Source organism: Oryctolagus cuniculus, chromosome 17, assembly GCF_051225735.1.
Source record: "Oryctolagus cuniculus isolate XC-2025 breed Fujian yellow rabbit chromosome 17, ASM5122573v1, whole genome shotgun sequence".
Lineage (NCBI taxonomy): Eukaryota > Metazoa > Chordata > Mammalia > Lagomorpha > Leporidae > Oryctolagus > Oryctolagus cuniculus.
Window position 1 is genome coordinate 25,968,127 of NC_142883.1, and position 134,330 is coordinate 26,102,456.

Consider the following 134,330-nt stretch of genomic DNA (forward strand, 5'->3'; position numbering starts at 1 on the left):
ACGGCTCAGGGCTTGGTTCCGTAAGGCACCCAGGTTGGGTTTTGCATGAGGTCAGAGCGGAGGAGGATGAGTGGGCCTCCTGGAGTCAGGTGACAGTCGTCTCGATGGGAAGAGCAGGGAAGGGCACGGAGTGCTGGGCCCCGTGCCAGGGGCTTCCCGTGTATGACCTCAGCTTGTCCCCCGCCACCGTCCTGAGAGCCAGCAGCGTTATCGCCTCTTTGCAGAGGGGGACCGGCAGCTGGCACAGCAGACAAGACACCCCCTGGGACGCACCTGGATTTGAGTTCTGGCTCCACTTCTGATTCAGCTTCCTGCTAATGTGCACCCTGGGAGGCAGCAGGTGACGGCGGAAGTGCCTGGGTCCCTGCCACGCATGCGTGAGACCCAGAATGAGTTCTGAGCTCCTGGCTTCAGCTCTGCCTGTTGCAGGCATTTGATGAGAGAGCATCTCTCTCTCTCTCTCTCTCTCTCTCTCTCTCTCTCTCTCTCCCCACTTCTCCCCCTCCCCCTGCCTCTGAATAAATAAATAATTAAGAAAGAAAACCCTGATGCTCAGAGATGAACCCTGGCCAGCTGGGGCCTCGTGAGCCCTGGGTGGGTGGACCCCACTGCCTGGCAGAGGGCGAGGGCCCAGGCCCTGCTCACACACTGCAGCCAGGGTCACCCAAACAGGGCGAGACAACAAGGGGTGGGAAGGAAGGAAAAGCAGGGCAGAGGGGCTGGAGCTCAGGGTGCCGGTGGGGAGACGCCCTTAGGAACTGGGGCCTGGGAGCTGTCTTAGGTGAGCTTCTTGTGGGCCCTGCAGCGTCAGCGTGGGGCATTTGGCGCATGGTTAAGATGCTCCTTGGGATACCAACCTCCCTTATCCGAGTGCCTGAGTTCCAGTCCCGGATCTGTTTATTTCATTATTATTTTTTAAAAGATTATTTATTACTTATTTACCTATCAATCTATCCAAAAAGCAGACGCATACACCCACACACACCCACAGACACACACACACACACACACACACAGAGAGAGAGAGAGAGAGAGAGAGAGAGAGAGAGAGAGATGAAGCTCCACTATTTGCAGGTTCACTACCCGAATGGTCACAACAGCTAGGGCCAGGCCGGGCTGAAGCCAGGACTGGGAACTCCATCCGGGTCTCCCACGTGGGTGGCAGGGACTCAAGTATTTGAGCCTTCACCTGCTGCCTGCCCAGGCACATTAACACGTGCATGGGAAGGCACTGGGGTTCGGGAGGTGTACAGACTGAGAGGCAGCGTAACCGGCTGGGCCACAACGCTGACCCATGCTCTGCTTCTGATCCAGCTTCCTGCCAATGCACACCGCAGGAGGAGGTGGACGATGATGGCTGTCATACAGCAGACCCTGATGGAGTTCCAGGCTCCTGGCTTCAGCTTGGCCCCAGTCCCTGTTGTGTGGACATTTGGTGAGTGAATCAGCGGATGGAAGTTACCTCTCTCTCCCTCTCTCTCTCTCCCTCTTTTTCTCCCTCTCTCTCTTTCAAATAAACAAAAATATATAACATTTAAAAAAGCACAGAGGGGCCAGTTCCAGTCCTGGCTGTTCCACTTCCCATCCAGCTCCCTGCTAGTGCACCAGGGAAAGCAGCAGAAGATGGCTAAGACCTGAGCCCCTGCACCCACATGGGAGACCCAGGAGAAGCTCCGGGATCCTGAGGAATGACACAGCAGATGGAAGATCTGTCTCTGCCCCCCCACCCCCGCCACCATAATTCTGCCTTTCAAACAAATCAAATAAAACTTAAAAACTATCACAGAGAAAAACCTGTATGAACTTTCCTCAGCTACCGGGTTTGGGGTGGACCCCCTGTCTGGGGGGTTCCAGTTCCTGTCTGGGGGCCTCGGGCACACAGCCCGCCGGACATGCAACTCTGCCCAGGAGGCCCTAGCAGTCCCACAGTCTTGCCAGTCACCTTGCTGCTGCCCTCACCCGCCATGGCCCCCGCCTCCCACCAGCCATCGGCTCCTGCCTCCACCCCCGCCCCCAGATATCTCAAGTGCCCCGCATCTCGCCAGTCCCTGGGCTGCAGGGCAGCCCCTCGGCCCCTCTCATTTCCAACCCTGCACCAGCTCCAGATGGGTCTTTGCCTGCAGTCAGGACACAGCTTCGGGATCCACCAAGGCTGTGGGCTCATTCCCTGTGTGGAGCTGCCAGCTCCCTTCAGTGCCATGTTGGCTGAAACCCAAACTCCCGGGCCAGGCACCGGCGTCTTGTGTGTGTGTGGCTTCCGAGCCGCGGTGCCTGCCACTTCTGCCCCTTGCATCTCACTGCCCACTCCGCTACTCCACTGCATCAGCCCCGGCCCCCCAACCCGTTCCCTTCTTTGCTCCCCAGAACAGCTCTGCCCTAAGGCGTGGCCTTGACATCCCCTGATCCCCACGACTCCTCACTCAGAGTCCCTGATGTCCAGGACAAGGTAGGATCGGGGGCCCTCAGAGGGGAAGGTCAAGGCCCTGGGCGGGGCTTCCTCCATCATTGTTCCAGCTCCTGCCGGGAACCTTTGCCCACCCCACCTGCCCCACTAAACCATTCTTCATCCTGTCCTTCCCCATTCCTCTGACCCTCTACCTCCCTTCTGCTACCTTCACAGCTGCCTGACTCAGCCCTGCCCTGGGGCCCAAGTCTCTGTGGACTGACAGACTGACTGAGCTGTGGTTCTGCCCCTGCCCGCCCAGCCGGCCCTTGCCAGGTAGGGCTCGCTGCACACTCAGGAGGCAAGGCCCTGCCTGCAGGGCAGAAATTGTGCCATGCGTGCATGTTCCCAGATCAGAACCCCTCAGGACACCCAGCCTCCCCCATCAGACCTGGGTCCAGTGCCTCCGCCCTCAGTCTGTCCTGTGATGGCTGACTCCTAAGCACAGCTGAGACTTGCAAGCAGGGTTCCAACCAGCAGCACTGGGCTCCCCTGCCCTTCTGCAGCTGCCCCACAGGGGTGAAGTCAGCAGCCAGGACATGGGGAGGCTTCAGTCTGCGTTACTGAGGGCCTCGCTCCCTCCAGGGCAGGCGGAGGGGAGGAAGTGAGTCAGTGGGTGCAGCTATCCTTGCCTCAGAATTCTGACTTTGCTTTTCAATGTCCCAACAGGATCCTGGGGTGAGGGAGGGGACGGAGCGGCGAGTATTAAAGAGACAGAGCTGGCTGGCTCCTTTCTCCAGTGCCATGAAGACTGTCGACTGAGTGCAGTGGGACAGGCAGGGACTGGGGGGGAGGGGACCGTCCTAGGAGCTGGGAAACCCAGGTGTCACCCACACAGAGCGTAACAGCTGTCACTTCTGGGTCCTGGCTCTGTTTTGACAATGTGGAAGTTTGGTATCTTTGTGTCCAATTGATAGAGGAGGGGGCCGGCGCTGTGGCGCAGTGGGTTAACGCCCTAGCCTGAAGTGCCAGCATCCCATATGGGCGCCGGTTCGAGTCCCAGCTGCTCCACTTCCTATCTAGCTCTCTGCTGTGGCCTGGGATAGCAGTGGAAGATGGCCCAAGTCCTTGGGCCCCTGCACCCACGTGGGAGACCCAGAAGAAGCTCCTGGCTCTTGACTTCAGATCTGCGCAGCTCCAGCCATTGCGGCCAATTGGGGTGTGAACCATCGGATGGAAGACCTTTCTCTCTCTCTCTCTCTCTCTGCCTCTCCTCTCTCTGTGTAATTCTGACTTTCAAATAAATAAAAATAAATCTTTTTTTTAATTTTTTTGACAGGCAGAGTGGACAGTGAGAGAGAGAGACAGAGAGAAAGGTCTTCCTTTACCGTTGGTTCACCCTCCAATGGCCGCCGCGGCTGGCGCGCTGCGGCCGGCGCACCACGCTGATCCGATGGCAGGAGCCAGGAGCCAGGTGCTTTTCCTGGTCTCCCATGGGGTGCAGGGCCCAAGCACCTGGGCCATCCTCCACTGCACTCCCTGGCCACAGCAGAGAGCTGGCCTGGAAGAGGGGCAACCGGGACAGAATCCGGCGCCCCGACTGGGACTAGAACCCGGTGTGCCGGCGCCGCAAGGTGGAGGATTAGCCTAGTGAGCCGCGGCGCCGGCCAAAAATAAATCTTAAAAAATAAAAAAAATTATAAAGGAGGAAGTTGAGGCTAAGAGAGGTGTTGAAACTTGTCCAAGGCCAAAGTCCCACCCGGCTACAACCACGTTACAGCCCAAGCTGGAAGTCCATGCAAGGCTCAGAAGAGTCAACAATGACTACGTGTGCACATGCAGGTCTGTGGAGTGGGGGTGAGGAGAGGCTTAACCAACAGGGTGGAAACTCAGAAAGGATTCTGAGGAATAAGTGGAGATTTTCCCAGTGGACCCACCCAGTGGGTGCAGGGCATCGCAGCAGAGGGCCCAGCAGGTGCGAAGGTAGGAACTGGCTTGGTGTGCTCATGGAATCCCGCTGAGCTAGGGCACTGACACAGAGGCTGTTGAAGGAGGAGCAGATTGTGGAGATGAGGGGGGAGGGGCCGAGTCAGCCAGTGCAGGCAGCTGGAAGTGCCTGGTGAGAACGCAACATCAAGGCTGGAGCCTGGAGGGGCTGGCTTGAACAGCACAGAGGAGAACATTAACGGGCAAGGGGTTGTCTGGGGGAGGCAGAGGGGTGGAGGCCACACACGGAAGCCTGGGGCGGGCTGAGGCCTTTGCATGGGGGGTGGGGAGGAGAGCACTGGGAAGAGCAGTCAGGGATGGCACCCGGGAGAGATGTAAGGAGTAGAAACAGCACAGAGGAGAAGGCAGCAGGTCACTGCTGTCGCCCTAGCAGGGTCAGGGCACAAAGGACCAAGCCAAGCCCAGGGTTTGCCCGGCGCAGGAAGCTGGTGCCAGTGGGCTGGAGGGGGCTAAAGCCAGGCTGGGGAGGTGCAAGGGACTCAGGTAAGCTCCAGAGAGGATCCTTACTCCAGGGGAAGGTGGACAGGCCAGTCCATACAGAGACTGGAACTTCTAAGCCGTGGCCTCCAGGGAGAATTAGGAGGCCAAGATGATGGGAGGGTGCGCAGGGCAGTGGGTGTCGGTGCAGGGAGAAGGGGCTGGAGGCAGAGCAAGCCTGGCTCCACCAACAGACTGCCAGGGGCTCTGTGGGCCTGGGTGTGGGACGGGAGCTTGGAGAGGACTGAGCGGGGGACAGGACTTAGAAGGATGAGCTGGGCAGTCTCAAGGAGGGCGTTGTGAACTGAGAGCAGAGGTGTCAAGGGGGACAGTGACAGCGGCAAATCGGAAGGACCCCACTCTGACAGCAGGCAGGGAGGGGTGGAGGCAGGGAGGGCAGCAGGAAGCATTGAGAGGAACCTCGGGAGCAGGGACGGAGACAGTGGACGAACTGGCCAGGCACCTGGGAGGCGCAGTTGAGCACCCAGGGTGGGCCAGGCTGAGGGACGAGGGGAGGGGAGGGACACAGGCTTCTGGCTGAGATGAGCCCTGGGGAGCAGTGGGACAGGGGCTGCCTGTGGAACTTCCTCCAGGGTTGGGGTCCAGCACTCGACTCTACCATTCTGGCTCTTGGAAGGAGGCTGATTTGGAAAGCACCACCTCTGGTCTGGGTTATTAAGAACAATGAGGGGCAGGATGTTGGGGCACAGTAGGCTAAGTCGCCACCTGGGATACCTGCAGCCCACATCAGAGCACCGGTTGGCGTCCTGGCTGACTCACTTCCAATCCAGTTCTCTGCTAGTGTGCCTGGGGAAGCAGTGCAAGATCTCCCTCGTAGGAGATCCGGATGGAGCTCTAGGCTCCTGGCTTTGGCCTGGGCCAGCCCCAGCTGTTGCAGCCATTTGGGGAGTGAACCAGCAGGTGGAAGACCTCTCTCTCTCTCTCTCTCTCTTTCTTTCCTTTTTTCCTTTCTCTGCCTTAAATAAATCTTTATATAGTTATTTTTTTGTTTTTTTTTTGTTTTTTTTTTATTTATTTATTTTTAACTTTTATTTAATGAATATAAATTTCCAAAGTACAGCTTATGGATTACAATGGTTTCCCCCCCAATAACGTCCCTTCCACCCTATATAGTTATTTTAAAGATTTATTTTATTTATCTGAGAGGTAGAGTTACAGAGAGAGAGAGGGAGAGACAGACAGAGGGAGAGACAGAGAGAGAGAGTTCTTCCATCTGCTGGTTCACGCCCCAAATGACCACGACGGCTGGAGCTGGGCCAATCCGAAGCCAGGAGCTGGGAGCTTCCTCTGGATCACCCATGCGGGTGCAGGGGCCCAAGGACTTGGGCCATCTTCTACTGCTTTCCCAGGCCGTAGCAGAGAGCTGGATTGAAAGTAGAGCAGTCAGGTGTCGAACTGGCACCTATATGGGATGCCAGAGCTGAAGGTGGCAACTTTACCTGCTAGGCCACAGTGCCAGCCCACAAATAAATAAAATAAATCTTAAAAAAAAAACAGAAGAGCCAATAAACAGTGGTGTCATGGCACTTCTCCTCTTGCGATGCCCACAACCAGTGCAGAGGAGTGCCTGGTTTGAGTCCTGGGTCCTCCCCTTCCAATTAAGCTTTCTGCTAATGTATTTTGGTAGGTGTGTGTGTCCCTGCCACTCATGTGAGAGACGAACTACTGTGGGCTATTCCAGCACATGGAAGATTTTTCTTTCTCTCTGTTGTTCTGCCTTTCTTTCTTTCTTTCTTTTTCTTTCTTTCTTTCTTTCTTTCTTTCTTTCTTTCTTTCTTTCTTTCTTTCTTTCCTTCCTTCCTTCCTTCCTTCCTTCCTTCCTTCCTTCCTTCCTTCCTTCCTTCCTTCCTTCCTTCCTTCCTTCCTTCTTTCTTTCTTATTTTAAAGATTCATTTAGGGGCTGGTGCTGTGGCACAGTGGGCTAACGCCCTGACTTGAAGCGCCAGCATCCCATATGGGCGCTGGTTCAAGTCCTGGCTGCTCCACTTCTGATCCAGCTCTCTGCTATGGCCTGAGAAAGCAGTAGAAGATGGCCCAAGTCCTTGGGTCCCTGCGCCCACATGGGAGACACTAAAGAGGCTTCTGGCTCCTGGCTCCTGGCTTCAGATCAGCACAGCTCCAGCTGTTGCGGCCAATTGGGGAGTGAACCATCGGTTGGAGGACCTCTCTCTCTCTCTGCCTCTCCTCTCTCTGTGTAACTCTGACTTTCAAATAAATAAATGAATCTTTAAAAAAAGATTCATTTATTTGTTTGAAAGAGTTACAGAACAGAGAGAGAAAGAGAGTCACACACAGATCTTCCATCCGCTGGTTCACTCCCATATGACCTCAATGCCCAGGGTTGGGTCAGGCCAAAGCCAGAAGCCAGGAGCTTCATCTGGGTCTCCCACCTGGGTGCAGGGGCCCAAGGACTTGGGCCATCTTCTACTGAATTTCCCAGGCAATTAGTGGGGAGCTGGATCGGAACTGGAACAGCCAGGATAACAACGCTGCAGATGGTGGCTTTACTGCTATACCATGACACTAGCCCCTGCTCTGCCTTTCAAGTAGCTGAAAATGAACAAACATCAAAAGAAGAACCATTGAGATAACTGTATCGGAATGCCAGTAAGACACAGTGGAGACAGCATTTCTACCTTGGTATTTCGTCTTTGTTTCTTCCTAAGCATCTCACCTGTTGGATGGCAGAAATACTAAATCCATGAGGGTCACATTACAAAGAAGGCAGTCAAACCATGCAACTGGTAAACCATGACAGATGGCTGCCTCTCATGAGGCCAGTCCAGGCTGGTCAGCCACAGGGATGACTGGGCCAGGATCATGTCACGTGCAAGCTGGAGCCCACTGATGTCCATCGGCCCAGCCACTCTGATAAGGCCTCACTGACCCCATGGAAGTAGGCATCCCATAGCTGGGTAAACTCTCAGTCATCAAGACCCTCGTAACTTCCCTGGCTTTTTTCGGTTCCCTGGCATGAATATGTACAAACATAACCAACAGGTACTTATATCTTCTGCTGGGTGGCAGAGCAACAAAGTCTATTTCTAAGTCTTCAAAAGGGCTTTGGGGGGCCGGCGCTGTGGCTCAGTTGGTTAAAACCCTGGCCTGAAGCGCCAGCATCCCATATGGGCACCAGTTCTAGTCCCGGCTGCTCCTCTTCTGATCCAGCTCTCTGCTATGGCCTGGGAAAGCAGTGGAGAATGGCCCAAGTCCTTGGGCCCCTGAGCTCATGTGGGAGACCCAGAGGAGGCTCCTGGCTCCTGGCTTCGGATCAGTGCAGCTCTGGCCGTTGCAGCCATCTGGGAAGTAAACCAGTGGATGGAAGACCTCTCTCTCTGTCTCTACCTCTCTCTGTAACTCTGTCTTTCACATAAATAAAATAAATCTTTTTTTTTTTTTTTGACAGGCAGAGTGGACAGTGAGAGAGAGAGAGACAGAGAGAAAGGTCTTCCTTTTCCGTTGGTTCACCCCCCACAAATGGCTACTATGGCCGGTGCTGCGCCAATCCGAAGCCAGGAGCCAGGTGCTTCTCCTGGTCTCCCATGCAGGTGCAGGGCCCAAGGACTTGGGCTATCCTCCACTGCACTCCCTGGCCACAGCAGAGAGGTGTACTGGAGGAGGAGCAACCGGGACAGAATCCAGCGTCCCGACCGGGACCGCAAGGCGGAGGATTAGCCTATTGAGCTGTGGCGCTGGCCAAATAAAATAAATCTTTTTTTTTTTTTTTTTTTTGACAGGCAGAGTGGACAATGAGAGAGAGACAGAGAGAAAGGTCTTCCTTTGCCGTTGGTTCACCCTCCAATGGCCACCGCGGCTGGCGCGCTGCGGCCGGCGCAGCGCGCTGATCCGATGGCAGGAGCCAGGAGCCAGGTGCCTTTCCTGGTCTCCCATGGGGTGCAGGGCCCAAGCACCTGGGCCATCCTCCACTGCACTCCCTGGCCACAGCAGAGAGCTGGCCTGGAAGAGGAGCAACCGGGACAGAATCCGGCGCCCCGACCAGGACTAGAACCCTGTGTGCCAGCACTGCAAGGCGGAGGATTAGCCTATTGAGCCGTGGCGCCGGCCAAATAAAGTAAATCTTAAAAGGGGGGGGGCTTTGGCCAGCTCTTTGTGTTCCAGGCGGCTGGGAGAGCCCCTGCCTGGCATTGTTGCGGGCACAGGTTTGGCATCTCCGGGTTGCATTTCTGCAGAGCGCCGTATGATAATACCGACTGAGCAGAGCCTTAGCGCTGTCTTCCCACGTGGGTAATTTCATGAAGCTGGTGTACTAGGGGACAGGCCAGGCGATCCGGGACAACAAAGGCGCTTGTCAGGAAGAAGCCACCACCTGCTGGAATGCTTGGCACCTTTTTCTCCTCTTGTCCAGTTTTCCTCCTCTGGGGCACACTTTGGGTGGCCAGGCAGAGCTGAGAGAATGGGTGTCTTGCCGGGAGGGGCCTGGGGAGTCACCGCCCGAGTCTGCCAGTGGTTTCCTGTGGTCATGGGGTCCCTTCCCTTTCCGATGTCTTCGGCAGTGAATGACAGCAGCGGCTGCAGGCGCCCAGGCTGCTTCTAGGAGCCGTGAGGTTCCAGTTTGCTTTTGAATGGCCTTTCCGCCTGCGGTGGGAAGTCCTGTGTCTCTGCACAGAGCTCCGTGGATGTGGGCGGTGGAGAAGGCGGACCTTGAGTCTGTAGATGTTTACCTTTCATCCCTGCTCCGCTCCAGAGCTCTGATCAAGGCTAACAGCCCTGCCCATGGCGCTGACCAGGCCACCGGAGGAACCCCGACTCTGTGGTTTCTGTCTATGTTACTCCCGCGTCCCCTGCTAGGCACTAACCATCCCGCAGGAAGCTGCTGTCATCAGTATGGAGGATCTGAGCGGGAGAAGGCAGGGGCTGGTCTGAGAGGCCCCAGGCAATTTGAGTAAAACTCCCCGGTCCTTTCAATGCAGTCCTGGTCTGGAGGCCCCGACTCAGCAGGTAAGAAGGTGGCTGGGTTCAGTGTCTTGCCAGTTTCCAGATGCGCTACAGGGTTTTCACAGAGGAGGCCCTGCTAGTGGCTCATACGTGGGTTGGTGAGTCCCCAGTGTCCTCGGCCATCCATCGGGCTGTGACCGCATGTGGACTTCAATATTTAGCGTCTGCCCCATAGTCAGTTTATCTGCCTCCTCTGCCAGGAAAGCAGTAGTAGCCAGGGCTTGGAGGCAGGGCAGCCGGCCAGCCACTGCTATGTCCAGCTGTTTGGACAGATAGGCCACTGGTCACTAGCCCAGGTATTCTGAGCTAGGACTCCCAAAGCCATTCCCTTTTATCATGGACAAACAAATGGAATTCGCGGTTCACATCAGGGAGTCCTAAAGCAGGTGTCTCTAATCTTTTTAAGAGTGAGAAAAGCCTCTTGCTGTTGCCTCCATGCAAATGGTTCCTTTTCTCCCCACTTTATGTCTTCATAGAGGGGTTTAACTACCGATGAGTAGTTTGGGATCCAGATGAGACAGAAGCCAGCTGCTCCTAGGAGCTCTCAGACCTGTCTCCGTGTGTTCGGAGTTGGGAGGGTCCAGTTTGCCCTTTTCCGTTCAGGTCCCAGGGCCCGACGCCCCTTGGAGATCGGAATGCCCAACTACCTGAGCTCCTGTTGACAAATCTGAGCTTTCTTGAGAGACACTCACTACCCAGCCCTTCGGAGCAGACTGTGCTTCCGTTCCCCTGTTGCAATCCTTTGAGATTGCGCTTATCAGGAGCAGACCGTCCACATACTGCAGGAGCGTTTGCTACCTCCTGGGAAGGTGCGCCAGGCTTCTCTGAGTAGTGTGGGGAAGTTTCTGAATCCCTGGGCAATCGTGTCCAGGTTAATCGTTCTTCCGGCCGGTGGTGGGGTCCTCCCATTGGAAGCCTAATAAGGGCTGGCTTACAGGAGCCAGGGGAATGCAGAAAAAGGCGCCCTTTAGATCCAGACGGGTAAACCACCAGGCCTTCGCGGGTGTGAGACCCAAGAGGGCGCAAGGGTTGGGCACCACCGGCTGAATGGTCACTGTGGCCCGGTTGATGGCCCGCGGGTCCTGGACTGGTCTTTACAGGTAGCCGAGAGTGTTCCTCTGTAGGTTTCTTTCAGCCCAAACGCACCCCCACCTGGAAGCGGGAATTCCACATTTTCACTGCAGAGTCCATGTTTGTGATGGGCTGTGAGTGAACTCTCCACGCCTCTTCTCCGGGAATGGTGACAAGCAGGATCAGCGAGGCATCTTCTGGGGGGTCTCTGCAGGTTGGGGTGAGCGCTGGCTTCCCTGCTTGGACAGCAGGTCCTGTCCTGGAAGAGGAACTGGCACTCAGGCAGGGAGAGGAACTCAAGTCTCACTTGGTCCAGGGGGCACAGAGGGGCCACTCTCAGGAAGCCCCAGTGGCCCCTGTAACTGTGGCCCCTTTTTCAGACAGGGGACCCTCCGGCCTGGCGACCACCGAGTATGTAGCGCCAGTGTCCGCCATAAAGCCCCTGTTTGGCTTCCCACTTTTATTTTGACCATGGGCTCGTGGAAGCTCAAACTTATGGAGCCTGGTCCGTCTCAGTCCGGGCTGCTCCCAGCAAATCCGAGGAGACTGGCAAATGGAGGGCTCTGCCTGGTGCGGAGCACGATTCTCTGTTGCCTCCTGGTTTCTGGTCTTCTTTCCTTTGGGTTTGTTGGGTTTTTTCGTTTTTCCAATGTCCAGTTTCCTTGCAGGAAGCACAGTGATGCTCCTGTAGGCGGGGTCTGGCTCTGGCCCTGGCCCCTGGTTTCTGGATTCTGTGGCCACCTGTGGGTCTAGAGCAGCGGCAAGCAGGGCCGCCTTCCATTTCTTTCTTTCGTCGGCTTTTCTTTTTGCGGTCTGTGCCTGGTTCACAAAAAATGTTGTTGGCTATCTCTCCCAGCGGGGTGCTGTGCATTGCAGCAAGTTCTCGGGCTTCTGCACTTGCTGTCAAATGTCTTCTTGCCCTTGACCCACAGAGGCAGCTTTCACCATCTGAGGTTTTCCTGGGCTTCAGGGTCAAAAGGAGTGAACGGTTGGAGTGCTTCATACACTCTCTCATAGAAATCTGACCGCTGGGGCCCGGCGCTGTGGTGTAGCGGGTAAAGCCTCCGTCTGTGGTGCCAACAACCCAGATGGGTGCCAGTTCTAGTGCCACCTGCTCCTCTTCTGATCCAGCTCCCTGCTGATAGCCTGGGAAAGCAGTAGAAGATGGCCCAAGTCCTTGGACCCCTACACCCGGGTGGGAGACCTGGAAGAGCTCCTGGCTCCTGGCTTTGGATTGGGCCAGCTCCGGCCACTGGGACCATCTGGGGAGTGAACCAGCAAGTGGAAGACCTCTCTCTCCCTCTCTGCCTCTGCCTCTCTGTAACTCTGCCTCTCAAATAAAATAACCAAAATCTGGAAAAAAAAAAAAAGAAAAAAAAAAAAGGAAGAAAGAAAGAAAGAAATACGATGGCCCCCATCTGGCTTTCGGAAGACCTAGTGGTTTTGGACCTGTTTTAGTAGTTTCTTTGCCCCACCCTTGGTCCTCTGAAGAGAGCCTGCCGGCATCTCCCCAGGCTGGATTTCCTTTCTCTGAGTTTGGGTCCCAGTGGGGCTCACCTCCAGGAAAGGCGATCCTGACCCAAGCCACAGCTTGTAGCTGGCCCGCCGGCGCCACCAGCCGCTGGTGAGCTCCGGTCGCCCGCCATCGTCACTCGTCAGTGTTAGGAGAGTCGGGAGGAGCCGGAGGTGGTCTCCCCACGCGGGCGGGTCTGTCTGACGGATGATTCTAGCAGGTCGGTCCATCAGAGCCCGAGGCTTCTCCAAGTCAGAGGGAGTATGGTGTTTCCAACTAAGTCCATGGTGGAGAAGGGCTGGTCATAAAAAGTCGGCTGGCCCTATCGTGTGGCGCCATCTTGCTCAGTCTGCGGGACTCCTCTGACCTCATGCAGGGGCACCTGGAGAGCTGGTTTTCTGGAAACACCATTGCCGCCGCTGTGACTGCCGCCGCTGGCAGCCCTGTCCTCTGAGACAGAGAGGGTGGGCTCCTGGGTTCACTGGTCCTGGGCTGAACAGAGACGCAGCCCTACCTGCCCAGGTTCCTTAGGTTGCGGTGGGGATGAAACAGATGGCGGTGGACTTTCTGGTAGTAAAGGGCCCCCGGCCTTGGCGAAGCGGGGTAGGGAGACGGCAGCAATGGGGGTGCTGCTGCTTCTCCTTGGAGGATCGGTGGAGGGGCTGTGGGAGTCCCGGAAACCCCAGGAGTCCCTTGCCCTCTTGACTGAAGCTGAGCTTTGGCCACAAGGATTTTGCTCTGTCCCTGCCTGTCAGTGTGGAACTGTATCCAAGGGGGCTGAATTAATGCAATTTGCAACCAGGAATCTCCACACGGGAACTGACCTGGGAGGCCTGGCTCTCCAGGTATTACCAGACGCACTGCCTTTATCTCAGCCAGATCGTGAGTGCCGTCTCGCGGCCATTCTACGTTGAAAGTTGGCCATTCAACTTCAGAGGGCTTTTAACCATTTTGGAGACATTTGGACACCACAGACTCCAGATAACCTGTCTTAAAGCTTTAGATCCTACAGTCTAAGGTGGCGGGTTTTGAATGGGAATTTCCGACAATGTGCCACCCTCTGGCCGGTGTCACAAGACGAGAGACAGACCTCCAGAACAGGCACTGATCTGGACAGAGATCGCTTCACTGGGCTGGCTGCTCTCCTCGCAGACGAGACGGAACCGCAGATGGGGGTCCAGACTCCGGAGCCGCAGGGCCGTGGAGCCGTGAACACACTCACACTACACATGCACTCTTTCATTACAGACGCCAGACAGGTACCTCCTGTGAGGACCCAACAGAAGCAATCATTAGGATTGCTGGGAGGTGATCAGGCTCCGCTGCTGAACAAAGGAGGGGGCCTGCTCCTGGGCTCCCTGGGACATCTTACTGTGCCCTGAAGTCCAGGAGCATCGGTCCTCTCTTTTTGGTCTGGTTGGCCGTGGGGAGTGAGCCTGGGGAGCGGAGCACGGCTCGGGAGTCAGGATCCCAGAGATTGAGTTGGGAGGCACCCAGTCATTCCCAGGCTGTCAACAGGCCCTGGAGCCCACAGGTCAGCCGTGGCTCAAGGGGCCAGCCTTGTTTGAACACTGTGGAATCTCTCAGCACTCGATAATGGGCACAACGGGTGTTTCCTGGCCAACGCACTAAAAATGTTCCAGAGAGCTGGACTGGAGAAGTTCCCTTAGTTCACACAGGCACCGGAGGCCGGGTGGAGGAGCAGCAGCTGCAGTTTATTAAGGTTGAAGGGCCCAGTGGAATTACTCCCACGACTGGGCATCGGATCCAGGTTCCTCACCGCATTTGCAGGTTCATCAGCATCACACATTCAGTTACAGCCTCGGTGGGCTTGGGTGAGCCTGCGGGGCTCAGGACCACCTATGAGGAACTTGAGACCATGCTTATGGAGGACAGGAATTGGGGCGGGGGGAGACGTAGCAGAGAACCGAGAGAAGGACACCTATCCAGACATGACAACACCTGTGGGGAACAGGGATTTGGCCGACCGCCCAGACATGCTGATACCTGTGGGGTCGCAGTAAACAGAGAATGGGACGTCTGCCCTCCTCGGGGGTCTTTCTCTCCCTTGTCTTTGGTCACAGCCAGATTTCCTCTTCACACTAAGGGGGAGGTGCTCGTAAATATTAGCTCCCTTTCCACATTCCTACAGGCCTAAAACATTCAGAGACACACAACCACAGAGGCAAACACGTGAGTGCATACGGGATCATGTAGACCCCACCAGGGTCTCAGTCTCTGGGGGGTGGGGCAGCAGGGCGAGGCCTTGGGCAGTAAGAGGAGAGCATGCAGGGGCTGCAGGAGCCACAGGGACTGGGGGTTTCTGATACTTGGGGCCTGTTCCCTGTGCCCTGACAGGAGCCTTGTCTATTTACCCCTAGAAACACCCAGCTTTTTCCCTTCCTACCCTCAATGTCGCCCCAGGCCACCCCCATCTCTGAAGTTCAAGTCAAGTACATGTGGACGCACACCTCACACAGCCCCGGCCTAGCTCTCTCCCTCTGCATCCCTCTGCCCCTGCCTCTGTTCAGCCCACCTCATTCTGTGATCAAATGATCCCAGCAGCTCCCTCCTGCATGCCCTACCCCATTCTCTCCTGGCAACGTCAACTTCATGCTGCAAACAAAATGTCATTTTTTAAAAAATATATTTATTTTGTATTTATTTGAAAGGCAGAGTTACAGAGAGAGGAGGAGAGAAAAGAGAGAGAACGAGATCTTCCATCCTCTGGTTCACTCTGGATGGCTGCAATGCCAGGGCTGGGCAAGGCTGAAGCCAGGAGCCAGGAGCTTCTCCCGGGTCTCCCATATGCATGCAGGGGCTCAAGGACTTGGGCTATCTTCTGCTGCTTTCCCAAGCACATTAGCAGGGAGCCGGATCAGAAGTGGAGCAGCCAGGACTCTAAGCAGCGTCCATATGGGATGTCAGCATTGCAGGAGGAAGCTTAACCTGCTGAGCCACAGTGGAGGCCGCACAAAATGCACTTTCAGACAGTCCCCCTGTGCCCAAGCACCCCCCCCAGAGCAACATGGGTGTAGCCTCTGTCTAAATCTGTGGACCTCTGGAATATGAGGCCAAGATGAAACCCTGGCCTTCCTGAAGGAACCCCCACTCACCCTGCATGCCCCATGGGGGCCTGGCTCCGTGCTGGCATGTAGTAGCCTGTCAGGGAATGTTCCAGGCCGAATGATCTGAGCCAGGGAAGTGGGCTGCACTGAGCCCGAACCAGGGTCGCAGGAGGAGATCTGACAGCTCTGCAGGTGCTCACCCCTCGCCTCCCCCTCCTAGCCCCAGCAACTTGCACTTTCAAGTCAAGTCAGAGAGATGGACCAGAGTTGCTTAACCCAACACTGGCTGCTGACTGGGGACTAAAGAGGGAGTTTTCTCCAGCCCTTCCATTTCACAGATGGGGAAACTGAGGCCAGAACCAAAAAGGTAACTTGCTCAGGGTGAGAGCCTGCATTCAATCAAGGTGGCACATGACTGCTCTCCCTGGCTATGGCTCCAGCAGTGCCGTGTGCCCCGCGGGAGGGCAGACAGAGGGAGGCTGGGGCGAACGCCATAAGCGCTATACAGATGGGAGCTGCCTTTATACACTACGTCACCATCCTTGCTGGGAGAGCCTCACCCCAACCAGGCCCCGGCTCTTCTGCTTTTCTTCTCTCCCCCTGGTCTAGCTCTCCTCCTCCAGGAAGTCTCCCTGGCCCTCTGCAGAGCCCATCGTTTGCTTGTTATGATGCAGAGAAAGGCAAATCCCCTACCAGGTTTATTTTAGATGTCAAGACTGATGACGCCATGAGCACCCCAGAGGGGAAGAAAAGATTTATTATTTACATAATTGAGGTCTCCGGGAAGAGCAAAGCCTCTTAAGCAGGTCCCAATGGCCCAGGAGAGTCAGAGAAGAGGCAGGCCTGGGGTTTTGTGGTTAGGGGTTAGTGCGCAGAAAGGGATGTGGGTCTCTCTCTCTCTCTCTCTCTCTCTGACACCAAAGGAGGAGCACGGAAGCTCTCTTGTCCATGTGTGGGGCACAAGGGCCAGGGGGCAGTGAGATGTAAAAGCCATCAGCAAACATCAAAAACTGGACGCGGACTCCTCACCCACGCGCTCTTGTTCCCTCGTGTCTGAGTTTCTAGCTGGGTCCCTGCTCCGTGGGGAAGCGTTGCCAGATGAGGCCAACCAAGCGATGAGATAAGGCTGTGGGTGGCAGTCACTGAAACCAGAGGATTTCCAACCTGTGGTTTGAACCTGGAGTTCCCTCCTCATCTCTCCAGCTCAGACCCCTCCTGGCTCCGTGTCTCCCCCACCCCCATTCCATGCTCCCAGATCTGACACTCCCACACATTCCTCGGCTGGGGCCCTCCCCTCCTCCCCGTCTCCCCTGCTCCTGCCCCCACATTCCCTCTGGACACTCCCCTGGAGTGGAAAACCATCCCTCATCCCTTTCCTGCCCCCTCCCCGTCCCTGAATCGGACATGCTGGTCATTCCTGTTTGGGATGGCCAGAGAGATAAGGCCTGGCAGGGAGCCCATTTGTCATCACAAGACTCCGAGTGGCAGGACTTGTACCCACACTGAGTGTCCATCCTGGGCCCCTGTCCTCCTGATCCTGGCTGTGTCTCCTTCTTTAGGAACAAACTAGGAAGTCCAGGAAGTAGCAGAAGGAACAGGGGTGGAGGGAGGGATGGCAAAGCCATCTGGTCAACCTCTTTCTAGGTCTGCTTCCTGTGCCTTGGCCTGGATGTCTCCTTACCCTGATGTCATGGGCCACAAGGCAGACCATGAGGGAGGCTGGGTGGCTCTGGAAGTCACAGCTTGGGAACAAACACTGTCTTAAGGGCAGTCGGGGACAAGCATCCTCTTCCCAACCACCACAGAAAAAGCTGTTATCGCAGCTGCTTTTGTTTACACGTCTGGTTGTTGATCAACATCTGCCTGGAGTTTGTCTCTCTCTCTCTCTCTCTTTTTAAGATTTTATTTATTTATTTGAGAGGTATTGTTACAGACAGAGAGAAAGGTCTATCATCCGCTGGTTCACTCCCCAATTGGCGGCAACCACTGGAGCTGGGTTGATCAGAAGCCAGGAGCCGAGAGCTTTTTTCAGGTCTCCCACGCGGGTGCAGGGATCAAAGGACTTGGGCCATCTTCCTCTGCTTTCCTAGACCATAGCAGAGAGCTGGATGGGAAGTGGAGCAGCTGGGACACGAACCAGTGCCCACATGGGATGCTGGCGCCACAGTAGAAAGCTTAGCCTACTACACCACAGCGCTGGCCCCGGAGTTTGTCTCTTAGAGACGGTACTGTGGCCAGTGGTTTCCATCCCAGCCCTGCCTCCCATAAGCTGTGTGACCTTGGACTGTCCTGGGGCTCCATTCTTTGAAAGGAAATGAAGAGGGTGATCCTGACCTCCCTGGGAAGCTGGCCGGATGAAATGGGTCTGCCCAAGAAATGATTCACAAACTGGAAAGCGAGGCTGGGGCCAGGTCCCAGGCTCTGACTCTGATCTCCTCAGTCTCAGTTCTGTATTCTGATCTCCTCAGTCTCAGTTCTGTATTCTGCTCCTTACAGGGAGCCCCAGGCTGCAGGAGAGGCCAGGTCTGTCAGAGCTCAGTTAGCAGGCGTGCTCCTGAGCAGCGTTCCAGGGGCCGAAACACAGGGTTAGATTCCTAGCTGAGGGTCCTTAGCCTGAGCCTTCTCATCTTGAAACACAAAGGACAGCTCCATGATTGCTGTGAGCCTTTAATTTATTCATATTTGTAAAGCACTCAGTTCACGCTGCGTATGTGTTTAATCCATAGGATTTCTCTTACTATGATGGTGAGAAGCTAGAGAGAAAAGAAAAACGCTCAGGGAAAATGTTGCGCTGCAGTAAGAGACATCTATTGTACTTCAAAAGTACACAGTGACCTCTGGCAGCTCTTTTCTGTTTGATTCTTCTAGGAATAATTAGATCTTTGGGTGCCGCCCACCCACCTCCACCTGGCACCCCCCCCCACTGCTCACCTGGGGGTGCTGTCTTCCTGCCCAGCAACCCCACCCTGGCTCAGCCTCAGCCTGAGCGGAGGAGTGGACCTTTGAGATTCTGCCGGCCAGTCCCTGAAGGCAGTAGTGGAGGAGAAACCGGTGCAGTCTGGGCCAGCTCTGGCCACACAGTTCCCGCTACGGAGGGACTCGTCTTCAAGAGTCGCATCCACCTTCTAGAAGCAGCAACCCTCAAGGGGAAATGTTATCATTTTGCTAATTACAATTAGCGATGTTTGATAATTACCACTACTAAGTATCTGTCTGGCTTCGCTGTGGAGCCAGTCCCAGCTCGAATCAGGAAGGTGGGGGCGGGTGGATCGCAGAAATAAATCTTAACAGAGACAGAGGAGGGGCTGGGTGCGGGGAGAGCGCCCAGAGACCGCCAGCCACCTCCTGGGCACTCACAGCGCTGCGGAGGCGAGCCGAGCGTTCCAACCAGCAGCGCGCGGGGAGACCGTTCTCAGATGCGCCAACGCCCGGCCTCTTCAGCCGGGACAGCAGAGGTGGCTGCGCCTGCAACGGCCTTTCCTAAGGCGGCAGCAGCCGCAGCAAAGCGGCGGGGCAAATCCCAGCCCCGGCCCCGCCCGTCCAACCCTTCTCGCTCCGGAGGCGACGCTTCTCGAGAGATTCGAGGGGCGGAGAGGGCAAACTCAAGCTTTTTGGGGCTCCCGACAGGTGTCTGAGGGAGAGGGCGGAGCCAGGAAGGAAGGATGAGGAGGGCGGGGCGGTGCTGCCCCTTTAAGAGGCGGTGGCCGCGCGGGGACCTTTTCTCTTTCCCCGGAAGGAAAGCGGAGTCCGGGCTGGGCGCGCAAGGTGGGGAGGTGCGGGGCTGGGCGTGGGGAAGGCGGGGCGCGCGCAGTGGGACCCCTCCCTCCCGGCCTCCCGGCCTCCCGGCCTCCCGGCGGTCGACTGATCTCCCCGTCCGGATCCGCCGCCCAGCCGGGATCGAAGGCGACAGCGCAGCCAAGGGGGCGCGGCCGGGACAAGCTAGGGGGCCGGTGACCCGACTGCGGGAGAGGCGATTGAATAGACCCGCGGACCTTGGAAGGGGATCGGAGAGCGCAGAGCCGGAGCAGACGCGAAACTGAGCGGGGCTGAGGGCGAGGAACGGATCCGCACTCGGAGGCGCAGCGGCGCTGCGGGCGCGCGTGGCCTCGGCAGCCAGGGAGCAGGTGAACAGGTCCTCGCTCCGCGCGCTCTCGTCCCGGCCGCTGCTCCGGCTAGCAGCCATGGGCCCTGGCGCCCGCCGCGCGCCCGGCGCCCCGCGCCCGCTGCTCTGCGCGCTCGCTTTGATGGTGGCGGCCGGCGGCCGCGTCGCCTCCGCCTTCAACCTGGACACCCGATTCCTTGTGGTAAAGGAGGCCAAGAACCCGAGCAGCCTCTTCGGCTACTCGGTCGCCCTCCACCGGCAGACCGAGCGGCAGCAACGCTACCTGTAAGTGGGGCTGGCGGGGGTGGGGCGGGACGGAGTGAGCGCGGCGGGGTGCGGTGCCGGAGCGGGGTCGCAGCCCACTGGACCCCCCGACCCTTGTGAGCCAGGATTCTGTGGAGCGGATTTCCGAGCAGCCCCCCGGACTGCCGAGCTTTGGCGGGAAGTGGAGGATTGGGCGTGGTGTGGGGGGCAGTCCTCACTGGCAAGTGCTGACCTGGCCAGAACCTGTCTAGACGCGGCCCCTCCACCCTTCAGATCTCTGCGAGCCGAAGTGTGGTCCCTGTTGCCTGAGCCCCCAGCCAGCGGGTGAACGGAGTGCCTAGCGCTGGCCTCTTCTCTCCAGGGCTGGGAGCTGGATAAACAAGATAAACACACCTAGTGCCCCTCCCCCTCCCGGGGAGAACCCACAGCACATGCATTTAAGCCCGCACCTCGCACTTAGTCTGCGGCCACGCGGGCCACGCCCTCTGCAGAGCCAGACGGGATAGCCTGCTCAACCGCCCGGCGGGCTGGTGCAGGGGGAGCGGGGAGCCGACGGCTGAGTCCGGCCGTGCGGCCATGCGGAGCTGTCCAGAAGCTCCTTCTGACCCCATGAGCGCAGGGGCGTGGATGAGAGAGAGGAGCTGTCCCCATTGGGACTGCGCCTCCCAGCCGCAGGGGCGCTCTCCCACCAGACATCATCCCCGCATTCCACAGATTCATGTTGAATCGCAGCCCTGAGTGTGTTTGTTTTGGTTTGAAGAGGGAAATGGTGTTTTTCTTCTGTTCTCCTTCCCTGACAGCTGGAGAAGGAGCTGGAAGGGCTCAGGGGAGGAGGGAAAGAGAGCATCCAGCTGCCTGCCCCTCCCGGCCGACTCCCTCCGTAGGGGACCCACACCCGGGGGCATGTCCAGGCTCCAGGGCTTTCTCTGCTGTGGGCTCAGAGTGTGCTGAGGTCGGCAGCTGGGGGCAGGGCCGGGGGAGGGGGAGAATGAGGCTGCCCAGGCTGGGACAGTGGTTAGGACAGGTCCTGCAAGCCGCTTTGGCCCCTACCGGCCAGGTGACCCGACAGGTGTCTGTCTTCCCCTGGCCTCTGACCCCACCGAGCTGGAAGAAACCTCTCCCAGCTCCGGCTGGGGCCTGCAGAAGCTTGAGGAAGTTGGGAATGGTCAAAGTCCAAACTGCCCCAGCCCTGGCCTCTGCCCCATCGGCCCAGCCCCTACCCAGCCTGCCTGCCCGGGTGCAGCCTCACCTCCATCTGGCTTCTGTGGAGGTGAGGGCCACCACACTCTTCCTGGCCTGACTCCTGCTGCTGTCTGGCTTCAGCAAACCCCGAACGACCATCGGGGCGATTCTCCGTGTCGGTGCTCTTCCTGCCCTGGCCCGCGAAAAAGATGTTCAGGCTGCTGGATAGGAGTTTGCAGGGTGATGAGCAGATCGGTCTGGGAAGGCAGCACACGCAGCGACTCCGAGGCTGCCCCTCCCCCCTTTACCATGTGACCTTGAGCAGCACACGTTCCTTCCCTGGGACAGTTTTTCCCAAAAAGGGTTTGGAGTTGGATCTCTGTCTCCTGCCCACCTCCGAGGGCCTGCAAGAGGCGACTTGGCATTGTGGAGGGCAAAGAGGCTCCCAAGTGCCACTGCCAGGGTCCGGTCGTGGGTCTGTCCCTGAGACTCTATTTCTCCTCTGAAGGGGAAAGGGGCTCGTTCTTTAGGGGCGCCAGTGGGGCTTTAATGGGACCATGTGTTTGAAATGCACTGCCCAGGTGGCCGTCTGGGCTCGCCATAAAGCGCTAGTTAAATACCTGCGCCCCTCATCAGATTGCCTCCATTCCATTCCCGGCACCAGAGGCCGATTCCAACTTTCCGTTAACGCAGACCCCGCGGGACAGCACTGGTGGCTCAAGTAGTTGGGTTCCTGCCATCCACATGGGAGACTTGGATTGAGTTCCTGGTTCCCAGCTTCAGCCCTCAAGCCATTAAGGGCATTTGGGGGAGTGAAATAGTGGATGGAAGCTCTCTCTCAAATAAATAAATTAATTAATTTAAATGATTTTTTTTATAAAGTACCTTACATATGCCCACTTCCCCCAGGTGCAGCTGCAGGCTCTGGTGCTGCAACCAGGACCTGGATGCACCCCCAGAACCCACGAGCTCCACCCGAGATGGCTGAGCTAAGGGCTTCTGCTTTTCTGCCTGGGCAGCTCGAGATGGCATTAGGCCTTCCAATTGCAAGAAGGTTAGAGCTCATGGACCTCCAAGAGGCAGGTGGTTCTAGAGAGAGTTTGGGGCCTCCCTGCATGGGCATCCTCAGTCTTTTTCCAGAAGTGGGTCTACCTCTAGGCTTACCTCCTTGGCTCACTGAATTCTGTACGCTGGCCCTGTGGGAGAGCCAAGGGGGCCAGCTGGGCTTGGCAGCAGCCAGCTGTGTAGCCAGATGTGAGCAGCTGCCTGGGTACACCGCGCCCGGGGGGGAACTAGCGAGCCAAGCTGTGGCCTCACGTTCTGTTGCTCTCAAAGTCCCTTTGGAAGAAGGAGAACAGGCTTGTGAGTCTGGGGTTCATAGAAGGTTTTTAGGAAATGAGGGATCTTTGAGAGTAGAGGCAGAATCCTGTGTGTTTTGTTCCTTGTCCTGGAGCGGGAAGAGGGGAGAGCACAGCTTTCCTGTTCTCAAATCCCCACCCCGGGGTAGGGGGACCCTCTCTGCTGCCCCATCGCCTTCCTTCCCCACCCACATCATCGGGGGTTCCCGCCAATGCACGACCCAGTCCCCCATCCCTGGAAAAGAGGAGCATGGGGGAGACCAGGGTACTTTGGCTTCTAATGGTGAGATGCATGCGGTCCCCCTGGAGGGAGGTGGCACCCGCCCTGTTGCTCCCTCCTGGAAGTCCTTGTGAGCCATGAGGGCAGGCTCTGAGCCTCTCTCCCTTTATCCTTTGCTGGAAATGAGGGCATCTGGAGGCCTGGCGCTCGTGGAAATGATGTCAGGCACAAGGTAGGCAGGAGCCCAGCTTACCTGCTGTGCTCTCCCGAAACAGGTTCCCCTGGGTGGGGCGGGTGCCTGGCAGCCTCCGAGGCTCGTGCCAGCAGAAATGGGCACAGCAGCTGTGGCTGCACGTGGCAGCTCCCTTCCCTCCGGTTCTCCCCAGCGACCAGTGACAGCCCCAGGGTCTTTGAAGTGGGCGGGCACCGAGGAAGGCCAGCCGCAAAGGCAGCAGCAGCAAAAGGGGCTTGCTTGGTCGCACAGGGCTAAGCCAGGGGGGAAGAGGATGTCCTTGCGGTAACCTCTTACCTGAGGTTAGATGACACCAAGAGTGCCCTGTGGTGGACAGGGATACTAAAGAGAGAGAGAAAGAAGAAGAAATGAAAAAATTAGTTTTTTTTCTTAACCTGAGCCTTGCCCACGGCCTCTTCTCTCATGCCTTCTCATTCTCTCACTGCCTCCAGCTGGTCGCTCTGGCTCTCGGGCTGAGTCACCAGTGGGGAGAGGGGGCTGGGTGGGCAGTGGAGGAGGAGCAGCGGGAGGATGGAGAGGGCTGCAGCTTCAGCTACCGCAGGAACTGCCTCTGGGGAGATGATTAATTTGGGCAACAGCGCTGGCACTGAGCTGGGATCCAGGATCTTGAGAACTGCCCATCCCCCTACCCTCTGGGGATCAGGGCTAGAGCAGGCCCCCCTCCCCTCCTGCTTCCTGGCCTGGGAGGGGAGCACGTGCCAAGAGCTGGCCTGAGTGCTGGGTCCCTGGCCTGGGAGGGGAGCACGTGCCTAGAGCTGGGTCCCTCTGGCCCCCTCTGAAACCTTCCCGGGAAGTTTTTTTTGGATGTTATGGATTTTTTTCTCTGCGCCTCACCCCACCCTGTGTTCCCCAGGGGACCTCCTTCTCTTTGGAATGAGCCAACCTGATGCCTGATCTCTCCTGGGTCCCATTCCTCAGCTTCTTTGATTCCATTGCTCATTACTTGACTCTTCCATTAGCTTTGAACTGCCCTGGAGGAGTGACCGGGCAGGGGTGAGCAATAGCTTTTCTGGAGCTTAGAGCTCAGGAGCCTCCCCAGGGGCCAGCAGGGGCTGTCTGCCTGGAGCCAGATGAGAGGGTGTGAGGAGGCAGTTGTTGGAAAGCCCCCGAGAGGTCATCTCCCCCACCCTCCTCCTGCCAGGGGCTCCCTGCTCCCTGACCCCAACCTGGTTGCATCTCTGGTCTTCCTTGCTCCATGAGCTCCATCTCTCCATCCAACCTCCCACCTTCTCCCTGGGCTGGGTGGACAGGTGCATTGGTGGCCTGGGAAGGGTTGGCTTTTAGACCCTGTGCTCTGGACAAGACCCAGCAGCAGGTGGCTAACAGAGGTGCTTATTTGCCTACATGTTCTATTTTCTTTTTTCTTAAGATTTATTTGGAAAGCAGAGTTTTACACACACACACACACACACACACACACACACACAGATATCTTCTGGCTGCTGGTTCACTCCCCAGATGGCCACAATGGCTGGAGCTGAGCTGATCAGAAACCAGGAGCCAGTAGCTTCCTCCAGGTCTCCCATGTGAGTACAGGGGCCCAAGCACTTGGGCCCTCTTCTACTGCTTTCCCAGGCCATAGCAGAGAGCTGGATTAGAAGAGGAGCAGCTGGGACTTGAGCCGGAGCCCATATGGGTGCCAGCACTGCAGGTGGCGGCTTTACCGCTACACCACAGCCCCGGCCACTGCACCATCTTCTGCTGCTTTCCGAGGTGCATTAGCAGGGAGCTGGATGGGAAGTGGAGCAACTGGGACTCAAACAGGCATCCTTATGGGATGCCGGTGTCACAGGCTGCGGCTTAACCTGCTGCCCCACGACACCGGCTGCTAGAAGTTATATTTTCATTTTCATGTCAGTAAGGACCCTTCTAGCCTCTGGATTCTGCAGCCCTGCCTGCACTCACCTGGCTGTGGCTGGAGGAAGCTGGACCTCTGCACGCCGCCTTCCCTCGTGCACGCGCAGGCCTCTGGCTGTAGACCCATTGGATCCCGGGCTGGGAGCCAAAGGGCCTTAAGGGGCCTTTGAGCGGGCCAAGCAGGAGCTAAAAATACTCCAAGGGGGGTGGGGGGCTCCCTGTGGAATCTCTGGGGAGGGTGGGGCGTGGGATATGGGGCTTGGATTAGGGCACTGGCCCCGTTCCATCCTCCCAGCAGCAGGCACAGAGCTGGCTGGGACTGGAGGGCGGAAGCAGGAGGGTGTAGGGGCCGAGGGGATTTATTTCGATCCAGTTGCCATCTTGCCCAGCTCTGCCTGCTCAGGGGGCTCAGGAGAGGGGTCCCTCAGCCTCCTCCCCCTGGGACAAGGGAGCTGAGAGGGCATGGAGATCCTGGTCCTCGTCCACCTGCCCGACAACCTGAGCAGGGCAGCGGTGGCCGCAGCAGCAGGGCCACACTTCCATTACACTGCATGGCAGGACTGCACCCTGGCTCCCCCTGGGCACCCCACCCACTGAGGCCTGCATTCCATCAAGGTCATCCTAGCCAGCCCCCAGCCTCCACCTCAGCCACTGCCTGGCACCCTTAGGCCCTTGAAATCCTGCAACCGAAGTCTGTTCTTTGTCCTCTGCTCCAGGCGAACCTGAACCTGGCAGGGCAGAGATCCTGGGTCCCAGGAGAGAGGCCTGGGGTCATGCTAGGCCAGTCCTGGTGCCACAGAAAGCAGAGCATTAGGGCCCACACTGGCTACGGCAGGAAGCCCAGTTTGCAGAATGAACCCCTCTATTCCTCCAGCGGCCCCAGAGTCAGCAGGACTGCTGCTGTCCCCATTTTACAGATCAGGCCGTTGAGGCTCAGTGAGAGAAAGGAAATTTCCCCTTGAGGCAGAACAGGCTCTAGAAGCAGAACCTTCGACTCCCAGGCAGGGACGTTCCCTTCTCACGGGCACGGCTTCCTTCTCTCATCTGTCAGGCACGCCGGGGAGCGGATGTCCATGGGTGGTCAGGCAGTGGACTCACCGAGGCACCCTCCCCAGCCCCGACAGAAGGTGACTAACTGGGCCTGGCTGCCCCTCTGGCCTCCCGCCAGCCCTCCTGCTTGGGGAGCTTGACCCCGCTCGCAGGAACACTTCCCCAGGGGCAGGTCTGCGCTGCAGATGTGAGGTGCAGGCAGCCATCCCCGCCCTTCCCAGCACCCCCCAGGCAGTGCATTCCTGGCTCCCAGTGGGCGGAGGCACCCCAGGCCCCGGCATGCCCAGGCCCTGCCCTACCCACTCCCTGCCGCCCTCACGCACAGGTCCCAGGCTGGGGCTGCAGCCGACACTGCTTGGCACTTCCTGCCTGGCAGGAGGCCCAGAGCCCAAGTTCTGAGCCGGGAGCCTCAGGGGAGACGGTGCGGCTGGGGCCAGTGGAGGGGCATCTGGGAGACGCCTGCCATCCGGAGGGCTGGGTCCTTTGGCTGGAGGAGGGGGTCCTGGCCAGCACTGGGAGGCTGCAGGGAACACGGATGCAGGGAGAAGAGAAACTGGTAGAATGGGCTCAATACCCCAACCAGGGGCACGCCAGACTCCATCCAGATGGCCTGGGGTGGGCTCAGAAATCTGCCTGTTTCACAAACATCCAGGCCCTTCTGAGGCCAGCAGACCACAGCCTGTCCCCTGAGGCTGATCCCTGCCTCTCTCTGCTCCAGTCACCCCTCTGGCATGGGATGGCCTGTTTCATCCATGTCCCTCAAGATAGGTTCTGGGACAAGCTGATAGTTCTTGTGCCCTCCATGCCCACCCCCTTGGAACACTGCCCCCCGGGGCCACGTTGTGCAAAGTGTCAGGTGCCCAGTCCAGCCCCATCCCTTGTGTGCCTGTTTCTAGGTGACAGTAAGGAGGTTGGGCATCGCCTGGGTGCCTTAAGGGCCCAGGCCTCCTGGATCTAAGTCCTCCCATGGCCTCCAGAGGCAGAGTCCTGGCTTCCAGCAGCCCTCCCACCCCCACACAAATCCTCCCTGCTGGCCCCTCTGGGATTTGAACCCAGTGCCAGGGTTCCTCCAGCCTCCTCCGAAGCTAGTGGGTCGGGGAACATCCCACTAACTTGTGGGCTGTGTATAAGGCCCGCATAATCATTTGTCCTGGTCCTGCTAAGGCCACCACAGGCGGGACTCGCAATTCAATACATCTTCAGCAGGCTCATTTTTTTTTATTTATTTATTTTTTATTTTTTGACAGGCAGAGTGGACAGTGAGAGAGACAGAGAGAAAGGTCTTCCTTTTGCCGTTGGTTCACCCTCCAATGGCTGCTGCGGCCGGCGCGCTGGGGCCGGCGCACCGCGCTGATCCGAAGGCAGGAGCCAGGTGCTTCTCCTGGTCTCCCATGGGGTGCAGGGCCCAGGCACTTGGGCCATCCTCCACTGCACTCCCTGGCCACAGCAGAGAGCTGGCCTGGAAGAGGGGCAACCGGGACAGAATCCGGCGCCCCGACCGGGACTAGAACCCGGTGTGCCGGCGCCGCAAGGCAGAGGATTAACCTAGTGAGCCGCGGCGCCGGCCAACAGGCTCATTCTTAAGTTGTTCATTTTTTGTGGTCTGCAAAGGATGCTATAAAGAACCAAATGGCCCCAGGCAGAAAAAAGGTTCCCCAGCCCCGGCAAGGGGTTCCTTCCAAACCCCGATGGGACTAGGCCCCTCCCCTGCCTCACACCCCTGGGGGGCTCCCTCCAGGCCCTCTCCCCACCCCTCGTGCCCCACCCGGATGTTGCTGGGCCACAACTGTCCCGAGGACTTTCCAGAGCTGTTCATCACACAGCGTGCTCATGCCTCCCGGCCCACGCACATGCCGTACCTTGTCTCAAGCACCCTCCCGCCCCTCCTTCACCTGTGACCCTGGCCAGCGTCCTGCGGCCTCCCTGACTGCCCGGCTCCTGCTGAATCCAGGTGGCCCTCCTGCATGAGGCTGTGCCAGAGCCTGTTCCCCCCGACTCCTGGCGCTCCTGGAGGCAGGCACTGGGTCCCATCACCTCCCGGCCCCCAGACCCCGGCACACAGCTGATGTGCAGTAACTGCCTATCAAAGAGCAAGCTGTTCCAGGCGGGAGTCTGAGCCGGGGCCCACCTGCCTCCCCGCCTCCAGGCTTCTGGCCGGTGCGCCCCAGGACCTTGCTGCACCCGATGGCTACACCAACCGGACCGGTGCTGTGTACCTGTGCCCACTCACTGCCTCCAAGAACGACTGTGAACGGATGGACATCGTGGAGAAAAGTGAGGGGAAGGGGTGGGCTAGCCAGGTCGGGAGCCTGGCAGAGGGGCAGCTAGAATGTTCTGGAGCCACTGGTGCAGTTCTGGTCCCTTTGTGTCCAGTTTGGGGCCGTGGAGGAGCAGCACCACATGGGATTGGTGGGGCTCAGAATAATGTGGGGGGGGGGGCTGCCCTGCTGGGGTGGAGGGTCCCAAAGGGACCAAGCCACGCCTAATGGAGGCTCTGGGTCCTGGAGAATGGATGGAGGGGCCATGGCTCACATGCTGTCCCATGCCCACAGGTGACCCTGCCCATCACATTATTGAGGACATGTGGCTCGGGGTGACCGTGGCCAGCCAGGGCCCTGCAGGCAGAGTCCTGGTAAGTGGGCACTCAGTGTCGGCCCCTCCCAGTCCTTCACCTCCCAGGGACTGGGGAGAGGTTCAAGGGCAGCCCAGGCATTCTCTGTGCGTGCGTATGCGGGGGCCCTTGCAAGATGTCCCTCTATGTGGCTGGGTGTCCCTACAGGTGGACGGGTCCCCCACTTCCTGTGCTCCTGCCGAGGGAGCGTGTGACACAGGGCCAGCCGGGCCACCTCGGTCTTGGCTGAATCACCCACTTCGTCCCTGCACCCACTGGGGTGCTCGTCCTTTATGGGAACCCCAGGGAGTTGTGAGAGGGACGAAAGGGCAGAGAGGGCCCCGGGCGGCTGGCACTGGCTGCTGTGCCTTCCTGGGAGATTGGCTGCCGGAAGAGCCAGAGCCCTGCTGACCCCAGCTCGCCCCGGGGCCCCTCCCTGCTCTCAGTTGTCACCTCCTGCCTGCATTCTTCCGTGCCGGTCCCTGGGCTCTCAATATCTGAGTCTTAGGAAGACAGGGTTTTTTTCCCCCCTCTATTGTTTAGATTGATGTAAAATTTACATCTGGTGAAATGGATAGATTCTTAAGTTTCAATGAATTTTTCACAAATGTAGGTACCTGTGTAACTGACACCCACAAAAGATAGAACAAATCGACATCATTCCAGAACATTCCCCGTGCCCCCTTCCCGTCAGTCACCACCCCCATAGCCATGGCTGCTATGGTTTCTGTCCCCTTTGAACATCGTTCTGAGCTCTGGGTTTGCATCAGTTCACCAAAACCCCTCTTCAGGAGTCCATCGAAAGCAATTCCAGACTTGGCCCTGTCGTGGTGGTGCGTTCAGCCCCCCCATCCGCCCACTCATCCACCAGCTGTTCAGTGAGCAGCTACTGTGCGCTGAGCACTGTGTGAGCCCCAGGAAGGTGGCGGTGACTCAGGCCGGGCTCTGGCGCTGAGCCGCGGGGCTCGCAGCTGGAAGGGGACACAAAGAGCAAGTAAACAAGAAACAGGTCTATTTCTGGCACTCGTCTGGCCCCAGGCTGTTTTCAGACACCTTATTCTGATCCATTGATTTGCGCAGTTTTACACCCGGGCGCTGAGCACTGAAGAGTGTGGATCTGAGAGTGTGGATCGATTCCCACCTTTGCTGGCCAGCACAGCCGAGGGGCTTGGGAGCAAAGACTTCAGAGCCACACGGCCTTGGCTGGAATGGCCTCTGCCTCTCTCTCTCTAGATGTGGGATTTGGGGCAGGTTACTGAGCTCCCTGTGCCTCAGTCTCTTGATCTGTAAGATGGGAGAAACAATTGCCTGTACCCCACAGGGTGGTTAGCAGGCTTAAAGGAGTCAGTCCGTGCATGGGAGGAGCTTAGAATTGTGTCTGGCACATAGTAGGTGCGCAGTAAGTCTTGGCTGCAGCCACTGTTGTTGTTTCCTCTCAGTAAGAGGACAGGGTCATCTGGCGTCAGCGCAGAAGCAAGTGCCTTGATCGCTCAGTCAATAGCCTCTTTTAGATTCAAGAACCTGAGCCTCATATTCCCTCATCCTGTCCCCTTTTCCCTTTGCCAAGGTCTCTAAGCCACGCTCAGATCCGTACCTTCCGGCTTCCCAAAAAGTGTAGCTGCCCTTCAGAGCAATTTCTGAATTCTGGAAAGCAGATGCTGGTTTCCATGTCACTGTGGGAAGGCAGAGAAGCCAGCCTCCTTCCGCTCTGCTCTGCAGTGAGAGGGTAACGGGGCTAAGGGGACCCCTGCGTCTGCGCTCCTGGCACAGTCTCACTGTGTTGGGGTTGGTGTCCCCAGGTCTGCGCCCACCGCTACACTCAGGTGCTGTGGTCAGGGTCGGAGGACCAGCGGCGCATGGTGGGCAAGTGCTATGTGCGCGGCAACGACCTTGAACTGGACCCCAATGATGACTGGCAGACTTACCACAACGAGATGTGCAACAGCAACACCGACTACCTGGAGACCGGCATGTGCCAGCTGGGCACCAGCGGCGGCTTCACCCAGAACACTGTGTACTTCGGGGCCCCGGGGGCCTACAACTGGAAAGGTGGGGGCTGTGGGGGAGGGGAAGGGGGCAGAGACCACTCACCCTGTTAGCCTCTGGGATAGCAACTCAGACCATCCACAGTAGGGGATGGGAGAGATGGAACGCGGGCGCCAATCTCTCCACAACACCGTGACCTTGACTGCTGGAAAGCACTGAAGTGTGCCAGGGATGTTCACCCTCTGACCTTATTCATCTTAAAACACCTTGGCAAGGCCGGCGCCGTGGCTCACTAGGCTAATCCTCCGCCTTGCGGCGCCGGCACACCGGGTTCTAGTCCCGGTCGGGGCGCCGGATTCTGTCCCGGTTGCCCCTCTTCCAGGCCAGCTCTCTGCTGTGGCCAGGGAGTGCAGTGGAGGATGGCCCAAGTGCTTGGGCCCTGCACCCCATGGGAGACCAGGAAAAGCACCTGGCTCCTGGCTCCTGCCATCGGATCAGCGCGGTGCGCCGGCCGCAGCGCGCTGGCCGCGGCGGCCATTGGAGGGTGAACCAACGGCAAAGGAAGACCTTTCTCTCTGTCTCTCTCTCACTGTCCACTCTGCCTGTCAAAAAAAAAAAAAAAAACAAAACAAAAAAAAAAAACAAAAAAAAAAACAAAAAAAAAACACCTTGGCAAAGCACGGGCTACACCCATTTTCCAGAAACAGAAACCAAACCTGGAGCGGTAAAGCAAGCTGCTCAAGGCCAATAGTAAGTTAAGAGAGGTGACTTGGAATGGGCACAAAGGGCCAGTTGACTCCAGATGCACCAGAGGGAACTGTACTTAAAGCCTGCGGCGCGGGACAGAGCCGCTGGGCGGTACAGGAGGTGCTCCTCCCCTCCTCCCATTCTCCAGTGGGAACAGGACCCTGTGGCTCCTTCCAGATTTGTTTTAGGGTCTGTAGGTACTCGAAAAAACAAAGCAAACCACAAACACAATCACAGTTAGAATTCTCTTCCGCTGCCCTCTCTTTTCACTTACCGAAGGCGGTGGGCGCTGTTCATGTCAGCACACACAGGACCTCGCTTCCAGGAACTGCAGAGTGTTTCCTTGCATCAAGACCCACACTTGGTGCTGGCGTTTGTGGCACCGAGGTTAAGGCCCCACTTGGGATGCTGGCATTTCATATGGGGGCACCAATTTGAGTCCCGGCTGCTCTATTTCCGACCCAGCTCCCTCTTAATGCACCTGTGAAGGTATCAGATGATGACGCAAGTGCTTGGGCCCCTGCCACCTTTGTGGGAGACCTGGATGAAGCTCCTGGCTCTTAGCTCTGGCCTCACCCACCCTGACCATTGTAGCTGTTTGGGGAGTAAACCAGTAGATGGATGTGTTCTCTCGCTCTCTCTCTCCCTCCCTCCCTCCCTTCCCCTCTCCCCCCGCCCTATGTCATTCTGCCTTTCAAATAAATAAACAAATCTTCAAAAAGTAGAATATTTTAAAAAAAAGAGCCAAGCCTTTGCCGCCACAGCACCCCCAGTTCCCCCATCTCTCTGCCTCTCCCCATCACACCCCTGTGCAACCTCCTTGTTGCAGACTGAGCAGGCACAGAGAGCCCTGAGTCCTCTCCTGATACACAGGTAGTCCTAGTTCTGAGCTCCCTGGCGGCTGGGGCTCTGCCCCCTCCCTGACCCTGCCTCCCACCTGCTGCTGGTCTTTTTGGACCTTGGCAGTGTTGTAGGCACTCTGCAGCAGCAGCCCTGCAGGCAGAGCCAGGTAGGCAGCCGAGCCTGGGGAGGCGGGACCAGAAGGAGATGAAAGTGTGGAGTCTGAGGCCAGCGTCTAGAGATGTCATCCGGTATCTAATAATATCCAGGAGCCTGGATGCCAGCAGCGATGGCCCTGCAACCAGCCCCTGAGGGGACCATGAGCAAGCCAGTTTCCTTCTTGGAGCCTCACTTTTCTTAGCCACAGAATGGGCTTTTATCATTCTACCTGATAGACTTGCTAAATAGAAGGGAGCTGGCATCTAGCCTGCAGATGAAGCAGCTAGTTAAGCTGCCCGGGACTCTTTTCGGAGTCCCTGGGGTCGCACCCTGCCCCAGTCCCCCAATGCAGACCCCGGGAAGCAGCACTGATGGCTCAAGTACTTGGTTCCTTCCTGCCACCTACCTGGGAGAGCTGGATGGCATTCCCAGCTCCTGGCTTCAGCCTCTCGACGTGGAGGGCATTTGTGGAGTGGATCAAAGGATGGGAGCTCGCTCTCTACTCCTCAAATAAATAAATAAATAAATAATTTCCTTAAAGTTAAAAAATAATAAAGAGGAAGAGATTAACAAAGGGCAAAGTGCTCACGACTCAAAGGGATTTTATTATCCTTATCTCGACTGCGGGTTTGGGGGGCAGACAAGCTGCAGGAAAGGGGTGGTGACTGATGCGCCCCCTCTCCCTCCCCATATCCCTGTGAAGGAAACAGCTACATGATCCAGCGGAAGGACTGGGATTTATCTGAGTACAGTTACAAGGACCCAGAGGACAAAGGAAACTTCTATATTGGTGAGTCCATTGTGGGGCCCATTTAGTGATGGGGGCGGCCCAGTCCCTGGCACACGGGCGCACTTGCTTTCAGTGTCTGGTGGAAGAGTGAGGTTAGCATGCAGTGGGGCCAGTGACATTTAGTTCAGTTAACACACACTTGGTGACTACTACTACTGACTATGCCAGGCCCTCTTCCAAACTCCCAAATGCAAAGTTGCTACCTTCCCAGAACTCACAGTGTGCAGCAGGACTGGGGACTGGGAGGGAGTGTGGCTACTGGACATCCAGGGCCCACTTTCTTGCATCACCTGGAATAGCAGAATAAAAAATAATAGGGGGTGAGGTGGGCTTTGGGGCTGGGTCAAGAGTAGCAGGGGACAAACTTTTCTGGGGACCTGGATTGATCATCTTTCTCCCTACCCCAGGGTACACAGTGCAGGTGGGCAGTGCCATCCTGCACCCCACGGACATCACCATTGTGACAGGTGCCCCGCGGCACCGACACATGGGCGCTGTCTTCTTGCTGAGCCAGGAGGCAGGCGGAGACCTGCGGAGGAGGCAGGTGCTGGAGGGCACGCAGGTGGGCGCCTACTTTGGCAGTGCCATTGCCCTGGCAGACCTGAACAACGATGGGTGAGAATCTAAGGACATCCCCTGGGGCCAGGGAGAGAGGTGGGGGAGCACAGGCTTGCCCAAGCCAGCTCAGGGAAGTGGAGGTTTTGCATTTGTGCGTTTGTTTGTGTATGTGCTGTTTGTTGAGATTTGTGATCTGACTTCATGGGAGTCTGGGTATTTGCATGTCATTTGCATGACACCTGCACTTGTTTGTCTGTGCCTGCCATTAGTACCCAGGGCTCCAGGGGATGGGGGCTGTTTGGGGGTGATCTGTGCCTGTATAGCTTCTTCATGACATGTGTGTCCCACCTGGGGGGTCATTTGTCATTGCCATGTTCTCATGACCTATGGCCAGGGGTGCCGCTTGCACTGCCTGGCACCTTAAGACAATCGTGCCTGTTGAACAGGAATTATGCTGCCTGCTGGCGGCCAACCTCACATGCCTGTTCCTCCCCCTCTCCTGCGCAGGTGGCAGGACCTCTTGGTGGGTGCTCCCTACTACTTCGAGCGTAAGGAAGAGATAGGGGGCGCCGTCTACGTCTTCATGAACCAGGCGGGCACTTCCTTCCCTGCCCACCCCTCCCTTCTTCTTCACGGCCCCAGTCGCTCTGCCTTTGGCTTCTCCGTGGCCAGCATTGGTGACATCAACCAGGATGGATTCCAGGGTAGGAGCCAGCACCCCTCCCCCAGTCTCCCCACTGACCCAGTGCCAGCTGCATCCCAAGCTTGACAGGGCCCACAGAGGAGACGGGATGGGGCCCAACCTGTGGAGCTCAGAGTGAGATACTGGTAGGGAGAGCAGGAGGAGCAGCAGAGGGGAGCCAGTAGACCTCCTGGAGGAGGGGGTATGCGGCTGGTCAGTGGTGACTGGGCTGAGTTCACACTGGAGAAGAGTTGGAGGGACAGAGGGATAGGAGAGCTGGCTGCCTTGAAGTGCTCATTTTGAAGGGGGTTGTGAGACGGTTGGGGGTCGGCAGCAAGGCTGGGGGCAGCCCAAGAATGTAGTGTAGAAGGAGCAGATGATTTGGGCTGAGATGGGTGGGAGCTGTTGGTAATAGGGGTCATCTTTAGTGCTGTGCGGGACCTGGGGACCAATCAATCAAAATGGGGTGTCAGGGAGAAATCACTGGGTTGAGCCTAGTTGCTATAGAAAGGTGGAGTTATGGAGAGAGAGAGAGAGAGAATCTTCCATCCACTGTTCACTCCCTAAATGGCCACAACAACCCAGGCTGGGCCAGGCTGAAGCCAGGAACCAGAAGCTTCTCCCAGGTCTCCCATGTGGATGCAGGAGCCCAAGCACTTGGGCACCTTCTGCTGCTTTCCCAGGTGCATTAGCAGAGCTCACTGGCACTCAGACACAGCACAACAGTGTCACAGATGGCAGCCTAATCCACTGTGCCACAAAGCCGGCCCTTAGACTTTTAAGTGTTGACACTTTAAGTCCACTAAGTGTTCCGATTTTAATCCCCACCCTGGTGTCAGACAGAGGTGTGCTTCAATATCCTCCTCTGGACTCATTGTATGACTGGGTTTTCTGGGTCTGTTTCCTCATCTACAAAGTGGGGACGAAATACACACCCTGCAGCAGTCTGGTGGGAGTTAAATGAGCTGAATCTCGACAGCTTCCTGGCAGAGTCCCCGGTGACACACTCCTTCTGACCCTGCCGGAAGGTATCATTAGAAGAGGTCAGGGTGTTTGGCATGCCCACATCCTATGTCAAAGCGCCTGGGTTCCAGTCCCAGCTCCATTTCTGATTCCAACTTCCTGGTAATGCACACCCTGGGAGGCAGCAGGTGATGACTTAGGCACTTGGATCCCTGCCACCTGTGCGGGAGACACAGATCGAGTTCCTGGCTTCTGGCTTCTGCCTGGCCTGGCGCCATCTGTTGGGCATTTAGGGAGTGAACCAGCGGATGGAAGATCTCTTGTCTGTCTCTGTCTCTCTGCCTTTCAAATGAATGAGTAAATAAAAGTTTAAAGGCGGGGTGTCTGGAGGTGGAAGGCGTTGTAATAAGGGGGAAAGCACTTTTTTTTTTAAGTGCTGGGCTGTTCAGAGCACTGCCTGGCAGGGTGAGGTTAGCACCATGCCAGGCTCTGTGGCCTGAAGGACAGGCAGGCAGCTGCGGGGCCTGGAGGGCCTGGGTGACCCCCTCCTCCCCTCTTTCCCAGACATTGCTGTGGGAGCCCCATTCGAGGGCTTGGGCAAAGTGTACATCTACCACAGCAGCTCCGGGGGGCTCCTCCAACAGCCCCAGCAGGTATGGATGGACGGGGATGCACCTGCTGCCCCCGCCGGCTGAGGTGGGCCTTCCCCCCTTTCCCTCACTCACCCCTTCCTTGCTGCCCTGAGCCTTACTCCCTAGAACCTCTCCCCACCACTTCCCCCTGCTCCCAGGTAATCCATGGAGAGAACCTGGGACTGCCCGGCTTGTCCACCTTTGGCTACTCCCTGAGCGGGCAGATGGACGTGGACGAGAACTTCTACCCAGACCTGCTAGTGGGGAGCCTGTCGGACCGCATCGTGCTGCTGCGGTGAGCCAGGGGACAGTGGGCGGGCTCCTTGCTCTCCTTTGTCCCCGTGTGTGTGGAGGTCTGCACCTGTCCATTGTCAGCACCAGGCTCTTGGAAGCCTGCATCTTGGCCTTGGCCTGGGGCAAGCGGGAAGCACTGATCTCTGGTCCTGATGTCTGCGCAGGGCCCGGCCTGTCATCAACATCCTCCACCGGACCTTGGTAGCCAGGCCAGCGGTGTTGGACCCGGCGCTCTGCACAGCCACCTCCTGGTGAGCATCTCAGGCCCGCTGTGCCCACCACCCCCCTCGCGTGTGGCAGCGCAGGAAGGGGCCCAGTTTCCAATCCCTCCCTGGCAACTCCTGACAACCTACCTTTGGAGGTGTGATTCTGAGGTCAGCGAGGCTAGCCCTCCCCACAAAGCAAACTTCCTCGTGGGGAATGGTGCACAGTGGTTGGAGAGGGACTGCCTGGTTCAAATCCCAGCTCAGCGGTTGCAGGGACAGGGCTGGGCTCTGGGGAGTGAGGTCCCAGAGGAAGAGAGAAGAGGGGTGCACTTAGGTGGACGGATGTGGGGAAGGAGGGAGAGTCACCTTGTGCAAATTATCGATCTCTCTGGGTCTCGGATTTCTTGCCTGTAAAACAGAGTTCATAACTAATTCACAGGGCTGTAGTAATAATTAAAAGAGATTATCTACCAAAAGTCCTTAGCACAGCGCCCTGTACACCCTACGTGCTCAAAGAACATGAGTTGCTCAGAAAGTGAGGACACTGATGGCCGTGACCCCCGGTCTTTGTGTAAATGAGGACATGGGGTGGAAGGCAAAGGGGGGCAGGGCAGAGAAGCAGGGGGTGGGGCATAGTAGGAGACCTGGGTTCAAGACTGGTTGAGGCTACCAACCTCCTGACAACTCCAGACGGGTCTCTCTGTCCCCCCCGAGCCTCGGTTTCCCCTTTGGTGGCCTCTAACCTGTTTCTCATGGCCGTAGTGGAAATGGCATGGATGGGGCCAGGGACACTGCAAATCAGCTTTGTGGACTCCTCAGTTTTGTCCTTGCCTGTCCCCAGAAGGGCACTGGTTTCCCTTTGTTCAGTACAGGGCGGAGAGCCAGGACTGGGTATCTGTGTCCTGGGGCTACTGGGCCCTCCTGTAACCGCCCCCTCCCCACCCCCAGTGTGCAGGTGGAGCTGTGCTTTGCTTACAACCAGAGTGCTGGGAACCCCGACTACAGGCGGAACATCAGTGAGTGCAGGGGCGCGGGCGCGGGGTCGCGCCTCCCGCTGGCCGCCGGCTGACCGCCCTGTCTGCCTGCAGCCCTGGCCTACACGCTGGAGGCCGACCGGGACCGCCGCCCGCCACGGCTTCGCTTTGCGCGCAGCCAGTCAGCTGTCCTCCACGGCTCCTTCTCCATGCCCGACACGCGCTGCCAGACGCTGGAGCTGCTCCTGATGGTGAGAGGAGCAGCCTGGGAGAAGGCAGTCTGTAGGGGCACAGCACCCAGCTCGAGATAGAGGGGAGGTACCGAGCCTGGGGGTGAGCAGGACAACAAAGGTCTTAGCGCCTCTGAGCATAGCTGAGGGACCTCTTAGCTCAGCTCTGGGAGAAGGGGCAAGCTCCGTCCCTCTCTGGGACATCAGGGCGGACCGGAAGAGCCCAGCCCCCCTTAGAGGGACCGCTGGGGAAGAGTCCCGTCTCCTCACTGCGGAGTGGCGTCAAGACGGTGTAGTCTCAACTTGACGATCAGTCCAGACAGGCCTCCGGCCGAACTGGGGGGCTGTCAGGATGTAGGGGTCCCCGGCGCCTCCCTGGGGCTCGGGCTGGTGTGAGGATTCCACTGGGGCTTAGCTCGCCCTCCCTCCCCAGGACAACGTCCGCGACAAACTCCGCCCCATCGTTATCTCCATGAACTACTCGTTACCCCTGCGGATGCCGGAGCGCCCACGCCTGGGGCTGCGGTCCCTGGACGCCTACCCGGTCCTCAACCAGGCGCAGACTCTGGAGAACCACACGGAGGTGAGCGGGGTCCGGGCCCGGGCGGGGGCCGCTGCGTGTGTGTGGGTGTGGGTGTGTGTGGGGGGGGTGCTCCCGCTCACGCCCCCGGCCACCCCCAGGTCCAGTTCCAGAAGGAGTGCGGGCCGGATAACAAGTGCGACAGCAACTTGCAGATGCGGGCGGCCTTCGTTTCCGAGCAGGGGATGCCGATGAGCAGGTGGGCTCCGGGCCGCGCTGATTAGTCAAGGGATGGCGGGGCTTCATTGGCTGGCAGGATTTGGGGGCGGGGCCTCGCCGGCTAAGGGAGGAACCTCATAGAGAGGCCAACTTGAAATAGAGGGGCGTTTTTTGACCGATAGGATGACCAGAAAGGTGGCTTTCTCCTAAAGGTAGGGCCTGGCTGTCCGTCCCAGGGGGTTTTCCTCCCCAGTACACCCGAGGGGCGAGGGCTAGCGCTCCGGGGCAGGGCGGAGGCGGGGCTTTCGGCTGAGGCCGGGGCTCCTCCCCTCAGGCTCCAGTACAGCAGGGACGTCCGCAGACTGCTCCTGAGCATCAACGTGACCAATGCCCCGAGCCGGGAGCGGGCCGGAGAGGACGCCCACGAGGCGCTGCTCACGCTGGAGGTGCCGCCCGCCCTGCTGCTGTCTTCAGTGCGCCCGGTGAGTGCCCGCTGGCCGGCTCACCGCCCACGCCGCGGTGCTCCGCATTTGCACCCCACTACGCACGCCATCTGCAGGTCATCCTTTGCCGCGTGCCGCCCTGCTCTGGGCTGGGCCTCGTTGCTCGCCTGCAGCTTCTCTGCTGCCTGGCGACCTCGGTTCTACTTCTCTGCCCTGTCTAGGGCTTTTGACCCTGCACCCAGAGGGGACCGAGGACAGGGCCTGCCGGACCCCACCCTGAACCCACTCCTCTTCTTTCCTCAGGCGGGGACCTGCCAGGCTAATGAGACCATCTTGTGCGAGCTGGGGAACCCCTTCAAGCGGAACCAGAGGGTGAGCCCCGGCCACGCCCTCCCAGTCTAGGTGGCTCCCAGGCTGCTCCTTCCACCAGCTCGTGTCCTTGTTTGTGCATACCTGCTTTGCAGGCTTCCTTGAAGCAAAGAGCCAGAGCCAGAGCCAGAGCCCTAGGGTGGGGGCAGGAAAAGGCCCAGAGTCTGAGAAAATAATGGGGCCGTGGCGGCGGCCGTGGGGGGGGGGGGTACATGCACACAGCTACAACAGGCAGAGGGGAGGAAGCACCTACCCTATCGTGCCAGCTTTTGTGTGATGTACTTCTCACGACTCCTGAGGCCCAGATGCCATCTTACATTTGACCCTGTGACAGATGGAGCTGCTCATCGCCTTCGAAGTCATCGGGGTGACCCTGCACACACGGGACCTCCAGGTGCAGCTGCAGCTCTCCACGTGAGTGGCCTCAAGGAGCCAGGCCGGGCTCGGGGGCGCGGGGTCCTGGGTCTCCTTCCGACCTCCCATGTCCCCTCCCCAGGTCGAGTCACCAGGACAACCTGCGGCCCGCGACCCTCAGTCTGCTGGTAGACTACACACTCCAGGCCTCGCTCAGCATGTGGGTACTGCTCCCTCCACTGCAGACCCAGACTGCGGGCCCGAGCTGGGGTCTCCTTGTCCCTAGGGTGTCCCCTCAGCTCCTCTGACCCTCCTCCTGGCCAGGTATCCTCAGGCTCCCACTCCTCCAGGTCATGCCCCCCAGGGTCACCAGGGTGATTGCTGTGACACCGCTGTAAAGCAGGGGGAGCGGAGGCACCCACCACCCTGGGCCTAAGGTGTTGGCCTCTCCCATTTCCTGAGAGCTCACTGCTAAGCACCTGTGTCCATCACCTCACTGTCTTCTCACGTCTGCCCTGTGATGCGTTAGCTGCTGTTAACTCCAGGGAAACCCTGACTCGGAAAAGCTCAGTTACTTGCTTGGGGCCACACGGCTGGTAGAGGCGTGGCTAGGGTTTGTATTCAGGTGTACCTGATGTCAGAGGGGTGGCAGTGAACCAGGCTCGGCACCCACCCCATCTGCCAGTGCCCAGCCTCCTGTGCCCAGCGACTGTAGCATCTTTCCTACCCTCAGGATGAATCACCGGCTACAAAGCTTCTTTGGGGGGACAGTGATGGGGGAGGCTGGCATGAAAACTGCGGAAGATGTGGGAAGTCCCCTCAAGTATGAATTCCAGGTACGGGGGCCTGTGGAGTCCTGGCCTGGGGGCTCCTGGATGGGAGAGGGGTCTGTTCTGAGCCTGGAGCCTGAGGCTGGGAAGGTTGGGGGCTTGGGGAGATGGAAGTGGCTTCCCAGGAGATAGTGACCGTGACACCTCTCGTCCCAACAGGTGGGCCCAATGGGAGAGGGGCTGGCGTCCCTGGGGACCCTCATCCTGGGTCTGGAGTGGCCCTATGAAGTCACCAATGGCAAATGGCTGCTGTACCCCACTGAGATCACCATCCATGGCAATGGGTCTTGGCCCTGCCAGCCACCTGGAGACCTCATAAACCCACTCAACCTCACTCTTTCCGTAAGTTCACCATCAGGGTCTTCCATTTGCAGCTCATTCGCAGGCTGCAGGACGAAGGCCAGTGTTTCCCCTCCGTCCCCTCATAACCTGCCCTGGGAGGCTGCCGGTCCCCTCTGTCTTCTCCCCTGCTCCCAAACTTCCCTCTGCCTTCCCAGCAAATCTCCTCTTGCCCCTTCAGGACCCTGGGGACAGACCACCCTCTCCGCAGCGCAGACGGCGACAGCTGGACCCGGGGGGAGATCAGGGACCCCCGCCCATCACTCTGGCTGCTGCCAAAAAAGCCAAGTCAGAGACTCTGCTGGTGAGAGGATTGCACCCACCCTGTCCCAGGGTGCAGGGGTAGTGAGGGACATGCAAAGCAAAGCAGAGTGGGACCCCTCTTGAGGAGAGCCCGATCTGATGAGGCGCCACGGCCCCAGCCCTCAGGAGCCTCCAGATGGAGGGTAGATGTAGCTGCAGTCCTTAGAGGGTGCCCCACTCTGATGTGGGGGAGGGTCCAGTACAGTCTCCTCCCAAAGGAGAAGACCCTGGCTCTCTCCCAGGGACCCTGGAGGCGGATGGGTGCTCAAAGCCTTGAACTTTAGGGCGGGAGAGTGGAGAGGGGCAGGAGGATGTGTGGGCTGGGAAGGGAGGAGGAACAGGCTTGGGTGGGCTGGCGGAAGCCTGGCAGGGTGGAAGGGAGGGAGCTGGCATGAGCAGAGGCTCAGGGTGGTGGTGGGGGCTAGGGAAGGGGTGCCAGGGCCGCGGGGACCAGATTTCATGCTCTCCGTGTTCCTGGCCTGATATGAGCTTGGCCTGAAGACTGTATAAACATGTAAGTGGCGGGGATGGCAGGTCAGGGGAGCGTGCACAGTGACAGGATGACATGAGACCCCTTCCGGTCACCCAGGGGTGGGATGAGCCCAGGAGGGGTGGAAGGTGAGGAGAGAAGCACAGGCGCCTGAGACCCACACTGTGTCATGTCTTGTGTTGCCCACCTGCTCACCTCAGACCTGTGCCAATGGCCGTGCCCGCTGTGTGTGGCTGGAGTGCCCCATTCCTGATGCCCCCACTGTCACCAACGTGACCGTGAAAGCACGGGTGTGGAACAGCACGTTCATTGAGGTTAGTGCCCCGGGCTGGGTGTCCCCACTGCTACCTGGCCAGATGGGGAGGCCAACAGGGAAGGGTGGGAGTGAGGCCAGGGTCACAGCAAGGCACCGTGCGTGCGTGCATGTGTGGCGCAGCATCGATTCCACAGCTGCGTGGCTGGGACTGTCGCTGTGTCAGTGTTAGGTTTGCGCATCTGCCTGAGGACACATACGTGATGCTTATCTCCAGCCAAGGTAACTTTCTCCCACGTGTCCATTTTTCCGCCTCGCGTCTATTACTCTCGGTCTCAGGGCCTTTGCCCATGCCACTGCTGCCCCTGGAATGCCAGTTTCCTCTGTGCTGTCTCTGTATGGACCTGTTATCAGCACTCGGGGTCTCCAACAGCTCATTTACCACCTGTGAGACCTTTTATGACATTGCCAGCTGAAAATGACCCCCTGCCTTGGACATGCACACAATGCTCTCATAAGTGCCACTTCCAAGATATGCCACTTGTCACATGGTCCTGCCAATGACTCGGCCAGCCCTCCCCGTGCCACCTAGACCAAATGTCTTGTCTGTGAACGATCTGTTTAGCTTCGTGGGCATATGGTTTCTGTTGTCACCACTTCTGCCCCGTAGTACCCAAGCCGCGTAACCAACCAGTGGATCTGGCTGTGTGCCCAAACTACTTTGCTTCCCAAAGCAGGAGCTAGACCAGATTCTGCCCACAGGCCTGACCTAGACTCTGACCTTCATGGTCTCTGCTGGCCCTCAGCACACACAGGACCTGACACAGAAATGAATGGACAATGCACACTTGTGCTGTTTAAGGGTGCTGCCCAGTATGAGGGCCCCAGCAGTAGGGGTGAGTGAGGTCAGCAGGGAGGCTCAGAGGGGCTCCAGCTGCTTCTTTGGACCTGCCTCTTCCCCCTCTAGGATTACAGAGACTTTGACCGGGTCAGGGTGGATGGCTGGGCCACCCTGTTCCTGCGAACCAGCGTTGCCACCATCAGCATGGAGAACAAGACCACGTGGGTGAGTGAGCGTGCTGACGGGTAACAGGCTTTGGGCTCCTTTTAGAAGCCTATGGATACACATTGGCTGTGTGGTTCTCAATTCTGTTTTTGTTTTATAGGTTTTTGTTTGATTGATTGATTGACTTGAAAGTCAGAGTTACAAAGAGAGAGGGGGAGACAGAGAAAGGAATCTTCCATCCACTGGTTCACTCTTCCCAGGTAGCCGCAATGGCCAGTGCTGGGTCAGGCCAGAGCTGGGAGCCAGGAGATTTATCCAGATCTCCCACACAGGTGGCAGAGGCCCAAGAACTTGGGCCAACTTCCACTGCTTTTCTCTAGCCGTTAGCAGAGAGCTGGATGGAAAGTGGAGCAGCTGGGACTCCAATCGGCACCCATATGATATTCTGGCATTGCAGGCAGTGACTTTCCCCATGGCACCACAATACCGGCCCCTGGTTCTCCACTTTGACAGCACCTAGAAGCTTCTGGAGGACCTCTGGTGTCTGGACCACACCCCAGAGCAATTACCTCTGAATCTCCAGGAGTGGGGCCCCAGTATCGGAGGATTGAGTACCCCCAGGGGCACTAACCAGCGGCCAGGGGTGAAAACCACTACCATAGCTTCCTTGTCCACACAGCAGCTCTGTGGAGAGTAGGGGCTGGGGGTGGATCTCTGTTTTCCTCTGGGCTGACAGCACTGAAGCCAGAGACATGGAGTGACCTGTCCCAAGGGGCACAGCTTGTCAGGGCCGGGAGCCTGGGCCCCCAGATGGTCACGTCCCCGATGGACATGCGAGCCTTCTGGCCACCGGCAATTAAGAGTAAGGAGCAGGATAATAAGGCAAACAAGTGAGGGCCACCGGGGGGAGCCCCACATTTGCAGATGAAGCAATTGCCTACACAACAGAAATGGCCAGAAGCCGGACAATTGTCAGGTGCTGGAAGAGAAGTCGGGGAGTTCAGGAGCCTCAAGCACAATGTGGAATCCCAAGTCCCTGGTTTCCTACATGCTGGCAATAGCTCACCAAAAACACAGTGGATACCATCCCACTCCAAGCTCACACAGCATCCAGGAATAAACATACCAATGAATGTGCCACCAAAAGTGAGGGAAAGAGGTCACTGTGATCAAGTTCAAGTTGCCACCTCTCTCTCTCTCTTTTTTCAAAGATTTATTTTATTTATTTGAAAGCTAGAGTTACATGGAGAGAGGGACAGATAGAGAGACCTTCCATCGCTGGTTCACTCCCCAAACTGCCAAAACAGCAGGGGCTGGGCCAGGCCAAAGCCAAAGCATGGAACTCCATGTGGGTCTCCCATGTGGGTGGTAGGGGCCCAAGCCCTTGGGCCATCTTCTGCTGCTTTCCCAGAAACATTAGCAGGCAGCTGGATAGGAAGTGGAGCAGCTGGGACTTGAGCCAGTGCGCATATGGGATGCCGGCGTCACAGGCAATGGCTTAATCCATGACACCACAACGCCAGTCCCAAATTGTCACATCTTCCCAAATAATCCCAGGCCTAGCAGGATCAGGAAACTTGAGCAAAATTCCAAAACTTGATTCCAAGTTAGATCTTGAAGAATAAACCTGATAAAATTGATAACAATATTTTGAAAAGGATGTGAGTGGGATATTAGGAGTCACATATAGGGAGATGAATGGTTAGGTACATTTGGGGACATTTTCTAAGATAAATTAATATAGTAAGAAGAGGTTGGAAAAGGGCCAAAAATACCAAGAAACAGAATGGAAATTTACTTTATGATACAAATAGTGCTTTCAATCAGTAGACAAAAGTAGACTGTTAAATAGTGTTAGAACACCACAGTTAGCAAATGCAGACAAATCCCTACCTCATGCTATAAATAAAATAATTCCATTTGAATTCAATGAAATATTTAAATGTTGAATTAAAACCCAATATGCCAAAATAAAATGCAGAGAATCGTTGAACAGTGATCTTTAATTTCAGGGAGAGTGAACTGTTATTAAACTCAGGAGTCACAGAGGAAAAAACCTGACAAATGAGACTCCATGAGAACTTAAATCTGTATATAACAAAAGCGATGGTAAAGAAACTAAAAGGGTGAATGATGTTCACTCTGTTGAAAAGTTCAGGACAAAGTGCCGATCCAGATTCTAATATATAGAGACAAAATGGATAAACAGGCAGTGTAATAGGGCGAAATGCAAATGATCAGCGTACTCATAAACAAAAATAACAGAAGCTAGATTTTGTGCTGCCTATCAGATCGGAAAATACTAAAAAGAATAACGCCGTCTGCCATTGATGGGGTGGAGAGAAATGCCCTGGCTGGAGCACACGCGGGTGGATTCTTTTTGAAGATGCATTTGTCAATATCCATGAAAATTTAAAATGCCCGTTCCCTTGGGTCCAGCACATGGTAATAGACCTGGAGGGGGGAACAGACAAGTATGCCGAGACGGATACATGGCGGTATCTGAGGGCATTATTACTCCTGGTAGAACATTGGAAACCTCCCCCATGCCTTTTAGGAGGAGACTGGTTCGAAACGTAAGGGCATATTTCCTACAGTGACTGTGCCGTCCTCAGAGGTCCATCAGAGGCTGATGTGGGGCACCCAACACGGAAAAGAAGCAGGGTGCAGAAGAGGGTGTGTGTCAGGAGCCCGTTCACGTGCGTGATCTGCCTGGGATCACATGGCACGACGTGCAGCAGAGAGTCCAGAGGGAGTTACATCCAGACAGCAAAATGACAGAAGTGACAGAAACTTTCGTCTTCATAGCATCTGCATTAAAAAAAATCAAAGTAATTTCAAAAGATGTGAAATCACGTATAGTTAGAAAAAATAATGGATACAAAGATACTTCAAAGGGTTCATGGGAAATGGAATTAAATGATAAGTCTACTTGGATGCATGCAAGTCTATTTTAAATACTTATTTATTTTACTTGAAAGAGTTACACAGAGAGAAGGAGAGGCAGAGGAGAGAGAGAGAGAGAGAGGTCTTCCATCTGCTGGTTCACTCCCCAAGTGGCCACAACGGTTAGAGTTGTACCAATCTGAAGCCAGGAGTCGGGAGCCTCTTCCAGGTCTCCCACGCAGGTGCAGGGGCCCAAGGACCTGGGCCATCTTCCACTGCTTTCCCAGGCCACAGCAGAGAGCTGGGTTGGAAGAGGAGCAGCTGGGACTAGAACCAGCGCCCAAATGGGATGCCAGCACTGCAGGTGGCGGCTTTACCCGCTACACCAAAGCACTGGCCCCAACATGCAAGTCTATTTTAAAATCCAGGCATAGCTTTTATAATTTGCATTTCCCATAAACTGTTTGAACAGCCCTTATATACACAGATTTCAAAATGTTTGGCATCAAAATAAATTTATATTTTAATTTCATTTTCAAAGAACTTTTTAAAAAATACCCTGGGGCTGGTGCTGTGACGCAGTAGGTTAAAGCCCTGGCCTGAAGTGTCAGCATCCCATATGGGCGCTGGTTCTAGTCCCGACTGCTACTCTTCCGATCCAGCTCTCTGCTATGGCCTGGGAAAGCAGTGGAAGATGGCCCAAGTCCTTGGGCCCCTGCACCCTCGTGGGAGACCTTGAAGAAGCTCCTGGCTCCTGGCTTTGGATCAGCGCAGCTCCGGCCGTTGTGGCCATCTAGGGAGTGAACCAATAGATGGAAGACCTCTCTCTCCTCTCTCTCTGTGTAACTCTGACTTTCAAATAAATAAAAATAAATAAATAAATCTTTAAAAAATAAATAAAAGGTACCCTCATACATACGAGGGGGTCTTAAAACATTCGTGAGAATTGCACATTATGAAAAATGTGCACGGGTAAAAACTTTTTTGCACCAATATAAACTTACCTTTTAATTGTTTCTCCATGAAGGTTTTGAAGTTACCATGTATGTAAACACACACACACACACACACACACACACACACACTCCTTTATAGGGAAATAGAATGGCCGTATATGCAGTGCACTCTTCTGCGGCTTTTTTGGTAAATATTTGTGGAGCTGTGTAGCGGGTGTGGCTCTCAGCACTTCACTCGTATTAAATGCCTCTAACCTTCCCAGCAACCTGTGAGGTAGGTATTTTTGGAATTCCCATCCTGCAGACGGACAACAGAGGTTAAGTAGCTGGCGCCAGGTCACACAGCCTGTGAGTGACACCGCCAAGTTCAGGTAGTCTGGCTCCAAACCCAGGCTTGCGGTCGCTGTGCCTCTGAGGTAGCCACTGTGACCCCCTTACGGGAGAGGGAGAGTAACGGAGATCCAGAGAGGCGGTCCGCCGGGGAGCGAGCTAGCACACAGCCCCGGGGTGTCGGCGCCGCGGGCGGAGGCTCTTTCCAGCCCCTGGCTGCCCCCTACTGGCAGCGGGTCAAACGGCAGGGTCCTAGGCCTCGTGGACCCCGGAGCACTAGTCCCGAGCCTTCGGTGGCGAACTCCTGGCTGAGTCCCCTCTGCCTCCGGCCCCCCGCAGTTCTCCGTGGACATCGACTCGGAACTGGTGGAGGAGCTGCCCGCCGAGATCGAGCTGTGGCTGGTGCTTGTGGCCGTGGGCGCGGGGCTGCTGCTGTTGGGGCTGATCATCCTGTTACTGTGGAAGGTTCGGACCCCAGCCCGGCTCCTGCTCCCCAACCCCGCTCCTGCCCCCGCACCCTCCCGACCGTCTGCCCTCATCCCACCGTCCACCCTCCGCATTTGCATCCTACCCCACCCTGCCCATTGGCCGGCCCCCTTGCCCCCCAGCTGCCAGCCACCCCCTGCAGGGCCCGGTCCCCAGTGCTGCCCACCAGGACGTCCCAGCGCCCCCTGATGGCCCTCCCGCCTCCTCCCCTGCAGTGCGGCTTCTTCAAGCGAGCCCGCACTCGCGCCCTGTATGAAGCTAAGAGGCAGAAGGCGGAGATGAAGAGCCAGCCGTCAGAGACGGAGAGGCTGACCGACGACTACTGAGGGGGGCAGCCCCCGCCCCGGCCCACCCGGGTAACACGGCCTCCGCGCCTCCTCCCAGGGCCTCTCCCTCTGTTCTGTCTGCACTTCTTCCGCTAGGGGGCCCCCTCTGACCCCGCCTGAGATCTGGCCCCTCCCTGCAAGCCCATGCTCTGGCTCTCCCCAGCCTCCCCTGCTGAGCCTCTAAGGCACCTGGGGCCCCAAGAAGGAGCCATTGCCTTCTGGGGACTGGGGAGAGATCACGGCCAAGGCTGGAGGAGCAGTCCATAATAGTCCTAGACGCCCGCTGACCCGCGAGACCCAGCGATTTCCCTCCGAGACAATCAGCTTGCTCACTGTCCCCTGTGCTTTCCTGGCCATGCCATCAGCACCCTGCAGCTGCCCCTGTCTCCATCTGCTGCCTCCTCCCCTCTTTGCCTTCCTCAACTCCTCCTCCTTCCTCAGGGGTCTGCGCTGGGGCGGCTCTTCTCCCTGTCTTGTTGCAGGGAGGTGGGGATGTGTTTGAGGTCCTGGCTTTGTGGACCCCCAAGTAGGGGGAGGAAGCAGCCAGCCCCTCCTCCCCCTGCTCCCAAGGCTGGAAGCCAATGCTCTGTCTCTTCCCTGCCACCTCCAGTGTGACTTCTTCAAGCGGACAGGCTACTACCGGATCATGCCCAAGTACCACGCGGTGCGGATCCGCGAGGAAGAGCGCTACCCGCCTCCTGGGAGCACTCTGCCCACCAAGAAGCACTGGGTGACCAGCTGGCAGACTCGGGACCGATACTACTGATGCCCTCCCCCTGCCCACTGCCAGGGCCCCCTTCCCTCCTATTTATCGTGAGTTATGCCCCTGGCTGGCTGCAGGCCACTGCCCATGGCTGACCCACAGGAGGCCTGGGCCCTGGACCTTGCAGCACCAAGCACCCTGCAGCCCTGTGTCCTGGACACACGTGGGGCCTGCTGTTGCGGCCCGTGCCTCTGCATTGCGGAGGCCACATGGACCTGCCCTGCCCCAGCCTCCACCTGTGCCAAAACCAAGCCACAGGGTCACCACTAGCGCCACCCCCACTTGGTGGTGACCCCTCCCCCACTCACACTGGATCCATCCTGGGCCACTGTCACTGGAGGGACTTGGCTGTCCAGAGGAAAACTACTGACAGGGAGCAGCGTGCTGGGACCCGTGCATCCCTGGACCTGGCCATGGAACTGCAAGGAAGGTCCCAGCAGGGCCTTCTCTCCCGGGCCACCAGCTGGGCCAGCAGGCGAGGCGGGGGTACAGAGGAAATGCCACTACTGAACTGCCACCCCAGTCTCGGTCCCGGACACAGCCGGCCTGGAAAGACTGCAGTCCAGGAGGGAGGGAGCAACGCCGGAATGGAGACCCGGCCGCTCAGGCCCCACGCTGCCTCCTTCCCCGCCACTGACTATGGGTCCAGGGCCTAGAGTGCTGCTCCTGGCTGCCCTTGGCCTTCAGAGCCAAGCTGACTGCCTCCACAGGCTGCAGCCCAGGCTGGTAATCCGCCCGCCCCTCTCCCAGTCCACGGTACTGTAGCAGGGGAGCTCCTCCCCCTCCTCGTGCCTTCTTTGTACAGAGGCTTCTCATGGCGACCAATAAACAGCTCCCTGTTTGTACGCGCGGCTTCCGCCCCCTTCCCAGCCTGTGCGGTCTCCCTGCTGACGCTGAGTGGACAGAGCTGGCGTGTGTGTGTGTGTGTGTGTGTGTGTGTGTGTGTGTGTGCAGGGGGTTGGAGGGGCCCCTCCTCACTGAGATCCAGGACCTAAGATGAGGGCGGAGCTGGGATGGGATCTGCAGAGCGTCCCAGGAGAGGGCACTGGCCCAGGGAGGGAGCAGGGCAGAGTGGTGTGCTAGGATGGGTCTAGAAGAAGCTGGAGCTGTTCCACCAGGGAACCGGCAGGACTGGCTTGATCAGGCGGTCAGAAGGGGAAGCAGTGACCCAAAACTGCCAAGACCAGAAGGGCACAGGGTCCATCCCCTAGGGAGTACCCCAGGCTGCTCAGCGCTGGGCCTACAAGCCCTGTCCTTTGCTCCCCAGTGCCTCTTGGGGTTCTGGCTGCACCCGCACGGGAGACCAGGAGGAAGCACCTGGCTCCTGGCTTCGGATCGGCACAGTGCACCGGCCATAGTGGCCATTTGGGGGGTGAACCAATGGAAGGAAGACCTTTCTCTCTGTCTCTCTTTCTCACTGTCCAAAAAGAAAAAAGTGGAGCTGGGACTCAAACCCAGGCCCTTGGCTATGGGACGTGAGTGTCCAAACTACATGTCTTTTTTTTTTTTTTTTTTTTAGATTTAATTTTTATTTATTTGAAAGCACAGTGGGAGAGAGAGAGAGAGAAGACCTAGAGAGACCTTCCAGTTGCTTGTTCACTCCCCCCGATAGCCATATTGGCCAGGGCTGGGCCAGGCCAAAGCCCAAGAGCTCAGAACCCTACCCATGTCTCCCAGGTGGGTGGCTGGGGTCCAAGCACTTGGGTCATCTCCCGCTGCTTTCCCAGTGCCTTAGCAGGGAGCTGGGTCAGCTGGATCAGACTCCAACTGGCGCTCCCATAGGGGATGCCAGCATCACAGGCAGCGGCTGAATCCACTACACCGCAGTGCGGGCCCGGGCTGATTATCTTAACTGGGGCTCCAAGCACAGGCCCCTCCATGGCTTCTGTGGCCTAAGCTGTGGCCTCTGTTGATTTTCCCTAAGACGTTGAGCTTCAGCGAGACTTCACTGAGGCTGGAAGTGGGTCCCAGAGAAGCCTGGAGGCAGATCCCAGATTCCCAAGCCCTCCGTTCTGGGAGTGCCTTCTTTTTTTTTTTTTTTCTTTTTTTTTGACAGGCAGAGTGGACAGTGAGAGAGAGAGACAGAGAGAAAGGTCTTCCTTTGCCGTTGGTTCACCCTCCAATGGCTGCCGCGGCCGGCGCGCTGCGGCCGGCGCACCGCGCTGATCCGATGGCAGGAGCCAGGAGCCAGGTGCTTTTCCTGGTCTCCCATGGGGTGCAGGGCCCAAGCACCTGGGCCATCCTCCACTGCACTCCCTGGCCACAGCAGAGGGCTGGCCTGGAAGAGGGGCAACCGGGACAGAATCCGGCGCCCCAACCGGGACTAGAACCCGGTGTGCCGGCGCCGCTAGGCGGAGGATTAGCCTAGTGAGCCGCGGCGCCGGCCTGGGAGTGCCTTCTGACATGTGCCCGGGGGGTCTCCCGGCCTCCTCGTGTGGCAGGCACGTGCCCTCCACTCTCTCCTCTCTCTCCACCAGGGCCACCTCACAACAGAAGCCTGGGCTCCTGCGCAACCTGCTCTCCCACTTTGCCCCTGGGATCCGCCCCCCAGATGATTGACAGTGCAATGTCCACCTCTCTCAGCAAAGCCTCCACCTCTACCCAGAACTGCCAGGGATCGGAGACTTCACTTTGTTTCCCTGCCTGGTGGGGTGGGGGTGGGGGTGTTTACACAGCCCCCTCCCCCGTCAGCTTCCCTGGCCCAGCCCCCAATCCTCTGTGTGAACCCCACATGATCCTGACATTCCCAGGGTCCATGAAGCAATCGGTCGGCAGAGCTGCCACCGTGCCCACTCTTCTGAGCCCCGTGGACTCTCAGCCACGGGGTGCATCAGTAGGAGGTCCCTCCAAGGCCAGCTGCTCCCTGCTGGACACGCGGGACTGCATGGCAGGCCCTCCAGGTTGGATGCAACAGCTGTGACTCAGTCTCTTTTTGTCAGATGTTTATTTATTTGAAAGAGGTGATAGAGAAAGGGAATGAGAGGGAAAGAGATCTTCCATCTGCTGGTTTACTCCCCAAAAATGCTCTCAAGAGTCAGGACCGGGCCAGGCTGAAGCCGGAAGCCCTTCCCACATCAGGGGCCCACGTGGTGTGGAGGGACAACCTCTGCACAGAGCAGGTGTACCCAGTCATCCTCCACTTAGGTCATTGCTATGCATATGGGAGACCAGGATGAACAGTTCCTGTCTCCTGGCTTCAGCCTGGCCCAACCTGACTGTTGTGGCCTTTTGGGGAGTGAACCAAACAAATGGAAGATCTCTCTCTCGCCATCACTCCACTTTTCAAATAAATAAATAAAGCTTTCAAAAGAAGAGTGGTACTGGCAATTTTATTACACCATATTGTTATAATTGTTCTTTTACTATTATTCATTGTTAATTCCTTTTTAAAAAGATTTATTTATTTATTTGAAAGTCAGAATTACACAGAGAGAGAGGAGAGGCAGAGAGAGAGGGACAGAGAGAGAGAGGTTGGTCTTCCATCTGCTGGTTCACTCCCCAATTGGCTGCAACAGCCGGAGCTGCGCCGACCCGAAGCCAGGAGCCAAGAGCCTCTTCCAGGTCTCCCATGCGGGTGCAGGGGCCCAAGGACTTGGGCCATCTTCTACTGCTTTCCCAGGCCTTAGCAGAGAGCTGGATGGGAAGTGGAGCAGCCGGATCTCAAACCGGCGCCCCTATGGGATGCCGGCACTTCAGGCCAGGGTGTTAACCCGCTGTGCCACAGCGCCGGCTCCTCATTGTTAATTTCTTATTGTTCCTGATTTTCAAGTTAAACTTTATCTCAGGTATGTGTCTACAGGTAAAAAGTGCATGTGTAGGGGGTCTTAACAGCCACTGGGGGTCTTGGAGCCTATTCCCCCAGCATGTAAGGGTAGGCTGTGATAATCACCTTCTGTTGTAATTATTTTCTTATGCATCTGTCTTCCAAACCGAGAGACGAAATGATCGAGGGACAAGGTCTAGTCTCGGTGCTGTCTGTGCTTCCTGATCCCAGGACAAAGCCCAGCACGTATTAGGCGCCTGATCAGCCCTGGCCAAGGACTGTCCCCTCCAAGAGCAGAGAGCATCCAAGTGGCCAGCAGAACTCAGGTCCGGGATGGAACATACCTCCTCTGACCACAAGAGGGCGCGCCACGTTTCCTATAAGCGAGCCCGGCTGCTGGGGGCGCCCGGTGGCGCACCTGCTCCCGGAACCTGTCCCCAAAGAAGCCCAGGGGTTTCGAGGGGCGGAGGGGCGCGCTCCATGGCCAAGGCTTTGTGTTGTGCTGATTCGCTAAAGGTGCTCGAAAATTAGCACCTGGAGTGAGTGTTGAGTCTAGCGGTTAAGACGCCCCTCCTCCCACATCGGAGTCCCCGGGTTCCATCCCTGGGCCCGGCGCTCGCTTTCAGTACCTGTCTCTCCTCCTCTCAAACTAGAAAACGGAAAAGGAGATCGCACTGGTGGCAGCTGCTGTCTTCACCGCCGCCGGTCGCGAGGGTTTTGACTCCGGTGTTATTCGATGGGAAAGGCTACCGCTACTTTACCCGGAGCCACTCGGGCCTCCATGGAGGCGGCTGGGTTGCGCACCTAGGCTTGCGTGCCGGTCCCCAGTGTGGCGCACATACACAGTCCGGGGCGCTGTCATCTGCGCTCGGAACCCAGAGGACCCCGGGGAGGGAGAGCAGGCAGGCATCAGAACCAGTGAAACGGGCATCTCTTGCAGAAAGGGGATTCGTTGAAAGCCACCTGGACAGGTCAAGAAATGAGAGGTTTAAAAGGACCTAGAGACAGCTGGGGGCCCGGAAAGGCGCAGGTGGAAGCGCGGGCGAAAGGGCTCCAGGAAGGAAGGGGTTAACCCGGGCCCAGTCCAGGGAAGGAAAGGGAGGAGTGTGCGGGCTGGAGGCGGGACCCCGGCTCTGCCTCCGGAAAACAACAGGCCGCCTCGGGCAGGGACGGGGTTAACGGGGCGGGCCCAGAGGGAAGCCACGTGCCGAGGCGGAAGCCCATTGGCTCTCCCGGAGTTGTTTGTGAACATACATTGGCGACGTCGGGGCGCCGCGACGAGCCCATTGGCTGAGCCTTTCAAGACCCACCAGGGCCAGGGTAGGGAGGAGGAGGCGGTCGAACCGCGTCGCTGGGCCGGGCCGGGCCGAGCCGAGCGCGAGCGCTACCCGCGGCCGGGACCGCAGCCCGAGCCCGAGCCCGAGCCCGAGCCCGAGCCCGAGCCCGAGCCCGAGCCCGAGCCGCGGCCGCCGCCATGCGCTGGGTCCGGGCTCTGCTGAAGAACGCGTCCCTGGCAGGGGCGCCCAAGTACATCGAGCACTTCAGCAAGTTCTCCCCGTCGCCCCTGTCCATTAAGCAGTTTCTGGACTTCGGTACGGAGGGGGCGGCGGTGGCCCGCGGGGGCTGGGGGCGTCGAAGGGACCCTGTTCCCGAAGGACCGACACGGAGGCCAGGAGAGGCCCGAGGGACAGGGACGAGCTGCCTGGAAGAGTACAGAAAGGAAAGGGTTAATGGGGAGTCAGGGTTAGCGCCTGCCCGGAAAGGGTTAAGGACTCCCCGAGAAGGGACTCCCCACTGGACTGTTCCAGGGGACGGGGGCGCTGAGATGGAGGGGTCCAAGGTTTCTTCCCCGGCTCTCAGAGGGGTCTTGGGCAGTGAGCGGTGATGACGTTGGGGCAGGGAGGGAGCCGGGTGGTGTGCAGGCACCGAAGGGTTAATAATGTTGCCCAGGTGACTGGGAGAGTCTGGGGGCCTGAGGAGATGGCAAGCAGGCCGGTGGGAGTGCTGGCAGAGTGTGGAGATGCAGCCATCTGGAAGGAGACCTGGGTTGGGCCGTGCTTGAGGGCCGAGAGGCTCCTGGGCAGAGTGAGACAAAGCCAGGGGGCCCTTTGGGAAGAAGGTGCCAACAGGCCCCCCATCGCTGGGTCCCCCTGACTTGTGCACCTGCACCCACTGAAGGGGCTGCACCCCAGCTGCCTCAGTGGGCAAGGACACTTGAAGATCAAATCTGTCCCAGCCTGGCCGTCTGTCCTTGCTGGGCAGGAGCCCAGGACGCCATGAGATGGAGTCAGGCCACTTGTACCCTCCCTGGGCTGCCCCTGGGCTCCTGGATCAGGAGTACCCCCCACCAGCATTCTGGGGGTGGCTCCGGGACAGGCGGAGGTGGCCGTGCCAGCGGGGCAGCTCAAACAGGCATTGTATGGGCCTTGTCTGTCTGCACAGTGGTTCCGTGGTGCCAGCTGGAGACTGGGGGGTGGGAGGGCAGGCCAGGTCTCTCCAGAGTCCAGTTGATAGTGCGTGGTTTCGGTTACAGCTGCGTCACGGACAGGAGCCGGCAGGGGGTGGCAGCCAAGACCTAGGGCACCTTTTCCCCAGGATGAGTCCACAGGCCCCCTGCCCTGTTTGAGTCTTGAGCTGCCCCTAGGTAGGAAAGCCTTCCGGGCCCCTCCCAGCCCCAGCAGCTCTCAGCTTGGAGTTTGGTCCGCTTGTACAGGGTGGGAAACAGAACTCCAAAGGGTGTTCTGTTCTGGGTGGCTGAGATGCCCTGCCTCCAGGCTGGCTTATTCAACCTGTCACCGCTCCTTTATCCTCCACCCAGCCCATGCTGTTTGGACTCCAGTCCTCAGGCTCCATTTGTGCACAGGTGGGCATTACTATAGGGGTGGCGCTACACTGTGCATCCAGGCCAGCCCGGCTGAGGCCGGCTGGGCCCCTGCAGCCATGGAGGTCTTAGGCATACCTCCTCCCAGCCAGGACCTAGCCCAGGTAGGGATGGGTTTCCCAGGCTCCTTTGCTCACTGAGGCAGTGTCTACCAGGAGGGAAAGAGAGAAGGGAGGTGGCTTAGGCTAGAGGCAGCCCCAGGTGGGCCCGGGCTGAAGCCTGGGGCAGGGCAGTGTGGTGGGTGTCTCGCTGTGCACCAGAAATGAAGGGTTCAGCTCACTGGGTGCTGTGGTTTCCAGCTCCGGGGGCTCCCCGTCCTCTCTCTCCCTGCAGGTTCCAGCAATGCCTGCGAGAAGACCTCCTTCACCTTCCTCCGGCAGGAGCTGCCCGTGCGCCTGGCCAACATCATGAAAGAGATCAACCTGCTTCCGGACCGCGTCCTCGGCACGCCCTCCGTGCAGCTGGTGCAGAGCTGGTGAGACCCCTGGCTTGCTCCCCGCACCTCCCACCCCACCGTCAGGTGTCCAGAGCTGCCGGCGGGGGGGTCTCTGTGCTCCCAGCAGCCTTGAGGAGGGTGAGGAGAGAGGCTAGCGGGTTACCCCAGGCCAGTGGGGCTCCTAGGCCAATGCGGGGTCAAGGTCAAGCTCCTGGCCTCCGTATCTGCAAGACAGCCCCGTTCTTACCATTCTCCTTTCTCTGGAAACGCCTAGGACAATCATTGTTTTCACAGCTACAGCGCTGGTCGGGCTGATCCCAGCGTTAGCCCTCTTGGGTAATATTTACTTGGAGTAACTTTTTGGGAAACACAGAAAGAAGAGCCACCTCCTAAAACACATTATATAATCCAAGCTACCAGTCAGACCCAGAGAGACTCAGGTATGGCACAGTCCCTCCCCAAAGAGCTTTGGATGGGGCAAAGACCAGAAGTGTCTTGCATGTAGCCGCAGGAGCGGGCAAAAGCCTTGGTGAAGTTCACGCTCAAGCTCTGGCCAAGGTCAGGTGGCTGGAATACCTTAGCCAGCGGCCAGTCACGTGACCAGCAAGCCAGGCTGTGCTCTGCCTGCCACTGGATACGGCAGTGACTAACCAGCATGGGTCTTTTGTGGCCCCGTGCAGCCCTGTACAGGGTCTTCGGGATTTGCAGGATGCAAATCCGTGCTGTCCACACCTGCTGTGATCCTGGCACCACACTGGGTGTGAGGCAGCAGCAGCTACCGCCTGGCCAGGGGCCCATGGTTTTGCAGGCCAGTGGGCACTCCTCGCCAAGGCCAGCTGAGCACCTTGCCACGTAGGTCCTGGGAGGAGCCGTGGGCTGCTGCAGAGTGAGTTTTACCTAAGAACCAAGATGTTAGTTACTTGAAAGTAACACTGAGTGTGTTTTATTCCCTCATTGCAGAATATAACAAGTGCACTTTGACACTTGGATTAACACAAAAAAGGAGATAGAATAAAATGCCAACCGCTGCCCTCTGCCCCGTAACCAAACACTGTTTAGGTCTCCCAAGGCTTCCTGGTGCCCTCCCCGCATTGTTTCTGTGTGCCAGGATGCGTAGACATGACTTGTCTAATGAATGAGCGATGAGAAAGGAAGTATTGTCCACAAAGGCCAGGTGTGTAGCAGGTGCATGCTGAATGCTGGCTCAGTCAGAGGTAGTGGGGAAGCTGAAACGGACACACATCACCAGGCCAGGCCCAGGTGACCCTGAGCTGGGAAGGAGGAGAGGGCTAAAGAAACAGCTCGGGCTAAGGCGTGGCACAGGAAAGGGGCTGGACAGGGCATCTGGGACTTCGTGTTAGTGCGAGGTGTGAAAAGGGGATGGGGGATGGAAGAGGAGCTGGTTTCCATGCCATCCAACCAGGTCACCCCTCGCTGTGGCCTGCCCCTCGGAGACCCAGGGCCTCTGTGCCATGCAGCATGTGCCACCGTGGGGTGGCCGGGAGTGGAGAGAAGGTGCCATCTGTTCTCCCAGCCCTCCTCCAGCCCGGTCCAGCTGGCTGAGCTGGCTGCCTCTCCAGCTAGTCCCTGTTCCAGGCAGGGCTCCTGAGGCCCCTCCCTGGCCACTGTGTTCCTGGGAGAGCTGGGCCATGCAGGAGCAGGGCAGGGGCTGCTGCCCGGCCTCCCTGTCCCTCGCCACCTCCAGAGTCCCCACCAGTGACCCGGCTCCAGCTTGGCCTGACTTACTCTTCCTCCAAGTCTTGGAAGTTGTGTCAAGTGACAGCAGGAGAGAGTAGAGTTAGACAAGAGAGGACACTTACCAGAGGCTGATGCAGGGTAGAAGTGAGCAAAACTGTTTCCAGAGAGAATGGGCACCGGTTGCAGCGAGCGGGACAGAGGTGTGAGGGCAGGAGGGACTTCCTGGCGGGGCCCAGGTGAGAGTGAGGATCCCCCTTCTCCAGGAGAAGCCCCTGCGCGCCGGGATGTTGGAGGTGGAAGAGGGCAGGATCTGCAGGAAGGGAGGGGCCAGCAGGCCGCGCACAAACACAGCTGCTAGGAGTGCTGATGGCTGCTCTGTGGCAGCAGCCGATGGGGCTTCTCACTGCGGCCAGGGGAGGATTCCTGGCTCAGAGGAAGCCTGGGCAATTCCTTCACCTGGACCAAGGCGGGGCGGGGCCCGGGGCTCCTGTTCTGGAGCTGCAGGGAGGGTGGAGGCAAGCGTGGTGTTAACGGCCATCCTCCACTTCCTGGTTGCGTCTCTAAGGCTGAGAGGCCAGGGCTGCAGGGAACTTGCACAGATCTCTGTCAGCACGGGGCCCCTCCCCAGGCAGTGGGCGGCAGCACCTGCAGGCCAGACCTGATGCGACAGGCTGAGGTTTCCAGACAGAGACAGAGATGAACATCCCTGGACAGCTCGCTGTGGGCCAGGAGCTGTTAAACGTCAAGCACACAACTACTACCTGCACCTCCAGCACAACCTTACAAGTCTGCCTTGACATTATCCTCACTTTGTAGGTGGGAAACTGGGGTCCGAGCGGTGAAGACGCTCGTCTGTCACTTGGGGAGCAAGTGGTAGAGTTGGGGCTCTAGCCCAGGCTGTGGGACCTGGAGCCTGCATTCCTGATGGGAGAGGGAAGGTCTGCGCTGGGGCCGTGACAGAGGCAAGGATCTCCAAGTTCACGGGCGAGTCCATGGGAGAGCAGGATGTGCCTTAGAGAATGCCTCTGACAGCTGGTGCTGCTGGAGCCCAGAAGCGGTGCCCTGGGCTTCTTCCGGGCAGGAGCACAGCCTGAGGCTGGGCGTGGGGCCGACGGGGATGTGCTTCCGAAAATGTCACTTGCAGGGTAGACTCAAATGACAGTGAGTCACTCCTGTCACTAATAGATAGAGGCTTTGTGGGAGTAGCTGGGAAAGGGCGGGAGGCGGTCATCTTCTCTTGCACTGAGGGCCCCCCTGGCCTCTTGGCGAGGTGTGTGGACCCCAGGCCCCGCTTGGAGGATCCCTACTCCCACCCCAAGGGAACCCACGGGTCCTGGCTCTTGAGACCAGCAACAACCCTGACAGCAGTGGCCAAGGCCTGCTCTGTCTGGAGCCCTCGGCCACTCCTCCTGCGATGAGTGACGGGAGGGGAGCCAGGGACGGCCGCCTGCTGAGCCCCACTCCCTGCCTCATCTCCTTGTCTCCACCCTGGCCCAGAAGTGCACCCACCTTGCAGATGGAGACCCGAGTTGCCCAGTGGCCCCCAGAGCCAGCAGTGGAATCCAAGCTTGTCAGGCTCTGGGCCTGGCCTGCCCTACTCCTCAGAAGTCCCCCTACCCCGATCCAAGACACCCTGCCCCCTCCCCACCATGCAGTGAGCTACCATCCTAACCCTGTCACCCAACTCACACACTTGTCCCTAGCAGCCGAGGACACGAGGGTACAGTGTCTGTGTCATTGCACACACTTCACTGTCACAGACTTACACACACTCCCCCGCACGCTCAGGGCTGCCCCTGTGCCCACACGCAGCTGCTGCACCCCTTTCCTCCCTCCCCTCTTTCCCACCACCCTGGCACACCCCTCCCCTCTGCCTGTACTCCGTCCTCCTGCTTCCCAGATCCACAGCCCCAGAAGGAGGACTGGGCAGGCCGGCACGTTACCTCGGGCTAGGTTAGAAACTCCGGGTCTCACGCAGGAAGCCGTAGGTGCAGAGACTTAGGCCTAGGGCTGGGCCCCCACTGCTCTGCCCAGAAGCACCAGGCTGTCATTGTTCCACTGTTTGCATTCTCAGGCCCCTGGAGGGGGCGGGCAGCCCAGGAGCTACTGAGGTTCCATCCCCAGCATCTGTCCCTTTAGCACCGGGGTCTGGCTCAAGGGTGACATCCAATGCACCAAGCCTCCTGGGTCTTCATGGCAGGGCCAGGGGCCCTCTGGGCAAATCCTGCTCAGCCCTGCACCTGAGGGAGTGACCTTGGAGACAAGGAGGGATCACAAGCAGTAAGGTCCTGGACACAGGCCTGAGCTTTGGGTCTGACACTCAGCTGCCAGCCCCTGGCCCTCGGCAGTCTGTCCTGCCCGTTGCTCAGCTCAGTGGCCATGTGACCATGCCGCCTCTCCGTCCTTTAGGGTCCACTGGGCATCCCTATCCCCGGGTTCTGGGACTCTGACCCTGCCCTCCTTCACCCACTCGCCCAGCCTCCTCCTGGGTCCTGGGAGGTGTCCCAGGGCCCCACACCCCAGCTGTCTCCTCCCCTCTCCACTGCGAGCTTTCTGGTTCTCTCCGTCTGAGAATCAGAGGAGCATAAATCCATCTGCTGGGCATACTGAGGGCACACGGGGCTTGGAGTCACGCAGCCAGGCCTCCCTGGAAAGCGAGCGGCAGGCTGGGCATATTAGCAAGGAGACTGGGAGACAGCGGCTCCAGGGTGGCCCCAGCTGCTACCACAAGTGGCCCCGGGCAGCCCTGAGCTCAGGGCTCCTTTTGGTTTCTCAGCTCTGTCCTGGATCCTGGGGCAATTGGCCTCTCTCCAGGCCTGCAGATGAGGGGTGGGGTGAGGGCCACCCCGGCCTGGGGACCCTTTGCACTGGAGTGAGCCTTGGGGCCCTCAAAGGACAGAGCCCACTCAGTCCCAGGGCTCTTGCCACCCACCAGTGTCCTAGGCAGGTGCCTGGCCCAGACCACCCTTGCCCGGGAGTCGCTCAGGGAGAGGCCCTGTGCTGGTCATCCTGTCTCCAGGGGCCCTGGTGGGTGCAGCAGCCATCCCACAGGAGACATTAGGAGGGGCTCAGGGAGTGGTGGGCCTCCCCCACCTTTCTCGCTGCTGCTGGAGGGAAATCTCCCCCCAGGCTGATGCTGGATCTCCAGGCCTGTGGGGCCTCCTGGACAGGGTGATCCCCAGGCCATGCTCCCAGGATCCCACAGCAAAGGCACAGTCAAGGCCTGGCAGGCAGGAGGTCGTCTTGTCTGTCGGAAGGGAGACTCCTGCCCAGGCGCATGGAGTGGGAACCCACGCTGGGGCTGAGGCCGGGTCCCTCCCAACCCCCTGCACACAGGTACGTGCAGAGTCTCCTGGACATCATGGAGTTCCTGGACAAGGACCCCGAGGATCAGCGGACCCTGAACCAGTGAGTGCCGGGCTCGGCCTGGGCTGGGAGGCAGGTGTAAGCCAGAGGCACCTGGGGTCAGCCCAGGGCCAGAACCTCCAGCAGGTGCAGGAAAAGAGTCCTGCCTTCAAGGACACCCAGTGTGAGGAGGGAGACAGGAGGGAGATGCGGCCTCCGTCCTCAGCGAGCCCGGAGCCGATAGAAAGCCCCCGGCCCTGCCCATAGGGTGCTTCCTGGCCGAGCAAGCCAGAGCTCTGGGTTCCCGAGCGGGGGGCTGGGGGGCGGGCGGCTGGGAGACTGTGCAGGCCCTGGAGGAGGAGGAGAAGCTGGAGGGCGGGAGGGGGCTGAAGGTGGGAGGCCTGTGCCCTCCGCGCAGGTTCACCGATGCCCTGGTCACCATCCGGAACCGGCACAACGACGTGGTGCCCACCATGGCACAGGGTGTGCTCGAGTACAAGGACACCTACGGCGACGACCCGGTCTCCAACCAGAACATCCAGTATTTCCTGGACCGCTTCTACCTCAGCCGCATCTCCATCCGCATGCTCATCAACCAGCACAGTGAGCCTGGGCCCCGGGAGGGGCGGGGCCCGGGAGGGGGTGGGGCCCGGGAGGGGGTGGGGCCCGGGGGGCGGGGCCCGGGAGGGGGTGGGGCCCGGGAGGGGCGGGGCCCGGGAGAGGCACTGGCCGCAGGAATGGAGAGAAAGCAACCGTCCAAAATGGAGAGAAAAAAAAAAAAAAAAGTGTTGTATCTGAAACGTTTACAAAATGTAAACTTATGTCGCCTCGTTACTGTGTTGTTTTTAACTTAGCAGTCATAAAAATTCTCATCCCAATCAACAAGATTATGTTCCTAGAGGACTGGCTATGATTCCTAGCTAATCATAAGTTAAAGGATTTTCTCACGTGCAAATAATTTCAAAAGCAAGATGGCAAAAGTTAGGATGGCCTAGCAAAAGAAAACAATAACTAGTAATGTGAGGTGTGTTTAGGGGCGAGACCTGGGACAGGAAAATCCCTCGGGCCTACGTAGGTCCCCAGCTGACCTGAGCCAGGGATGGAGGAGTCAGGGGTCAGGGCAGGGGGGAGTAGCTTTAGGATCCCAGCCTCCTGGGCAGACCATGTGGCCCAGTGGGCAGCACCCTTCTCTCCTGCCACAGCCCTCCTCTTCGACGGCAGCACCAACCCAGCCCACCCCAAACACATCGGCAGCATCGACCCCAACTGCAACGTCTCCGAGGTGGTGAAAGGTGAGCCATCCCCACTGTGCCTGGAGCCCAGGGACCCCTCCAGCTCACCTGGCCACAGGGCAGCTTAGTAGGCTGGGGGTGGAGGGGCGGGGGCGTCCCGTGGGTTTAGTGTTGGTGAAACCCAGTGTTGGTGCCAAGAGGCCCGGCTGCTGGGTGGGCCACCCACCATCTGAGGGGCCCCTTCTCTCTCAGATGCCTATGACATGGCCAAGCTGCTGTGTGACAAGTACTACATGGCCTCACCTGAGTTAGACATCCAGGAGGTCAATGGTGAGTGGTCGTGGCTGTGTGTGCCCGCCCGTCTGGGCACCTGGGGGTGCAGGGTTAGGGGAGGAGTCAGGACACGGGCTGTGTTCTGGACTGGCGCAAGGCAGAGCTGTTTCTGCCCGAGTATTAGAGTATTATTGTTACTACTACAGGCTGAGCGTCCCCCCCCCCCCGCCCCCACCCGAAAATCTGAAATCCGAAATGCTCCAAATCTGAAAGGTTTTGAGCAGCAACATGATGCCACACGTGGAAAATTCCACACCTCACCTCCTGTGACAAGTCCCGTTCAGAATACAAACGTGCTAAAAACAGTGCATAAGTCACCCTAGGCCATGTGTGTAACATGTATGTGAAACACGAATGAGTTTTATGTGTAGCCATGTGTGCAGTGTGTAACAGGCTTGGGTCCCATCCATGAGCTGTCTCGTTATGTAAATGCAGATGCTACGAAACCGGAAATCCCAAACACTTCTGGTCCCAGGCAGGTTGGCTAAGGGACACTCAGCCTGCACTGACTCATTTGCTAGATAGTCTTAAGGCAGGAGCAGGCCCTTTGCTCGGGGAGCTTGCCTTCTTGGTGTTGGTGATGCTGGGGTGTGGGGCCTTTCACCCGTGACCAGATAAATAAGCCAGATAATCTCCGGTCTCATGGTGCTGAGCGACGGGGAAAGTGAGAGGGTTACAGGACAGCCACAGGGAGCAGTGGTGTGTTCCCTGGGGCAGCCCCTGGGCGGGAAGGGGTTGGTGGTGGTCAGAGCCGGCTCCCCCACCCCAGGTCTCAGTTCCAGCAGGAGGGAGGGAAGCATGGGGAAGGCCCAGGAGTTGATCGCGTTGCTTCCCTGGGTCTCCCCGGCCAGGGGAGGCCTGGTGCTGAGGCTCCGGCTGGGCAGCCATGTGCCCGCTTGCCACGCTGGGAGAAGGTGGGGTGGGGGCTGTGCGTTACCGGGAGAAGAGGGGAGACAGGCTACGGGGGTGCTACTTTGGGTAAGGACGTGGGATGGTGACCTCTTGCAATCTCCTGGTCTTTGGCCTTGACTTCCCCTGCAGCAGCCAACTCCAAACAACCAATCCACATGGTCTATGTGCCCTCCCACCTCTACCACATGCTCTTTGAACTCTTCAAGGTGAGCAGGCCGGCGGCCCTTTGCCGGGGAGTGCGGCCAGGGCCGGCTGCTCTGGCTCAGCTCCTGTCTCCCCCTCCCTCCCTGCAGAACGCCATGCGGGCCACCGTGGAGAGCCATGAGTCCAGCCTTGTCCTCCCACCCATCAAGGTCATGGTGGCCTTAGGCGAGGAGGATCTGTCCATCAAGGTTATGGCCCTTGACCTTGGGGGACCAGGAGGGCATGGGGAGGGAACTTGCCTCCTGCCAGGGACGGGCTCTCGAGAAGTTCAGGGTGCCAGGGCGTGGTGGGGAGAGGTAGCAGAACGGAGCTGTGGGGAGCCCCTGACATGTCCCCTGTCTCCCAGATGAGTGACCGAGGTGGGGGCGTCCCCTTGAGGAAGATTGAGCGGCTCTTCAGCTACATGTACTCGACAGCTCCCACCCCCCAGCCGGGAACTGGGGGGACCCCGCTGGTGAGATGCCCTCACCCAGTGCCCCTCTTGCCGCCTTAAGGATGTGGTCTCTCCTCAGCTGTCCTTATCCGGGGGTCGCTCGCTTCTTCGCCCACTGTGCTCGCTGCACTCCTGCGAGGCTGTGGGTGGGGCCAGCCGCCTGTGCAGTCTGGGCCTCCCCTTCCTCCCATCTGTGCCCCACCTGTCACCTTCAGGCAGGCTTCCCTCCCCTCTATCCCCACCCCAGTCACTGCCTTTCTCTCGGCCCTGCTCAGCTTCCCAACTCCTTGGCATCCACTCCCACGGCAGACAGGGCCAGGTTTGGGATGTGGCGACTCAGAGCAGCCCCGTGACCTGTTCAGACCCTGCGACAACCAGAGCACAGTGCTTCTCCTAGCTCCAGCCTCGCGACCCCAACAGTGCCTCAGTCACCCCCGCACCTTGGATCTGGCCTCAGAGCCATCTGTCTCTTGGGTCCCCTCCCCAGCCAGCTAATCCTCTACATGACCCCAGCCCAGGCCCCCTGAGCATATCAGGCCCTGAGCTGTGGGAACCCAGTCCCAGCCCCCCTCCCCCCTCCCCGTGCCCCCTGCAGGCCGGCTTCGGCTACGGGCTCCCCATTTCCCGCCTCTACGCCAAGTACTTCCAGGGGGACCTGCAGCTCTTCTCCATGGAGGGCTTTGGGACCGACGCTGTCATCTATCTCAAGGTGAGGTCCTGCCCGCAGAGCCCTCGGGGAAGGGGCTTCCTGTCTGCGCCACCTGGGGCACAGGGTAATCTGCTGTGGAGGGCATGGGGGCGGGGAAGCAGGCACTGAGCCCGGTGCTCCCCAGGCCCTGTCCACGGACTCGGTGGAGCGTCTGCCCGTCTACAACAAGTCAGCCTGGCGCCACTACCAGCCCATCCAGGAGGCCGGCGACTGGTGTGTGCCCAGCACGGAGCCCAAGAACACGTCCACGTACCGGGTCAGCTAGGGACCACCCTCCCCTGCCTCAGAGGACAGATGGCCGTCTCTGGGTCCGGCCACCAGTGACCTCTCCACCATCAGGGACGGGGCGGGGGCGGGTAGTGGGTTCTCCCTGTGACCATGTCTGTTTCTGGGAACATCACTGTGGCGGCCGGTCTGTGGTGGTCTCTAAGTGCCAATCTGTCTCCGTAGGGACTTGCAGGGGGTCTCCCTGGCATCTAGTCTCTGTGGCTGGCTCACCCCAGCGGGTGGTCCCCTGGCAGCTCTGACACCTGGGCTGTCACATTTCTGCCAGGGGTCCTGGGTCCCACTCACTGCCCTCCACAGCTGTGGCCTCCACGTGGCTGCCCCTGCTTGCCCTGTGCCCCAGTGCACACGGGCACCTTGGCCCTGGCCCGTGGTCAGTGTTGGGGGGGGGCAGGCCCCCAGATCTGGGAAGTAGGCAGAGAAGGGCTTGCAACTCTGATCCCTGGCAGCTTCCCACTCCAGGCTGGGCTTTGAGGTCAAGGTCAGCCAGAGCTGGGTGGAGGGAGGGCCTCACGGAGAGCCCACCTTAAAGTGCAGGAACCTAGCCGTGCTTCTCAAGGCCCCGCAGGTGGCCTTGGCAACATCGGCTGCTGCCTCTGGAGCCTTCCCTGCATGTCCTGTCACACACACCCCTCCCCCGACCTGCCACACACTTCGCTCCCGCCCCGTGTACCTCGCTAGATTCATAGCCCTCGATGCCCCACCCCCTCCCCGCAGCACACCGGGGGTTAAAGCTGTGTGCTGTGACTGAAGTGACAGTGACATCTACAGTAAAGAGACTGAATGAGAGCGCAGGCTGGCTGTGTTCCTGGGGGTGGGGAGGCGCGCAGTACCCATGACGACACCAGACGCACTGAGCACAGCCGGCCTCGGCTGGGACCTGACCCAGTGTGTACCGTGAGTGACGCACCAGGGAAGCCGTCCAGGGCCCCAGTGGGCAGACAAAGGTCACTGGCACATCGTAAGTGTTTATTGGAGTAAATTAGGAACCGCCTCCCCCTCACATGCAGGTGGGCACCCAATGCAGCTCCTGCACGGCTTGCGGGCAGGTGCCACCCATCCTCCACCTGGCCCAGGGGGCGCCCATGTCCCCACACCTGTTCCCCTGAAGCCCCTCTCCCAGCACAGATGGCAGAGAAGAAAGGGCAGAGTCCCAGTGACAGGGCCCTGGGCGTCCGCCACAGCCCCTGTTCAGGAACGAGGGAGTCAGCACGCATGGGTCCCATCCGCTGTTCCAGGGCCCCAGACGCTGGGCTCGCTGCTGGGCCACGCCTGGCCGCCCCCTTCCTGGATGTTTCCTAAAAGGGACAGGTGCCATTCCCAGGCTGCTGAGAGTCCGCCCCCAGCCCTCGCGGTGGCCCAGGGAGCCCCGGCCCGCACTGCCTGCCAGGGCTGGGGCCCACTGAAGCCCCAGCAATGCCCAGGGCAGATGAGGGATGGCTCTGAGCACTTCCAGTCCAGCCTGGGACCCCAGATGTTGCCTCCTGCCTGGCTGGGGTGTGTGTGTGTGTAGGGGGGTGGGTGTCCTCTGTCCCCATCAGTCCCCAGACAGGGCTCAGATGCCCTCTGTGGGAGCAGCAGGGACTGAGAGTGGCCCCAGGAGGAGCAGCGCTGCACAGTGGCATCTTGGCCCAGGACGGGGGTGGGGGGGGGAGGGGTCGGCACCCTCCCTCGTCTCCTCCTGTCCCTGCAGAGATGGCATCCGTCCCTGCTGCTTGCTCAGCTCTGCTGAGGCTGTGGCCGGCAGTCTACCCTGAGAGTGGCTTGCTGCAGTGCCCAGGGGCCTCCCTGGGGAGCAGAACACAGCGGGGCCACCATACAGCCGCTGGCGAGGGCTGGCGAGGAGCAGCTCTGTCCACTCCTGCCCGGCCAGGCCGAGCCCTGGGCCCTAGGGCTGGTCTCTGGGCCCCTGGCAAGCAGGCACCCCAGCTCCCTCAGTCCCCACCACGGGAGCCCAAGGACAGAGGGTCGGCCGAGTCGGTCCCCTCCTGGCTCCTGCCTCGCTGCCCCTTCCCTGCACCTGCCACCTACCTCCCCAGGAACGTGGTGCCCGACTGTCCTCGAAACAGGATTTATTAGGGGGCCCGCTCCAGAGTGTCTCCCTTTTTGAGGGCTCTGGGTCCAATCTGAGTGACAAGGCAAGAGGGGGCGTGCGTCCCACCCCCTGCCCCAGCCTCCCTGGGGAGGCCTGTGCCCGCCCTGCCCTAGCTCCGCTTGGCCTCCTGCTCCCGGCGCCGCAGCTTCTCCCGCTGCCGAGCCGCCTTCTCCTGGGCCTTGCGCTCCCTCTCCGCAGCGGCCGCCAGCTCCTTCAGCTTCCGCTTCACCAGCGCGCGGTCATGGGAGTTGCTGAGCCCCAGGCTCTGCAGGGGGCGGGGGAGGACCCGAGAGACAGAGAGAGAAAGAGAGAGAGAGAGAGAGAGAGAGAGAGAGAACCGGGTCAAGGCTCCGACTAGCAGTGGGGGAGCCTGGCAGCCCATGAAGTGTGCAGGGTCAGGTGACAGTCTTAGAGGGCAAGGTCAAGTACTGAGCCCAGGGACCCCTGCTGGACTGCAAAGGTTCGACTAAGGCCAGCGATAGAGGTCAGGGCAGGCGTTGGCATGCCAGTGAAGCTGGGCTTGGGGGCCCAAGGTCAGGAGGAAAGGCTCCTAATCCTTGACTGTGGCCTCCAGCCCCCGGGCGGCAGCCCCTCCACCTGACCCACCTTCAGCCTGCTTCCGTCAAGCTGTAGCAGCTGCGGCCCATCCACCTGCCGGGCGGCAAACTCGGCGGCGTACTGCTCCAGGTTGAGGCTGTGCAGCCACTGGCCCACCTGCTGACTGGTCCAGTGGTGGACAGTGGGGAGGGGTTCATCCAGGAACTGGGGCAGAGACCAAGGAGAGTGAGCAGGGGTGAGAGTGAGCAGGGGTGAGAGGGGGGAGGTTTGACCTGAGGCAGAGTTCAGGGTCAGGGTCCTGGTGGGTGATAAGGGGCCAGCCTCGCTCACCTCATCCGAAGACTGGGACAGTGTGTGGTAGGGGTAGGAACATTTGGCCTCCTGCCGGGGACCACTCGGGATCTTGGGGCTGCTGCTTGGGGGCGTGGAGTCGTCACTCAGGGTGGATTCCTAGGGAGGGGGCACACAGCGCCGAGGGTAGCATGCACCTGCAGCCCTCCAGCCCTGTCCAGAGACAGTCGAAGTCCTGGATCAGGTACCAGGAGCTGAGCAGGGCAAACATGACACGACTCACGTGAAACAGACAAGCTGTCTACGCCAGGCAGAAGAGTTAGCAGGAATGGAGGAGGTGCCAGGCTTGCTGCTGCTTCCCACAGGCAGCCTACCAGGATTCCCTCCCCCAGGCTAGGACAGGTCCTGCTGCTGCCTCCCACCTGGCCTCTGGAGCCCTGGCCTGATTAGAGGTCTTTGTCCTCTCTGGCATATGAGCCCTGTGAAGGCATGGGCTGAGTCTTGTGTTCACCTGGCACCCCCAGGGCCTGGCCTAAAGGAAGAAATGGAGGGTGAGCAGAGACAGGTGAGAGAAGGCAGTCCCAAGTTGGAAGGGACTCTGTCCCATGTCCCTGGCTTTCTGGTTTTCTCCTATGCCCTGGCTGCACATAAGGAACAGAACCACAGAGCACTGGGCGGGGGGGAGGTCACAGGACTTCACACCTGAATCTAGGGGAGGCCATGGGCAGGGCCCTTCCCGCCAGATCTTCAGCTGCTCATCTGTACAATGGGCGCACAGGCCTGCACCTGCTACTTCATTCTCGCCTCTGTCCCTGGGTCACACCTCTCACTGGCGTCCACAGCATTCCTTCGGAGTCTACTCATCCCACCCACCAAGTGGGCGGCCCAGCTCCAGGCAAACTAATCAGCGTGAATGGAGGAGACCTCAGACTGGGGGCCCAGTAGGGGAATCCCAGTCCAAATAGCAGTGTGTTGGGTGGCGGAAGCCATGGGTCAATCAGAATTACCTACTCAGCATCTGAGTGAGTGAACGAATGAACTCAGGGAGTGAGTGAAGGGAGCAATGGTGAGCCCACAGCTGGACAAGCTTCAGCAAGGCACGCCCCCCAGCCTGAGCAGGGGTGCGGCATGCCGGGGGCAGGGGTGTGGGCTTACCTGGGAAGCAGACTTCTTAGGGCTGAAGCCCTCGTGCTTGGGGGAGCAGGTGGGGGAGGTGGTGCTCCCCGAGGACGCCGAGCCCTTGCCGCTGTCTGTGAACCAGGAAAAGGGCAGGAACGGGGAGCCCCCTGACCTGCCAGACCCCTCCACCGACTCCCTGTGGAGAGAGCATCCGGCATGGGTACAGACCCGGACCCGGAGGGCAGCGCTGGGGCCGCCCGGGGTGCCGGGTGCCTCTCACCTGCTGCCCATGGACAGGCGGTTGCCGCCCTTGTCCTTCCGGCTCTTGCCAGTGGATGCTCGGCGTAAGGTGACCCTGCAGGGAGGGTGGGGAGTGGGGCATTGCTGTGACTGTCTCCCCCCACAGCTCCCGGCCCTGCGTGCGGGCCCCTCCTGCACTCACCCCAGGTCCAGGAACTTCCGGCGAGTCTTCTTATCCAGCCCGATCGTGGGGCTGGCAGGTTCTGGAGGGCTGGCATCCCGGCTGTCGTCTTCCGGGGCAGAGGGAGGGAGGGAAATCGCCTGGTTGGTGACTTCACTAGCTGTGCGACCTAGGACAAGTCGCTTCACTCTCTGAGCTTTCTTCATTCCAAATATGGGGAAACCAACACCTGCCTGGTTTGCACGACTTAATGGGATGTTTAAGAAAACCTTTTACAAACCGCAAAAGCACTTGACAAACTGGAAAGGCAGGGACCGCTACGTTTCCTGTGAATTTTATCCTGGTCAGTTTCTCACCAGCCTTCCAAACCTGGCTCAAATGGTCCAACCAGATCAGGCCCCTGCACAATTCCCACATAGCACGAACCCTGTCCCACCTGCTCCGGCCCAGGCATGGGTGGCCACTAAGAGCAGGAGCTGCAGTCCCAGTGTGCACCGGCAGGGGGCTCCGCGGCGGCCGCGCTCACCTTCGCTGTGCGGCTCCGCGCGCGGGTGGCGGCGCACGAAGCTAGGCGAGCTGTCGGAGGAGGGCGCGGAGCGCGGCGGCGAGCACGAGGCAGCGGCCAGGCCCTCGTGCGAGGCGGCGTTGTGCAGGGGCCGGTAGCGGGTGAGCGGCGAGGGTGGCGGCTCGTCCTCGTCCAGGCTGCGCCGCAGCCCCGGGGGCTCCAGGCAGAAGGAGCCCCCTCCCGGGGACCCCGGGCCCGAGTGCAAAGGCGAGCGCAGCCGGTGCAGGGGACTCCCGCAGCCGTCGGTCACCTGCGGGAGGGGACAGCGCGGCTCACCGAGAACTTCCCGGCTTCACCCTGGAAACTGCGCAGGAGCGGCCGAAGGGGGGTCGGGACTCCGGGGGCCTCCAGGCGCCTCCAGGCGCCTCCAGGCAGGGCCGTGAGAGGTGCGGGAAGGGGAGCTTTGAGTCACATAGGTTCGGTTTAATTCCACTTCCTTTGCCTACTAACTGTGACTTTGTTACTGAACCTCTCAGGGTCTCAGTGTTCCCGTCTGTAAGATGGGGACAATAGGACGATAATTTCGTCTTTAAAAGGAGGCAGTGAGAAAGAAGTGAACTGCAGTCAGTCACTATGTGTTGGCATGACCACGCCCCTTTCTGAGGGTGCAGGTTTTCCTAGAAGAGTCTGGAGGGGTCATCAGGGGCGAGGAGGGCAGGGAAGTGCGCGTGTGTACGTGTGTGTGTGCGCACGCGTGTGTGTGTGTGTGCAGGTCGCCCCAACCTTGCCTCCTGGCCCATCAGAGCCCTCGCCGTCCTCAGCAGAGCTGGCACTGTCCCGAAGCCTCGAGCGGGATGGTCGATGTCTCCGGCCCTTGGCCAGCAGTTGGGCCCGGGCCTTGTGTAAGCTGCTGTCCAGCCTGGCGGTTTCAGGCACAGCCAAGTCCAAGTCTGCAAAGTGAATGCAAGGGACAGAGACCAGATGCGTGAGCTGGCAAGCCCAGGGGCTCACCTCCAGTGGCTCCTGTACCCACACCTGACATTCACCCACTGTTTCCAGGTGCTGGGCACTGACAGTACGGCGGAGAGGGAACTCGGGGTGTGGCAGCATCTCTGTGCCATGGCAGCACGTAAAGGCGGCCTGGCCTGGGCAGGGAGGAACCCGCTGGGAGGGGCTGCAGCAGGAGCATCTAGGTGGGGCATTAAGGACTGTGTGGGATTTACAAGTTTGTAGAGAAGCGGGCAGGGGGATGAGACTGGAGAGACCATGGTAGTAACCGCTACCACCTAAGAACCCCGCCTGCTACGCGCCACACAACCTTAGTTCCTCAGGCCAGCCTGGTGGCGTTAGGACAGCTTGTTCGGCACGTTTCTTTCACAGCTGAGCAAACTGAAACTAAGAGAGACCCAAGTCCCTGGACTGATGCTGCCAACCAGCACCAGTCCCGGCTCTGAGCCTGGTTGGTCTGGCTCCAGAGAAAGGCTCTGCTGGGGACCCTGGCCGGCTGTGTGAAGCCCAGGTCACTGCTGAGTGGAGGACTTGCAGCTGGAGTGGGGCAGAGGGGCTGTCCCCCTCGGTCCCCAAGCCAGGGCCAATGGCAAGAAGGAAAGCCGTTCAGCGCCCCGGAAGCCTGTGGCTGCCACCCTGGGGTCCATGGCCCAGTGCTAGGACCTGCACGAGGACTGGGAGGAAGGGCAGGCAAACACAACAGATCCCGCGTAGAAACCCCATCAGTCTTCGCTTCGCTTTTCATCTGCTCCACCTGGGAGTGAAGCCCTCACTCTGGACTGACCCTGAGCTTGGCACGGGGGTCCTCCAAATTAAAGATTCTACCCAGGCCTCAGGACGAGTCAAAGCTATCCCCCCAGGCCCCCACGATCTCAGGGACCCCCGTGCCATCCCGGGACCACCCTGCCTTGCCTTCTCTTCTCTCCTTTCTGCGGACACCCCTGAAGCCATCCTAGCCACTCTCCTGGCTTCGTGACCACCTGTGTCTACTTCCAGCCTTGACCCCTACCCTGAATTCAAAGCTCAGGCACCTGCCAGGGAACTTGCCACGTTAACGCCACTTGCCCCCCAAAACGAGCCCCTCATCATGCTTCAAGCCCACTTCTCCCTGGCTCAGTGAAAGACCCACTGTCCAACCAAGTCACACAACTCCGGGCTCCCCTTTGCCCTCAGCCCCAGCCCTGCTGTGACTCAGGCGTCCACCTGTCTCTTTGGCGCCTCCATTTGAATGTGCAGTGGGGTACCTCTGACTTCTGTGTCACAGCCAAACTCCAGACCTCACCAGGCCCCAGCCACTGCTCCCAGCACTCCCGTCCCAGTGAGGGGCAGCTCCATCCTTCCAGGGGTGGCCCGGGCTGAACCCTGGAAGCACCCTTTTTTGCCTCCTGTCCTATGAACTCGTGCATCCACTGTCCCTGAAGCGCCACTTCCACCACACACGAGTGCCCAGACTTCCAGAAACCTAGTGAGGTGGCACGATGCTGAGGGCAATAGGGGAGGGAGCAGAAGGGGGTGTGGTGAACCAGGCTGGGCCCGAGCTTGCCACCGTCACCCAGGACCTTGTGCTGCTCACTCTCCTTTGGAACCTTTGAGAGCCCTCACAGTACTGTTAGCGAGTGTGAGTGCACACACACACACACACGCACGGAGACAGCAGTGTGAGTACACACACACACAGGCAGGGAGACAGCAGTGTGAGTACACACACACGCAGGCACGGGAGACAGAGTGAGTGCACACACACACAGGCACGGGAGACAGCAGAGTGAGTACACACACACGCAGGCACGGGAGACAGCAGAGTGTGAGTACACACACGAAGGCACGGAGACAGCAGAGTGTGAGTACACACACACGCAGGCACGGGAGACAGAGTGAGTGCACACACACACAGGCACGGGAGACAGCAGAGTGAGTACACACACACGCAGGCACGGGAGACAGCAGAGTGAGTACACACACACGCAGGCACGGGAGACAGCAGAGTGTGAGTACACACACGAAGGCACGGAGACAGCAGAGTGTGAGTACACACACACGCAGGCACAGGAGACAGCAGAGTGTGAGTACACACACACGCAGGCACGGGAGACAGCAGTGTGTGAGTGCATACACACGCAGACACAGGAGACAGCAGAGTGAGTACACACACACGCAGGCACGGGAGACAGCAGTGTGAGTGCACACACACACAGGCACAGGAGACAGCAGAGTGTGAGTACACACACACGCAAGCACGGGAGACAGCAGTGTGAGTGCGCACACACGCAGGCACAGGAGACAGCAGTGTGAGTGCACACACACACAGGCACAGGAGACAGCAGAGTGTGAGTACACACACACGCAAGCACGGGAGACAGCAGTGTGAGTGCGCACACACGCAGGCACAGGAGACAGTAGAGTGTGAGTACACACACACGCAGGCACGGGAGACAGCAGAGTGTGAGTACACACACACGCAGGCACGGGAGACAGCAGAGTGTGAGTACACACACACGCAGGCACGGGAGACAGCAGTGTGTGAGTACACACACACGCAGGCACGGGAGACAGCAGAGTGTGAGTACACACACACGCACGCAAGGGAGACAGTAGAGTGTGAGTACACACACACGCAGGCACGGGAGACAGCAGAGTGTGAGTACACACACACGCAGGCACGGGAGACAGCAGTGTGAGTGCACACACACGCAGACACAGGAGACAGCAGAGTGTGAGTGCACACATGCAGGCACAGGAGACAGCAGTGTGAGTACACACACACGCAGGCACAGGAGACAGCAGAGTGTGAGTACACACACGCAGGCACAGGAGACAGCAGTGTGAGTACACACGCAGGCACGGGAGACAGCAGAGTGTGAGTACACACACACGCAAGGGAGACAGCAGAGTGTGAGTGCACACACACGCAGACACAGGAGACAGCAGAGTGTGAGTACACACACGAAGGCACGGAGACAGCAGAGTGTGAGTACACACACACGCAGGCACAGGAGACAGCAGAGTGTGAGTACACACACACGCAGGCACGGGAGACAGCAGTGTGTGAGTGCATACACACGCAGACACAGGAGACAGCAGAGTGAGTACACACACACGCAGGCACGGGAGACAGCAGTGTGAGTGCACACACACACAGGCACAGGAGACAGCAGAGTGTGAGTACACACACACGCAAGCACGGGAGACAGCAGTGTGAGTGCGCACACACGCAGGCACAGGAGACAGCAGTGTGAGTGCACACACACACAGGCACAGGAGACAGCAGAGTGTGAGTACACACACACGCAAGCACGGGAGACAGCAGTGTGAGTGCGCACACACGCAGGCACAGGAGACAGTAGAGTGTGAGTACACACACACGCAGGCACGGGAGACAGCAGAGTGTGAGTACACACACACGCAGGCACGGGAGACAGCAGAGTGTGAGTGCATACACACGCAGACACAGGAGACAGCAGAGTGTGAGTACACACACACGCAGGCACGGGAGACAGCAGAGTGTGAGTACACACACACGCAGGCACGGGAGACAGCAGTGTGTGAGTACACACACACGCAGGCACGGGAGACAGCAGAGTGTGAGTACACACACACGCACGCAAGGGAGACAGTAGAGTGTGAGTACACACACACGCAGGCACGGGAGACAGCAGAGTGTGAGTACACACACACGCAGGCACGGGAGACAGCAGAGTGTGAGTACACACACACGCAGGCACGGGAGACAGCAGTGTGAGTGCACACACACGCAGACACAGGAGACAGCAGAGTGTGAGTGCACACATGCAGGCACAGGAGACAGCAGTGTGAGTACACACACACGCAGGCACAGGAGACAGCAGAGTGTGAGTACACACACGCAGGCACAGGAGACAGCAGTGTGAGTACACACGCAGGCACGGGAGACAGCAGAGTGTGAGTACACACACACGCAAGGGAGACAGCAGAGTGTGAGTGCACACACACGCAGACACAGGAGACAGCAGAGTGTGAGTACACACACGCAGGCACGGGAGACAGCAGAGTGTGAGTGCATACACACGCAGACACAGGAGACAGCAGAGTGTGAGTACACACACGCAGGCACGGGAGACAGCAGAGTGTGAGTACACACACGCAGGCACAGGAGACAGCAGAGTGTGAGTACACACACGCAGGCACGGGAGACAGCAGAGTGTGAGTACACACACACACAGGCACAGGAGACAGCAGAGTGAGTGCACACACACGCAGGCACGGGAGACAGCAGAGTGTGAGTACACACACACGCAGGCACGGGAGACAGCAGTGTGAGTACACACACACGCAGGCACAGGAGACAGCAGAGTGTGAGTACACACACACGCACGCAAGGGAGACAGCAGAGTGTGAGTACACACACACACAGGCACAGGAGACAGCAGAGTGTGAGTACACACACACACAGGCACGGGAGACAGCAGTGTGTGAGTACACACACACGCAGGCACGGGAGACAGCAGTGTGAGTGCGCACACACGCAGGCACAGGAGACAGCAGTGTGAGTGCACACACACACAGGCACAGGAGACAGCAGAGTGTGAGTACACACACACGCAGGCACGGGAGACAGCAGAGTGTGAGTACACACACACACAGGCACAGGAGACAGCAGAGTGTGAGTACACACACGCAGGCACGGGAGACAGCAGAGTGTGAGTACACACACGCAGGCACAGGAGACAGCAGAGTGTGAGTACACACACGCAGGCACGGGAGACAGCAGAGTGTGAGTACACACACACACAGGCACAGGAGACAGCAGAGTGAGTGCACACACACGCAGGCACGGGAGACAGCAGAGTGTGAGTACACACACACGCAGGCACGGGAGACAGCAGTGTGAGTACACACACACGCAGGCACAGGAGACAGCAGTGTGAGTGCACACACACACAAGCACAGGAGGCACGGCAGAGTCAAGGTGAAGGGAGCCTACTGGTCTAGGTCACGGTCATCTCTGGCCTCTGTGCTAGCAGAAAGCCTCTAGCTGGTCTTCCTTCCTCCTCCCCCTCCCACTTCCAGTCTATTTTCCACACAACGGGCAGAGTGAGCCTAATGAAACATGGCAGCTCCGACACCGCTGTGCTCCGAAGACTCCGCTGACTTCCATCTCATTCAGGGCAGGAGCCCAAGTTCTCCCAGCGGCCTTCCACGCTCAGCCTGCAGTGCCCGGCCTCGCTGGGCTGCCACTTCTCTTCCTGGCCTCCAGCCACCTGGCCTCCTGGCTCTTTCTCACACCAGCCCAGCATGCGCCTCAGGGCCTTTGCATTTCTCTTCTTTCTTCCTGGCCCTGGCCACCCATTTCTGCACACAGCTATCTGTCCCTCACCCCTTTGGGTTTAGCTTCAAAGCTGTCCCATTGAAGCCTATCCTGACCATCCAATTGAAAACAGTTTCCCCCACAAAGCCCCACTGCTTTCCCCTACATCATTTATCACTGTATTTTACTTATTTATTTTATTCTCTCTCCACCAATTAGAATGTCAGTGGATTTTTGTTTTGTTCACTGCTCTGTCACACGCATAGGACAGTACCTGGCACAGAGCAGGCGTGCAGTAAATAGGATTCTAATGGAAAGAACAAAATTTCTGATTTGCCCTCTGCACACACATGGAACCAGCCTCTCCTACCTCTCCGGATGGATGTGCCTTAGCCCAGGCCTGCGCCAGCTGCACCCCCCATCCCAGATGTGGCCTCAGCATCTGTCCATCCTGCCTTCCCTGCCTGCTGCCCGGCTGCCTCCCCACACGCATACCTTCCGCAGGCTGGCAGGAGCTTTCCAAGGGACATTTTGGGCCATGCCCTGTCCTCTCCAGCTTTGAAACCTCGGGGCAGGGGAGGGAGCACGGTCCCAAAGCCAATACTATGGGAAGTCCATGCCCCAGGGCCCTCACTGCAGGCCCAGCCAGCCCCGCCCCCATGTGAGCTCAGACTCCGCCCCTTCTCCTCCGGGACTCAGGCTCTGTTGGCTGGCCCTGGGCAAGCTACTGAAGTCTGGGTATCGACTTCCTCATCCATGACATGGGATCATCGGGACATGGGATCATCACGGCAGGGCCTTCCTTAGAGGGCGGTCCTGAGCACTCACGAAGATAATCCGCACACAGCATCCCACTATACCGCCTGTGACTCTAAGATCCCAGCAGGCACTCCTGTTGACGGTGTCAGCAGGAGCGATGCTGAATTGCTCATACCCACGCTGGCTCAGACACCTGTACCTGTGGGATGGCAGGATACTCCTCTCTCGTCCCTTCCCTCCTCCAACCTTGCTCTTTTTTTTTTTTTTTTTTTTTTTTTTTTTAAGATTTATTTATTTTAGGCCGGCGCCGCGGCTCCCTAGGCTAATCCTCTGCCTAGCGGCGCCGGCACACCAGGTTCTAGTCCCAGTTGGGGCGCCGGATTCTGTCCCGGTTGCCCCTCTTCCAGGCCAGCTCTCTGCTATGGCCAGGGAGTGCAGTGGAGGATGGCCCAGGAGCTTGGGCCCTGCACCCCATGGGAGACCAGGAAAAGCACCTGGCTCCTGGCTCCTGCCATCGGATCAGCGTGGTGCGCCGGCCGCAGTGCGCCGGCCGCGGCGGCCATTGGAGGGTGAACCAACGGCAAAGGAAGACCTTTCTCTCTGTCTCTCTCTCTCACTGTCCACTCTGCCTGTCAAAAAAAAAAAAAAAAGATTTATTTATTTTACTTGAAAGGCAATTAGAGAGTGAGAGAGAGAGAGATTCTATCCACTGGTTCATTCCCCAAAAGGTTAGAGCATGCAGAAGCCAAGAACCTGGAACTCCATCTGGGTCTCCCATGTGGGCAGCAGGGACCCAAGCACTCGGGCCATCTGCTACTTTCTCAGGTGCATTAGAGGGAGCTGGACTGGAAGTGCAGCAGCCAGGACGTGAGCCGGGGCTCTGATGTGGGCTGCCGGTGTCACAGGTGGCGGTCTAACCTGCTGTGCCACAGCACCAGCCCCCATCCCTGTGCTCCTGCTCCCTGCTCTTGGCCCATCAACTCTCGCTCCTCCTTTGGTGGATCCCTGACTCGCCACCTCTTCCTTCCCTGTCTGGACAGCCGCACCTGCTCAGGCCTGGGCTCAATGACAGGTCAGGGGATGGCGGGGAACGACTGCCTCCCCATGCCAGTCTGGCTGTGGCAGGGGGCGGAGCCTTCCCCATCCTCTGTTTCATGAGTCCCTGGTACAGTGCCTGGCATAGAAGGGGCTTGGTGGGTATCAAAGTGAAATCACTTATGTAGTTCAATGCACGCTTTGGCAAAAATGGACTCCGCTTTCCCCGTCAGACCCCCAGCGTGTCCCTGCACTGCGATCCAAGCCCCACCGAGATGCTGACCTCGTGTGGCCTGTTCATTGCCATTTCCCCAACCTTGGCACGTAGTAGGCACACCATAGATCTTTGGGAAACAGCTGAAGAGACAGTGAGTGACTGGGAGGCTCCTGTGTTAGGCAGCCAGGGAGGTCTGCATGCTAATGAAGAGCTGAGGCTGTGGGGCCGGGGCTGTGGTGTAGCAGGTAAAGCCGCTGCCTGCAATGCCGGCATCCCATATGGGCGCCGGTTCAAGTCCCGGCTGCTTCACTACCGATCCAGCTCTCTGCTATGGTCTGGGAAAGCAGTGGAAGATGGCCCAAGTCCTTGGGCCCCTGCACCCACATGGAAGACGCAGAAGAAGCTCCTGGTTCCTGGCTTCAGATCTACCCAACTCCAGCTGTTGCGGCCATTTGAGGAGTGAACCAGTGGATACAAGACCTCTCTCTCTCTCTCTCTCTCTGCCTCTCCTTCTCTCTCTGTGTAAAAAAAGAATTATTTATTTGAAAGTCAGACTTTGTGTAACTCTGACTTTCAAATAAATAAATAATCTTTTAAAAAAAAGAATTATTTATTTGAAAGTCAGAGTTACACAGAGAGAGAAGGAGAGGCAGAGAGAGAGAGAGAGAGAGAGAGAGGTCTTCCATCCTCTGGTTCACTCCCCAACTGGCCGCAACGACCGGAGATGCGCCAATCCGAAGCCAGGAGCCAGGAGCTTCTTCCGGGTCTCCCATGCGGGTGCAGGGGCCCAAGGACTTGGGTCATCTTCTACTGCTTTCCCAGGCCACAGCAGAGAGCTAGATCGGAAATGGAGCAGCCGGGACTAGAACCGGAGCCCACATGGGATGCCGGCACTTCAGGCCAGGGTGTTAACCCACTGCCCCCACAGCGCCAGCCCCCAAATAAATAAATCTTAAAAAAAAAAAAAAGAAAGAAAGAAAAGAAAGAAAAAAGAGCTGAGGCTTCAGAGAGAACAGGAGAGAGCTTTCCAAGGAAAAGGAATGCTGTGGGCTTGGGCTGGTGGGGGGGTGGGGGGGGCAGCCAGGGGGCTCCTGCACCTGCAAGTGTTAGGCAGGAAGTTAGAAATCAGCCTGTGTGTGTGCGAGGGCCTGAGGAGACAGCTCTGCAGAGCTCACCTGGGAAGAGCCCAGTGTTTACACTCCAAGGTCCTGCCCGCACCCCAGCAACCTCCCAGGTGGTCTCTGCTCCCCCCAGGGGAAGCTCCCCAGAAGCCTCTCTCAGCACCACGTGGGTACCCGGCCTGGAAACACTGAGCAGTGCAGCCTTCGCCTCCTTCCTCCACGGCGGGCGCCCTGGGGGAGGCTCTGCCCGGTGCAGGGGCGCCCAGTCTGACCGCACTGAGCAGTGGACCCTTGGGGGGAACTTGACCTGATTCACACTCAGCAAACTCTGTCCTGGAGGAGCAGGGGGAGGGGAAGGAGACATGGTGGGAAGAACTGGACCCCTTCTGCTTAGAAGCCCCGGTCTGAGGACGGACTGTGCGCTCAGTACCAGCTCTGCTGAGCCGCCCGCCTGGCCAGCCAGGTGTATTCTGTCCACTTAACCATGCAACCTTGCTTGCCCCAGTCTGAGCGACTGGGCGCCCTCTCTCTCGGATTCTGTCCCATCTGTTAAACCTTGCTGGCTGCCTTGCTTACCACTGTTCTCTATCCCGCCCATCGCTGTTAACACAAGGAGCCCAGGCAGGGTGTGGTTCAGGGGGGCGGGCGCCCTCCCATCCCCTTCCCCCAATCTCCAGGCAGTGCCTGAAAGCAGCCAGGCCTGAGGGTTGGGCCACAAGATAATAACAGCTAATGCTTTGGGAGCTCTTACTGTGCAGGCACGGTTCTGAGTGCTTCACAATTACTGGTTCATTTAGAGCTCCCCACACGGACAAGAGAGGGGCTCCAGGAACCTCCAGGGCATAGAGCTGGTGCTGAGTGGGCCAGCGCTGCAGACAGGCAGTCTGGCTCCATGGGAACCCCAAGCGTGCTCTACCCCTCTCAAACAGACGGCAGGAGTCACTGTTTATCTAGTGTGTGGGGAAACTGAGGCCCTGTGCTCTGCCCTGGGCAGTAGCAGCACCAGCCCAGGTCCTCGCATGCTGGAGGCCTTGGGGGTTCTAAGGTAAGATGGGGCTGGCCTCCCCGGGGGTCCCTAGCTCCACCAAGCCCCTCCCCCTTCTTCCATCTCTTCTCTTTCCTCTGCCCCCTCTGCCTCCTCCTCCCCTCCTCCTCCCCTCCTCCTCCCTCCATCCCAGTAGTGGGAGAAATGAATACTTAATTGCCTAGGACATTGCTACCCCTGCAGAGAGGAGGGGAACAGGCGGCCTTTGGGTGGCTAGCGCACAGCAGGGAGAGCTCCTCTGTGTGGAGCCGAGGTTAGGCCAGGCCTGTGCAGACAGACTCAGGGGCTGAGGCCTCCATGCAGGCAGAGGCCGGAGGAACCCCAGGGAGACCGGGGTGGGAAGCAGCCTTCCCGGCATTGCCAAGGCCAACAGCGATGGCACGGGGCGGGCAGCAGGCAGGGGAAGCGAAGCGGGGAGCCCCATGGTACCCAGTGAGTCCTTCCTCAGACCAAACCCAGCTGCAGTGAAAGCAATGGGGCTTTCCACCACAGGCATGCCGGGAAGCCTGCCCTGCCGCTGGTCTCTTTCTCAGTCCTCACGTTGGGAGCGGGGAGGGGGCGAATGTGAGTGTGCAAAGCAGCGCGTTGGTCCAGAGGGACTTGTGTGCATCGCATTCTGTACCCGACCTGGAGGCAGGTGGGTCACGGGGCTGGGCATCCATGTGGGCAGTGCAGTGACTCAGTCCCCCTACACTCTCTGCCTATAAAGTGGGCTCGTGTGTCTCATCATTATCATGAGGATGATGCGGCACATACGAGACAGAGGGCTTAGCTGAGTTCCTGGCACAAACGAAACCCTTCCGAAATGGGGACCCCACTGTTGTAAGTGGCAGGTCCACTGAGAGAGACAGCGGCGACAGAGACACACACACTCTGATCCCCCCCACCCCGCAGTGCCCCCTGGCCTTGGAAGGAAGCGATCCACAGCTGGGTTTATTGGCTCCACAGAGAGCTGCACTGAACTTACCAAAAACTTCATCTGCAGGTTCTCGGAGCTTTGAAGAAGCCATGGCTCAAGAGAACTGGGGAGGACAAGTGGGGAGAGAGAGAGAGAAGAGACCCTGAATAACAGGTTCAGGTTCAAGGTGAGGGGAGGCCAATGACAGCCTGCTCCTGTCCTGCGGGCCCCTCCCCACCGCCTCTGAACTCTTTCCCCAGCTCCCAGGAAGAGAAGTCATTGGAACCGGACCCAGGTGTGCACCTGCGGGCAGGAGGGGCAGGGTAGGAGCCCATCCTGGGCACAGACAGGCTGAGCCCTGTGGTCTGGTTCCAGCTGATGGCTCAGCTGAGGGCTGTGCCTTCACGAGGGTCAATGGGTTTCTCCCCTTCACTGTCTTGGGCCATTCCATCATTAGCATCCCCTGTAAGTGTTCCATGATCATAAACTATCCAACCTCAAGTTTGGTAGAAGTCGTGGCGATGAAGTCGAATCTTTTCATTTTGCAAATAAATAACCAGTAGGGCAAGTGATTAATACAAGATTATACAGCAAACTCATGGCAAAAGCAGGACCCGAACCAGGTCCTTCCTCACTTCTCCCTACCTACCTATCCACCCATCTACCTGCCTAATCATCTATCCATTCATCTACCCATCCATCATCCATCCACCCTACACCATCTATCCACCCACACATCCTTGCACACATCTGTTCATGCTTCTCTCACCCATCATCCAGCCCTGCCTCCCCTCCCCCTGCCCCCATCACTGGTGCCCTCACCACATGCCTTTGATCACAATCTGCACAAGACCCTGGCATCAGGAGCAGGGCCAGAGTTCTAGACAGACTCATGGTCTGCAAACAACTGACAGATGCAAGAAGAGTGGACAGCCAAATCTCTATGGGGTACCAAGGAGGTTCTGGGAAGAAGTGTGGGTGGATGGAGTTTGGTTTGGTTTTTGGTTTTCTGTGGGCTTTTCTGGCAGGAAGCAAGAAGTGAGACCAGGTAGAGAGCAGGTGAAAGTACCTGGGTAGGCTTCCTAGCAGATGTTGGCTCCTGCAGCCCTGGATGGAGAGAATAAGGATACATAGGAGCCACGGAAGTGCAGGGGGCAGAGGAAGTGCACGGCTGAGACGTGGTCTCCAGTTACTGCTAACACTGAGGCTCCTGGAAGAAGGTCAGGGCACCGGGCTGACCACAGGAAAGCCGGGCCATGTGCCTGCCGGGGTCCTTTGCACCTCTCCTCTCCCAGGGCTGCATAGACACCACCTCCTGTGGGCTGGCCAGGCTTGAGAATCTTGGTATCCCCACTGACAGATGTGACAACTGCGATGCACGAGGTAAGAACCAGAGCTCAGCCTTCAGCCCCGTCTCCTGCCTCTTAGCCCCACTCTTGTTAAGGATCTGCAGATGAGCGAGAGGCAGAGGGGGAGATGGGCCACACAAGCTAGGATGGGGACAAGCATCAACACCACCCCCACCCAAGACTCCGTGGGTGTGTGCGGCTGCACGCGGGAAGTGAGGTGTGGGAAGGGAACCCTCCTGCCCTTCTTGAACTGGGAGGGGGGAGGGAGGTCAGTGGCAAAGATCCAGAACATTTCCTCCTGTCCCAGGGGGCCAGGTGGGAATGGAGGAAGAGCCAAATCCCCTCATTCAATCAGAAAGCCGTGTCTGCCCAGGTTCCCGGCTGCCACTTCCTCTAGCCAGTCTGGGGGGGGGGGGTGACCCTCCTCCCATTGTCGTCATAATTTCTAGATCCAACCACTGGAAAAGGGAGACGCTTCTGAACCTCAGTGACTCCCTGCATGGGTGTTTTCTCCTCCGTCTGCTGGGGGGTCCCCGAGTGCACGCGGTGGGGGAGGGCACGTATTCTCCTATCAGACTAGGGTGCTGGCAAGGCAGGAAGGGTGCCTCCTCCCTCGGACTGAGCATGGCCTTTATGCAAGGCCCCCAGCCTCCGCCCCAGACCCTCTGTGGATGGAGGAGTGCTCTCCCAGTGCCCCGCTGGGTGGGCTGGGGTTTCCAGCTTTTCTCTCCCTCCCTTCAACAGCGAGCTCCCTGCAGAGGGCCAGAAGGAAGGCCAGCCACTGTCCCCATGGGCAGGGAGGATACCACAACTGCGAGGTTACCAGGCCCCTCCCACCCAACCTGCTCCTTCCAAAACCGAGCCTTGGAAAATCACACGTTGAACCCTTCCCTCCCTCCCACCCACCCACCCCCACACACACACAAATGGGCGTGCACACAAATACACACACTCCCACACACAAATATACATGCACAGGCATCACACATTCAACCAGGTAACTGCACCAGGGTGGAAATGAACCTGTTCCTAGGGAACACCTGCAGACCACTCCCCGCCCACACACACACCAAGGCTTTCAACGCAGAGGAAGAGGAGGAGAAGGAAGAGCACCAGTGACCTTTGGCCCTTCTCTGGGAGGAGAGGCAGGTGAGCTCAAAACTTCCTGGGACCCGAGGATGGAGAAAGAGAAGGAAAGAGCGCAGAAGCCCCGGGCAGGAGCCGGAGAGGGAGAGGGGAGTAGGGGCGGCACAGTGGAGACCGGCCGAGTGCCGCATGCTGCTGAGAAGATAGCGAGACCAGAGGGGGAGCAGGCCAGGGCCGGCAGTGGTGGAAACCCGGGGCTGCAGGGTCCTGAGAGAGGCCCCAGGGCGGCTTGCGAGGAGAGGAGGGAGCCGGGAGAGAAGTGCAGGGGAAGCGCTGGGCGCGCTCAAAGGCCGGGGCGCGAGAGGCGGAGTGGAGCTGAACTGGCGGAGTCGCCCCTGCCCACGGGGCCAGCGTAGGGGTCCCAGGCTTGCAGGGGCCGGCAGGAGACCCATAGCGCCTCCAAGGCCAGGGAGATAGGACACCTCCTCCACTCCCCGGCCACAGCCCCGCCGCTCTCCCGTTCCTCTCCAACACAGAAGGCCAACTTCGAGCCGAGCAAGAAGGAGTTAAGCCCTCTCCCCCTCCCCCCCCACATCAGTTTTTTATTAATTTCTCTGGGCGCCGGGCGGGAGGGAGGAAGGGGATTAGGGACACAAATCCTATCTCCGCCCCCTCCCCTGACAGCTCAGCGCCCCAGCCCCGGGCCGTCCCCCTAGGAAGAGGGGAAGAAAGGCCTTCGTCGTTTTGCCCCAGGCAAGCCCCCTCGGGGGGTCCCACCGCGAGCCCGAGTCGCTCCCCCAGGGCCCGGCTCTCACCTCCAGCATCGGTCATCTTCAGCGTCCGGCGCCCCGGGAACCCCTCCGGCCCATAGTGCTCGAGGCGCGGGCCCGGAGGCAGAGGGGGTCTTCAGGCTGTCTCGTCACCCCGGACGCGGGGGGCTCCGGGCGGGCTCGAGCTGCTCCATCCCGGAGGTGGGGGCGGAGGTCGGCGGGAAGGGTCCCGGAGCCGGAGGGAAGGGCGGGCGGGGGGCGGTGCGGGAAGGAGAAGGCTTGCAGGAAGCCGGAGGCGCGGGCGGGGCTGCACTGGGAGACCTGCCGGGAGGATGCTCCGTGTGTGCGTGCGTGCGCGCGTGTGTGTGCGTGTGTGTGAGAGGGGGAGAGAGGCAGAGGAGAGAGCGCCACCTCCCGCCCCGCCCCCGCCCGCCGGGCTCCGCCGCACGCCGCCCCCCGCCCGCAGGCCGATTTGCGCGGTGTCGCGTCAGTCGCGGTGCGCGCGGGTCCCCGGGGAAGGGGCGATGCGGGGGGCGCGTGGCGGGGAGGCTGGGCGCCCAGGAGACAAAGAGCGGGAGGGAGCGACGGAAGGAGGGAGGGAAGCCGGCAGGGGGCGGAGGCGACCGAGGGGCGGAGGCGGCCGGCGCCGCGGCCAGGCCGGGGACCCGAGTTGCCTTGACTTCTGGCGAGCGGAAGCCTTCGCGGGTGGGAGCCGCCGGGGACGCGACGCGGCCCCGCCTAGGGACCCACGGGGCTTCCGCTTCCTTTGCAAGGGGCTTCCTGATTCACTCACTCATTCATTCAACAAACCTGCAGCCCGTGGGCGCGCGCGGTGCAGTTAGCTGGACAGGGGAGGGGGGAGGGGTGCTGTGGCGCTGGGAGAGGAGCGCCCCCAGGGCGCGAGGCCCGGCCTGGGGGCGGCGTGGCGGGTGGGCAGGGGGATTCCTTCAGGAAGAGATGTACGGGTTATTGCCGCAGGCCACCGCAGGGGAGAGGCGCCATGGGGTGGAACTGGGGAGTTCTGCTGGCCAGCAGGGCCCGGAAGGGGCTCCCACTCGCATTTTGGGCAGAACCTCTGGCTCCTCGGTGGGGAAGGCAGGGACACCCCACCCCACCCCCTCGCGCGCTCGCGAGCCAGGAAGACCAGTTGAGCACCCTCCCGGATATAGGATTGAAGTTGACAGGCTGGGGCACCGGCTGGGCTAGGAGCAAGATTGGAGGAGGGGTCTGGGATGACGGTGGGGCTTGGCTTGGGGCTGGGAGCCCTGCAGCGGCGTGGGGGCGGGGATAGATGAGCTCAGACTTGGACCTGGTGAGCTGGAGGTGGTGGCAGGCCAGGCAAGGGGGGGAAATGCAGTCATCCCCAACCAGCGGCCATGTGGCCAGGCACCCTCCCAAGCACTTTTCTGATTATTTACTGTCACCCTCCCAGTAACTCCACGAGGCAGGTGTTCCTGTTACCCCCTACCCCCCGGGGGGGGGCACTCAGAGTGAAGCTGGATGGAGGCCTGGGCACAGGGGAGAGGCGTGGCGCCTAGCGGGATTGAGGTCCCGGCAGCCGCCCCCCCCCCCCCCCCGCCTCAGAGCAGGTGCAGAGAGAACAGCCCGGAAAGGACACGGCTATGTGGGAGGTCTGTGGGTGTTTGGGGGCCTCCAGGTGTCTTCAGAATCAGGGTGCTGTCCAGATCATGGAGCCGTGGGGCCAGCGTGGTGTCTCCAATGACAGCTTTTGGGGACTACGTCTGGGGTCTTTAAAGAGGCTGTGGTCTGCAGGCATCTGGGGAGATGGGGCTGGGGTTGCAGGGCGGGTTCCGTTAGCCCCTGTAGATCCCAGATCTAGGGTCAGTGCCGGCAAGGGGTGAGGGGGTCCTACAGGGGTATCTCTGGCACACGAGACCTAGGAGGACCCTGTTCCTGGTGAGGCCCCTGGTTTTCCTCTCCTGTGGCAAAGTGACTGGAGTGCCTGAGAACTAGGCAGGAGGGGGCAAGGGGACGGGCTAAGCTGCCGAGCTTCACCCAGGCCTGCCCACAGCCACTGCCACGGTCCCAGACTCAGACTTGACCTTGGGTGAGTCACAGCTCGGGCTTGAGGAACGCACAGTGAAGCCACAGGACACGCCACCTAAATTCGAGAGGGCCCACCTTGGGAACATACATGTGATGATACACAAGTCAGACAGGGTGGCCGGACCCCACCCCTGTGCTTAACCCCAATCAGCAGAAGCCCCTACCGCACCCCCTGCCCTCAGGGAAAAGTACCACCACACTACTTGGGACTTCCTGGCTCGTGTCCTGAGCAGGGCCTCACTGGCCTTGGGGTCCAGTGACCTCGTGGTCCACTGGAAGGCTTGGCCACTATCCCCAGGTTTCCACATGACCCTCAGGTGCGTGGCAGGAATGGGCCAGCCCTCCATGGCCTCGGGGGGTGGAGCTAGCATTTCTGAGCAGCAGCTAGGAAGCCAGAGTTTGGCTGGACAGGAGTGAGGCATCACAAGGGATGGGCGCCTCTGGGGCTGTCGCGGGAATGCTGGCAGAGGCCATGCATCTCAGGTGCTACCAGGGACCGGTCAAGGTGACTGACGGTCCTGAAGCAGAGGCCTCCCCTGCTTACAATGGAGGGCAAAGCGAAGACTCCCCAGGGGCTCTCACCCCTGAACACAAACGCTTAAGGCAGGACAAGGCTGGTGCTGGTGACACCCCACCCCCACCCCCACCGGGACTCCCAACCTTGTCCCAGCACCAGGGACAGCTCAGCATCTGGGTGTCAGGCCTCCTGGCATAGAGCAAAGCCTAGGACTACGTAGGAGCTCCAGAGGGACACACAGAACCTGGGGCTCGCACTGTACCAACCCACCCCCTCCTGCGATCCTTCCTGAGCCCCCTGCAGGGATCTCCTGGGAGTCCAGGGGCTTCCGTCAACCTTGCCACATTTAATTCATGCTGTGAAATCCTCCAGATGCCTGGGAGAAAGACAGGTGGATGCACTGAGTTCACTCAATAGGAACCACAGCCCTGCCCAGGCTGACTGGACGAAACATGGGTGTTGATGGGAGATGCTGGACGAGAGGACGCCTGCTGGCTCTAGGGGCTCCCTGGTGGGTTGGGACCACCACCCTCCACCCCCGCACCAGCAAATCAAAAGACCATGCAGCGAGGCTCTGGGGGCTGCTTTTATGAGGGCGATCTGACAGAGGGCATGGTCCGTACAAAACCAGGAACAATACATACATATATATATTATATACAGAGACGCGGTCCTCCGAAGGGCGGCCGGGCACCCGCGGCCCGCCCCCTCCCTCTGCCATGGTCCAGGGCGGCGCCCGGCACGGAGACAGCCAGCTCTTTCAGGGGGTGGGGGCATGGGAAGGCGGGGGCAAGAAATACTGATTGATGGCATGGTCTATTTACAGGGGACAAGAAGCCAAAACGTTTTTTTAAAAATGATCAGAAACCCAGGCTTGGGGCAGGGGCATGAAAAAGTGGCCAACTGAGATGGATTCTGGAAGGGTGGCCCCTGGGGGGGCGGGGGTCTCACCTCCCTTGGTCCAAGCCCCAGTCTGGGGTTAAAGTGGGAGAAGTGGAGTCGGTTTCGCTCAGAAAGTGGCCAGGGTAGCCCTGGGCTCCAAAGAGCCAAGAAGTGGTGAAACCCTGTGCAGCCAGAGCACAGAACACAGGGTGGCGTGGGGCTGTCTGCCACGGGAGTGCAAGGCTTCCAGGTGTCGCCCTGGGCAGTGAGAAATACTCCCCTCGCCTACAACCAGGGTCCCTGCAGCCAGGACCCCGAAACCAAACCACCCCCCCTTCCCTTCCTGGCATTCCCAGGCATGACCGGGACACCCGGACTCCAGGGAGGCCGCACGGCTGTTCCAGGAGGCTATGGCTATTTGGCACCTGGGAGAGCGGAGGCACAAGAGCCGAGGGCTGCTGCCCAGGAGAGGAGGAGCTGGGGACCAGGAGTCCTAGACTCTCCCGGGGCCCTGCGCTCACCCCCCTCCTCCCCAAAGGACACGCAAGAGGTCAGGGCAGGTGGGGCCCAGCCTCCGGGCTGTGGGTGCACTCTGTCCCTCCTGGGATAGGGGACAGGGAGGGGAGGTATCGAGCAACAGACAGCACAACGAGGGGGGGACAGGGAAGGGCCAAGAAGGTGGGCTCTCGAGTCAAGAGGCCACGGGCGGGGAGCAGCCTCCAGATGGCGAGATGCTGGGAGAGCCCCCAGCCCCATTCCAGTCCAGAGACAAAGGCTGGAGGTTGTGAAGTCTGGCAGTTTGGTCTGCAGGTCCTCGTGTCCATCACCCACCCAGGCCAGCCCTCAGCATCCCTCACTTGGCCTCAGCCCCTTGGGGCAAGGAAGAGGCCACCCTTCCAGCCACCTCTCTGTCTGCCCGGGCCATCTTAAAGAGGCCTGTCACGTGGGCCCTCTGGTCCCTGAAGCTGGGGGAGGTGGGGTGGAGGGTGTGGGGAGTCGGGGCACCTGTCCCCAGGCTGGGAGGGGGTGGGGTAGGTGGTTGAGGACAGGGGAGGGAGGATGATGGGAAGGGTTATGATTCCTGTTAAGTAGAATTGGAATTCCTCAGTGTCTGCAGGTTTCCTTCCAGTTCTGAGATCTGAAAAACAAAGGTAAGAGGGGGCGCTGGGCATGGGCCCCGGCCCTCTCCTCTGCCTCCCTGCGGGGGCCATGACCTTAAGCTCTCAGCCAGCAGCAGGAGCCCCCCCCCCCCGACAGGATGCGCAGGGCAGATGACAGGTGGGGGCGCGCGCAGTCCCCTTCAGCCGGCTACCTTGTCCAGGAGCTTGTCCATCTCCTCCTTCCTCGCCAGCTCTGACTCCTCCAGAACCCGCCGCTGTGCGGTCTCCTTTTTCAGGAACTCGATCTCCCTGGGGACACGCAAGGTGCGGGCGTGTGGCCTGGCTCCCGTCCAGGGAGACGTGGGACCCTCCCCCTCCCCCTAGGTCAGGAGGTCCCAGGTTTTATCCCAGGACCTCTGGGGCCTGGCCCTGTGCTGCCCAGCTCAGGCCACCCACCCCACCCCACCCCCGACCTCAGGGCTCCACGCCGCCACCCCGAGCGCTGCCCAGGCCTCCTGAGGCCCGCCACGTACTTCTGCTGGTAGTCCTTGATGAGGCGCTTGGCCTTGCTGTACTTGCGCTCCAGAGCCTGGTACTGCGCCTGGGTCTCCCGCAGGTGCTCGTCCACGGCCTGGCACAGGCTCTGGGCCTCGCCCCAGTAACCCTCCAGCTTCTCCATGCGCTCCTTGTTCTCCTCCACACTCTGCTCGAGCTGAGCCTTCTCCGCCCGCCAGCGCCCCTTCTCCTGCTCCAGGCTCTGCAGCTGAGACACGAGGAGTGGCCCTGGGTTGGTGGTGGGGGTGGGAGTGATGGCGCCAGGGGATTCCAGCAGTGGTGGCACCCCCTGCCCCCGGCTCTGAAGTCTCCTTGGCCGAGCCTGGCGGGGGGTGGGGAGGATGAGGCAGCCTCACAGCACCCCCCCGCCCAGAGCGCAGGAGAGCTCCGTTAGTCACTGACAGCTCTGCGGTTTGGGCCAAGGCAACGCTGGCTCAAGACTGAGCCATTCCTTCTGTAAAATGGGAGTGACACTTGCTTCGAGCGCATGCGAGGGCTACAGTGAGACAGAGAAGGCCCAGCTCTACTGTGTTCCCTTGCCCCCGGGGAGCGTGCTCCCGTGGGCGCCTACAGGTGGTGTGCAAGTGTCAGTGCAGGCAGGTGCAGGGTCCCCTGGCCCTCACACGCTGTTCTTCAGTCCACATGCACAGCACACGCACTGCACACCAGTGCCCCACACAAGCACACGCACCACCCACGCCACCACAGGTCTTACCATCATCACGGCTCTTACCTTTCTCTTGAGCTGCTGGATCTCCGCCTCGGTCACAGCATGTTTGATCTGCAGCTGCGGGCAGAGGGATGGGCACTCAGCTCCAGCCAGGGTGGGCGGCGCCGAGGGCAGGAGGCCAGCCTGCTGCCCCACCCCCAGCCCAGGCCCCCACCTCCTTGAACTTGTGCACCAGCTTCTCGGGCTCCATGTCCACAGGGGACAGCGCGTCCTCGTTCTCCGCTAGCTCGAACACCTCGATGGCCACCTCGCCGCCTGGGAACGTGGGGCTCAGCTCCTCCTCCTCGTCGGTGGCATACTCCCCCGTCTGCCAAGGAAGACAGGTTTGTCTGGGTCAGACTGGAAGCACCCCTGGGCATGATCCAGGCCTCCCCTCATGGTCTGTGTCTTCCGTGATGGCCAGGGGAGGCCCCTGCAGGCAGGGGTGGTGCCCCCTAGAAGCCTGGGACCGGAAGACACAGCCTGTGTATCCCCTTCATACTACATACAGATCCTCTGTGGTCCGGACCTGCCTCCCTCCTCAGATTAGATCCGAGAAGAGCCCCTCGAGGGTGCACGATCTTGGAGGGAACTGTGTTTTCTTTGTGAGACCACGAAAGCTCTCCAAACACAGAGGGTATAACCCCTAGGCTCCCAGGGATACAGAATGGCACTTTGGGGTTCTCTGTGGGGGGGGTCTGGGAAAGCCACAGAGGCGGATGACTGTAATGCTGTATGTGGCCACCAGGGGGCAATCTCCCCAGCAGTCAGGCCAGCACCGCCTACCTCCTCATCATCCTCCCCATACTGGGCGTATCTCTGTTCCATCATCTCCCGCTGCCATCGCTCCTGCTCCAGGGTCTGCTGAATTAGCTGGGCCACTTCGCTCTGCTCTCCGGGCCGCTCCCGGCCAATCATAAACCTGCAGGGGCACCGGTGTCATCCACGAGCCTCTGTCCTCAGCTGTGTGTCACCATCCTCCCTGCTGGTGCTCCCCTCGAAATCCAGGCCCTCCCAGGGGAGGTGAAACAAGAGGGCTGAGTCCAGAGGCTGCCGAGGATTAATAATGAATGGAAGAGCTGGGGGACCTTACTGGGTTTCCTCCCGGGGGGAGGCGGGAGGCAGGCAGGCCCATGAGCCTTCCTGGCCAGCTCTGGAGGAGGGTGCTGTCCACCAAACTTTGGGCTGGGCTGCAGGGGCCATGAGCCCAGGAGCTGCTAGCACAGGAGGCGCCATGTGGGGAAAGTGAGGCAGGGGAACGGTGAGGATGACCCATGCCAGCAGGGCGGGGACTGTGGAGCTATCTTGGGTAGGCTCCAAGCCCCTGCACTTCAGGAAGGGGCGGGATGATGGTGACTGGAGATTAGGATGGAGAGGAAGCAGCGGGACTTCCAGGCACCAGCCCCTCCCCACCATGGTCACCCACATCCTGTTTCTCTTCACCACCCTTTCCTGGGAGCACCCCGAATCTGTGCCCTGAATGCACAGCCGGGGTGCGGTTGGTTTTCCCAGAGGGGAGGGAAGCAGTTCCAGACAAGGGGAGCTGGCGTGATCGGCACTCCCCTACACAGCTTGCGTTTGCAGTGAGTGAGTCAGGGCCAGGCAGCAGCAGAGGACAGTTTGGAGGTGCATGGACAGTGGGCCTAGAAGCCTGAGCCCTAGTGGCCAGAATTAATCTGGGAGCCGGGCGTGGGAAGGCAGGCTAGGGCAGAACAACTGTGCGCATGGCAGGCCCCGTGGGCAGCAGTCAGCGGACCTCGCCCAGGAGACGGGCTGCCCAGGGCTGAACAGGCCGAGGGCAAGGGGCACAGCGGCTGCGGGAGGGCCCAGCCTCCCCGACCCCACCCCTTGGGGCTCTCACCGCACACGGCCCTTGGTGTTCCGGAGCACAGAGGCCGCAAAGCTCTGGGTCACGCCCACCAGACTCGTGCCGTCCACCTCCACCAGGAGGTCGTTCACCTGGATCCTAGGGGAGGCGACGTGGGTTAGGGGGTCCAGAGGGACTCACATCATCTTTGAGAAATGCATGAACACAGATGCAAGCCAACAAGGAAACAGTAAACACACACGCTGCCTAAGGGAATCCGAAATGTCACAGCTACTCTTAAGAAATCCCATAACCTTTGTAAAAAGGCAAGAAAGGCGCTCAAGTCAAATGCGTTTCTGTAATTTCACAATAGACTTATCAGTTCATACACAAATGCACACAGGCAACGGGTCAAGAGTGGAACCGTGCGGGCCAGTGCTGTGGCACAGTAGGTTAAGCCTCCACCTGCAGTGTTAGCACTGGTTCAAGTCCCAGCTGCTCCACTTCCCATCCAGCTCTCTGCTATGGCCTGGGAAAGCAGTAGAAGATGGTCCAAGTCTTTGAGCCCCTGCATCCACGTGGGAGACTCAGAAGAGGCTCTGGCTCCTGACTTCAGATCAGCCCAGCTCCAGCCATTGTAGCCATTTGGGGAGTGAGCCAGTGGATGGAAGACCTTTCTCTCTGTCTCTCCCTCTCTCTGTTAACTCTGACTCTCAAATAAATCTTTTTTAAAAATGCATTTCTACAACCTCACAACAGATTTATCAGTTCACACACATGCATGCACACACGGAAAGGGGTCAAGAGTGGAACCACGGGCTGGGGTGACCTCCCATTGGTACATCAATGTGCAGCTCCCACAGGGACCTGGGACATTGTCGTCCTGCATAAAATGCATGGGGCCAGGCCTACCGGTGTGGGGAGAAAGAGCTGGGTAAGCCAAGAGACGCAGTGTCCAGGCCCGGCAGGGGAGCTGGGTACACGTCCCATGACAGTCACCCTCGTCGCCTCCTCCACCAGATGACACCACCATCACAGAACTCACCTCTGCCAGGCACACAGCAGGGGCCCAGCAGCACACGTGTGTCACGCTGCCCTCTGACACAGGCGTTTCTGCACACACCTGAGTCCACAGGTGTCTTGGCTCCCAACGCCTGGACGCCCCTCCACCCAGCATCCTGCACCCGAGACAGTGCAACCCACCTCTCGGCCCCCCATATACACTCCGTATACCCACCGCTCCTGTTCTCCTTGCCACAGGGAGAGGTGGGTGTTCTAGCCTGGCCAGAGAGAGAGGAAGGAGGGTGGGGGACTCTGGGCCACCTCCTCCCTCCACTGCCACCTCCCTGGGAGCTCCCAGCCTTCTCTCAGGACTCCCGCACAGGAAGGAAAGAATGGCTCACATCTCCACGTGGGCCCACGCCCGCAGACAAGCTCATGCACACACGCACCCCCAAGCCAACCAGCAACAACTGGAAAGGCTCTCGAGGGGCTGGCGCTGTGGCGTCGCGGATAAAGCTGCCACCTGTAGTACTGGCATCCCAAATGGGTGTCAGTTCAAGTCTCAAGTCCCGGCTGCCCCACTTCCGATCCAGCTCTCTATTATGGCCTGGGAAAGCAGCAGAAGATGGCCCAAGTCCTTGGGTCCCTGTACCCACGTGGGAGACCTGGAAGAAGCTCCTGGCTCCTGGCTTCAGATCAGTGCAGCTCCAGCCATTGTGGCCAACTGGGGAGTGAACCAGAGGATGGAAGACCTCTCTCTCTCTGTCCCTCTCCTCTCTCTGTGTAACTCTGACTTTCAAATAAATAAATAAATCTAAAAAAAAAAAAAAAAAAAAAAAAGACGACTCTAGAAAGTTTGAGGTCAGGGGCAGGAGGGGCTGTCGCCCTTCTTCTCTCTGCACCCCCCACACCACCTGGACCACAACAAGCAGAAATCCCCTGGACGGGGTGACCTCACCTCTAGCAACGTGACCCCACAGTCACCCAGTTCCCACCAGGCCACTCTGCATCTGTGTCATGGAGAGGTACCACCAGGGACCCCTGACATCAACCCCTCGCAGCTACCCTGGGGGTGCCCTGTCGCCCTTCCCACCCCCATGGTCCTTCCCATGCTGTTAACACATAGGTAGCAGAAAAGCCAACATCAGTCACCAGGCTGGCTGCCCCTGACCCTTCTGTCCCACAGAACTCAACCCTCCACCCGCAGACACTCCACGCTGGCCCACGCACTTGCCCTCAGCGCAGCGCAGTCCACTGCCAGAACATCTCCGCGCTCGTCCGGCCACATGGACACCTGAGTCTCCTTTGCCCTCCGGGCTGCAGTAGCACCTGCTCTCCCTCAGCCCAGCCAACCCTGCTGTCCACCACAGCACTCAGCTCCTCCCGAGTCCCAGAGGTCAAGCCCTCCTGCATCATGCCATCGTGGTACTCCACGTTTTCCCATTCCGCGCCACAGGCAAGCGTGCCCACTGCCTTAATGCCTGTCTACCTCGCTACACCGTCCGAATCCGCATGGACAGCAGGGTGTGTGTGGGTGGATGCTCAAGTGCCCTCCAGACAAGGTCTCCACGGCGCAGGCGCCCTACCAAGGCCCAACACCCACCTGCAGCCAGGACACACAGCACCCCGATTTCACCAGCCCTCCCCTCCCCTGGAGTGCAAGCACAAGGGCAGGGGTGTCAGGGCCCTGTACTCCACACATGCCCCCACCACGCCCAGAGCAGAGAAGCTGCCATGCCCGTCCGTGCAGACCCCACTGATGACAGCTGGTAGGGCAGAGGGGGGTGGTACCTGCCATCCCGATGAGCCGCGCCGCCCTCGGTCACTGTCTTGACGAAGATGCCCAGCTTCTCCAGGCCCATGTCGGCCCCGGCCCCCATGCCGATGATGCTGATGCCCAAGCCCTCAGAGTCTGGAAGCAGGAAGGGGAGGGGAGATGCCAGAGGTGGGGGGAGAGTCTCCCACTCCAAGCCCTCCCTGCAGCATGCAGCCCTACGTCAGGAGGCAGTCCCCATGCTCAGGAATGTCCTGTTGCTGGGGTAGGAGCATGGCCTGCCCACCCCCAACCTGGTTGCTGAGCCACCAGGGAGGACTTTTGGGTCGCTGGCTGCCCTTTGCCCCTTCCAAAGGGCTGTAAGCGGCAGGGTGTGCCCAGGGTGACGTACAGCCAGGTGGAGGCTTGCGTAGGCGGAGTAGGGTGTGGCTAGGCCTCCGGGGTGGCCGTGATGGGGCCTGAGCCCTTTAGTCCCCCCTCTCCAGGCGGCCTGGTCTCTACTCACAGCTGCGGGGCCTTCCTCTGCCCGCCACACCTGCCCCGCCTGAACTCATGACCCCCCACACTCACTCACTGGTGGGCACCACCACTGGCTGCCAGGTCCGGGAGGCCCCGGATTCTTCCCTCCAGCCTCCACCCAAGCCAAACAACCTCCAGACCCTGCGGACTCCCTTCCCTGCCACGGCCGCCACCCAGGCAAGATTGTCTCGCCCCAACCCCTGGTGAGCGCCGGCTGTCCTGGCATCCCTTTCCCACTTGTTAATGGCGCCCAAGCCCTCTAAGAAAAACGCCCCCAGGTCTGCACCGTCTCTCCTCCTCCTCCCCAAAGCCTTGGTCCTGGAGCTCAACTCAAGCCCCACTTCCTCAGTGAGCCTGTCCCCTGGCTGCCCAGGCCCCCTGCTGTAAGGACACAGTGACAGGAGACTGCTCCATCCTTGGGCCCTGAGGCGACACCTGATCCCGACCAGGACCCGGCACACAGCGCTCGACTGTGACCTCTGCACTACATGAGCAAACAAGGCTACGGGCTGGTCTGGAGTCCCTGAGGGCTGCAGGGCCCCCACGGGAAGGCACAGGGCCAAAGCTGGTGTCAGAGGGGCCCTGGGGCCGGCCCAGCTGCTCACCCTTCTCCAGCTCCACGGGGAACAGCTCCAGCCGCTCCACACGCTTCTCCAGCTCATACTCGGCCGAGGCCGCCATGGGGTCCACGTCCTCGTTGCGCCGATCGTAGTCCTCGTTGGAGTAGGTGCTGAACACCTGGGGAGGGGGCGGCTCGTCAGAGAGGCCGGCAGCAGGGCAGGGGCGGAACTGGCACCAGGAGGCTGGGAGGCAGGCTGAGTGCCCGCCTGACACCCTGCTCCCACTGCCGCACGCCTTCTCCCCGTCCCCAGGCAGCCCTGCCTCGCCCCCAGCTCTGAGGAAGGCCCTGTGGTTCTGCAGCTGACGGCGGGCCAGGGAGAGGAACCCCGCCTTGCCTGACCCACTCTGCAGCGCCGACCAGCACAGGCCCTGCCTGCAGCAGGAACAGCAGGACAAGCCCAGACAGATGGGCACTGAAGAACTGAGCTCAGGCCAGAGACGGGGACTCAGAGCCGGGCAGAGGCGAGGGTGGACAGAGAGAGCACCCAGAGAAGGAACAGGCTGAGCACAGAGGGGAAGAGGAGGAGGGGAGACGGGTAGGGGGGATGGGGAGGATGCCAGATGGGAGGGGAGAGGGGGCAGGAGCCAGGGGTAGAGAGAGGCAGAGAGGCACCCAGGACCCAGCTCCCGCCCAGGGAGGACCCTGAGGGTCCCCAGAGGGCGGGCAGGCAGCAGGGGTGAGTGAAAGCTGGGCCCTAACCGCCCTCACCCCCAGGAGAGCCGCTCTCTCTCTCCTCCGCCTGGCAAAACCAAGGGGACTGTGGAGGTGGCAGCATCTCTGACACTGTCCACAGCAGACCCAGGGCCCTAGGGGCTCCAAGGCCCCTCCCCCCACCCCTCTGCCATCTCCTTTCCCCCCTGTTGCAAAAAAGGGACTGTGCTGGCTCCAACCCTTCCAGAAAGAACAGAAACAGCAGGGCAGGGGCTCCTTGGGGTGCCCAATCCAGCATGGGTTCCCCCAGTAGGAGGCTAACGCATACCACCTGGGGTACCACTGCCGCCAGAGACAGGATGGCAGCCCTTGGAGCCTGAGGGGCAGGAGCTACAGCAGCAGGGGCCCAGACCAAAGGAGCTGGACTGGGACACTTTTCCCCAAGGCTCCCGCCAGGGCCCCCTCTGCAGCAGCACAGGCCCCATGGGCACCTTGGCGGGCAGCGGTACTCTTGTGTCCCAGCCTTTGCTGGGGCCAGCTCCCGGTCATTCCCACCCCCTTGCACACAGGCTCACTGCCCCGGGGTGGGGGGCAGGGCGCTCCTAGGATGAGCAGCACAGCTGGGAGGGGCCTCTGTGGTCACCGGGCTCTGCGCCCTGGATTTCACAGCCATGAGGGAAGCTGAAGCTCATCCGTGCACAGGGCAGCGGCCGATGCACCTTTCTCCCATCTGGCCAGGGGCCCCAGACCCCCTGGAGACCCCTGCTCTGCAAACAGTCCAAGATGCCAGGTCTGATGCCCAAGGTCACACCCAGGGTTAGCCAGTGGCAGGGCAGGAGAGGCCTGCACCTGGCTGGGCTCTGGTGGACGGGCCACTGGTGACTTTGTCCCCTTGCACACAGGTGCCCCAGGCCGTGGACTCAGCAAACTGGCTTTGCTCACTTCTGCATCTGAGTCTCCCGACCCCTGGGCTCTGCTCCGGGGGGAGGGTGCCCTCCTGGCATCCCTCTCCTGGGTCAACAAGACCCCTCCCGGGCACACACGGGGACACAGTCTCACTGTGACCTCCAAAACACCCTGTCCTGGCCTTGCCCCGCTCCAGTCATTTCTCCCCCTGTGGAATGGCAATCCCCTTTCAAACCCTGCCCCCTGCAGGCATCCCTCCTGCCCCCCACCAGGGGGCTCTGGGCCCTGTCCCACGTCCACAGGTGACAACCTGCCTGCACAGGAAGTGTCACCTCTGTAAGGGTTAACAGTTGGGTCACTGGCGGGACATGGAACCCAGTGAAGCGGTGGGGTCAGAGAGACGCACAACTGGGTCCCCTGAGCCAGGGTGGAGAGAATGAAATTCCCAGCAAGACACGCGAGGACCACATCACACACCCTGGCTCTGCACCGGGCGGGCCGGCTCCAGGGCCACCAGGGAGTCGGGAAGCACTGCTCTAAATCATGTGCTATTTTTTGCCAGGTAATCAGGGTAAAGTGTCAGATATAGACCGCCAGAGGCCCAGGCCACACAGCTCTGAGGGCAGGAGGCCGCGCCAAGAACTGGTGGTGGTGGTGGTGGTGGGATCCTGACTCCCTCCCAAGAACACCACAACCCTCAGTCCCTCGGGCATCCCACTGCCTGCACACAAGGTCTCAGGCCAGGGGAGCAGCGGGCTTGGGAGGAGGGCGGCAGCCTCTCCCCTGTAACCTTGTGAGCCTCTTGCTGGCAGGGAGGTGGGGGGTGGTGGTGGTGAGAACTTGGGTAGCTCAGTGTCCCGGGTAGTCATGGAAACTACAAGCAAACAGATGGGGGTTGGCTGGGGAAGGTAAACGCTGGGCAGGGTCCAGCCAAGGAGGTCCAGGGAGCTGGACACTCTCAGGGGGTGGGCCTGGGACTGGGCACAGCTGAGCCTGGGGCAGGGAGAGAGGCTCATGGGGGCTGAGTGTGGGCCAGTCAAGTGTGGATGGGGGTGGCTCAGGCTGCTCCCTTCTTCCCAGGGGATAGCCCCTCCCTGGTGGTACTGTTCTGAGGATCTCAAAGCCACTGGCCTAGCCCACAAACCTATCACCAACAGTGGTAGACGTGGGGTGAGACCCCACCAAGGGGCAGCTTCCACTCCTCTTTTAGGACACCAGAGAATGTGGCAGGAGCCCTGGGGAAGGACGACTGCCAAGACCATGGGCGGCTGTCCCATTGTGCAGCCAAGAGCAAAGGCATGCTGGCGGCTGCCAGGCACCCTGGGGATTCCACCGCCCCACCCCCTTCTCCTTCCTGCCCAAAGCCCGCCCCAGCCCCCACCCCCACCCCCCACCCCCGACCCAGCACAGACCCCTGGGAAAAAACGCCCCAGCCCTAGTCACATGGTCACAGTCCCCGGTTCACCCTCAGAACCACTTCCCTCTTTCAGTTCTGCAAAGCCGGGAGGGGGCACAGATGGGCTGGAGGAAGGGCCGCCTTCCCCTCCACCTTCATTCTGGGAAGTTGTGGGCTCTCTCCTCCACTCCCCATCCCGCTCCTCTCTGGGGGACCCTCTCTCTCCCCAGGGGGAAGGAGCCACTGGCTCCCTCACCCCACGCAAACCCCAACCTCTGGAAGCTTCTGCAGGAAGGAATGCCTGGACGAGGAAGGGAAAGCAGGTGTCCCAGGGCCTGTGTGGGCGGGGGGGGGGGGGGGATGCGGAGGAGTGCCGGGCCGAAGGCAGGTCAGGGCAGGCCACCTCGGGCCCAGACCTGAAGATCGTCCCCTCTGACAAACAGCTGGAACTCCCCCCGGGCGCCCCTGAGGGTGGGAGCTCCTAGGAAGGGGGCTGGGTGGCAGTGGCTGACTCAGCCTGCCAAAGCCGGCTGGCGAGGGGAGGCGGAGGCGGCGCGCACGTGGCAGGGGCGGCGCGGGGGCGGGGTGGGCGCACTCACTTGGATGGGCGCGGTGCTGAAATGGATCTTCCGGCTGGGGGCCGGGTCCTCTTCCTCCGACAGCCCGGGGATCTCCACGCACCCCGACTCGGGCTCGTAGGGGGGCTCCCCATCCTCCTCGTCGTCTTCATCGTCTTCCTCCAGGGCGCTGCCCCCAGAGTCCTCCCCGAGCCCGCTGTAGGCGCTCACGTCCACCAAGTCCGCCTCCGAGAAGTCCTCCTTCTTGGACTCATCGGCCTCCTCAGGGGCCGCGTCCGGGACCCGGGAGTTACCCACCCCCCTCTCTGGCGCTGCTACCGTCGCTGCAGCCTCGTCTTCGGGGGCAGCTGGGGCCTTGGGCTCCTCGGGCGCGGCGTTGGCTGTGGCCGTCGAGGGGCCGCCATTCTCCAGGGCCGCATGGACCGTCACCTCGGCCTGGATCACTTCCCCGGGCGCCGACTCAGCCTCCGACTCCCCGCTCTCCTCCACCTCCACCGGCTTAATTTTGCGCACCTCCCGGGGCTTGGGGGGCGGTCGGGCAGGGGCCACTCGGTGCTGCGGGGGCTGCTGCCCTCCGGGACCGCGCTCTTTCTCGGCCGGGGTCTCCCCCGACGGGGCGGCCGGGGCGGCCGGCGCTGCCGGCGGCGGTGGCGGCGGCGGCTGAAACACCCGGGACCGCTTGCTGACCAGCTTGGAGTTGACCGGGGGAGCCCCTGCGGCCGCAGCCCTGGGGGCCCCGGGCCCGCGGTGGAGGCCGGTCCTCGAGTCGGCCTTTTCGAAGACGGCGCTGAGCTGGCTGACCGTGGGCGACACGGCGTCGGCGTCCAGCTTGTCCAGCGCCTCCGTGCTGCCGTTGAAGCGGACCACGACGTCCAGCTTCCGGTCCTGCAGGCCGGCGCGCTCCTGCCTCAGCAGCCGCCGCGCCGCGGCCTCCTTGTCGCCGCCTGCGGCCGCGGGAGCGCTCCGCTCGAACAGCTTCCGCGTCTCCTGCAGGCGGGATGGCGGGTGCGGCGGCGGCGCGGGCTGCGCCGAGGGCGCGGGCTTGGAGTCGAAGCGGCTCACGCGCTCGGACACGCTGGTGCCCAGCTTGAGCAGGGCGCTGTGGTCCACGTTCTCGTTCAGGCTGCTGGCCCGCGGCAGCGACAGGCGCACGCCGCGCTCGGACGCCCGGGGGGCCTCGGCCAGGCCCGCGCCGCCGCCCGCCTCGCCCGGCGGCCCCGCCGTCGTGCCCATCTGCAGGAACATACTTTTGATGCGGTGGACGTTGGAGCCATATTTCTTGTGGTGGGCCGCCTTGGGTGCTTCGTCGGGCCCGGGCGCATCGGGCTGCTTGAGCGCCTGGATGCCCGCCTCGTAGGCGCTGCGGTGCGGGGAGGCGCTCCGGAGGGGACCCCCGGGCCCCCGCGGCTCCGTCTTCATCATGGTGGGGGGAGCAGGGTTCGCATCCCCCCGCTCCCCGCGACCCCCCTCCGACAGGCGGCTGGCCAAGTCGGGACCGCCGCCCCCTCCCCCCGAAGAAAAAAGCCCCCGGAAAGGCCCTTTTTTTTTAGGGTCCTTCAAAAAGCAAGCTGCCAAAAACAGTTAACCTCGCTTTAAAAAAAAAAAAAAAAAAACCTCCCAGCGGGCGCCCAGTGTGGGCCGCCTCCCCCAACCAAGCTGCCGGGGACAGCCAGCCCCTCAAACCCCGGGCGGCCTGGCCCGCTCGCCCCCACCCAAATTACGAGAGCGGCGGCGGCCGGGGCCGGTGGGACCGCGCGCCCTGCCCGCGAAGCAGCGGCGGCGGCGCCGGCTCACATCGTCCGAGGCGGTGTCAGCAAGGCTGGCAGCCCGGGCGCCCGCCACTCGGGCCGGGGGCCTCGGCTCTCGGGGGGCCCGGTACCCCGGCGCCCATGGCTGCTCCGCCGGCCGGGGCCGCTCCGCCGCCGCGCCTCCCTCCCTCCCTCCCTCCCCCCCGCGCCCCGAGCCTCGCGTCTTTCTCTAGCTCTGCCCGAGCGGCGGCTGCCGGAGACCGAGCGGCTGCCCTTCTCGCCGCCGCCGCTGGGGGACTGGCACCTCTGGGTCCTAAAGGGATCGGATTTCCGGGCCCAGAGCCCGTGAGCCCTCCCCTTCCCCTCCGTCCGAACTCGCGGCCTCCCTTGCCCGTAGCTGGAGGGGAACCCTCTTCGACCCTTCCACCGCAGCCGCAGACTGAGGCTTCTCGCAACCCACATCACCGCACCCGCAAGACGTACTGGGAGGAGGCAACCCAGCCCGCGGGGTCTCAGGACGACCCCCTGTCCTCCCCAGACGTGAGGGGTGGGGTGTCCCTAGGCGGGAGCAGATCCCTTCCTCCCTCCCCTCAGGGGCTGTGGCGCTCCTCCTTGGTGTACTTCAAGGCTATTATTAGCATCAAAGGTGCTGGGTGCTGGGTGGAAATACAGATGCCAGGGCCCTGCCCCAAACCTGCAGAAAAGACAAGTCTTGTAGGCTGGACCCAGGAATCTGCATTTGAACACTGTCCCCTGAGCACTCCGGTGTGAAACCTGGGCTCAGCATTGCCCTCCTTGTGGTGGGTGAGTGTGGGGGTGGGGAATGAAGAAAGGAGGCGGCCCCCCTCACCCGGGTCTCAGGGGTCTCCCTAATCTCCCCTCTGGCCCTTTGGAAGCCTGAAGAGAACAGACTGTAGGCGATCTGCACCCCCTGGGGAGTTGAAGTCCCACCTCCAGGCCCCCAGCAGGGCACTCCTGCCTCCCAAACAGGAAGAAAGCCTTTGCCAGGAAGAATTCTAGAGGCCTGGGGCCGAAGTTTCCCCAGTGACAACTCTAACTTGGGTCTCCAATTTAAAGGATCCTGGCCAGTGTGCGCCAGAGGGTGACAGTGACCTCCACATGTCCCCTGACCTAGCAACCCAGAAAACTGCTGTAAGCCTCCCTACCCCCACCCTGGCACACACAGACCAAGGGGCCTGGGGCTGCCCGGTGTCCCTGGCCCACTGCCTGGGCCCTGGCTGTGGGGGTCCACCCTAGGCACAGGTCCAGATGCGCTGCTCCCGTCCAGAGCCCAGAACGTGAGAACAGGGTGGATCCTAGGACCCAGAGAACAACTCAGGCACAAAGCCTCCCCCCTCTCCCAGCTGCTTCCTGCATATGGGGCCTTCCTGCGGCCTCTGCCTCCTCCCCCGCCCTCTTCCCCTCCATCCTCTTCCTCCTCATCCTAATCTCCCAGTCTCAGGCCCCTGGCCTGGAAGGGCTGCAGAAGGGAGCCCTCCTGGCCCTCTGCTGCAGGAGTGTGTGTGGGTTTTGTGGGCTATTAATCCGTTGGCGAGAGCTTGCTACAGTGTGGAGGATGGGATGTGGGAAAGCCGCCTGGGAACCCTGAATATTGGGATGGGGAGGAGCCAGGAACCACAGGACTGGATCCCAGGACTGCTGCTAAGGGGGAGGGAAGATTTGGGTTCTGAGCTGGAGCCGGAAGTGAACCCAGGCCTCTGACTTGCCACTGCCACCTGCCCAGGAAACTTCCCCCTCCCCAGTTTTGCCCTTGGGGGCAGGCCCTCCCAAGCCATCACGGAAGATCCCTTTCTAAAACAAGCTTTAGGACCTGGGTTTCCAAGATCAAGGCTGGGGCTGGAAAACCCCCTCCCCGCAGGCCCCTCCCAGCAGCCCCACCCCCTCATCTCACCCAGCCTGGGGGTTGGGAGTTTGGGCTGTGTCCTCGGAAGCTCTTGTGTTGGATTGGACGAGGTTGCAGGCCCCTGGGTGTTCTGCCCAGAATCTCCCACACCCTTTGCGGTGAGTCATCTTAACTGGTCCCAGCCCAAGGGGTCTGTGCCCACAATCTGGCCAGGTGGGGAAGCCCCTGGCTTATGGAGGTGGGAGGAGGAGCTGAGAACCAGCTGTTGGGCCCTGAGTCCCCGGGACCCCCTTCCGCATATCTCCTGCAGCTTGGAATGAACTAGGATTCTTTCCAGGGGTGAAGGCCCTTTTGGGGCTTTGGGATACTCCAGGGTGGTTCGAGCCCAGATCTGGGGTGACGAAGGCTAATGAGTGGGACTCAGACTGCTGTTAGAGGAGTAATGAGCAACAGCCCCGGCCAGGATTCCCGAAGAAGCTTTTATGCAGCCCTAAGTGCTTTAACCATCACTCCTTCCCCAGGCTCCGGCTGGGCCAGATGGGTGGGGAACGGGGCGTCATCTTCAGCCCCTCCCTGGCTGCCTGGATCGGAGCTCGGTCTGTGAGAAGAGGGGCTACCTCCAAACAGAAGACTTCCAACCCAATTTCCATTCCTCAGGCTGTCCTCCTCATCTGCCCCCTGTGGTTCTGCGCCCCAGGGGAATCTGACTGCCCTCTCTCAGTCTTTGTGCAGGAGACCTTGACAGCCAACTTGCCTGCTAGTCTTTGGACAGAAGCCCCTTCCTTACCTTTGCCCTGGCCTTAGAGGGTGGAATATTTCCCAAGGTTGACCCAGGGGCTGAGCTGCCAGGGCTCAGATCTTGGCTCTACCACTTCCTAGCTGTGTGGCCTTGGAGAAGCCACTCAGCCTCTCTGTGCTCTGAGAAGGAGGAACTGAGGCTTGGAGAGTGGCAAGGGTAGGGAAGGAGCTGCCTTTCCCAGCCCATGTTGCAAAGGCCGGAGGCTATGTGGCTGGCCCAGATAATTGGCTTCCAACTCTCCTCCCAGTAGAGCCCCTGCCCATTTTCCCACACCCTCCAGATCTGACGAGGGCCCTCTGGGAAGGCGCACTTGGAGGACTGTCCCTGGAGGCTTGCTAGTTTTAAACACCAGGTTGTTACTGCAGAGGAGGTGACGAAGAGTGGGGAGAGGCCTGATGTGCGATAAGTCCCAAGCCCTCAGCGCCCTGGGCTCGGCCTGGGCTGGGTGCCAAGGCTGGCTTCTCATCTCAGCTCTGAGGCCTTGAGACTCGGCCTCTGAGTGTGACTTTCCCTTGGCCACCATCATCTGAGCAGAGGCTAACCCAGGCCCTGCCCTCCAGCTACTTTGGATGAGCCAGTGGTCCCCGGGGATCCTCTGCCAGGGGCCCAGGCCGGGACTAGTATGCTGGAAAAGCACACGTAACGTGTGCACCCTCACAGGCCGGAGATCGCAAATCCAGGACGTTGTGCTGGAGGGGTCTCTAGTGGCTCTTGGCTGATGGCTGATCCCTTCGCTGGCGAATGAGGAAGCCTGAGCACTGGCACACCCCATGTTGGAGAAGAGACCAGGCTAGGGTGCATGAGGCCTGAATGGAGCCCTAGCTCCACCCATTTCCTGGGTGACCTTGACCTGAATGTCTGAGTGCCTCCTGAACCCAGGTGACCCTGGAATCCCACTGGGCACGGGGAATAGAGCTTAGAGAACACAGGCTTGGAGGCTGAGCCATTTTGTTTGTCTTTGACCTGCCACTTCCTGCCTAAGGGACCTCAGCAAGTTCTCCATCATCAATGGAACAAACATACCAATTTCATTACGTTGTGGGGAGAGGTAAACACGTTCAAAGTGCGTAAAACACAAAGAAGGAGCTTGGCGTGGGGGCTGGTGCATATCTTCACCCGGGGACATGTGTGCTGGTCCCTGCCTGGGTGGGTGTGGCCGAGAGGGAGCACCACTATTTGTATCTCAAAGTGTTGTCTTCATCGGACATTGGGCTTCTTGTTTCTTTTTTAAGAACATATTTAATCGCAAGGTAGAGAGACAGGGAGAGAGAGAGAGAGAGAATCATCCATTCACTGGTTCATTGCCCAAACGGCCACGACAGCCAGGTCTGGGCCAGGCTGGAGCCAGGAGCCAGGAACCCCATCCTGGTCTCCCATGCAGGAGGGTGGCAGGGGCCCAAGCACTTGGACCATCTTCCTCTGCCTTCCCAGGTGCATTAGCAGGGAGCTGAATTAGAAGTAGAGCAACCAGCACTCCAATATAGGATACCAGCGTCATAAGCAGTGGCTTAACTAGATGCCACAACCCCTCCCCACCCTCGTCCCTTTTTACTGTACTTTGTGACATTCTGAAATACTAGGGACCTTCAAAAAGTTCATAGAAGGGGGCCAGCGCTGTGGTGCAGTGGGGTTAATGCCCTGGCCTGAAGCGCCGGCATCCCATATGGGCACCGGTGCTAGTCCCGGCTGCTCCTCTTCCAATCCAGCTCTCTGCTATGGCCTGGGAAGGTCCTTGGGCCCCTGCACCCACGTGGGAGACCTGGAGGAGGCTCTTGGCTCCTGGCTTCGGATCGGTGCAGCTCCAGCCATTGTGGCCAATTGGGGAGTGAGCCATCGGATGGAAGACCTCTTTCTGTGTAACTCTGACTTTCAAATAAATAAATATATTTTTTTAAAAAAAGTTCATGTGTATTATAAAAAAAGAGCACGTAGATTTCAAAAACTTCTTGCACTAAAATAAACTTGATCTTTTAATTCCATTTTTCTATAAACTTTTTGAAGCACCCTGGCCTAAGCACCTCCTCCACATCTTTGGGGATCATTTTGAGTGAAGGGGGCCTTCTAAAGTGTTTGTCATTCTGCCTCTTGGTACCTTGAGTTTCCCATTGCACCTGCAAGGAGAAGGATCCCGTGGGGTCCTCCCATGGCAGGAGACTGCCTTGTTGCCTGTTCCTGTGTGTTCCCCTCTTTCTAGCAGTCTCTGCACCTCACTCTAGGGCTGCTTGGAAAGTTCAGATACATTTTGGAGATGGGGGAGGGAGACTTCGAGGGAGTGGTCAGGCTGTGTGTGTGGTTGGGGGGGGCAGGAGCAGGACAAAGGAAAGATTTCTCCAAATCATCAGTTTCTTTAAAAGAAAGCCTATATTTAGCCAGGCTTAGAGGGCCTGTAAATATGTATTTTGCAACACAGACAGCCGTAGCCGTAGCCGTAGCCGTGGGAGCTTCAGAGATAGGCAGGGAGGTCAAAGAAAAAAAAAAAAACTGGGAAGATTAGGCAATGTATTTTGTCATCAGCAGATTCGAAGAACTCTTCCTACTGCCTGCTCCGCCGACTAATAATACACACGTCTGTGCTGATGGTTTATAGTTATCATCTGCCGTCTGGATCTTGGAGAGCGAGGGCCTAAGGACAGGACTGACTCTCAGAGTCACCTTCTTCTGCCAGCCCTCGCCTCACCTGCCCTGGGTCAGAGGCAGGAGCATGCTGCACCCCACCCCCACCCCACCAGCTTCTGCTGGGTCAGCCTGGTACCAGACACAGGCACAGCCTCCGGAACTCCAGCTCTCTGGGCTTCCACACTCAGCTCCTTGCACTTCAGGTGGCTGTGAGGAGTGGAGTGAGAGTCCAGCCGCTTCAGAGAATCACGTAACACAGAGACTTTATGAACGCTGGTATTGTGTGATTTTTAAGTTTTTCTGTTTACAAGAAAGAGAACATTTGAATTGTGTGAAATCCCTTTCCTTTCCCCCCAGCCCTGCTGCTCTTACATTTGGAATACTCCTTGCTAGCCTCTATTTTTTCTATTATTTTGTTCAATGTAGCAAACCAGACGTAACTAAATTTCACTACCGTAGCCGTTTAAAATTTTTTTCATTTATTTGAGAGATCTTTCATCTGCTGGTTCATTCTCCAAAATGCCTGCAACAGACAGGGCTGGAACCAGGCCAAAACCAGGAGCCTGGACTCCATCTGGGTCTCTGCATGAGTGGCGGGGACTGAACTACTTGAGCCATCACCTGCTGCCTCCCAGAGTGTGCAGTTTGCAGGAAACTGCAATTAGAAAGAGCGGGACTCAAATCCAGGCGCTCTGATGTGGGATGCAGGCATCCCAAGGAGCAACTTAACCACTTAACCAGGACACCTAACACCTGCCCCTACTTGAACCATGGCTACGTGTATGGACAGGTCATTGGCATTAAGCACACCCACAGTGTTATGCAATCATTACCACCATCTAGCTCCAGAACTTTTTTTCATCTTTTTTTTTTTTTTAACTTATTTGAAAGGCACAGTTAGAAAGACAGAGAGGGAGAGAGCTCTTCCATTTGCTGGTTCACTCCTCAAGTGGCCCTAAATGGCCAGGAGCTAGGAGCTTCTTCCGGGTCTCCCACAAGGGTACAGAGGCCCAGGGACTTGGGCCATCATCTACTGCTTTCCCTGGCGCATAAGCAGGGAGCTGGATTGGAAGTGGAACAGCCGGGACTTGAACCAGTGCCCAAATGGGATGCCACCATTGCAGGTGGTGCCTTACCAGCTACAACACAGCACTGGCCCCTAAACCTACCTTTGGAGTGGATTCCTAGGAGCAGAAAGCCAGCGATGCAGGGCAGGCTTACTAAATCATGTTCTCACCACCTGCGGCAGCACGAGACCTCCCGCTGGACCACCTTGCCAACGTTTGCTCTCATCGGACGTTTTCTTTCTGCCAATCAGAGGCGTGGGAAGTGGTATCTGATTTGAACCTCTCTCCCCTGCTTTCTCAGGCCGAACGGCTCATGTTCATTGGTTATCTGAGCTTCCTCTAGGTGCATCATGTGTGCTATACCCTTAGCCATCCTTTTGTAGCTTTGGATGGCAGTGACAGAAAGCCCCAGTGTAACGTAAGTGGTTCAAGCAACTAGAAAATTTTATCATCTCAACTCACAAGAAGCCCCAGGGTTGGTTAATTTGCAGGCTCAACTGTGCCACAATCTTTTCATCCTTTTGCAATGCCCTCGTCTTCACTGGCCTGCCTCTGAGATGGGGCTGCTCATGGTCCAAGATGATTACCTTAGCTCCAGCTGTCCCCTGGAGACAACACTGGCCAGAGGCAGAAGGTGGGGGCTTTTTAAAGAGTCTTTCCCAGAGCCCTCCTCTTGCCAAGCGGATTCCCTTGCTGGTCTTAGGGACCAGAATTGCAAACAAGTCCATGTCTGAACCAATCATTGACCAGAGAACCCAAAGGATCAGTGCTATGTTTTTGTTTTTGTTTTTTAAGATTTATTTATTTATTTATTTGAAGGTCAGAGTTAGAGAGAGAGAGAGAGAGAGAGAGAGAGAGAATCTTCCATCCGCTGGTTCATTCCCCAGTTGGCTGCAACAACGTACAGGCTCCCAACTGCATGCCCCGCATGCAACGAGCCCTCCGCCCCGGGAAGGCGACGACACCCGGCCCGGGCCCGGCGTCGCCGCTCTGAGCGCCGCGCTCCGCACGCACGGTGACGCGCTTCCCCTCCCCGCTTTGCTCCAGCACTGCGCAGGCGCGGGGCCCGGCTGTGGCTGGCGGTCGCGCCCTCTGGCGGCGGACTGACCGAGTCGCACCCTTTGTTGTGCGCCGGGGTCGGAGAAAGGAGTGGGTGGAGTCTGGCAGGCTGATGCTCTAATCAGGTGGTGACAAGAAGCCCTTTCCTTTGTCCCCCGGTTTAGACGCGGATGAAGGAAATGCGGCCTCGGAGGTCGAGAGGCTTAGGGAGCCGGTCCCTAGAGACCGAAGGGGAATCAGAATCGAGGAACTGATGCTTTCATTCCTTAAGCAAACATTCACCGGGATGGGCGGAGATGGGGGCAGAGGATCAGAGAGACTACTTTTAGGGACCAGGTGGAGCAGAAAGGTGGGGGAGGGCGGGCTGGCGTGGGGGGGGGGAGCAGGCGCCGAAGGAGCACTGGCTGAGAGGGAAGAGGGGCTGAGACTCGACCCTTCCAGTTCCCAGACGGTGCCCCAACCGGCCGGGAGCAGCCCCGGAGCTACAGATGCGACAGCCGGCGCGGCAGGAGGCGTTTAAGCCATACGTTCATAATGATGCTACTGACCGAAAAAGCGAACTGGCACGGCCTGGGGGAGGCTGGCGGTCTCCCAGGCAGAAGTGTTCCCTGCTTACCTTCTTGAAACTGATAAATGCAGGAAAAGAATCAAGTATTCGTCCTGTCTGAACTGTGCCACTGGGTGAGCAAGGCAGGCGTGCAGGGCACGTCCTGTGTCTAGAGCTAGACCAGCTGATGAGGAAGGTGTGATCGGATTTGAGTATCATCATTTTGAAAGAAAAAAAAAAGCTGATGGCTAAGGCCCTGACATTGCCAAGACCACAGCAACACAGGACACGCCTCCACGTGGGAGGACCCACCACCTGTGACACCTTCTCGCCATACAAAATTGAGCCAGAACCTGCTCAGGCTTCTGGATCCAACCACGACTGGCAGAATAACAAGGCACAGGAAACACAACTTACAGGAAATACAGAGGAACACGTTGACACCATAGAGATGCAGGTGGCAAACCCCAGGCTGGGCAAAACATGCGACCTGGGTCCTTCCCAAGGATGAAGAGAGAGGGAGAGGAGGGGGCGGGAGGGGGAGCTTGAGGAGGCAGAGGGAAGGAAGGAGAGGAAGAGAGAGAAATGGACAGGGAACCTGCGGATGTGGAGACATTTAAAAGAGCGATCCCTCACTTGTAACATGTGCGTTTTATGGGATCCTGATTCCCGCAGACATGATGAAAACTGACATTTATGAGAAACTGGAAATTTATACTGGAAGTTTGATGTTAAGGGATTATTACTTTAACCATTGGTCGTTATGTGATCACACTGAGTCATTATCTTTTTAAAGATAAAGAAACTGGCAGGAAATTGAACGGGAGCAGGAAATTGGGAGGGGTAAGAAGTGAAGCTAGAAATGGCCTTGAGTTAATTGTTGGAGCTGTCAGGTGGACACATGGAGACTCCTTATGTTATTTTGTATACTTTAAAACTGTTTCTTGAGGCTGGTGCTGTGGTACAGCAGGTTAAGCCTCTTCCTGCAGAGGGCGCTGTTTCAATCCTGGTTGCTCCACTTCTGATCCAGCTCCCTGCTAATGCCCTGGGAAAGCAGTGGAATATGGCCCAAGTCCTTGGGCCCCTGCACCCATGTGGGAGACCCGGATGAAACTCCTGGCTCCTGGCTTCAGCCTGGCGCAGCCCAGGACAATAGGGCCATTTGGGGAGCAAACCAGCGGATGGAAGATGCCTCTCTCTCTCCTTCCCTCTCTGTAACTCTGCCGTTCAAATTAATTAATTTAAAACTATTTCAGAACAAGAAGTGTAAAGACCCTGTGAGCCTGCTCCCCGCCCCTCCCCAGGCCTCCATGGCCCCCAGGGTGCTTTGTGTCAAGCAGCAGGCAGCCGTCATGGCCGTCCAGACACCTGGGTGAGGACAGGATGTGCTGCCCTCGGGTCTGGGGAGGCTTTTCCAAGGCTTCCAATTGGCTCCTTGGGACCTCCCTGGCCCCCTGAATCAGGGTCACATGGGGAACATAAGGGGAAAATGCTCAGTTCTTACATTAGTGCATGCTAGCCTCCGTGGGGCCTGGTGCCACTGGGTGCAGACACTGCCACCTTAAGACAGCCGAGGGTGTGAGTGGGCAGCTCCAAAAATAGCAGGGGCAGCAGCAGGAGGGAGAAGGGGAGTGACCTGGAGACGCAGGGACAGAAGCCTGGGCAGCTGCCCAGCCCTGGCACCTCTGCCCACTCCCCGCCGCCCTCGCCCTCAGCCTCCGCCTCCAGGACCTATCCTCCTCTTTCCCACCAGCTCTGGGAAGGCGGAGACGACGCCAGGGGGATGCTGGGGCAAGCACCTGCCTGGGAGACTGAGCAGATGCTGACTCTGGAATCTGGTGGCTCTGCAGGGACCCATGAGGTGATCAGGTGGGGCGAGGAGAGCAAGGGACGAGAGCTAAGTCAGCTGCGCACCGGTCGCCCCAGTCTGCGGGCATCTGGTGTGGGTAAGCCGGCAGAGTGGAGCCCTGGGTCCCTGCCTCCTTCCTGGGGCCCTGGGGACACTGCCTGTCCGCCTGCTCTTGGGGGGAGCCCTGGAGAGACAGGGTGGGCCACCTTCACACCAGGGCCAAGGCAGGAAGCAGGGGGAGGTGGTGCCTGGAGTCAGGCACCAGGGTGAGCAGTTGGTGTGCATTCAGTGTCACGTGGCCTGGGGGAAGCGCTACCCTCCCATGCATCAGTCTTACCATCTCTACACGGGGACAGCGGTGGCATGTGTGTCGTGGAACTGCCACGGGGCTGTGTGCACGGCGACAGGCCGGGTCGGCTGTGGTCACCCATCTGCACACAGGCTGTGTGCTCCCCTCTGTGTACTCGGGTCCCGGCGCGAGCGGCAGGTGCCCTGTGTCACTGTGCTGGTTCTTGTGGGGAGTCCCCACAATGACACCCAGGGGCGAGCACTGTGGGTGCCAGTTTGCAGTCGTGGAAGCAGAGGCCGAGAGGTGGCCGGTGACTCACTCACTCAGGGTCGCATCTCCCGGAAGTGGCATTGGGGTCTTAGAGCCCCAGTCGCTGAGCCAGCAGGGGGCACCTCCTGCACTCACCTGTCTGCCTGGCTGGTCTGGGGATGCGGGCTGGGGGACCAGTCATCATTTTTCACTGCTAAGGAAGCTGTCCCCCGGCCCCCTCCACAGTGCGGGGCTAGGAAGACCTGGTCTCATCACAGCTCAGAGCACTACACAGCCCACAGTGCCACGTGGGGAGGCTGTGCACCCGGCGCCCAGGCACCTGCCTGGCTCCGCAGAAGGCAGGAGGTCAGCGATGGCGCAGGAGCTACCTGCGCAGGGTCTTGCAAAGGGGGTGGAAGGTGGCGGGGGGGGGGTGAAGGCAGGAAGGGAACCCCAGGTCTGGTCCCAGGAGTGCTGGAAGCCAGGGAGGGGCTGCCTGGAGCTGGGCGGGGAGCCTGAGGGCTTGGGGGTGTGTGCGGGGAGGGGAGGAGGGGATTCTAGGCAGGACAGTCAGGTTCAGAAGGATTAGAAAGCTGTCAGCTGGGAAGGGGGGGCAGTGGGAGCCATCGCGGGTCTCAGGGTGAGTGTGGGACCCCGGGGAGGAGAAGGTGGGAGGGACATGGGGCGTGGGGACCGGTGTCTACCCAGATTCAGGGCCTGCTCCGGGCAGGGAGGGGGAGGCCCCCTGGCTGAAGCTGGGACCCAGTTGCTCAGGGACACCTTCTTGTCCCTCCCTCCCTCCCTCCCCTCCCCTCCTCCCGCCCCTGTCTCTGTCACTCACAGGGCCAGCTGGCCGGGCAGCCATGGCGGCGGCCGCGCTCCTCTGGCTCCCTCTCCTTGTGGGCAAGTCGGGGTCTTCTCCGGAGGCGGGGAGGAGGGTCCTGGAGGGGCTGGGAGTCGGGGTGATGAGCTGCAGTATGAGAGGGCCTCAAGGGAGGGGCTGAAAGAACTGTGGGTGTTCACGCGAGGTGGCCAAGGGCTCTGAGCAGGCTGGGGAGCTGGGCCCCAAGGTGCGGGGGCTGGGAGCGCTGGGGACTGGTGGGGTCCTAGGGCTGGGGTGGGCCTGAAGCACAGGCCCCTGCGGGGACGTGGGCCCTTTAAAGGGCTGGCTGGGGCTCTGCTCTGTGGGGCCCAGGCTAAATTTGGTCCTGACAGGGAAGGGGGTGGTGACTGGGGCAGGGCCCCTCGGCTGGATGGCAGCCTCTTGCTCCCTGTTTATTTGGAAAGGCGGTGGGGGTGTGTGTGTGTCGGGTCCCAGGGTGGCTGCCCCTCGTCCTGGGAAGGCTCCTCCCGTGCTGTTGTGTGATTCTAAGTGCCCTCGACACACACACACACACACACACACACACACACACGCATGCCCGCACATGCGCACACACACCTCCTGGTCACACATCAGCGCCTGCCCACCATGACCCCCCAGCAGGGGAACGAGGGGTAGAAAAGTTTTTTGGGGCGGGGAAGGGGTGTCTGCCCATGAACCCATGCCAGATCTGGGTTTGGATTAAGGCAGGCCCCGCCCTGCTTTCCGGGGATCCGAGGGAGAGCCCTGTGTCTGAGGCAGCTGGGGCCCCCTACACAGGCTGCCTGGCAGGCCCGGGAGGCACCGAGGCCCAGCAGACCACCCTGTACCCACTTGTGGGCCGCGTCTTCGTGCACACCTTGGAGCCTGCGAGCTTCCTGCACCTCCCGGAGCACGGTGAGCGGGGCCAGGCGGCAGGGGCTGGCTGGGCTGCCGCTCCCCAGGTTCCCGTCAGGCCTCCAACGCCCTCTCCCTGTTCCACCAGCTGCCCCAGCCACCATCCCCGTCACCTACCACGCCCACCTCCAAGGACACCCAGACCTGCCTCGGTGGCTCCGCTACACCCAGCGCAGCCCCCACCACCCTGGCTTCCTGTACGGCGCAGCCACCCCAGAGGATCGTGGACGCCAGGTCATCGAGGTGCCTGTGAACCTCAAGGCGACGAGTGGGCTGGGCCCTGCCAGCTGGGATTGGAGTTTTGTCTGCCTTCGTTTGCATGTCATTTACATGTCTAATTTGGGGCCTCAGTCCTGGGGGTGTGAGACCCCTCCCACAAGTCATGGCAGGTCCTGCTTAAAATCACCGCTCAGCCCTTGTCCCCGCTCCCTCCCAGGTCACCGCCTACAACCGCGACAGCTTCGACACCGCCCGACAGAGCCTGGTGCTGCTGATCCGGGACCCAGAAGGTACCTCCTGCCCAGCTCCCCTGCTCCCCTACCAACTACAGTCTTGGGGGGTCTCCCCTGGAAAGGGAGGGGGTGTGGGAGGTGGCCACTTGGAGGGCAGTGGGGAGGAGGGACAGACGCTCTGCAGACAGAGCCGGGACAGGCCTTGGGCAAGGCATGGAGGCTGTGAGTGCTGGGGAAGAACCTTGGGGCCCGGGCGTGGAGGGTGTGGGAGGGCAGCAAGGGGTGTGAGGAGGAAGCTGAGGACGCCCGGGGAAGATCTGGGGGCAGCTGAGGGCCGTGTGGTCTGAGATGCCCCCCCACCTGCCCAGGGTCCCCACTGCCCTACCAGACTGAGTTCCTGGTGCGTAGCCACGATGTGGAAGAGGTGCTGCCCCCGACACCCTCCAGCCACTTCCTCACGGCCTTGGCGGGGCTCTGGGAGCCCGGCGAGCTCAAGCTGCTCAACATCACTTCAGCCTTGGATCGTGGGGGCCGTGTCCCCCTTCCCATCGGGGGCCAAAAGGAAGGGTAGGCGTGCAACCCACAAGGGCTTCCTTTGGTCTGGTGGTGGGCATAGAATAGGAGGCTCCCTGGGTTCCAGGTGGGGTTTGTACACCATTCTGTGCCCTCACGGTGTCCATCTTCAACTCCCAGCCTCACACCTCTGTCTACTACTCTCCAGCCACCTCCTCGTCACCCTCTTGTGCTTCCTGGGCTCAGACCCTACTTGCTCTGCACCCCGGTGCCCCATGAGGACATGTCCACCCACAGAGGACTTTCCTGGGGTCTGGGGCTGCCTCAGAGCGTGGGATGCTCTGGGAAACAGCAGCCCAAGCTCAGGACGGGCTGAAGCCGCCCGTGCCTCCCCCACCCCGACTCTGCTGACGGTGGCTTCTATCTGGGCCCAGGGTATACATCAAGGTGGGCTCCGCCTCACCCTTCTCCACCTGCCTGAAGATGGTGGCGTCCCCTGACAGCCATGCCCGCTGTGCCCGGGGCCAGCCTCCGCTTCTGTCCTGCTACGACACCTTGGCTCCTCATTTCCGCGTTGACTGGTGCAATGTGTCCCTGGTGAGCAAGGACCCTGGCTCCCGGGGTGGGGGTGGGGCAGGGCGCCCATCACAATCCCCGTCCCCGCCCACTTCGCACGCGGGTCTCTGAGTTCTCCAGCCCTGTTTCTTTCCCTTAAGGTCTCTTAGTCTTGAGCGCTCTCACTCTCTGAAGTTCCACCTTGTGCCACAAGAGGGCGGCAGAGTCTATAATCCGCTCTTGGGGCTCTCCAAATCCGTGCGTCTCAGATCTGGGGACCCAAGGGCTCCCTCACTCCTCTATGCAGAGCGTGGTTCCTAAACCTTCCTCCCGACCTCTCAGTCTGCACCCTTATGAGGTGTCACCTAGTGTCGCCTAACAAGCCTGCCTGCAGTTAGGAGCAGCCGGCTCTCCATGGTGCAAACCAAAGATGATCACTGCAGCTCAGGGATATGGTGCCCTGGGAAACTTGCCTCCTTGGCCTGGAAGCCATGGCCATGCTCCGTTCCTGCGGATTGGCCGGTAGGGCAGGGACTCGCTTGGGTGGGGTCACACAGCTATGACAATGACAACTTTCCTGAGCCCTGACTATGTGTCAGTCACCATCCAATCACGTCTTAGCCTGCAACCACTTGGGGCGGGGGAGGGAAGGCACTGCAGTTATCGTTTTGACTTCACAGGAAACAGGCACAGAGAGGCAAGTTGTCAGCCGAGCGCTGGCTGGAGTCAGGATTTGAACCCAGGCAGTCAGACTTTGGAGGTGTGCACTAACCATTGTGCTGTCCTGCCTCTCCTAGAATTCATCCCGTGGCTCCTGGTCCCTGTGGCTGTCTGGTGAGGTCACATGAGCTGAGGCAGTGAGGCAGGCAGGCAGGAGGATGCCCTGTGCTTGCTTGGGACAAGGGGCAGGATGGCCCCAGAAATCCTGCCCTCTCCCCTGGGGTCTCTGTGTCCAGCCAGTCACTCCTGGGTCAGCCCTGGCTCCCTGTGCAGGTGGATACGTCAGTGCCAGAGCCGGTGGATGAGGTGCCCACCCCAGGCGATGGGATTCTGGAGCACGACCCCTTCTTCTGCCCTCCCACCGAGGCCACTGCCCGAGACTTCCTGGCAGACGCCCTGGTCACCCTGCTGGTGCCCCTGCTGGTGGCCCTGCTACTTGCCCTGCTGCTGGCCTACATCATGTGCTGCCGACGGGAGGGGCGGTGAGTGCTGGGGGGGGGGAGGGCAGAGAGGGCACCCGCGGGCCCCTTTGTGGCTGGCGCTTGGGCTTCGTGGGGACAGATCCCTCCAGCCGTGGGGTTCTCGGCTGGGAAAGAAGTTCTAGACCCCTTTCTGGGCAGTTCCTGGGAGTCCTGCTTGGCCTGGCACCAGGACAAGGGTGTGGATAATGGCATGCCGACCCCTGGACATGTGAGCCCCCGGGGCACCACAAGGCCAAGTCCTGAGCGGGACTAACATCTCCCTTGCTTTCCTGCAGGCTGAAGAGAGATCTGGCCACTTCTGAGTGAGTAGGGGAAAGCTGGGGGCTGGGTGGGGGCCCCCTGGGATGTCTGCTTGGAGCCTCCAACCTCCATGGGCAGCGGAGACAAACCAGATTCCTGGGGGGGGGGGGGCGACAGATGGAGGAGCCCTCGGGACTGCTGAGCCCTAGCCCAGGGCCAGCTGCTGGGCCTATGTCTCATCCTTGTTGTCCTCTGTCCTGGTCCCCACAGAACAGTGTGTTGTGGTCGGGGAAAGGGGGCCTGTGGCCACCCTGGGGGAAGGGCTTGAGAAGAAACTTAAGAGGCCCCCAGCAGGTGTACCCTGTGGCCACTCCCACCATGTGCCAGACACCCAAGGGTGCAGGCCGGGTTCTGCTGTACTCTTGCTGCCATCACCCTCTCCAGCCTCACATACTACACCTGCAGGAGGTGGCGGCTGGGCCAGCAGAGGTCTGTGGCTGCTCTCAGCTCCCCCAACCCGGCCCAAATCCACCGTCCAAGGTCTTCCCCTGGCCCCCACCTTTTCCATTCCCTCAAGCCCCAAAGATTCCAGGAGGCAAGTGTGAAATGTTAGGCTCCTTTTATTCTCGCTGTGCGCTGAGCCTACGGGCGGGCCGGGCATCCTTGCTCGCTGGCCTGACCTGCCTCGTTAATTGTGGCTGCATTTGGCCACCCTGCGAACCCCTTTGATATGCTGTTTTTGACCCTCTGTGGAGCTCAGCAGGGACTTGCGCTGTCTAGGCCGGCATTTGGCCACCCTGCGAACCCCTTTGATATGCTGTTTTTGACCCTCTGTGGAGCTCAGCAGGGACTTGCGCTGTCTAGGCCGGCGCTGCCCAGACTTCCGCCGCCGCTGCTGCCGTTTCTTGGCCTTGAGCTTGAACTTGGAGGCTTGCTTCCTGCTTAGGCGGAAGGAGCCCGAGGCGCCCTTGCCGGTCACCTGCTTGAGCATCCCCTTGTCCACCAGCTTGGTGAGTGCGAGCTTGAAGCGCCCGGTGTTGCGGGCCATGTTGTAGCCGGTGGCAGCCACCGCCTTCTTCAGCGTGGCCTGAGACACGCGGCTGCGTTTCCCTTTGTTGGCCAGAACCCCCAGGATCACCTTGGACATGCTGGGCTTCCGGTGGATTTTGGGGTGGCTGCGGGGCCCGGTCTCATTGTTGGTGAGTCCTGAGGTGCTGGCCTGGTGGCTTCCACCCAGGCTGGCGTCCGAGGCCAAGGGTGCTGATGTGGGCAGCAGAGGAGCGTCTTTCTGCATCTCTTCCTGAGCTTCGCTGGAGGAGAGGACCTCCAGGGTGGTGGCTGGCAGTCTCCCCTGGGCTGCTCCTTGGTGGGTGGGTGAGAGATGTCCCAGCTCCCGCTGCCCTCAGAGGCTTCCTTGTGGGGCTTAGCCCTCGCCTTCCCCTGGCTGGCCAGAGGGAGGACCAAGGATGATCGCCCACAGCTGGCCTCCGCAGACTTGTGCTGGGGCTCACCGCGGGTGGTCAGCTTAACTGTCTGATGACCTCAGGGGGACATTGTGAAGCCACCAGAACCCTGCAGGGGTCACAGTGGCCCATTGTTCCCTCCTTCTGGGGAGGGGCGGGAGGGGCGGCCAGGGGATGTCAGGTGCCCTGCGGAGGGGGCTGTGGCTGTGCGATGGAGAAGGGTGTGCCCACACTGTGTGTGTGTCTCTGTGTGTGCACGTGTGTGTGTGTGTGTCTGCATGGTGGTGCAGCAGATTTCAAGGTGTTTTGACTCCCGTTTAAAATTTTTGTTTTCATTTGAAAGGCAGGGGTTGGGGAGGAAGGGAGAGAGAAAGAGAAAGAGAGAGAGAGAGAGAGAGAGAGAGAGAGAAAATCTTCCATTTTTTGGCTGGTTCACTCCCCAAATGCCCATGAAAGCAAGGGCTGGGCCAGGCTGAAGCCAGGAGCCCCTCGGGGTCTCCCAAGTGGACATGTGGGTGGCAGGGACTCGGCTCCCTGAGCCATCACCTGCTGCCTCCCAGGGTGCACAGCAGCAGGAAGCTGGAGTCTGTAGGAGTCAGGACCCAAACCCAGGCACCCGAGGTGGGTGTGGGCGTGGGTGTCCCAACCCGTGTGCTCGCAGCCGGGCCAAACACGCACCCCGAGTCCCCAGGCTTCACCTCACCACTTTGAGCCCTCCGTCTTGACCCGCTAGCTCTCTGAACTACTGAATGAACACAAACATTTGAAAAATCAGAATGATGGCAACACTTAAGGATTCTAATGGGGAATGTGTGTAATGGGGAACCAACTCTTGATCTAGGTAAGTCCAAATAAGTCCTTGGGTAACTTTCTATACACACTGGTTAAAGGTTTCACTTATTTATTTATTTGAAAGGCAGAGTTACAGACAGACAGAAAGGTCTTCCCTCCATTGGTTCACTCCCCAGATGGCTGTAATGGCCAGAGGTGGACCAGTCCGAAGCCAGGAGCTTCTTCTTCCCCGTCTCCCACATGAGTCAGGGGCCCAAGCACTTGGGCCATCATCTTGGGCCATCGTCTGCTGCTTTCCCAGGCCACAGCAGAGAGCTGGATCGGAAGTGGAGCAGCCGGGACTTGAAGGGGAACCCATATGGGATGCTGGCACTGCAGGCGGAGGCTTTACCCACTACGCCACAGCGCCGGCCCCACCCGGGTCAGGCTTGCAAACTCCAATGTTGTCAGGACAGTCTGCTTCCTCCAGCCATTTGGAATCAATAACCAGTGTTACCACGAGTGATACTGGCTCCGGCTGGACTGAAGTTTGTGTTGATTTATTGCTGCAAAATCCATTTTTTTTTTTTTTTGCTTGCTCAGTATCTGCCATTTCTCAAGTTGTCCACACCTTGTGATTCTGCTACCTGTTAATCACCTGTATCAGACAGAATTGGTCACAAAATCCTCCAAGCCTGGATGACGCTCTCCTGTGTGTGTGTGAGGGGGAGGCGGGGGGGGGGTTGGTTCAGGGCTGTATGTGGGAGGTGGAGGGGGTGTGGATGAAGTTGGGGGCATGTTTGTGCCCATGCATGGGTGCGTGCACGTACGTGTGTGTGCGTGCGCTACATGTGTGTGTGCGTACGTGTGTGTGTGTGTGCAGGAAAGCCTGCCCAAGTGCTGATGTGTAAGGGCTGTGGGGAAAGCATGGCAGGGTCTCGCTTCTGCTCTCACTCTAGGAAAACAGCCCCCAGAATATTTTTCCACCTGTGCACTGGCAGAGTAATGAGGCGCAGCTGTGGGGATGGGGGCAGGGAGGGGCCCACTGACCCAGTCCCTGCCAGCCAGGGCCCAGGGCACCACCTGCTGGCTCCCTCCATCCCGGCCTCCGGGCACTGCTCCGCTCTTTCCCCCTCTGTCTCCCCTGGCCTGGGAATGGAAAATTGTGTTTTGCACAACTCCGCGTGCCAAATTCCAGACTCAAGAGCTCATGTTGACCCTCCCCTAGCCTGCGATGGCGTCTCCGCCTCTTCCCGGCACGGGCCAGACGGGCCGTTCCGTGTGAAGCGGGACACGGTCTGCTTTCTCAGTTTCTTACTGGAGTCCCTGTCCTCGGATGGGGGTGGGGACACTTCTGCGTCTGCCTGGGGCCTTCTTATTTCTTATAATGAAATGTGCCTGCTCCAGTTGACCTGGCCATCGTGTAGTCTGGAGACATGTCCCCAGGCAGGGCGAGGTGGAGAAGGGGTGTGGAAGCACCTGTCCGCCGGAGGCCAGGTCGGTCGGTGAGCTTGCTGGCAGGGAACAGTGTGACAGTGGCACCAGCAGCGGAGGGCTCCCTCCAGGAACAGCCGCCACTTGCTGTGAGCCTGAGCAGGGGATGTCCTAAGTGCTTTTCCCCTGTTAGCTCACTTACCTCGTGCACCTGTCTTACACTGGAGGAAACTGAGGCACAGGGCGGTTAAGTAACTTGCCCAAGGTCACACAGCTGATGAGCCACACAGCCCAGAGTCAAACCCAAAGCCAGTCCTCCTGTTTGACGGCTGTGCGACCCTGCAAAAGCAAATCCGTGAGAATGAGGAGGACCTAGGGGGGAGCAAGCAAGGACTTCCAGATGGGTGTAGCCACTCAGGGCTGCTGGGATGGGCCTTGAGGAGCCCTGGTCTGGAACAGAGCCGGGACCGGACATGGTGGGGGCGGGGACGGGGAGGGAGCCAGAGCTCAAAGGGCAGCAGGAGGAGCCACAGGATGAGACGCTGCCACTGCTGGCTGGCTGGATGCGGGCAGGTGTTCCTGGAAGGGGAGCTGGTCTGAGCACAGCTAGGAGATGAGTGGAGGAGGAGGAGGAGGCGGGCTCGCCAGGGAGGGGAAGGGGAGGAGTTAGGGCTCAGAGGCTGGAGAAGCCATGGAGAGGGGAGCTGAAGAGACCCAGCAAAGGTGGCCGCTGCAGGCGTGGGCACTGCGGGGCTACCAGTCCACACTGCAGCGCCCACGGGGCCCCCAGGCGCCCTCCAAGGGCGAACCACATTCTGTAATCTTGACAGCAATCCTGGGAGAGGGTACTGGTAGCTCCGTCTTACAGTTGAGGAGAGTGAGGCACAGCCTAGTTAGACAACTCGCCCAGGACACCCGGCTTTGAATGCAGGCTGTCTGCACCCACAGCCCATGCCTCCATGCACTGAGGAGGCACCAAACGGCAAGTTTGTTCTTTTCTCCCACACCACCATGTTGCTCCTCGGCAGTGCTAGGCTGGGCCCTGCAGGCCTGGCTCAGGCTGACCACTGCCCCTGCCCCGTCCTGTGCCACCAGCATCCAGATGGTCCACCATTGCACCATCCACGAGAACACGGAGGAGCTACGGCAGATGGCAGCCAGCCGCGAGGTGCCCCGGCCACTCTCCACCCTGCCCATGTTCAACGTGCGCACGGGTGAGCGGATGCCTCCTCGGGTGGACAGCGCCCAGGTGCCCCTCATCCTGGACCAGCACTGAGAGCCCAGACAGGTGGGTGCAGCTGGATGGTGCCGACCTCACTTCTGGGAACGAGGCTGGGCGGGTGGTGGTGGATGCCAGGGCCCTGGCCGCCCAGTTCCGGGTGCTGCGTTGGGTTGGGGGGGTCAGAGGAGGCCAGCGTCCGCCTCCCCACTGCTGCTTCAGTTCCAACCCTGGCTTTACCCCCCTCTCTCTCCACGCAGAGACCGTCTTGGCCACCTCCCACCTGGTGATTCCAGCTCCTGGCCCGGCTGGCCCCCGGGGTCTCTGGACCAGCAGAGAGAGGGAGGGGTAGAGCGGGGTGAGGACCCCCAAAATAAACACCTGCTCCTCTGCTGCTCTGTGGTTGCCTGACCTTCCCCCACCCGCCGCAGCCTCTCTGTGCACCTCCCTGCCTCCAGAGCCCGCCACTGGCTCCCAGCTGCCCTTGGGGCTCGTAGCATTTTGCTGTTTCTGCAAAAAAAAAAATTTTTTTTTTTCTGGAAGAGGGGAGGACCTGTATGGCCTTCTCGTGGACCTGACAGTAAGGGGTGCCTGGGCCATTATCCTGTGGACCAGGAGGCTGAGGCTTAGGGACAGCGAGTGAGTAGCACAGGGTGGAACCTGGCCAATCTGCCTGTGACTGCCCCCAGGAGAGATGGGGGGAGGGTCTGGGGGACAGGAGAGCGGGGAGATTGTAGCTGGAGTCTGTTGACAGCTGCCCAGACCCCCTGGAGGGAGAGTCCTCTGTGCCTTGTGTTGGGGGAGAAGCTGACGTAGACACATGGAGAGAGGAGGGAACGCAGGATCCCGATGCCCTCGGCTGGTGGGGCAGAGTCCCAGGGTCCGGCAGAGCTGAGAACCCTCCTCACCCATGTCCCACGTCCCAGTGGGAGTCCTGGGGAGCTCAGCTGGCTGTGAGGAGGCCCAAGGTTGTTTCCCAGAGGGCCTCGGCAAGTGGGCCACTGTGCCCCCGGGAGGCTAACCCCAGAGGGCACAGATGGACAGGACACTGCAGAAGGCCAGGGACACACGGCCACGAGAATCCCAACGAGGGCCAGGGAGCCGCCCACCGGGCCTCTCTATCCCCTTCCCTCTGCTGGGACCCCCCCCCCCCCCCAGTTCTCCAGGGTCCCCTCGCCTGCCGCAGTGCAGGGCTCTGCCCGAATGGCCCCTCCTCAGAGAGGCCTTCCCTGAGCTCCTGGGACCCACAGCTCCCAGGCTTCCCTCCCTGCGCACCCCCCTCCCGGCCCCTTCTCTGAGAGGGGCACCTGTCTGGGTCCACTTGTCCACATCCTCTGCCCAGCGTGGTCTGTGGCCCCAGGAGGTGCAGCGTCTGCACACAGTAGGTGCTCAGGAAAGCCCTTCTGAGGGAGATCAGTGTCTGTGCTTGCTCAGGGTTCTGGAGGAAGTTGCTCCTCCCGCCCCTGACTCCCCTACCCCCGCCCCCCACCCCGCACAGGAGCTGAGCCCAGCCACTGGCCTCTGGGCAGCCCCCTGCTCAGTTCCCAGAGCCACTGCACAGCGAGCCCACAGGCATTTCCAGAGGCAGGCAGGGCGCATGCTCCCTGAGGCCTTCCGGGGCCTGCCCCCACCTAGCAACCCCATGGCCTCTCATTTGCGGCTCCTGCCTCCTGTTTCCTGGGCTCCTGCGAAGCAAACCAGGCAACCCGAGTGGAGGCTGGGAGCAGACGCCTCCCCTGTCCCTGTCTCCTCTCCCTCCTCTCTGGCTTCCCCTGTGCCCTTCCTGTGCTGGCCAAGGATAGAAGTGGGAGGCCCGCCCCCCTTCCCTCTGCTTCCCAGCCTTGCCTTGGGGTCTTGGCCACGCCTTCCTCCCTGTCCAGTTCCCAGGAGCACACGGGAGCCTGGCTGCCGGCCCAAGAGGAAGTGGTCCAGACAAGTAGCTGGGAGGATGGCGTGACTGCCGAGGACACAGGGCTGTGCCCGGGCACACACACACACCAGCAACCCCAGGCTGGTGAGGCAGCTGCCCCTCCCGGATGGGCAGGGTCCTACCTAGCCGTCATCCCTACCCCCACACTCCCGACAGAACGTGCCAGCAACACCCTCTCCCTGTCTCCACCCCTCCCCCGCCATCTCCTCCAGTCCCACCAGTGGCACTGCCCATGTGGCCCCCACTGCCACCCTAAGCATCGCCCTGTGTGTGGCCTGGCTCTCCAGATGTCATCACGTCCCCATTGGCCTGGCCCGCGGGCACAGGCGGCCCCAGCCCCCAGACGCACGGCTCCCCTAGCAGGACTCCAGTCATCACAGTGTAGCCACACAGCAGCTGGCTCCTCCAGCCACAGTCAGATGATTCACACGCTGAGACTCATACCTGCCGTATGGGGCTGGCGTGGGAACCTGGGCATCAGTGTGCGGGCACTGCTGAGCCTGGAGACACCTCCATCCAAGCCCCTGCGGGACCCCTGGGAACAGAGCCCTGCAGGGTCTTCCTGCTCCCTCAGAGCCGCACTAAGAGCCTGCGTCTCCCTCTGTGCCTTGTGGGAAGTTCGTTCTCTCCCCATGAACTTGCGCATCCAGCCAGGGCAGCTACTGGCCACACGGGACCCCAGGGCACTTGAAATGTGGCTGGCGCAAATGCAGTTGTGGGAAAGGCTTAAGTGATCATATTTGGGGATAGAGTGTGTTCAGTAAAAGACATTATGCAGATGGGTTTTACTTGTGTATTATTATTTTTTTTAATGGGCACTAGAAAATGCAGAAAGACAGCTGGGGCTTGTGTTCTATTTTTTTTTTTTTTTTTGACAGGCAGAGTGGACAGTGAGAGAGAGAGACAGAGAGAAAGGTCTTCCTTTTGCCGTTGGTTCACCCTCCAATGGCCGCCGCGGCCGGTGCGCTGCGGCCGGCGCACCGCGCTGATCCGATGGCAGGAGCCAGGAGCCAGGTGCTTTTCCTGGTCTCCCATGGGGTGCAGGGCCCAAGCACCTGGGCCATCCTCCACTGCACTCCCTGGCCACAGCAGAGGGCTGGCCTGGAAGAGGGGCAACCGGGACAGAATCCGGCGCCCCGACCGGGACTAGAACCCGGTGTGCCGGCGCCGCTAGGCGGAGGATTAGCCTAGTGAGCCGCGGCGCCGGCCATGTGTTCTATTTTTATCGGGGAGGTGCTGGCTCCGTGGCTTTTCCCCTGTCTCCACCCTAGGCCAACCCACCCCAGAACTCTGTTCCTTTCCTTGCTTTCGACAAAGCACCTGCTCCCTGAGACCTCCGTGTGCGCAGCCGGGAGAGTCTGCCCCCACAGCACTGAAGCCCTAGACCTTGAACCTGTGACCTGGTTGTGCTTTGGTCTTTGCCACGGCTTTCCTCCTCTTCCTCTCTTCTCTGCCCTTCTGACTCCCCCCATGTCACATGCAAGAAACGCCCCACTTTGGCACCTGCGAGTGCCAACTCACCTCCCTGCAGGCCTGATCTTGCCTGTGCCGGTGTGTAAGGGCCCGTCGCCCTCCTAGCCAAGGGCTGGCCTCCTTGCGGGGTCTCACCTCCCGGGTCTCTGACCTGCCCTTGGCCTGCTGCGGTGCCTTGTGCGGAGCAGCACGAGGTGACGGAACAGCCTCTGCCTGCACCATGGCTCCCACTGGTGCTGGGGCTCGGGCGGGGGGCCTCCCCCACAGTCAGTGTCTCCGAATTTCCCCACACTTGCCCTGCTCCCCCATTCATCCGCATTCAGAGAGTCTCCTGTGCCCTCTGTCAGGCTTGGGCACTCATGGTCCCTAATGCCACGGCCCCCAAATTCTCAGGGCTCACCTGTATCACATACAGACCCCCACCCACCCCAAAACACACACACACACACACACACACACAGGGCCCTTGTGAACCGGGGAGGCGGTCAGGCACCACCAGCGGCTCAGAAGGGACCTCGCTCGCAGGCACCCCTCCCCCACTCAGCCCCCAGCACAGGCCTCCTTCCCGCTCAGGAACACACATAGCCCCCACGCCTCCCTCAAGCCAAAGCCACCACCTTCCAGCTAGGAAACCCTGTCGTCTCTCGGCTGCATCCAGCCCTGTCAATCCAGAAAAGTCTCAGAGCCACAGGGGAAGCTGAGGCTAAGAAGCTGGAAGAAAAACAGGGGCTAAACCCACCCTCTTCCTGCTCCAGACAATCCTGCCACAGGGCCAGCAATCCGAGACCGCAGCAAAAACAAAAACCCAAAGGAAATGTCTTCCCTTTCTAGAAGTTTCCATATGGAGTCGCTTGGAAAATCAGCCACAGGCGCTCAGTCCTTCTCCTCACAGGGCAGATCAAGGCGAGTCCCGCAGAGCAGTGCTGGGGGCAGTGGGGTCTCAGGGAGAGGGTCTGAGCAGCCCTATTTATGGGGGCTGTGATGTCAGCGGGAAGGAGGGCCTGAGTTGGGAATGCGGGACAATGGCCCCTTTGTCCCCCTCCCCTGCTTTCCTGCACTCACTGAAACCACACAGCGCCTCCACACCGGGGCCCGCCACACAGGCCAGCCCCCCCCCCGGTGCGTGTGCCCCCCTGCGTGTGCCCGCGGGACGCATCGACGTGTGGGCATGCACACAGGAGCCAGGGGGCAGGACAGTGGCCTCAGACCCAGTGCTGCCACCCACATGAATCACAATGAAATAAAAGCAAGATCTGCATTCCTCAGCCACACCAGCCCCTCTTCAAGTGCTCCCTGGCTGCAAGAGGGGGCGGCCACTGTCGTGGACACAGACACAGGACCCGCTCACCATTGCAGAAAGCGCTGGCCTAGAGCCCTCCACTGCCGTCCGCTCCTGTGTGCAGGCTGCTTCTCGCCAGGGCGCACACAGCTCCACTCCCACCTACAGGGCAGTTTCTCCATCTCGGCGGCGGCGCGTTCTTCCACTGTGCCCAGTCCTGCGGAGCAGTGCTGGCCTCTCGCCTGGAGAGAACCGGGTGAAATCAGGACAAAGCAAACGTGGCAGCAGTCCCTGGGTGCAGGCTAAGTTCTGCACACCGGGAGGGCGTTGGGAGCTAGCTCAGAGGGAGCGAGCTCAGCCTGGCCTGGGAGGGGGTGGGGGAGGGAGGATGGGCAAGCAGCAAGGAGCGACATCCTCATTTCAGGCACAGGCAAAGCATAAAGAAAGGCCTGGAAGCGGGGTGCATGTGCGAGAATTGCAGTTACCCTATGTGGCCCAGGCAGGCTAGGGAGGGGCCAGGGGCCTGGAAAGGTAGTTAGTAGCTGTTAAAGTAGGGCGATGGATGCCAGGCTCAGGATGCTTCTGGATGCCCCTAGGGTGCAGATGAGGGTGGGGCCTGCACAGCAGGGGTCCCAGGGGGTCACCTGGGTGGGTGTGGCAGGCAGGCCTCACCAAGCAGTGAGAACACGGAGTCATCCATCAATCAACAAGCACAACACAACTTTGGGTGACTTGCCCATGAATAAGCCTTCATTTCTATGCCATAATTTCATTCCCTGTCTAGGCTAATTCCCTTACTGCACAGAGCCCATCGCGGCGGAAGCGCCAATGTTGAATTGTTAGAGGCTGTGGTTATAGCCATGAGCACTGAGTGCCTGCCGCAGGCTGGGTTTTGCCTGTGGGTGACATCGCAGGCTCGGCCGTCTCTCTGTACCCAGGCTGCTTTTCATCCCTTTGAGGGAATCCCCGAGACTCTGGGTGGGAGGGGAGCCCAGAGGTCTCCTCCCATGTCTCCCAGTCTCTGGGGGCTCAGTTCGCTCCAGGCATCTGGCTCTGCGGAGTCTCTGTGCCCCACTGACCGCCAATGCTGTCCGGCACCTTCCGGAGATGGGAGAGCCCACCACTCACTTTCCTTAGGCAGCTCAGGCCCCCAGGCTGGCAGGAGGTTGCAGGCAGAGGGCAGAAAGAGAAGACAGGAAGAGGAGGCAGCAATCTGAGTGGAAGAAAAGGCCAAGGAGAGGAGAGGGCAGGATTGCAGGGGCTGGATGGAGTGACTGGTCCCCCAGGCCACCTGCCGCTCAGGGCTCTTGAGTTCTGGGGATTCCACGGGCCAGGAAGGGCTGGGGACACGCTCCACAGGTGGGCTCTGTCCTTCCTGGCAGGGCCCTGTGGGTGCTTTGGCTACCACCCTCCAGGGTTCCTTGGGAGCTCCAGGAGTGAGCCTGGAACGTTCCTTTCTCCTGCTTCCTCCCAGGTTCCCGGCAGGCTCAGCAGCTCCTGCTGCTGCTGCATTGCGGGCCACTGCCTAGGCGGGAGCTCAGAGGGGACAGGCAAGTGGGGAGTAGAGGCCGGAGGACCTCCATGTGTGTCCCGTGAGAGCCCTCGCCGGGGCTCCCAGTCCTTACCCATCCAGGGCCCATGGCAGTGCCTTCCTGGCAAATGCTGGTGTTGCCAGGAGGGACTTTTTGGCATTAGGTTTGGGGAACCCGGGACCTGAAGGTGTGTGGGGGGGTGCAGAGTGGCTGGGTCACCTGTGTGACAATGTGAGGAAGAGAGACTTTGGAAGACATGCAAGGAAGACACATGCGAGAGAAAGGTTTAAGGCATAAGGAAGGTGGGGGAAGGGGCTATGGAGGAGCTGGAAGAGAAGCAGAGAGGAGGGGTGGAAGATGGAGGATGACCCTCCCCTAAGCCCCATCCCCCTTGTGCACCCTCCCCCACCAAGAAAGGAAATTAGGAGGCCACAGAAGATAGGTTTGGGTCATTTCCACATGCTTTATTCCAGCCATCAAAATAATTAAAAACATCTCAAATTATTATACACATACAAAATAGGTACAGAGCCTCTTGCTTCCTCCCACCCCAGGAGAAAAACCGCTTTGTGCTTTGGGAAGTTGTGCTCTGGAACCCGGCAGAGAGGACACAGGACAGACCGGGAGAGACGGTGGACGCAGCCGCAGGGCAGAAGGCTTCGGAGAGGGCCAGAGGCGGGGAGCAGGCGGGGAGCCGCTCTCCCACCACGGGAAATAGCACCGTTAGAAATTCACCATTAGGGGGGGAAAAAAAAGAAAGAAAGGAACCAAAGAATAAAAGAAGACTTTGAACAAAAAGGAACATTTGCTGGCCCTGGGGAGCATCTCAGCTCGCATAGCACCAGAGGCTCCTTCCCCGCCCCACCCCCGCACAGAGATGTAGCACCTTAGATAGAAAATGGGGAGCCGCTGTCACCTGCCCCCATCCCCGCTCCCACACAGTTGCCCCGGTGACACACAAAGACAAGAACGAGGTAGTCTTTCAGCAACACAGTTACACAAGGGACAGAGCAGTCTCGCCCCTGCCCCCCAAGCCCGGGGGTGACGCTCGCCCCACGTCCGCGGCTGGAGCTCCGTCGTGGCCTTTCCTGGTGAGGGGCTGCAGGCTCCCCCAGATGGCCCCCTCCACACTGCAGAGGGCCACAGGGAGGCCGGATGACGTCCTTGGCAGTCTGAGAGCCCCAGGTCCCCCCAGGGTGTGGGGGGTGCTGGGTCGGGGTTGGGGGGAGTGGGCTGGGGGTGTTTCAGCATTGCCTTTGGTTGCTGGCAGGACAATGCATTGCTTCCTGTGTCTTTGGGGGAGACTGAGACTTGGGGGGCAGGATGGGGGAGGAGCAGATGGGGCAGCGTTGGGGTATGGTCAGCCCGACGGGCAGGAAAGGTCATACCCCCACTCGGGTCTTCAAGCAAGTGGACCAAGCTTCCTTTTTTAAAAAGTTATTTATTTATTCTTTCTTTTTTTGTTGTTTTTTTTTTTTTGGTTTTTTTTTTTTGGTAAAGTTGAATGCACTTTTGGTTTTTGGTCATGTCCAGTTGGTCAAAGATAAAAACTAAGTTTGAGAGATGAATGCAACGGCAAAAACAAATCTCCAAAGTCCGTGTGAAATTGTCTCCCATCTGGGGGCCTTTTGGGGGGGGTTTCGGTCTGGGTTGTTTGTCGTCTGTTTCTGGGGTGCAGGGGAGGTGGGGGTGGGTGGGAGGGAGCCAGATCGGGGAGGAGGGCGTTTACAGGAAGCAGGCAAGGCCAACGTCGAAGCCGAATTCCTGGTCTGGGGCGCCAATGTCCAAGGGGGCGACATCGATGATGGGCAGGCGGGAGGTCTTGGTGGTCTTGTACTCGATCACGGTCTTGCCCCAGGTTCCGGTGTGACTCTGGTGGGGGGGAGACAAGAGGGAGGGGGGCATTACCGGCGGGAGTGACGGGGTGAGGGGCGCGGGCGCCTGCGGGGGGCCGGGGGGGGGTGCTCGGGGACTCACCGTGCAGCCGTCGTGGAGGACAGTGTAGGTGAAGCGGCTGTTGCCCTCGCCCCGCAGCTCGATCTCGTTGGAGCCCTGGAGGAGCAGGGACTTCTTGAGGTTGCCGGTCTGTTGGTCCATGTAGGCTACGCTGTTCTTGCAGTGGTAGGTGATGTTCTGGGAGGCCTCGGTGGACATGAGGCGCAGGAACGTCAGCTGGATGGCCACGTCGGCGGGGTCGGAGCCTTCGCTGCCGTACTCGAACTGTGCGAGAGGGGGAGAGTGAGGAGTGGGCCCCTCGCTCCGACCCGGCACCCCAGGTGTCACCTGCCCATGGCACCCTGCGTCTGAGCCAGTGTCAAGGACCCAGGACCCCCGCCTCCCGATGCGGCTCTGCGCCTTGCCTTTCAGAGCACCGTGTAGCCCCCACCTCGGCTCCTCCCGCAGGGGCCCCTGGGCTCAGCTGCATACCTGGAAGCCATCGGTCATGCTCTCGCCGAACCACACGTGCTTCTTCTCCTTGGGGTTCTTGCTGATGTACCAGTTCTTCTGGGCAATGCTGGGCTGTGTGGGGTACACGCAGGTTGCCCCAGTGTCCATGTCGCAGAAGACCTTGATGGCATCCAGGTTGCAGCCTTGGTTGGGGTCAATCCAGTACTCTCCTGTGGTGGGACAGGTAGGGTGGAGTCAGGGGCAGCAGGTGCCCAGCACCACATAGAAGCAGGGGCACATCTGGGCATGGGGACAGGAGGAGGGGGAAGGGGCCGGCTGGGGCAGGCACTCACCGCTCTTCCAGTCAGAGTGGCACATCTTGAGGTCCCGGCAGGTGCGGGCGGGGTTCTTGCGGCTGCCCTCGGGGCTCTTGATGTTCTCAATCTGCTGGCTCAGGCTCTTGAGGGTGGTGTCCACCTCGAGGTCACGGTCACGGACCACGTTGGCGTCATCTGCCCGGTAGTAGCGGCCGCCATCCCCAGCCTTCTCTTGAGGTGGCTGGGGCATGATGAAGTCGAAACCGCCGCTGGGGGGACCAGGAGGACCGGGAGGTCCAGGAGGGCCGGGGGGACCCTGTGCAGAGAAGGAGAGTGGGGATGATGACCAGCGTCTACACCCTCTCAGGGCTGGAGGGTCATGAGGCAGAGGGAGAGGGGGCTACGTACAACAGGGCCAGCGTCACCAGTGCGACCACGGGGACCAGGGGGGCCAATGGGGCCTGGGAGGCCGTTGAGTCCATCTTTGCCAGGAGCTCCAGCAGAGCCAGGGGGTCCCTGGAGGGAGGAAGGGAGGGAGAGACGGGGAAGGTTGGAAAAAGCCTGTGACAACCCCAAAGAAGCCACTGCCCTCCCGGTGGACTCTGGGTCCGTGGCCCACAGGGCCAGGCTCCGTCTGGGTCCCTGAGATGCAGGTGTGCTGGAGTCTACCGCTGGGCCAGGAAACACTATGTGGGAGGAAGGCGCAGTGGGGGAGAGGCTGAGGGCTGGGGAAGGTGGCTAACCCAGGACTCCTCTTCCCATCCCCCATTCCCTGGCCCCGACCCCAACTCCAGAGAGGTGGGGGGGCCCACAGGTGAGCCTGGGCTCAGAACCCAGGCAGAGGAGGTGGCAGGCATGACTTACACGGGGACCAGCAGGGCCAGATGCTCCGGAGGGGCCTTGTTCACCAGGAGAGCCCTGAAGAACAGATACGGAAGCAATTCAGGCCCAGGGTGGGCAGGTGCAGCAGGGGGTGGGGGCTGGCTGGGGAGACGAGGGGCAGAGTGGGCAACCTGCACTCCCGTCCCAATAGTCTAGAAATTGAGCCCCAGGTTGAGACCCCTCCCACAGTCCCTCTCTGTGGCTACCTGGAAATGTCCATAAATCTTCCGACCCCAGTTCCCGCTTGGGAGAAGTCAAAATAACCATGGGGGAAACTGAGGCAAGGGGGCCTCCCTCCCCACCTCACACAGCACAGCACAGGAAGATGACAAAGAAGACCCAGTGGCAGGTGGGGCTGGGGAGGGGCTGAGCATACTCACAGGGGGGCCAGGGGGACCCTGGAGACCGGAGAAGCCACGGTGACCCTTTATGCCTCTGTCGCCCTGTTCGCCTGTCTCACCCTTGTCACCACGGGGGCCTTGAGGTCCCTGGGAAAGAAGTGGGGACAGCGGTCAGGCAGAAGTTCCATCAGTGCTGAGCAGGGTGCTGTCCACATCAGGACACACAGGAGCTGAGGGCATGGGGCCAGCGTGGGGCACTTACAGCAGGGCCACGGGCACCAGCAGGGCCGATGGGACCAGCAGGACCAGCAGGACCCTGGGGAGGACAGAGAGACAGTTAGATCCTGGCCCAGGGAGGCCTGCCTGAGCTGGAGAACGAGGTTCCCTCTCTCCCCACAACACCCTCCCCACTGTGCTCATCTCGCCCAACCCCCAGACCGAGCTCCCAAAGTCAGGCTTCAGGTGAGCCAGGGAGGTGGGGAGTCCATCTCAGAGAGGGGACTCCAGGCTGAGCTGGCCGAGGGCTGGGACTCCCAAGTGCTCCTCTCCTCCCCGCCTGACCCAGGGCCTGTCAGCTGTCCCCAGCCCCCACCCCCGTCCCGACCCCTGCCTCTGGGCAGAGCTGCAGGGCCCCTGGCCTGACCATGAGTGCCCGGCTACTTACAGTCTCACCACGATCGCCGCTCTTGCCAGCAGGGCCCACGGGGCCGGGGGCACCAGGAGCACCGGGAGCACCAGGAGGTCCAGCGGGGCCAGTCTCACCACGGTCACCCTGGGAGGGAGGGCACCCTGTGGTCAGGAGGCAGGCAAGAGTAGGGACAGGGCAGGCAAGGCTGTGGTCCCGGGCATGGCTGTCTTACCTTGGGGCCAGGAGCGCCATCTCGGCCAGGGGAGCCTTCAGCGCCAGGAGAGCCCTGCAGGAAGAGAGGAGGAGGTGAGGGCCAGCCAGGTGGGCCAGGACTCAGGCTCAGGCCCAGGCGGCACTGTGAGGGCAGGGCCCGGGGACTGGGGATGTCTCACCTCACGTCCAGATTCACCAGGAGGTCCAGCCAGTCCAGGGGGACCCATGGGACCAGGGGGGCCACGTTCACCACTGGCTCCAGAGGGACCTTGTTTGCCAGGTTCACCCTAAGGGAGAAGCAAGAGTCAACCCAGACACGAGGTCAGGGAGCCCTAAGGCCGCCGAGGCCACTTGGCCTTCATGGCCCCAACACCCCAGGCTGCACCCTCCAGGGCTTGGGATGGTGGAGGGCACTCACAGAGGGGCCGGGAAGACCAGGGAAGCCTCTTTCTCCTCTCTGCCCAGGCAGGCCGACCACACCACGCTGTCCAGCGATACCCTGAGGTCCGGGAGTGCCAGGAGCACCCTGTGGGAGGCAGACAGGGGTGAGGCAGCTGCCAGGGGGCTGGGGACCCTCCTCCGCACCAGCCACCACTGCGTGGCACTGTGGAGACGCGGACGGGCACTCACAGCAGGTCCGTCAGCACCAGGGGATCCTTTCTCGCCAGCAGGGCCAGGGGGACCAGGGGGGCCAACTTCACCGGGACGTCCAGCGGGGCCGGTCTCACCACGGGGGCCTTTGCCGCCCTCTTTGCCAACGGGACCAGGAGGGCCGGGGGGTCCAGCATTTCCCTGGGTGGAGGCAAGAGGGACTGTCAGACAGCCGTGGCTTCTGGGGCCTCAGGCAGGCCCACTATCCCCCTGACAGCCTGTGCCTACCCACTGCCCCTGACCCAGAACAGCAGACACCCCCAGATACTTACGGAGGGGCCAGGGGGGCCGACTCGGCCAGCAGCACCAGGGAAACCAGTAGCACCCTGGCAGAGAGAGTGAAGGAGCAGTCAGAAGAGGCCAGCTCTCCAGGTCCCGCCGCCCACCTCCCAGCACTGGTGGGGCAGAGGCTCCACCGAGCGGCGGCCACACTTACAGGGGGACCAGGACTGCCACGAGCACCTTTGGGTCCAGGAGCACCAACGTTACCCTGCAGGAGAGCACAGAGATGTCACACCTGAGCCGGCCCTGGGCCCAAGCCTACCAGCATCTTGAACACAGGGCAGGGGGATACTCACAATGGGACCGGGAGGACCGGCGGGACCAGCAGGGCCAGCGGGACCAGCATCGCCTTTAGCACCGGCGTCACCGGGCTCGCCTTTAGCACCAGGTTGGCCATCAGCACCCTGGGGGAGGAGTGAGAGTGGTGAGTGCAGGGCTGGGGAGCAGCAGGAGCTGCAGGCAGCAAGGAGCCTGGCGCGACTCAGGCCGACTCCCTGTCCTTATCCAGTCACTCACTGTGAAGGAATGGGCTCTTGGTACTCACAGGGGGGCCGGCGAAGCCAGCAGGGCCGGGGGGACCAGGCTCACCACGGTCTCCCTAAAAGGAAAGAGGCAGATTGGAGAGATGCCACGATAACAGGTGCAGGATGGAGGGAGCAGAGGGGGCATCGGCCAGGCCTTCTGTACTTACAGGGGCACCACGAGCTCCAGTGGGACCAGCAGGGCCGCTGGGACCAGTTTCACCCTGAGAGGGAAGGACAAGAGGCTCAGGGTCAGGGGGCCCACCTTGACTTACTCCTGACAGATGACCCCAGAACGGCCTCCCCCGCTTCTGGTCCCTCCAGCTTCCTGGGTCGCCAGCTCAATATGGCAGACCCGTCTCCAATGCAGAGCTCGCTGGAGAAGCTGTGTGTAGGCAGGCAGCCACCTTACCTTGTCACCAGGGGCACCAGCAGGGCCAGGAGGACCAATGGGGCCAGTCAGGCCGCGAACGCCATCTTTGCCAGGAGAGCCATCAGCACCTTTGGGACCAGCATCGCCCTAAAGACAAAGAGAGACCTGAGACTTCCAGGGGTGGCAAGTGTCCTGCTTGTGTCTCATCTTCCCCGTTCCAAGGATTTTCAGGTGAAGAGGTGCCTGCTCGGAGAGCCGGCTGACACCTAGGCTAAGAGGCCTCTGTCTTGCATAGAGGGCTCCATCAAGGAGCTGGCTCCACCTCTCATCACCATGGTAACTCCTAGAGAGAAGGGCCTGGACCACAGTGGAGAAGACAGAGAAGGGAGGAGGAAGGAGAAGAGAGAAGTGTCCCAGGGAGCCATGGAAAGACACTGAAGGATCCAAAGCAGGGAGAGAGCTGGAGGGGGCTCCTGTACTTACTCTGTCACCCTTGGGGCCTGGAAGACCAGCTGCACCACGTTCACCGGGCATTCCCTGAAGGCCAGGGGCGCCTTGGCTACCGGGAGCTCCAGGGGCACCAGCATCACCCTGTGTGACAACCAAGAAGACTGCAATGAG

General features: G+C 59.8%; 7 protein-coding genes and 2 long non-coding RNA genes across 11 annotated transcripts in view; 3 read left to right on the forward strand and 6 right to left on the reverse strand.

Moving 5' to 3' along the window:
• Nucleotides 1-18,427: 18,427 nt before the first annotated feature.
• LOC103351549 (uncharacterized) lies at nt 18,428-21,303 on the reverse strand. The gene is made up of 3 exons (XR_011383503.2): nt 21,112-21,303; nt 20,095-20,232; nt 18,428-18,636 (listed from the first exon to the last, which is right to left on the reverse strand). It is a non-coding gene; the product is annotated as an uncharacterized LOC103351549 (long non-coding RNA).
• Nucleotides 19,342-49,172, forward strand: ITGA3 (integrin subunit alpha 3). 2 transcript variants are annotated; one of them, XM_051825563.3, is made up of 26 exons: nt 19,342-19,883; nt 27,929-28,056; nt 28,335-28,414; nt 30,193-30,442; nt 32,829-32,915; nt 33,323-33,530; nt 33,981-34,177; nt 35,683-35,771; nt 35,909-36,045; nt 36,209-36,295; nt 37,199-37,266; nt 37,339-37,475; nt 37,888-38,037; nt 38,136-38,233; nt 38,528-38,675; nt 38,940-39,008; nt 39,340-39,419; nt 39,502-39,579; nt 40,093-40,195; nt 40,349-40,531; nt 40,710-40,832; nt 41,522-41,635; nt 42,542-42,640; nt 47,092-47,217; nt 47,454-47,594; nt 48,175-49,172. In XM_051825563.3, exons 1-25 carry the CDS (start codon nt 19,678-19,680, stop codon nt 47,562-47,564), a joined length of 3,156 nt encoding a protein of 1,051 aa, XP_051681523.3. In that variant the 5' UTR covers nt 19,342-19,677; the 3' UTR covers nt 47,565-47,594; nt 48,175-49,172. The 2 variants fall into 2 exon arrangements, with proteins under 2 accessions (XP_051681523.3, XP_089174276.1); XM_089318150.1 differs by lacking the exon at nt 19,342-19,883 and having other exon boundaries at nt 27,959-28,056; nt 35,683-35,814.
• LOC149121158 (uncharacterized) lies at nt 44,565-52,921 on the reverse strand. Its single transcript, XR_016224186.1, has 2 exons — nt 52,720-52,921; nt 44,565-45,391 (listed from the first exon to the last, which is right to left on the reverse strand). It is a non-coding gene; the product is annotated as an uncharacterized LOC149121158 (long non-coding RNA).
• Nucleotides 52,922-53,407: 486 nt separating this feature from the next.
• PDK2 (pyruvate dehydrogenase kinase 2) lies at nt 53,408-65,347 on the forward strand. Of its 2 annotated transcripts, none has more exons than XM_051825568.3 (11): nt 53,408-53,682; nt 55,305-55,446; nt 60,442-60,513; nt 60,869-61,053; nt 61,653-61,742; nt 61,935-62,012; nt 63,057-63,133; nt 63,221-63,319; nt 63,478-63,585; nt 64,160-64,273; nt 64,398-65,347. In XM_051825568.3, exons 1-11 carry the CDS (start codon nt 53,565-53,567, stop codon nt 64,536-64,538), a joined length of 1,224 nt encoding a protein of 407 aa, XP_051681528.1. In that variant the 5' UTR covers nt 53,408-53,564; the 3' UTR covers nt 64,539-65,347. The 2 variants fall into 2 exon arrangements, with proteins under 2 accessions (XP_051681528.1, XP_051681529.1); XM_051825569.3 differs by having other exon boundaries at nt 63,060-63,133.
• A 1,266-nt stretch (nt 65,348-66,613) lies between these two features.
• Nucleotides 66,614-84,433, reverse strand: SAMD14 (sterile alpha motif domain containing 14). Its single transcript, XM_051825566.3, has 10 exons — nt 84,165-84,433; nt 80,984-81,038; nt 70,331-70,497; nt 69,569-69,857; nt 69,064-69,151; nt 68,902-68,976; nt 68,658-68,817; nt 67,542-67,661; nt 67,260-67,415; nt 66,614-66,918 (listed from the first exon to the last, which is right to left on the reverse strand). Exons 2-10 carry the CDS (start codon nt 81,024-81,026, stop codon nt 66,763-66,765), a joined length of 1,254 nt encoding a protein of 417 aa, XP_051681526.1. The 5' UTR covers nt 81,027-81,038; nt 84,165-84,433; the 3' UTR covers nt 66,614-66,762.
• Nucleotides 84,434-87,271: 2,838 nt separating this feature from the next.
• PPP1R9B (protein phosphatase 1 regulatory subunit 9B) lies at nt 87,272-100,817 on the reverse strand. The gene is made up of 10 exons (XM_070060838.2): nt 99,226-100,817; nt 95,657-95,789; nt 94,550-94,670; nt 91,811-91,915; nt 90,736-90,871; nt 90,125-90,277; nt 89,974-90,027; nt 89,219-89,448; nt 88,898-88,994; nt 87,272-88,723 (listed from the first exon to the last, which is right to left on the reverse strand). Exons 1-10 carry the CDS (start codon nt 100,624-100,626, stop codon nt 88,670-88,672), a joined length of 2,484 nt encoding a protein of 827 aa, XP_069916939.2. The 5' UTR covers nt 100,627-100,817; the 3' UTR covers nt 87,272-88,669.
• Nucleotides 100,818-112,143: 11,326 nt separating this feature from the next.
• Nucleotides 112,144-121,202, forward strand: SGCA (sarcoglycan alpha; the record flags this gene model as incomplete). Its single annotated transcript, NM_001082332.2, is given in 10 exon segments — nt 112,144-112,194; nt 112,934-113,050; nt 113,139-113,293; nt 113,487-113,559; nt 113,871-114,069; nt 114,450-114,612; nt 115,564-115,772; nt 116,048-116,074; nt 120,776-120,968; nt 121,160-121,202. Coding segments are annotated over 9 exon segments (1,164 nt in total). The 3' UTR covers nt 120,957-120,968; nt 121,160-121,202.
• Nucleotides 116,120-117,865, reverse strand: LOC103351548 (histone H1.9). The gene has a single exon (XM_008271308.4). It carries the CDS (start codon nt 117,304-117,306, stop codon nt 116,701-116,703), a length of 606 nt encoding a protein of 201 aa, XP_008269530.2. The 5' UTR covers nt 117,307-117,865; the 3' UTR covers nt 116,120-116,700.
• A 6,354-nt stretch (nt 121,203-127,556) lies between the features above and the next one.
• COL1A1 (collagen type I alpha 1 chain) overlaps nt 127,557-134,330 on the reverse strand; it is a 15,876-nt gene continuing 9,102 nt past the window's right edge. Inside the window, exons 32-51 of the mRNA XM_051825560.3 lie at nt 134,193-134,300; nt 133,749-133,856; nt 133,507-133,560; nt 133,360-133,413; nt 133,112-133,219; nt 132,970-133,023; nt 132,806-132,859; nt 132,513-132,674; nt 132,301-132,408; nt 132,062-132,169; nt 131,902-131,955; nt 131,706-131,813; nt 131,304-131,357; nt 131,081-131,188; nt 130,683-130,736; nt 130,227-130,334; nt 129,855-130,134; nt 129,541-129,731; nt 129,091-129,333; nt 127,557-128,985 (exon numbers count right to left, since the gene is read on the reverse strand). Coding sequence (XP_051681520.1) covers nt 128,839-128,985; nt 129,091-129,333; nt 129,541-129,731; nt 129,855-130,134; nt 130,227-130,334; nt 130,683-130,736; nt 131,081-131,188; nt 131,304-131,357; nt 131,706-131,813; nt 131,902-131,955; nt 132,062-132,169; nt 132,301-132,408; nt 132,513-132,674; nt 132,806-132,859; nt 132,970-133,023; nt 133,112-133,219; nt 133,360-133,413; nt 133,507-133,560; nt 133,749-133,856; nt 134,193-134,300 — 2,265 coding nt within the window. The 3' untranslated portion in view covers nt 127,557-128,838. The remainder of the gene's footprint in view (nt 128,986-129,090; nt 129,334-129,540; nt 129,732-129,854; nt 130,135-130,226; nt 130,335-130,682; nt 130,737-131,080; nt 131,189-131,303; nt 131,358-131,705; nt 131,814-131,901; nt 131,956-132,061; nt 132,170-132,300; nt 132,409-132,512; nt 132,675-132,805; nt 132,860-132,969; nt 133,024-133,111; nt 133,220-133,359; nt 133,414-133,506; nt 133,561-133,748; nt 133,857-134,192; nt 134,301-134,330) is intronic.

What these genes read in the sequence shown, in the direction of transcription:
- PPP1R9B (XM_070060838.2), bottom strand. Translation starts at nt 100,626, where the DNA reads ATGATGAAGACGGAGCCGCGGGGGCCCGGGGGTCCCCTCCGGAGCGCC. An exon ending in TCAGCACCGCGCCCATCCAA is followed by an intron (nt 95,790 to 99,225) that starts GTGAGTGCGCCC and finishes CCCCCTCCCCAG; the next exon opens with GTGTTCAGCACCTACTCCAA. An exon ending in TGGTGCACAAGTTCAAGGAG is followed by an intron (nt 90,028 to 90,124) that starts GTGGGGGCCTGG and finishes CTCTGCCCGCAG; the next exon opens with CTGCAGATCAAACATGCTGT.
- SAMD14 (XM_051825566.3), bottom strand. Translation starts at nt 81,026, where the DNA reads ATGGCTTCTTCAAAGCTCCGAGAACCTGCAGATGAAGTTTTTG. An exon ending in CTGATGGGCCAGGAGGCAAG is followed by an intron (nt 69,858 to 70,330) that starts GTTGGGGCGACC and finishes CCCCTCCCGCAG; the next exon opens with GTGACCGACGGCTGCGGGAG. An exon ending in TTGACGGAAGCAGGCTGAAG is followed by an intron (nt 66,919 to 67,259) that starts GTGGGTCAGGTG and finishes CGCCCCCTGCAG; the next exon opens with AGCCTGGGGCTCAGCAACTC.
- LOC103351548 (XM_008271308.4), bottom strand. Translation starts at nt 117,306, where the DNA reads ATGCAGAAAGACGCTCCTCTGCTGCCCACATCAGCACCCTTGGCCTCG.
- ITGA3 (XM_051825563.3), top strand. Translation starts at nt 19,678, where the DNA reads ATGGGCCCTGGCGCCCGCCGCGCGCCCGGCGCCCCGCGCCCGCTGCTC. An exon ending in GCAGACCTGAACAACGATGG is followed by an intron (nt 33,531 to 33,980) that starts GTGAGAATCTAA and finishes TCTCCTGCGCAG; the next exon opens with GTGGCAGGACCTCTTGGTGG. An exon ending in CACTCAACCTCACTCTTTCC is followed by an intron (nt 40,532 to 40,709) that starts GTAAGTTCACCA and finishes TTGCCCCTTCAG; the next exon opens with GACCCTGGGGACAGACCACC.
- PDK2 (XM_051825568.3), top strand. Translation starts at nt 53,565, where the DNA reads ATGCGCTGGGTCCGGGCTCTGCTGAAGAACGCGTCCCTGGCAGGGGCG. An exon ending in GTGCAGCTGGTGCAGAGCTG is followed by an intron (nt 55,447 to 60,441) that starts GTGAGACCCCTG and finishes CCCTGCACACAG; the next exon opens with GTACGTGCAGAGTCTCCTGG. An exon ending in AGGAGGATCTGTCCATCAAG is followed by an intron (nt 63,320 to 63,477) that starts GTTATGGCCCTT and finishes CCTGTCTCCCAG; the next exon opens with ATGAGTGACCGAGGTGGGGG.